Here is a 144,179-nt window from a genome sequence, read left to right on the forward strand (position 1 = left end):
GTAATGTAAACATGGTATTGTTGGGAGACTTTAACTGCACTCCGGAGAGTGGGGACAGAAGCAAACCATGCAAGAAAGCAGACCCTAGTGCGACTACGTTAGAGAGCTTAGTAGCTGATTTCAATATGGATGATGGTGCGCTGCAAGGAAAAGTGAAAGGACTCAAATTCACGCATTTCCAAAATGGTGCAAACGCAAGACCAGATCGAATATACATTGCACTGAGCAATCGATGGACCACACTACAGTATGAAGCACGCCCAGCATATTTCAGTGACCATTGCCTAGTAACAGCCAAAGTCGGATACAGTAGAGAAGAGGAAAAAAGCCAAGCAGGTTGGAGTCTGTGGAAGCTAAATGCAAAGCTTCTCAAAGAAGATACATTGACGCAATTTGTAAGCGAGAAACTTGGAAAGTTGGAAACAAGTAATAGAAGTTAGGTGATGGAGTGGGAAAAATTCAAGTTAGATTTCAGAGCATATGCAATTGAACAGAGCAACATAAAGTCTTACCACACTATGTACGAAGAACGTCAATTAAACAAACTACTCCTGGAGTTAATGAAATCAGAGTGCGCAAGTCCAGGGGAATACGCAGCAGAGATAAAAGACGTGAAGCTTAAACTAGAGTTGATATGCCAAAACAAGTACGAAGGTGCAAGAATAAGATCAAGGTCACAAGTGTATTTCCCAGACGAAGTACCTGATAAGAGGCTACTGTCCTTGGAAAAACGCCATGCTAAGAGAAAGACAATAACGGAAATTCAACATCAAAATAAGATAGTCACAAAAGCAGAAGAAATCCAGGATTGCTTTGAAGAGTATTACAAAGATTTAATCGGGCAAAAACAACAGAAGTATGCCAAAGAAAAGGCGGAAGAAGTGCTCAAGTAAATGCCGAAAATTCAGGAAGTTGAGAAAGAGAGACTTGAAAATGACATTACTCTTGAAGAAGTAAAAAAAGCGATTAACGAGCTGTCAGCAAATCGAACTCCGGGGCCTGACGGCATTCCAAATGAGTTCTACAAAGCAAACATAGAAAAAGTGGCTAGAATATTGACTCAGGTTTATGCCGAAGCAGAACGAAGTGGAGAGCTACCAGCCTCTTTCAGACGAACACATACTGTGTTAATACCCAAGGAGATCCCAGAAGGAAAAGTCCCCAGTGTTAATGACTTTAGGCCCATAACACTGTGCAACGCGGATTGTAAGATTTACGCCAAAGTATTGGCTTCGAGAGTTCAAAGTGTGATAAAAGTGCTTGTCGGGGAACATCAAACATGTGCCATAAAAGGACGTAAAATACAAACCAACATTCATGTGGTCAGAACAATCTTGGACTTCTGTAGATACGAAGAACACGCAGCACTGATAGAGACAGACTTATCGAAAGCATTTGATAGGGTCGAGCATGAATTTTTGTTTCATTTGCTTAGCTGTACGAATTTCGGCTCGTTGTTTGATAAAAGAATTCAAATGTGTTACCACAGAGTTACAACAAAACTACTCATTAACAATATGTTAACGAATGCCATCAAAGTCGATCGGTCTGTTAGACAAGGATGTCCATTACCCCCTTGCTGTTTGACATGTACCTTGAGCCGCTATGTAAAAACGTTATCGCTTCCAGGCACATTCCAGGTTTGCACTGGCCCATGCCGAAGTTAAAGTGATGGCTTATGCAGACGATGTTGCCTTTCTAGTTAAGGACAAAAGAAGCGTGGTTGAAGTCTTTAACGAAATCGAGAAATTCTGTAATGTCTCTGGTGCTCAACTAAACAAAGCAAAAACAGTTGGTGTGTGGGCATGCACTGGGGCACTTCTCCAGATCTATTCCAAGGGATAACCTGGCAGACAGTGTATCCCAAGTACCTGGGTGTACCGCTAGAAGCTAGTCGTAATTCGAACTCTATGTGGACGGAAGTAAGAGACAAAGTGAAAAAGCGTGCCCTAGTGTGGAAACAACGACGGTTGTCAATCTTTGATAAAGCAACAGTCTGCAATGTGTTCCTTGTCGCTAAAGTGGTGTACCTCCTGCAAGTGCTTCAGTGTAGTAAAAAAAAGTGCAGGAGCTTCATCGAATATTTGCTACGGTTATTTTGAGCCCATGAGGAGAGAAAACATCTTCAAGAGACTGAAAGACGGTGGACTCGGCCTGCAGCACCTTTTCTTGAAACAACTTGTGATGAGGCTAATGTTCTTCAGAGAGTCTAAGTATAAGCAGTATAAGTACCTAAGAGTATAAGTACCTACCAACGTTCACCGTGGCGACGCACTGTAAATTGATCAAACTGAGTGGTTTTTATAGAGAGGTTGTGGACAGTATAAACTTCTTAAGCGTGCGCTTCTCGCGTGAACACATCGTCACAGTGTCCAAGAAAAAACTGTATGCGGACTTAACCAGACGTATTATTCCCAGTCCCACTATACCGGCAAATACCCAGTGACTGGCCAGGTGGAGACATTCTACAACGGGTGAAAAAAATGCCAGTTAGGTCAAAGTTAAAGACATTTTACTTTAAGCTGCATTCAAATACCCTGCCTGGAAAGTAGTGGTTGGCAAAGAAGGGTTTCTTCGTTCCTTGGAGTACGCACTGTAGGTTCTGTATGGTGCCAGAAACGATAGATCACGTGTTCGTTGATGGTAGGAAGCGCAGTTCTTTTGGGATGATCTTGGTACGAGGATCGGCAGGGATCTCAGAATGAACCCGCACACAATTCGGTTTTTGCCGTTACACTCCGAAGAAACTATGCGCTGTGACATTATTTGTGTAGTTGGCTTGTTTTCCTTGTGGAAACTCCGCATGCTAGACAGGAACGAGGAACCACTGACCCCACCCACGCTTTTATTTCAACAAGAGATGTTGCACATGAAAAATGCTCTGAGTTTCAGCCAAACAGTACAAGAATGGCTACGACAGTGCCTCTAAACGTGATAACAAGATTGTATGTTTAGCTCTGAGAATGTTTTTATCTTTTTTTTTTTCCCATTCTAACCTGTGAACGGTGTGCAGGACGCACGACTGTTGCATGAATAACGTGTTAGGGACACATTTTAATGTAAATAAAGGTAGAAAAAAAGTTTCCGTGGCGTAGTGGTTATCACGTGTGCTTCACACGCACAGAGTAGACTGTAGGCATGGTGTTGATGTGTTCTAAAAGTGGAGTTTCTAAAAGGGGTTATTGGCTCAGGTCTTCGATGGCTTACTTGGTGCTCCTGTTTGCGTGATAACTGATGTGATTACAGCATGATGGCCTTGGCTACCACTAGGGGTCAGTCCGGTGCAGTTGGTGTACTTAAGCGTTACCTCTGCCATTAAAGGTGTTTGTCAGTCAGTGCTTCGTCTGTGTTTCGTCAGTCCATGTCCCCTGCACTGGGGTTTTATCGCTCGTAGAATGTACCACCAAACAGCCCGGTTTTTATCGCTTTTGCATCAGGTCAACTGGATACCCGCTGGACCTCGGCAGGAGAAATGTCTCACTTCCACGGATCGACATCCGGTGTACCTGGAAGGAATCTCCAGCGCATGTCTAGGAAGTTTTCTTTTATCCGGACTAAAAATATCCGACGCTCGACATTTAGACACATGCACATACACAAGATGTCCAGTAGATCTTCTGAATTATTCTCAAAATGTTTTCTGGACATCCAGCATCAGGCAATGGGACCATCTATGGAAGGTCCATTAGACGACAGTTGAATATTTGCGGATATCGCGAAGATATCAAATATTGCGTGTAAAATATTGTCTGGATGTCTACAGGAAATGGCATGGTTGCATGGGTTGTGTTACTCAATGCTATTTTTGTGACTTGCCACAACTTCTCTTGATCGCCACCATTTTCAGCGATAATAATAATAATAACAATATACTTTTATAATAACATTATACTGTATTATTTATTTACGGCTTTATTAGCTTGTCCAGACCAAGAGAAGCGCTGCTCCTTCGCAACGGTCAATAGTTTCCAGAGCGCATTATTGTATATATTTTATGTCGTGCAAAGAGTGTTTGATTTGCGGAATGAGAACGACACATCTTGTAAAGGTTATTGTTGTGTTTGATCGATTTTAAGAGGCCGGCAGTGACCCACGCTTTCCTATAGGGGTACTATGCCTGGTGAAAAGGGGTACTATGCATGGTATTACACGAGTAGATTTATTGATAATAGATTACAAACCATCCGAGAACCGGGTAAACTTTTGTTGTGTGTTACCACAGCAAGAGAACGACCAGTCATGCAATGAAATCAGCCGTTCGGATAGCGCAAAATCTATGAAGCATCTACTCTACCGTCAGTGACAACTTAAATCCTACAATTTGGGACCGCACACTCGTCCGTGGAGGGCGCCTGCGATTGGGTACCAGCCTTTGCACGACGCATGCGCGTCGCCATGTAGTGCCGGATCTTTCTCCCTCCAGTCAGCACTTGGCCGCGCCGCACTGCATTCGTGCGCGCGGAGCGATTCGTGTGTGGGGGCGGGGTCAAGTGTACGACTTATGTTGTCACTGACTATACAGAGTACAGAGTACCGCATTCCTTTTCCGCGCCGGAGCCGCCGTTCGGTGTTCGCGATTGGGCCGATCGTGTCACGTGGTTTCTCCTTCCAAGAACGCGCCATCCGTGTTGAGTCCCCTCCATCCAAAACCAGTTTCCTGGGTTGCGAGCTGGTTCGACTGCGCGTTGTTCTCCACCGGAGAAGAGGGACATCGGCGTCCCATTGCTAAGCGACGCAGCCCCGCCGGACCCAAGATGGTGCACTCTTAGAAAAAAGGTATTAATAAGGTATAATAATGTGCTCTTATACCTCTTTTATACCTTCTGCTTCAGATATATACCTTTGGAGGGTATAGAAGAGGTACAAATTTCCTATTTATACCTCCAACCCTTCTCAAGGGTATGAAAGAAGTATAAAGGAGGGCTAACGTACCATAGTTATACCTCATCACCACGCGTTCATATCCAGTACCAGCAATAGATCACCAGGCTATGCCTTTCACGGATACGATGAGGCTGCTTATACCTTCTGTTTCTTTATACCTTTATGTTTTTTATACCTTTACTTCCGCAACGTGCTGTATCACATCATCATTATTTTTTCTTGAGACGGTATAAGCTAAGTTAAACGGGTATTTAACTAAGAAACACACACATTAGTACAGCACTATCTAAATCCGCATGGTTAGTTTGTGGCTGCATAAAATCTTCATCGCTGGAATGTTGAATCTAGATGTCCTCACCCATAGGGTTGCGTATACAAGACGAAAGCTGCTCCACAGTTTGTCAAGTCGCCACCAGGATATCAGTATATGTTGCTCTGTAAATGTCTCGCGATACACACTTGATGACTGCGGAGAGCGATCTTGTTCCTTGAAAATTATCTTTAGATTTCAACTCCACATTATTTCTTTTTTTTATATGAGGAGTAATGTGCACGAGGATTTCGTCCTATACTTCACAACCATATGCGTTTGCGTGTAGTACGTGTGCGTGTGTATGTCAAAAACATTTCTTCAATCCAAAGGCGATTTTTCTAGTTTCTTCCTCTAAAAATACCTATGCCTAGGTGTGATGTAACACCATGATGGTACTCGTGCAGACCTTCACAGGGGTATAGAGCTATACCCCTAAAGGTATGGCATATAGCCCTTTGTTGAGGACTATTTTTTATACCTGTAGCCGAGGTATAAAATAATACTTGAGAAGGGCTAAGTTATTGAGCAGGCGATCTATACCTCTAAAGGTATAGATTTTTCTTCGCCAGCGTGGCTCAGTGTCTCTACTCTGCTCCCTATTTAGTGACACTAGTCTTTCCTTCTGTGTTTTGCTGGAAATGTAAGTCAACTTGTGATCGCTGACGTCACAGGAAGCTATGCCGCTCGCTAAGTGGACCTCCTTCAGATTTGTCACACAGTGGTCGATGGGTGTGCTTCTCTCGGGAGTGAAGTACCTTGTTGAAAAGCGCATCTTCTATTCGAACCCATGATTACAATACACCTCTTCGCACAGTAATGAAATTGAATCATTGCTTAGCAAATTGATATTTAAATCACCTAGTGTGACAGCGTTATACTTCTCTCAGGAACACTAGAACAACGTTTCAAGTTCTTGCAGGAAATGAATAGCCGGATTTTGTGGTGATCTGTACACAACAGCAACCAGCATGGGGCGCCCAAGAAATGTTTATAACTACGGTCCAAGATGGGGTACGAGGGATGCAGGTTCAGAAATCTCTAGAAAGATGTTCTCACAAAATTGGGATGTCTGCTCGAACTCTGTACAGTATATAATTTCTTACGCATAGAGCAACCCCATACACTGGGAGTCGTAAACATTTATGCTGTAGAAGGAATCGCTCAGGTCAATCAGCCATGTTTCGAACAGAGCTACATTGTATTGCACCTATTTTATTGCAATATTTTTTAAGCCGACACGGTGAGTTCATCAAAATGTTTGTCAATGCTTCGCATGTTCAAATGTATACAGCAGAAAATACCGAATCGACAACGGTTACTAAGTCATCTAAAAATGAAGGTATGTGTCAAATCCTTAAACAATTCTCAACTATGCCTGCACAACGCGAAATCTCAACCAAGCACCACACCCCAAATTCTCCAAGACAAACATGATGCGTCGGTTTATTGTTTGTTTGGTCTTTACCTCGTGCACGTCCATTAGGAATAACTTCAATTATCACCATCTTAACTATTCCATCAGAAGAAGGAACACCTCTCAGAGGGGTTTAAACGGTCGCCGAGTTTACAATTGAAAGCGTCCGCAAATTCCGCCATATTGGTGACGGCAACGTTGCATCGTTCCCTATGGCGAAGGCCGTCCATTTCGTCATGCCCGTCGCACCATTTGTAGCAGTGAGCGAGGAAAAATAGCTGCATCGGAGAGAATGGAAGTGTTGGGAGCACGGGATCCTTTCCTCCAGCGACAGCTTGAAAGGCTCTGGCCGCCATTTGCAGACCCACTAAGTCAGCGAGGAGTACATCACCTGCCTCGCTGCCCAACTTCACGCTTCCTTCGGTCAGGGTGTCAGCCGACAGCCTCACGCACTGCGCTTGTTTCAAGTAGTGGTCCCTCGCAGGTGGTGACCACCAGTTGTGCTTATTTCCGAACGCGTCGTACGTGCTGCCGTTCAAGTCGTACCCGTACATGATCTCGCGTCCGGCTAGCGCTCCTAACCCACCGTAGTTGAACGACGCCGGACCGTCTCGTATAAAGAGCGTCGGTCGAAGAGCGGGTGCCAAAGCTACTAACCGATTGCTGTGAACCACGTAGAATACTTTTGATTCATACACAGGAAACACAGCCCCGGTGTTGATGGCGCTCATTTTCTTTACTTGGAGCGCTTTAGCCCCTCGCAGCCAGGCGTCAAAGAATGGCTGACGTTCCTCCGGTGTGTATCCTTCGTAATACGCATCTAGTTGCTGGACGTCGATGAGACCCTTTGGGTACGCTGAATAGAACTCCATGGCCTTCAACTTTGCGATGGCGGCTGCTTTCGGTTCGTCATCGAGCGAGCTGGTGTTGATGAGCGATGCGATGTAGGCGTCTCTGACGTTGAGCACAATGCCCTCCGCTGCTTGGATAGCGTCTTCAGTGATCACTTTAGAAAGGTAGGACGCAGAGAACGCCACCGGCATTACTTCCGAAACCCGTGCAGAGCACAGGTCTCGAGGCGATCGCGAAGGCGATAGAGTCGCCAAGAGAGACGGACTAACATACACGCCGTATTCTCTTAGCAAAACCCACGCTATGAGGATTTTCATTTCAATGTCATCAAAACGGCTACGCAAAGATTTGATAAATGTAGTGGCTTTTGGACCGACGAACACCACGTCCTTCTCGTGGACATATTGTTTTCCGAGATTTATCAGTACAACCGGCCAGTCATCTGGAAGTTGTCCTACTGTCGTCTCCTGGTATGACGGCCTATCTGAGTCCGTAAGAGGAACATTCCAGGCGATATTAGAAGCATCTTCCTCCGCCTGCTCAATATCTCTCGCGAACATATCGGCATTGATGCCTAACGACGTCTGGTCGTACGTGCCTTTGAAGTACGCCTTGTAGCACTCGTGATATACCTTCCGTGTCTGTCTGCGATTCTTCTTCCTCTTGGCGTACCACTCCAGCTCTTTCCTGCTGTGCGATATCTGAATGGTTCTACCCTTTCTCCGGTCGAGGTTGTTTCCAACGGCGATGGATACGAAGACGGGGATGTTGTACTCCAATCCCAAGCGTACCATCGATTCGAAGGGATCGAAAGTCGGGGGCGGAAGGTCCAGACTGACGTGCATGTCGTCCATCATGTTGGAGAGCACATACCTGGAATCCTGGTTGTCCGATGAGAAGAGACGCATGCACGATCTGAACAAAGTTGCGGCTTTCTCAATGGCAGACAGTTGACAACCCTCGGCGGCCGGGGGCACGAACAGAAGAGCTATGGCGTAACTCAAGATACTGTTGCGTCCACCTGTGAAGGCGTCTGGAATATGTTCGTTGTATCTGTCGCAGACGAAGGCGAAGAAGTCGTGGCAAGGATTGACGTTGAAACTCAGGGTAGTGACTAGTGCCTCGGCCGCATGTTGACAGCTCTTCGTGTAGCACGGTTGGACGTGCAGGCGTTCTGAGGAGTTTTTTCGTTGCACGTCGTTGTAGTGTCCCTTGAAATATGCCAGCGATGTGACAACGATGGTCCCCGCCGTGACGCCAAGCACGGTGGCTCCAATCCAGCTTAAAGCCGCTGAAAGGGTTGACCATGCAAACTCCACAACAGGGCCGTCCGGGTTCTGTAAAGAGACAAACCCCATCAGCAAATACCAGCCTGCCTCAAGTGATAATCTTACACAAATGTGCAGTTTTGCTCGACTAGGTTTTTTCACCGCTCGATGCGACTGTTCATCCTTCATCAACATTCCCTACCAACTTTTCAAATGTAGCACGGGTCACAAGGTGTTTGTGATATTAAGGACTCGCAGAGTGTGCAAAGGAGGCATCGTTTCACGTTCGAGCTGTTAGAAAACCAAAACCTCGCATTTCGATATGATTTCGTTGATCGAGCTTTTCCTAAGTACTTAAAAGGCACTATAGTGCATATATTTGCACGTTTTTGCTCTTCCTCTCAAGAAGCCTGACAATGAGGAGAGGCTTCTCATTGGTCCCCTCAGACGATTTCGCGCGATGATTGGACAAACCGGTAGAGGAGACCAAATAGAACCCGCGCATCATTGTCGGCCTCCTTCTAATGGGGACAGACAAGGAATCCTCGTCAGAGGAATCCCGTTCCTTTTGCGTGTGAGTGAAGGTAACAGCATCGGCTGTACCATAGCAATGAACCTACTGTAGGTGGCGCTGGGGAGCTGGTGGTTTTAGCTGGCTAGACTGGTTAGTAGGTTTAGTTAAGGTTAGTCCATGTTGTGTCACTGCCTTTCCCTTGGAGTGTGCGCGGGGCTCGGTCCCCAGCGTCCCCCCACCTCGTGCACACTCTTTGCGTTGACGTCATTTGTCTTATCCCCCGTCTCTGCATAAAAATGTGTTTTTAGTAGAAGTATGAATAGCTTGCGGGTATGTTATATTCGTACTGAACTTAAAAATAAATATTGCTTTATAAATATCGCTCATTTAGGTTTATTCGCGATAAAGAATTCAAATGACGTTCGTATGTGTGCAATTATCTGACTTCAGGGTTGGTTACTTCGATAAAAATTCGTAAGTTATCTTTCATACTGCGAGGAGAAATGTTCGGACTTTACTGCCCTTTTCTGAGATTTACTGTTTTTTTGTGTCCGAAATGGCACCCATGACGACCTAGGGTAGGTTCAGGAAGTCCAACTCGACCGGAAGACAGCTATCGAAGGCAGCTACCCCTTCTGGTACCCTCAGTAGACACCTTTTAGAGAAAAATCTGCGACCAAAGCGGGTCATTTGTTGCAGTAATTAACTGGTTTCGGTTTACAAATTTTTGTCGCGGCTGGTAGCGGTGAAGCGCAAAAGGACGCTCTTCCCCTCTCATGTGCACCAATGAATTAAGTCCTTTTGCACTTCGGCGCAACAAGCCGCGACAAAATATGTAAACCGAAACCAATTAATTACTTAAACAAATGACCCGCTTGGGTGGCAAATTTTTCACAAAGAAGTCCCAAAAGAGGTAGTACCCATTTTAACGCCGACGGCGCCCTGCTTTAGAAGCTATGTTGTTTCCCGCAACTCTTTGTTTAAATAATGAGCACCTCCCACCCATTCGGGCGGTGCGCAGCCTGTAGGTGGTACCGGACATATTCTTGTAAACAAGAAAGTTATTTTTTAGGTGCACCGGTCACCGAATTATTTATCCCGGGGATTTAACCGAGACACCCGGTATGAGCAGACCGCAGTCTGCGGCGAATATAAACACGCTACTCAAATATTTCAATCCGGCGGAAGCTTCGGCCTAAAAATGCTTACTTGGACCATTGAGGTCTCTGCAGAAGGTATCACAACAGGCGATGGTTCTTGAACGGGAATTCTCACGTCGTTGCATCAAGTCTTTCGCAGACAATTATAAGCAGAGAGAAAGCGAAAAGAATGAGTGAAACAGCTACTGCGTGCCCCGCTCATGTCACCGTAAATTCTTCTTCTTCTTCCACCACTAGGTACAGTGGCCACAAGCCACATTACCCTCGCAATATGTACACGCCTTTTGTATCCATAAATGTGATAATGCCTGAGTTCGTTGTTAGGGCGCTTAGTTTTCGGACCCACTCCAGCGAGAGCGATGACGTGGTACTAATATAATTTCTGCCAGGATCTGTGCCTTCCGGTATGGTGACGTACGTGTCAACTTCACCTAGATAAAAAGACCCGCTTAAGCCTCCTCTCACTTCTTCGAACGTAGACTTTTTGACGTAAACAAGTCGCCCCTGGTGGTTGCCCAACGTGTTGAGCATCGTATCGACACTGGCACCACACGGACACTGAGACAACGAGTGTACCAAGTTTCGCCTGCGGAACGACGTGTCATCGAAGAGGAGGTATAGGACATGCTCCCTCGGAACATCACCAGGCCATCTGCAAGTCCGTAGCCCTCTCCTGTTGTTTTGGTAAAGAAAGAAACGATGGTACCGTACGACTTTGTGTCGACTATCGAAGGTTAAACAGAGTTACACGGAAAGAGAATATCCGACGCCGCGTATCGACGACGCGGTCGTTTGCCTACACGGTGCGAGCTGTTTCTCTTAGCTGGACTATGGTGGGCTAGCTGGACCTCAGGTCGGGCTATTGGTAGATTCCGACTGCTGACGACATCGACGAAACCGCGTTCACGACACCTGAAGGCCTCTATCAGCTACTTGTCATGCATTTCGGGTTATGGAATATCCCCGATATACCCTTGAAAGCATGACTGATTCCGTATTGCGCCGATTAGGCTGGAACATCTGCCTATGTTATCTTGACGACAATATCGAACATTGAAGATCATTGCTTCAGCCAGACTCCAACTAGTAATCTGAAGAAGTGCCATTTCGGGTATCGGTAGACGTAGGTGCTTGACCACCTGGTGTCCCGGTGTAATTTCTGCATATCCAGACAAAGTCCACACGCTTTCAGCTTTCCCAGTGCCAACGCACACCAAAGGGCTACGCAGCTTCCTGGGAACTTGCTCGTGCCCTGCGTTGGGGACTCGACACCACTTGTAGTGGATCTTGACCACTCTGTGTACCTTGCGTAGGGAGTTCCTCTACTCTGAAATCCCATCAGGAAATCGCGCAGCGCATTATGATATTCCTCGACAGAAGACCCTGAAGAGCAAAACACTGTATTGGGACACCGTCACCAGCATCTGCCCACCGCGACTATGTCGTCAACCGTACACCGCGATCCAACAGCAGGACATACCCAAAAGGATACGCAAACCGCCAGTCCCAACAGGAACAAAGGACATCTTTGTTCGTTTCCGCTTAGAAGTCCTCCCCAAGAAGCAGTGCCTGAAGGGTAAAGGCTTCTTCGTGCCCTTGGATGCAAGGTGTGAGGTATGCGGTCAAGTCGAGAATATTCGCCATTATTCCACGAATACAAGAATGAGTGCTTTTCTGGAGTGATTTGTGGGCCTCGTTGCATGTAATGTACGAGAGCCTGAAGTCTCTGAATTTCGCAGCCTCCAAGCGTATCGAGGTGCTTAGTATTATAGGGATGCCTGGACTTCATGCTCTGAAGAATGCACGAACGGCCCGTGTTGAACGCGACGTCAGGACCAAGTCCTACTTGACAACGAAGCTTTTGTGGACATTATCATTAATCGTCCGTCCGCCGTCCATTCTGGCTGACCTTTCTTGTGAAAATATATAGACCCCCCCCCCATTAATCGGAAGCAAGAAGCGCTGTGAAGAAGAACAATGGCAAGAATTACCTCAGGTTATCACCTGCCTTGTTGGCGCGACATTCGGTCGCATCCTCAAACGATACAGGAAGCGCTCGGAACAGGCTCTTTGTACACTCGGGTTTTAAATACGAATGTACACGAGGAGTATGTACTATGTATGTATGTATTATGTGCATTATGTGCTTGGATGTTTTATAATGTGCAATCAAAAAGTCCAGCTGGCGAAAAAAACAACAAAAGAGTGTAGTGGTTATCACATGTGCTTCACACGCACAAGGTCCTCGGTTCGATCCCTGTGTGTGTGACCTGTGTGTTGCGTACCATGTATTTTTTTGTATCCTGTGTATTTGGATGCTGCGGTGTGCATCATTCATCATCCATCACTCATTAGCACTGTACAGTAATAGCTTATTTTAATGTTTGTAAATTAATGTTATGTTATGTTATTATGTTATGTTATTACCTGGTGGAAAAAAAGAAAGTTTCCGCGGTGTAGCCTCGATGACGCCCCCTTTGCTACTATTTAACACCACAGCAACGAATCACACGACTGGAAGCCCACTGAGTGCAGTAAAGAAGCTGGGAATGAAAACTTTCACTTAGACGCGTCAAATACACCAAACCATGACTGTAACATCAATCACAGTGGCCACCTTAAACGTCAGAAGGATAAATTCACGGAAAAAATATCACTTGAAACGATACCTTGAAAGCCATCCGAACATTGATGTTATTGCCATACAGGAAAGAAAGATAAGTACAGAAGAAGGCACCCAAGCAGCAAAATGTACTGAAAGTCGAGTGCAATAGAGGTGGACGGTATGTGTCTTATCAATGTTCTCGAGTTTCACGAGTCTGTTCAATGCCTTCCATCTACCCGTCCACCCCTATTGCACTCGACTTTCAGTACGTTGTGCTGCTTGGACACTGTTGATCTAATAAACAAGTTGTTTGCCCAGCGGTATGATGTCGTCGTGAGTCATGCAGTGGGCCGCTCAGCAGGAACTTTACAGTGTTTGAAGCAGAGATGCGATATGACACCGTTGCAGCATGTGGTCGACAAACAAGGAAGGGTAGCGAGGCTTGATGTGCTCATCGATAACGAATTGTGGCGTTTTATCAGTGTGTATGCTCCCAGCGAGGCGCAGGAAAGAATGGCGTTTTTTGAATCTCTGGAAGACAATGCAACAGGAGCCGATAACATATTGTTACTTGGGGACTTCAACTGTACCTTGAGAGATAAAGACAGGAGCAACGCCAAGCAGTCCCCTGACAGGAGTAAAGAAGCATTAGTAGCATCGATAACGAACAGTGGCATGACAGATGCATTCGATTATGCACGAATAGGTACACAAACCTTTACGCACTTTCAAGGAAATGCGCATGCCAGATTGGACCGGGTGTATGTCACTGCTTCAAGCAAAAGGAAAGTTCATCAGTACAACGTTCATCCCGGATACTTCAGTGACCATTGTATGGTGGAAGTTATCCTAGGACAAGAGAAAGTTATTAAAGCAAAAAAGAATGGATGGGCCCTGTGGAAGTTAAATGTGAAGCTGGTAGAGGACGAGAAATTTCTGGAGGGTGTGAAGAAGGAGATAAGGAGGTTATCTTCAAGCAAGGTCAGTAGAGTTACACTGTGGGAAGAATTTAAACAAAGAGTACGATACCTCGCTGTAGAAAGGAGCAGCGTGTTGGCGTATGCGGAAAGATGGCGTGAAGAGGACTTGAGGAAACAATTGGACAGTGTATTGAGGTTGTAGTGTGAAAATCCGGGAGCATTCTACAAGGAAATGGAAGATATCAAATACGAGCTTGAACTAATCAACCATTCAAAGTACGAAGGTGCAAAGGTTAGATCCAGATCTCAGCGACACCTGGCGGATGGGGTGCCTAGCAAAAGACCATTTCGTCATGAAGTAGAGCATGGAAAAAGAAAAGCAATACAGGAGATCATGCATGACAAAATAGTTAGGAATGAATCAGAGATCCGAAAGTGCCTCGAAGTATATTACAAAGATCTCATAGGGAAAGAGAAGAACCGGTAATGAGGGCTGCAAATGAAATAAACTTCGACTTGCCACGACTGACCAAAGAAGAACAGGAAATACTGGATCGGCCTTTGCAACTTGAGGAAATAAGAGAAGCCATTTCGTCCCTTGGCCGAAACAAGACGCCAGGACCAGACGGCCTAGGGGCTGAATTCTACCAGGTGTTCGCCGACCCCATTGCAACGCTGCTGTTACAAGTCTACGAAGAGTGAGAACGACAGGGATTGCTTCCCCGGTCCTTCAGACACTCGCATGCGGTGCTTATACCTAAGCAAATCCCTGAAGAGTCTTCACCTCCGGTGACTGACTTCAGACCAATCGCATTGTGCAATGTCGATTATAAACTCTATGCGAAAGTATTGGCAGGTAGGCTGCAGAAAGTTATAGTGAGTCTTGTCGGAGAGCATCAGACATGTGCCGTGAAAGGTAGAAGCATTCAGACGAATATCCATGTGCTGCGGACTGTGCTGGATGTGTGCGCGAGAGAAGGAGATCAGGCAGCTGTGATGCAAGCTGACATGCCGAAGGCTTTCGACACGGTGAGCCCATGAATTTCTCTTTTCCGTCCTTCTTGAGATGAACTTTGGCAAGACATTTTCACATCGCATTTGACTCTGTTATACAGAAGTGGCTACAAAGCTCGTTATAAATAACCAGTGTACAGGAGAAATTCCTCTACGCTCGTCTGTGCGACAAGGATGTCCATTGTCACCCCTGTTGTTCGACCTATATCTGGAACCGCTGTGCCGAAACGTCATCAGTAACATGAATATTAGAGGGTTCCACCTAGGAAACAGTGAAGTCAAAGTTTTGGCGTACGCTGGCGACTTAACCTTCGTAGTCGCTGACAAAGAAAGTGTTAAAGGTGTGATAGATGAAATAGAAGATTTTTGCGAACTGTCGGGTGCTAGCCTCAACAAAGACAAGTCAATTCGGATTTGGGCAGGACAATGGGGGACAACGCCATCTGTGTATCAAGGTATGAAGTGGCAGTGCAAACCAAGCGTATACTTAGGCGTACCGCTGCAAGCGTCTGGGAACACCAGCAGGATTTGGACTGAACTGTATGGCAAAGTACGGACTCAAGCAAACATCTGGAAGGGGAGGGACCTGTCGATTTTCCAGCGAGCCAGTGTGTGCAACGTGTTCTTGGTGGCAAAAATCGTTTACTGGCTACAAGTGCTGCAGTGTTCAAGGACTAAAATGCAGCTCTTTCATCGTGTGTTCACCGTTCTGGTATGGAAGTCCAACTGGCAAGCGATGCGTAGGAGAAACCTCTTCAGAAGTGTGCGTCAGGGTGGACTGAGGTTACAACATCTTTTTGTGAAACAGTTAACTATGAGGCTTTTCTTCTTCAGGAAATGCCGGCACCCAGTGATAAGGGAGATGTTACAGAGCGTTGGACAGGTGCACTTGCCCGACCTTGTTGTCACCACTGTGAAACGTACTTTCGCACTGTCCGGGTTCTATAAAGAAGTCGTAGAAAGTTTGCGCTTCTTACGGGCAAGGTTCTCAAGAGAATATATTTTCGAGGTTTCGAAAGCAAAGCTCAGGAGCGACCTTTGTGAGTGTCTTTTTCCTATGCCACTTTACAGACAAATTCCTGTCGAATGGAAAAGGTACCAATACTTTGTACAGGGATAAAAAAATGATGGTCAAACCGAAAGTCAAAACTTTATTTTCCAAAGTGCATACAAATACCTTGCCCGTAAAGTCATGGCTCGATGCTAAAGGAATATTTGTCCCGTGGTCCACAAACTGTAGATACTGTAAGGAACCGGAAACAATAGAACATGTCTTCCTGTATTGTACAGAAGCGCAGTTCATGTGGGATGACTTGAGCACCGCAATTGGAAAGCGACTGCAGTTAAACCCGCACACCATGCGGTATCTGCCATTGCCAGAGAAGAAAGGACCGCCATATGACACGTTGTGCGTTGTAGCAATGTTCTGCTTGTGGAAGTGCATAATCGCTTGTAGAAACGAAGAACCTGTGCAGCCACCCATGGTATATCTCGCAGATGAATTGACACAAATGAAATTGCATGCACAGTGTAGAGGTCATGTGCCTGACAGTGTTTTTGTCCTAGCGCGGGTATTTTCGTTCGACGCATGCGTAGGAAATGAAAGAACAAACACGTTCGTGTGAAAAGAAACACAATGATTGACACGTGGTTCTTGCTGTATAAATCACGTACATATCGTTAGCAAATTCATTCAATTCTCATTGATTAGATTTCCTCGGAGATGAGAAGAACCGTCCTAAGAACGTGTGGAAGGGAGTACAACATCTTCAGTGTGCTTCACACGCACAAGGTCCTCGGATCGATCCCGAGCGGAAACACGTACGCAGTAGCGTTTTTGTCCTAGCGCGGGTATTTTCGTTCGACGCATGCGTAGGGAATGAAACAACGAATCTGTTCGTGTGAAAATAAACACAATGATTCACACATGGTTCCTGCTGCATAAACCACGTGGGATACATATCGTTAGCAAATTGGTCCAATTCTCATAGAATAGCTTTTCACGATAAGCCTGCAATTTTTTTTTCTCACAGTTCCAATCAATCACTTCAGCGCGTGCTCGGGCTAAGCCTAAATGACAAAATTTCGCCGCAGCCCCGCCGTCCAAACACGTAGTAAACACGAAAAGCCTGCGCTACCCGCGATATCTTTTCATTTCACAGTTCGAACCACTTCTCGCGTGGCCCCTTCCCTCCCTGGCATGCATGGAAAATATAAACACTGTGCTTTCCGCCATTGCTAACACCACATCTCTCATCACGCGCCCAGGCACTAGAGCTAAGCCCCTTTTTTTTTGTCGGGAAAACCCGCCGCCTGCTCCCATCTCAGACACGCGTCGTCAATATGAACACTCCGGGCTTGGAGCCATTCCTAACACCATTCTCTAATCACGCGCCCTGGTTCAGCCTATTTTTCGAGAAAACCCGCCGGCTGTCCCCCTCCCAGGCACGCGTCCTAAATATGAAAATACCTTGGAAAGAAAGGAACAATCAGACGTACTCCTAGCAATGTGTCCAAGTTTAACGTACGCAGTGGGGTCGGCTTCTAATTCAACTACGCGGGCGATTTCGAAAATTGAATGAAAATTTCTTGCACTATATCAGTCGTAACGCAATCCACTTGCCGCCATACTGAGATTAGCAGAGAAGTCATTAAAACGCTCTTTTCTTTACAGAAAAGAGCTGAACAGGCCAGTAACATGCACCACAAGAACTGATTCATCGCCAAAGCTTACACCCCCCTGTCTACACTGCCTCACGTGTGCATTGGGATGATAGCAATCTGTCCGACCCATCAACACACGCATTAAACATGAACAGAATGCACTCACCGCAATAGAGTCATAATTACCGCGGAAATTGAACGTACAGCACGCCGCTCGAAATAATCGAACGGTTGGCGGGAAACACTGCACCTGGCCCGACCGCCTCTTCATGCCCCAATAGACGATTTCAGAAATTGCATGAATGGCCCACCAGAGAGCGCCGTGTTTCGAAAGCCCCGCTGCACCTTGGGATTTAGTTTGCATGAGTCAGAGAGAAGAAGAAGAGCGCAAACGGTTTCGGTTTTCTCTCTCCTTCACCTCCCGCACCTTCGAGCAACAGGCAGACGAGCACACTGATCTCGATTGTAAAAGGCTGGATCGCAGATAGGGAGCGCGAGCGTGAAGAAACCGGCCGCCATCTTACGGTGCCCACAACAGCCGCCGCAGCGATCATGGCAACTTCTTGCAATTACGGTCGTACCAACCGTACTGGCAAGGATACAGGGCCTAAACTTATACAGGTGAGTCACTCTTCGTCAAGGAATAAATAGGCGTCCATTCTGTACATTTATTTGACCATTATGAAGTGTTTTTTTGCCCAGAACGAGCACTGGATGCAGGTTGCTTGATCGCTCTTCCGACGTTCAATCGAGCACACTTGCATTTTACCCGGCGGCAAATACAGTTTGAGTGCATAATATGCTTGAAAGAACATGTTACACTACACAGGTAGTGTTGTCATCAATATATGTGCGAGCACTCGAGCGCTTTTTTGCATGCATTGCTAACATGGTACACGGTGTTCTCTGCGGAAGCAAGTGCCACATTCATTTCTTTGAATTACCTTCGCGCACAAGTTCGGTATTACGTCATAATAAGACCACGATTGTCACATTTTTTCATGTATTGGTATTGTTTTGTGCCTTGGTTTGATTTGTGACAAAGAATCCTACGTAACGGTGGCGAGGCGCGACTTGAATAACGCCTTTGTGTCTGAACTGTATCGTCAGCTTGTTACGATAGTAATAATTTGTTGCGTGTCGTGCTATTTGAAGCAGTTTCTAAGGCAAAAGTGGTCTCTCAATACAGGTTTCGTCATGAGGGCTACCCAGTGAATAATCTGTGCAGTGTGATACGGCTGGGTGTACAGGTAAGTATCACGTTCCTCATCCGCTGGTTTCTACTTTACAGGAAGGAACAACCTCAGTGCACGCACTGTGGTTAGCCTCTCTCAGTTTTGCATATTTTCGTACATGTTCACATCAGAAACACACCTTACACTTTAGGCTCCTTCGCCCAGCAATATAATAATTAGAGATTATAATTATTTTTAGAAGAGTTCCCCATATTCTTTTTAGAATAGTTTTTAATCTTTTTAATTATTAGAAGACACAGGGATTGTAAACCATGTTTTAAACTGGTGTTTTAACATTTGTCCAACAACATATGCATTTATTAAACAACATATTCATTTTTAACTGGTTGCACCCAAACCAATGTTCTGATGTATTATTTCCTTTGTTGTCGATGCACCATAAAAGTTGGAATAATCATCATCAATAATTAATAATTAATAATTGGGTGTTTACGTCGCGAGACAACTGAGAATCATCATCAATGCAGGTTACTTCACAGCTGCCTCGACATACTCAAGAAATGGGTGCAGAACCTGCGTAATGCCCGCAAACTTTGACTACCACAGCACCTCCAGAAAGTAAAGGGATATGTGTCACATGGGATTTTTAAAGGCATTCACAGTATATAATACCTTGTATGAACTGTTGTAGATCTAAGCAGCTTCTACAGTACACTCTCAGAAATTAAAACTTGTCAGGGAACTGTGATAATTGTTTCAGTTAATAGGCATGCACATATACGCTATAAGAAGACAGTTATTTATTGAGAATGCACTTCTCTGGCTACTCATGTTGTTTACATCTACTGTTGATCACATTCATTTATCACATATTATATTCTTATATATTATTATTATATTATCACATATTCGATCACATTAAATTTAAAATTTAGCATATATGAGAAAATATCAGTGGGGAAGTTGCTATTCATTGCTCATTCCAACCTAAAATTGAGTGCTACAAATTTAGAGAGCGTACCTGACCATTGTCATTCCTAAAATATATATTGCCATTGTAGCAAGGTCACAAAACAATAAATGTAGCCTTCTGCGACCTCCCTGCACGTTCATTGTATCCTGAAACGCATAAGTGCAAGGAATAAATCTTGAACTTGAATAAACTTGATGTTGTATAAACTTGACATAAAATGTTGAATAATATAATGAATGATATAAATATTGAATAAACTTGAACTCGTATATTCTCTTTACTCATCATCAGTGATCTTCATTACAAAAGCATATCGTGTTAGACTTTTTTGTTTGCGTTTCACAGACTAGGTACACGAGGGCCAAAATGACAAAATCACAACTGTTTCAAGCTCCAAATAGTCGTGTTGCAATTTCAAGACCATACGTGGAGCTGCATTTTTTGGAACATGCTCCGCATAACAAGCATGACAAAGTCAGCACTGGATAGCAGGACCCCATCCCCAAGCAGCTTTTCTCACGCTGCAGTTGTATTCAACAAAAGCATGTGAGTGCTGGAGAAGGACATTCAGTTTGGCACAACCGTGCCTGCAAATAATCAGAACAAATAAAGGAAGAAGCAAACAAACATAGAAGGGCTGTACTTCAAAAAGAGATAAGTCCTGTGTCTCAAGGAGGTGTTACTACTTTCTAAGTAACTTAATTGATTAAGCTTACATCACTACCTGATTAGCTGTCCTAACGAGTGTGATCTAATTGCGTGAAGTAATTATTTGGGCTGCTTCGGTGTGTCCATATTTGCGAGGCAAAGCACCGCTGTCGTTTACTAAAAGACTCTTTCTAAGGCGATGCTTGATATAAATCATACGAAACGCATACACGGCTAAAACAACGGGTGTGATTCTACAGAACGATCTCTTTCTGCCATGCGAGTATATCTTTTCCCGGACCGTTCTTTATGGAACAATTTTTGTCCAGAACGCAGTACGGGATATTATATACAAGGTTGTTGTTGACCTCATGTCGACGTCTCTTATTGAAATATTGGCTGGGAAACGTGCTGTAGTACAATCCCCAGCGCTGCACTGCAGTGACGGTCTAGTTTCGGAATGCAAAACATAACGTAATTACGAATCGAACGGCAGGACACCTGTGAAACACTGTTAGGATACATCAGTATACTGGTACCTTACAAAATTGTGTGATGACAAACAACGATCAATGCTAGCAGCGCAATAAATACTCACAATCTTTGCTGCCTCCCATTGTTTTCTATGGGCACACACAGCACTTTAGGGCACCCCAACATGGCGGCCCGAAGGCACGCCTCTCCCCCACGAGCCCCTCTCCCATGCGCGATCCAGCCTTTATACATAGAGATCAGTGGACGAGCACGAATGTAAACCATTTCCCATGACGCATTGCGCGATGCGTGTGACCGTGTGACCACGTGTGACTTGGGCGACGGAGGGCCCCCGTGCGGAGCACAAGGGCAATATTTGAAATCGCCTATTCTCCGGAGCAACTGGCGATAACTGGTTTCCGCGGCAAAGGGAGAGGGCGCTCACCCCCAATGACAAGCAAATCACTTCCGTTCCCCTGGTGACGGGGGAGCTGCGAGCGCCGCCACACGCGAGAGGTGGCAATCCGATAACCGCGCGTCGTCTGCTAGCTCCAAATGCGTAGACGTGGCAGCGCATTCCTAGGAATGCCGAGAGGAATGGAAATTCGGCGCTAGCAGACGATGCCTGGTTATCGGATCGCCATCTCTCCCGTGTGGTGCCGCTCGCAGCCCCGCCGCCACCAGGGGAACGCGATGACGCGAAGGCAGTACAGCAATTACGAACACCGTGCGCTATTAGCGATATCATATTTTCACAGTTCCAATCACGTCACCGCATGGTCCGGCTAAGCCTAAACGACGAAATCTCGCCGAAGTCGTCTCGTCAAAGCACGTACGCGAAAAACCTGGGCTACCCTCGATATCTTTTTGGCACAGTGCCAATCACTTCAGCGCGTGGTCGGACTAAGCCTGACCGACAAAATTTTGCAACAGCCGCCCCCCCCCCCCCCAAACACGCAGTAAACACGATAAGCCTGCATTTTTTTTTTTTTCACACAGTTCCAATCAATCACTTCAGCGCGTGCTCGGGCTAAGCCTATATGACAAAATTTCGCCGCAGCCCCGCCGTCCAAACACGCAGTAAACACGAAAAGCCTGCGCTATCCGCGATATCTTTTCATTTCACAGTTCCAACCACTTCTCGCGTGGCTCCTTCCCTCCCTGGCATGTGATCCAATGGTTCTGCTCGACACTCGGCTTTTGGGTTTCCAAATCTTATCATGGATGCTCTGTGCTATCGGTACGCATTCCTCCAAATCCCTACTTAAAAATATTGAAGCGCTCTGGATCTACATCAAATTTGTGAATCGTTAGTAATCGCTAGTAGCCCAGCTGGCGGATATCCCATATCTAGGTTTTACATTGATGACCAGAATCATGCTCAGTTGGCAGGCTGCCGTAAAGGGTGGGTGTGCTTCCCGTGATCTTTCAGAGTCAACACATTTGTATTCATTCAATGTAGTAAGGGACTCCTGTCTGTAAAAGGTAGAATGCGCATAAGAAATTTTTATTTGTGCTTTTCACGAAAATGGCTTGGGACTAGTGCATCCTGGGTCGATTTCGCAGACTACTGTGCCGACATTTAAGGCTGTCTGAGGAAAAAAAACACAACAACAACAACACCTAGACAGCATATTCGGCGCCCGGATTCGAACCTGAGTCACCGCCTAGTCTTGTCCCTGACACAATCTCCTGTGGACATCGAGGTTTAGATGTCCTGAGGAGGTCCTATCACGGACAGAATAGAGACCTGGAGAGGAGAAACGCGCAATTGTGTGGCACTGAGGAACCTTAACTTCCGATTATCTACTGAATGCCTCAATGCAAAGGCGGTAACAAACACAGATGGTATACTGATGGTGAGTTATACTCCCAGTAATTCCTGGATTCAATGTTGTTTGTGTTCGTAATCGAATCAAACCTCCTTCCACACCCCCTTCATTTCGTTTCACAGACGAGCAGGGTTCTCTAATATGCAGAAGCTCGCAAGACAAGCAATATCATACACTATCTGCTTTCTCACTGGAAGGCAATGCCACTGTCTTTCTAAAGTTCTTAGTTGTCCCTAGCAGCTTTTATATATTACTCTTTTTTAAACACGACTCCTGTTATCCATTGTGGGAAATATTAGATACAAAAAAGGAGCGTACGGAAAATGAAATATGTGGTGGATATATGTTGATATCTACTGAAAACATTTGTGACAGCTTCATGCCATCACCTTTACCAAATACATAGGACATCTTATATTGGTTCAGGTAATGCCCATGTCAGCAATGAACGGACGAATCAGGTCCATTCTAAAAGCGATAAAGGTTCGTTTTTTTTCTCTTTGGATGTTGTTGATCTGTTCTATAGTTTGCCTTTGCGCATCATTTCTTCGTGTGTACAGGAAGCAATATCTGTTGGGTTAGTGTCCTTTCAAAATACTGTGGGTGTATCAGATAGTGTTTTCATGGATATTCTAGAATTGTATTTAGATTCTACTGTTGTGCATGTGTCGGGTGTATGTATAGGATTAAAAATTGCTCCAGTACTTAGTGATTTGGTTTTGGCTAAGGTAGATAGGGCTGTTTCTGAGAGCTTGTGGGGTGGGAGATTTGGGGTTGAATTTATTACTAGGTATGTTGATGACTTTTTGGTATGTGTGGGTATGGAGGAGATGAATCGGGTATACAGGGTTTGTTCGTTGGAGAGGGTTTGGGTTTAAAGTTTACTGTGGAAAGGGAAGAAAATGGTCAAATTCAGTACTTGGATCCTCGGATTTCTTCTGATGGGAATGGAGTATGTTGGGAATATCGCCAGCGCTGTAAAAAAACGCCTTTTGACTCCAATATATAAAAAAATGTAAAAGCCGGAGTTGCAAAATCTTTGATAAAAAACGCTTTGGTGAGGTCGTGTGTTCATAAGGTGGGGTCGAGTTGCATGGAGCAAGTGACTAGGCTTGAGAACGCTGGATATCCTCAGAATATAATCAGTGATGTCGTAAATAGGTTGGTAAAGGAACCTTGTGATGCTCACGTGCAATGTGAACAGAGAGATTGGAGGGGGTTGGAGTGATCCCGTATGTTCATCAGGCCTCCCATCGCCTAAAAAAGGTAGACTGTATAGGCATGATGTTGATGTGGTTTTTAAAAGGGGTGATTGGCTCAAGTCTTTGATGGCTAAGGTTAACCGGACAAAAACTGGGGGATGTCATGTAAAACACGTAGATCCTTTTGTGGCTTGCAGTGTTGGTGTTGTTTATTCAATTCCCTTGTCATGCGGGTGCCAGTATATTGGTCAAACTAAACGTTGTGTTAATGTACGTCTGATGGAACATCGAGCTTCGAGAGGAAAGGGTTATGGAAGCTGGGGGGGGGGGGGGGGGAGGCGAACACTTAAGAACCTATTCCGGGTGTGAGCCGCAGTTCAAAAACACGAAAGTGTTGTTTAAAAGTCATAAGTTAAGGGTTCCTATTTATAACGAAGCTTTACGAATAAAACAGGCTGGCGATAGTTGTATTAGCGTGCCTTCCGTGTTGTTGATGGATAAAATTCAGCAGTTCATTGATAACTAACCCGAATTCTGGTTCTCGAGGGGGGGGGGGGCGTTTACGTGGACCCCTGCAGGAGAAATGTCTCACTTCCACGGATCGACATCCGGTGTACCTGGAAGGGATCTCCAGCGCATGTCTAGGATGTTTTCTTTTATCCGGACTAAAAATATCCGACGCTCGACATTTAGACACATGCACACACACAAGATGTCCAGTGGATCTTCTAAATTATTCTCAAAATGTTTTCTGGACATCCAGCATCAGGCAATGGGACTATCTATGGAAGGTCCATTAGACGACAGTTGAATATTTGCGGATATCGCGAAGATATCAAATATTGCGTGTAAAATATTGTCTGGATGTCTACAGGAAATGGCATGGTTGCATGGGTTGTGTTACTCAATGCTATTTTTGTGACTTGCCACAACTTCTCTTGATCGCCACCATTTTCAGCGATAATAATAATAATAACAATATACTTTTATGATAACATTATACTGTATTATTTATTTAAGGCTTTATTAGCTTGTCCAGACCAAGAGAAGCGCTGCTCCTTCGCAACGGTCAATAATTTCCAGAGCGCATTATTGTATATATTTTATGTCGTGCAAAGAGTGTTTGATTTGCGGAATGAGAACGACACATCTTGTAAAGGTTATTGTTGTGTTTGATCGATTTTAAGAGGCCGGCAGTAACCCACGCTTTCCTATAGGGGTACTATGCATGGTATTACACGACTAGATTTATTGATAATAGATTACAAAGCATCCGAGAACCGGGTAAACTTTTGTTGTGTGTTACCACAGCCAGAGAACGACCAGTCATGCAATGAAAGCAGCCGTTCGGATAGCACAATATCTATGAAGCATCTACTCTATAGTCAGTGACAACTTAAATCCTACAATTGGGACCGCACACTCGTCCGTGGAGGGCGCCTGCGCTTGGCCACCAGCCTTTGCACGACGCATCCGCGTCGCGATGCAGTGCCGGATCTTTCTCCCCCCAGTCCCCACTTGGCCGCGCCGCACTTCATTCGCGCGCTGGTTCGACTGCGCGTTGTTCCCCACCGGAGAAGGGGGACATTGGCGTCCTATTGCTAAGCGACGCAGCCCCGCCGTACTCAAGATGGAGGGCTCGTTCGCCGGCGTGGCTCAGTGTCGCTGCTCTGCTCCCTATTTAGTGACACCAGTCTTTCCTTCTGTGTTTTGCTGGTAATGTAAGTCAACTTGTGATCGCTGACGTCACAGGAAGCTATGCCGCTCGCTAAGTGGACCTCCTTCAGATTTGTCACACAGTGGTCGATTGGTGTGCTTCTCTCGGCAGTGAAGTACCTTGTTGAAAAGCGCATCATCTGTTCGAACCCATGATCACAATACACGTCTTCGCACAGTAATGAAATTGAATCATTGCTTAGCAAATTTATATTTAAATCACCTAGTGTGACAGCGTTATACTTCTCTCAGGAACAGTAGAACAACGTTTCAAGTTCTCGCAGGAAATGAATAGCCGGATTTTGTGGTGATCTGTACACAACAGCAACCAGCATGGGGCGCCCAGGAAATGTTAATAACTACGGTCCAAGATGGGGTAGGAGGGATGCAGGTTCAGAAATCTCTAGAAAGATGTTCTCACAAAAGGGGGATGTCTGCTCGAACTCTGTACAGTATATAATTTCTTACGCATAGGGCAACCCCATACACTGGGAGTCGTAAACATTTATGCTGTAGAAGGAATCGCTCAGGTCAGTCAGTCATGTTTCGAACAGAGCTACATTGTATTGCACCTATTTTATTGCAATATTTTTTTAAGCCAGCAGGGTGAGTTCATCAAAATGTTTGTCAATGCTTCGCATGTTCAAATGTATACAGCAGAAAATGCCCAATCGACAACGGTTACTAAGTCATCTAAAAATGAAGGTATATGTCAAATCCTTAAACAATTCTCAACTATGCCTGCACAACGCGAAATCTCAACCAAACACCACACCCCAAATTCTCCAAGACAAACATGATGCGTCGGTTTATTGTTTGTTTGGTCTTTACCTCGTGCACGTCCATTAGGAATAACTTCAATTATCACCATCTTAACTATTCCATCAGAAGAAGGAACACCTCTCAGAGGGGTTTAAACGGTCGCCGAGTTTACAATTGAAAGCGTCCGCAAATTCCGCCATATTGGTGACGGCAACGTTGCATCGTTCCCTATGGCGAAGGCCGTCCGTTTCGTCATGCCCGTCGCACCATTTGTAGCAGTGAGCGAGGAAAAATAGCTGCATCGGAGAGAATGGAAGTGTTGGGAGCACGGGATCCTTTCCTCCAGCGACAGCTTGAAAGGCTCTGGCCGCCATTTGCAGACCCACTAAGTCAGCGAGGAGTACATCACCTGCCTCGCTGCCCAACTTCACGCTTCCTTCGGTCAGGGTGTCAGCCGACAGCCTCACGCACTGCGCTTGTTTCAAGTAGTGGTCCCTCGCAGGTGGTGACCACCAGTTGTGCTTATTTCCGAACGCGTCGTACGTGCTGCCGTTCAAGTCGTACCCGTACATGATCTCGCGTCCGGCTAGCGCTCCTAACCCACCGTAGTTGAACGACGCCGGACCGTCTCGTATAAAGAGCGTCGGTCGAAGAGCGGGTGCCAAAGCTACTAACCGATTGCTGTGAACCACGTAGAATACTTTTGATTCATACACAGGAAACACAGCCCCGGTGTTGATGGCGCTCATTTTCTTTGCTTGGAGCGCTTTAGACCCTCGCAGCCAAGCGTCAAAGAATGGCTCCCGTTCCTCCGGTGTGTATCCTTCGTAATACGCATCTAGTTGCTGGACGTCGATGAGACCCTTTGGGTACGCTGAATAGAACTCCATGGCCTTCAACTTTGCGATGGCGGCTGCTTTCGGTTCGTCATCGAGCGAGCTGGTGTTGATGAGCGATGCGATGTAGGCGTCTCTGACGTTGAGCACAATGCCCTCCGCTGCTTGGATAGCATCTTCAGTGATCACTTTAGAAAGGTAGGACGCAGAGAACGCCACCGGCATTACTTCCGAAACTCGTGCAGAGCACAGGTCCCGAGGCGATCGCGACGGCGATAGAGTCGCCAAGAGAGACGGACTAACATACACGCCGTATTCTCTTAGCAAAACCCACGCTATGAGGATTTTCATTTCAATGTCAGCAAAACGGCTACGCAAAGATTTGATAAATGTAGTGGCTTTTGGATCGACGAACACCACGTCCTTCTCGTGGACATATTGTTTTCCGAGATTTATCAGTACAACCGGCCAGTCATCTGGAAGTTGTCCTACTGTCGTCTCCTGGTATGACGGCCTACCTGAGTCCCTAAGAGGGACATTCCAGGCGATATTAGAAGCATCTTCCTCCGCCTGCTCAATATCTCTCGCGAACACATCGGCTCTGATGCCTAACGACGTCTGGTCGTACGTGCCTTTGAAGTACGCCTTGTAGCACTCGTGATATACCTTCCGTGCCTGTCTGCGGTTCTTCTTCCTCTTGGCGTACCACTCCAACTCTTTCCTGCTGTGCGATATCTGCATGGTTCTACCCTTTCTCCGGTCTAGGTTGTTTCCAACGGCGATGGATACGAAGACGGGGATGTTGTACTCCAATCCCAAGCGTACTATCGATTCGAAGGGATTGAAAGTCGGGGGCGGAAGGTCCAGACTGACGTGCATGTCGTCCATCATGTTGGAGAGCACATACCTGGAATCCTGGTTGTCCGATGAGAAGAGACGCATGCACGATCTGAACAAAGTGGCGGCTTTCTCAATGGCAGACAGTTGACGACCCTCGGCGGCCGGGGGCACGAACAGAAGAGCTATGGCGTAACTCAAGATACTGTTGCGTCCACCTGTGAAGGCGTCTGGAATATGTTCGTTGTATCTGTCGCAGACGAAGGCGAAGAAGTCGTGGCAAGGATTGACGTTGAAACTCAGGGTAGTGGCTAGTGCCTCGGCCGCATGTTGACAGCTCTTCGTGTAGCACGGTTGGACGTGCAGGCGTTCTGAGGAGTTTTTTCGTTGCACGTCGTTGTAGTGTCCCTTGAAATATGCCAGCGATGTGACAACGATGGTCCCCGCCGTGATGCCAAGCACGGTGGCTCCAATCCAGCTTAAAGCCGCTGAAAGGGTTGACCATGCAAACTCCACAACAGGGCCATCCGGGTTCTGTAAAGAGACAAACCCCATCAGCAAATACCAGCCTGCCTCAAGTGATAATCTTACACAAATGTGCAGTTTTGCTCGACTAGGTTTCTTCACCGCTCGATGCGAGTGTTCATCCTTCTTCATCTTTCCCTACCAACTTTTCAAATGTAGCACGGGTCACAAGGTGTTTGTGATATTAAGGACCCGCGGAGTGTGCAAGGGAGGCATCGTTTCACGTTCGGGCTGTTAGAAAACCAAAACCTTGGACGCTCGTATTTACGATGATATGATTTCGTTGATCGAGCTTTTCCTAAGTACTTAAAAGGCACTATAGTGCATACATTTGCACGTTTTTGCTCTTCCTCTCAAGAAGCCTGACAATGAGGAGAGGCTTCTAATTGGTCCCCTCAGACGATTTCGCGCGATGATTGGACAAACCGGTAGAGGAGACCAAATAGAACCCGCGCATCATTGTCGGCCTCCTTCTAATGGGGACAGACAAGGAATCCTCGTCGGAGGAATCCCGTTCCTTTTGCGTGTGAGTGAAGGTAACAGCATCGGCTGTACCATAGCAATGAACCTACTGTGGGTGGCGCTGGGGAGCTGGTGGTTTTAGCTGGCTAGACTGGTTAGTAGGTTTAGTTAAGGTTAGTCCATGTTGTGTCACTGCCTTTCCCTTGGAGTGTGCACGGGGCTCGGTCCCCAGCGTCCCCCCACCTCGTGCACGCTCTTTGCGTTGACGGCATTTGTCTTATCCCCCGTCTCTGCATACAAATGTGTTTTAGTAGATGTATGTATAGCTTGCGGGTATGTTGTATTCGTACTGAACTTAAAAATAAATATTGCTTCATAAATATCGCTCATTTAGGTTTATTCGCGATAAAGAATTCAAATGACGTTCGTACGTGTGCAATTATCTGACTTCAGGGTTGGTTACTTCGATAAAAATTCGTAAGTTATCTTTCATACTGCGAGGAGAAATGTTCGGACTTTACTGCCCTTTTCTGAGATTTACTGGTTTTTTGTTTCCGAAATGGCACCCATGACGACCTAGGGTAGGTTCAGGAAGTCCAACTCGACCGGAAGACAGCTATCGAATGCAGCTCCCCCTTCTGGTACCCACATTAGACACCTTTTAGAGAAAAATCTGCGACCAAAGCGGGTCATTTGTTGCAGTAATTAACTGGTTTCAGTTTACATATTTTTTTCGCGGCTGGTAGCGGTGAAGCGCAAAAGGACGCTCTTCCCTCTCATGTTCACCAATGAATTACGTCGTTTTGCACTTCGCGGCAACAAGCCGCGAAAAAATATGTAAACTGAAACCAATTAATTACTTAAACAAATGACCCGCTTGGGTGGCATATTTTTCTCTAAAAGGTGTCCACTCAAAGTCCCAAAAGAGGTAATACCCATTTTAAAGTCGACGGCGCCCGGCTTTAGAAGCTATGTTTTTTTCCAAAACGCATTTGAATTTGTTTAAATAATGAGCACCTCCTACCCATTCAGACGGTGCGCAGCCTGTAGGTGGTACCGGACATATACTTGTAAACAAGAAAGTTACTCTCGAATTATTTATCCCGGAGATATAACCGAGACACCCGGTATAAGCAGACCGCAGTCAGCGGCGAATATAAACACGCTACTCAGATATTTCAATCCTGCGTTAGTTTCTACCCCAAAATGCTTACTTGGACCATTGAGGTCTCTGCAGAAGGCATCACAACAGGCGAGGGTTCTTGAACGGGAATTCTCACGTCGTTGCATCAAGTCTTTCGCAGACAATTATGCGCAGAAGGAAATGGAAAAGAATAAATGAAACAGCTACTGCGTGCCCCGCTCATGTCACCGTGAATTCTTCTTCTTCTTCCACCACTAGGTACAGTGGCCACAAGCCACATTACCCTTGCAATATGTACACGCCTTTTGTATCCATAAGTATGATAATGCCTGAGTTCGTTGTTAGGGCGCTTAGTTTTCGGACCCACTCCAGCGAGAGCGATGAGGTGGTAATTTCTGCCAGGATCTGTGACCTCGGGTATGGTGACTTACGTGTCGCTTGCGGGTACTGTCAACTTCACCAAGATAAAAAGACCCGCTTAAGCCTCCTCTCACTTCTTCGAACGTAGACTTTTTGACGTAAACAAGTCGCCCCTGGTGGTTGCCCAACGTGTTGAGCATCGTATCGCCACTGGCACCACACGGACACTGAGACAACGAGTGTACCAAGTTTCGCCTGCGGAACGACGTGTCATCGAAGAGGAGGAATAGGACATGCTCCCTCGGAACATCACCAGGCCATCTGCAAGTCCGTAGCCCTCTCCTTTTGTTTTGGTAAAGAAGGAAACGATGGTACCGTACGACTTTGTGTCGACTATCGAAGGTTAAACAGAGTCACACGGAAAGAGAATATCCGACGCCGCGTATGGTGGGCTAGCTGGACCTCAGGTCGGGCTATTGGTAGATTCCGACTGCTGACGACATCGACAAAACCGCGTTCACGACACCTGAAGGCCTCTATCAGCTACTTGTCATGCATTTCGGATTATGGGATGTCCCCGATATACCCTTGAAAGCATGATTGATTCCGTATTGCGCCGATTAGGCTGGAACATCTGCCTATGTTATCTTGACGAGATTATCGAACATTGAAGATCATTGCTTCAGCCAGACTCCAACTAGTAATCCGAAGAAGTGCCATTTCGGATATCGGTAGACAAAGGTGCTTGGCCACCTGGTGTCCCGGTGTAATTTCTGCAGATCCAGACAAAGTCCACACGCTTTCAGCTTTCCCAGTGCCAACGCACACCAAAGGGCTACGCAGCTTCCTGGGAACTTGCTCGTGCCCTGCGTTGGGGACTCGACACCACTTGCAGTGGATCTTGACCACTCTGTGTACCTTGCGTAGGGAGTTCCTCTACTCTGAAATTCCATCAGGAAATCGCGCAGCGCATCATGATATTCCTCGACAGAAGACCCTGAAGAGCAACGCACTGTATTGGGACACCGTCACCAGCATCCCACTATGTCGTCAACCCTACACCGCGATCCAACAGCAGGATATACCCAAAAGGAAACGCAAACGGCCAGTCCCAACAGGAACAAAGGGCATCTTTGTTCGTTTCCGCTTAGAAGTCCTCCCCAAGAAGCAGTGCCTGAATGGTAAAGGTTCTTCGTGCCCTTGGATGCAAGGTGTGAGGTATGCGCAGCTCCCCCGTCACCAGGGGAACGGAAGTGATTTGCTTGTCAGTGGGGGTGAGCGCCCTCTCCCTTTGCCGCGGAAACCAGTTATCGCCAGTTGCTCCGGAGAATCCGCAGGCTTTTCGTGTTTACTGGGTGTTTGGACGGCGGGGCTGCGGCGAACTTTTGTCATTTAGGCTTCTTCCGACCACGCGCTGAAGTGATTGGAACTGTGAAAAAAAAAAGAGTGCAGGCTTTTCGTGTTTGCTGCTTATTTGGACGGGGGAGTGCCTTGGGAAGATTTTGTCATTTAGGGTTAGCCCGACCACGCGCTGAAGTGTATGGGACTGTGCCAAAAAGATATCGCGGGTAGCACAGGCTTTTCGTGTGCGTGTTTTGACAGGGGGCTGCGGCAAAATTTCGTCGTCTAGGCTTAGCCCGATCACGCGCTGAACTGATTCGAACTGTGAAAATATGATATCGCTGATAGCGCAGGCTTATCGTGTTTACTGCCTGTTTTTTTTTTGGGGGGGGGGGGGTAGGGCGGCTGTTGCAAAATTTCGTCGGTTAGGCTTAGCCCGACCACGCGCTGAAGTGATTGGCACTGTGCCAAAAAGATATCGAGGGTAGCCCAGGTTTTTCGCGTACGTGTTTTGACGAGGGGACTTCGGCGAGAATTCGTCGTTTAGGCTTAGCCGGACCATGCGGTGACGTGATTGGAACTGTGAAAATATGATATCGCTAATAGCGCACGGTGTTCGTAATTGCTGTACTGCCTTCGCCTCATCGCGTTCCCCTGGTTGCGGCGGGGCTGCGAGCGGCACCACACGGGAGAGATGGCGATCCGATAACCAGGCATCGTCTGCTAGCGCCGAATTTCTACTCCTCTCCGCATTCCTAGGAAAGCGCTGCCACGTCTACGCATTTGGAGCTAGCAGACGACGCGCGGTTATCGGATGGCCATCTCTCGCGTGTGGCGGCGCTCGCAGCTCCCCCGTCACCAGGGGAACGGAAATGATTTGCTTGTCAGTGGGGGTGAGCGCCCTCTCCCTTTGCCGCGGAAACCAGTTATCGCCAGTTGCTCCGGAGAATCCGCAGGCTTTTCGTGTTTACTGCGTGTTTGGACGGTGGGGCTGCGGCGAAATTTTATCATTTAGGCTTCTTCCGACCACGCGCTGAAGTGATTGGAACTGTGAAAAAAAAAGAGTGCAGGCTTTTCGTGTTTACTGCTTATTTGGACGGGGGAGGGCCTTGGGAAGATTTTGTCATTTAGGGTTAGCCCGACCACGCGCTGAAGTGAATGGGACTGTGCCAAAAAGATATCGCGGGTAGCCCAGGCTTTTCGTGTGCGTGTTTTGACAGGGGGCTGCGGCAAAATTTCGTCGTCTAGGCTTAGCCCGATCACGCGCTGAACTGATTCGAACTGTGAAAATATGATATCGCTGATAGCGCAGGCTTATCGTGTTTACTGCGTGTTTTTTTTTTTTTTTTTGGGGGGGGGGTAGGGCGGCTGTTGCAAAATTTCGTCGGTTAGGCTTAGCCCGACCACGCGCTGAAATGAAATACAAATATTACAAATATGTGACAAAAGTTACTGGCAGAAAAAAATCCCTTCACCGCATGTTTCTCCAGGGTCTACGTTTTTTACTGTGAATTTCTATCAGGGTTGGTGGACCACCTTGTATGAAGGCTACCATGAAGAATCTCACTTCAAAGGGGCATGCGACTTTTTCATTAGTGACCTTACAGATAAGTCATGACTCTCTTAGGCGGTAAGCTCAATATAAAGCAGCCTTTACCGGGCTCCCCAAAGTCTGTGTGACAGATATAATGAAGGAAGTACTAAGGAAGGAACTAACAAAGCAGAACAAACGAATAACAATAAAAAACATCTATGATGAAAAACCCGAGACTGGGGAAGAGACGAAAAACAGACGTTAAAATTGAGAGTTTGTGTGCGTCGTCTGTTTTTCGTCTTTTCCCCAGTGTCGGGTTTTTCATCATGGAGTTGTAAGAATTTTCAAGATCTTTTTTTGTCTCCTCAAAACGAAGCCAGGAAAACTGAAATCCCCGTGACTGTAGCGTGCCTTTGAAATGTACAAGAAGGAGAAGAAAAAACAAAACAAAAAGGCACGATCTGATTGCAGGTGCGATTAAGTACCATGGTTGTGCCCAAACACTTCAGCTGTGAGCGTATCCTCCGATTCTAGCAGCAGCGTCATACGGTTCTCAGAATCGAGTACAGGATCTCTTCAAGCACTATTCCCCGCCACAGCCAGATCATTTCCGTAACGGTACATCTGCACTGTAGTATTTCGGGCTCCACTTTACTGATGCTAAACACTAACGTTAAACCTGACTGTGACAGTAACAACTGTCAGCACATTTATCCAAGCACAGCACGAAACCCTGTAAACAGTTTAATGCCGCGCAGTATCATTAGTACCAACTACCGACACAGTAGACAAACGCCGACGTCTCATGTGAACAGGATGGAAAGTTCTTTTGAGGCTCACGTACGTGTCTTCTAGTGACTTGAAGACACATGAGGCGATGTGGGTCCTCATGAGGCCATGAGGGCCCTCATGAGGTGAGGGCACGTGAGGCCATGTGGGTCCTCATTAGGCGAAAGTACATGAGGCGCCGTGAGGACATGAGGGCCCTCATGAGGTGAGGGCACGTGAGGATGCGGACTCCTGAGGCCACGAGCGCCCTCATGAGGTGAGGACTAGTGAGGATGAGGACCCTCATGAGGTGAAGATACGTGAGGCCATGAGGGTCGTGAATAGCCTCATGAGGTGAAGGCCCGTGAGGATGAGGATGGTGAGGCCTTTCGGGATCCCGATGCCCTGAAGTGAGGTTCGTGAGGGAAAAATTTGAAATGGAATGTGAGGGTGAGGGCGACTGAGGTTATGTTACTGGTGACGAAAATTTGGTGAGGGTGAGTGAGGCTGATAAAGTCCGTGCTTCGTGAGGTGAGGATGAGTGAGGCCGCAGGAAAATGCACATCTATGTCTGCGGGACGGTCAACGGTGCATCCATGGACGTCCCCTGTTTGTCCACAAGACGTCATATGTGACATTTGGAGGACTGAACCAGGATGTTGCCACCTACGCTATATGGGACCTATATTTCGTGTATTTCATTAATGCTCCTGCACCCATGCGTGCAGAGGCAGCATCCCAAACTACTATAATCTACTGCAGCGTACAAGGAAATAATTGCACGTGTTAATCTGTTCCCTGACAGTTTTTGGTGCTTGCATGTGTAACAATACAAATGGAAAGAGAGTTTAAATATATATTGAAAAACAATTTATTGAGGAGTTTGCAAGGTACGCAGCCAATTACAGTGCAGCAACATTTATGAAACGCTTGTCGTCATATATATAGGGTGTTGCACGAAAGAGTCACCCTTAATTATTAAAAAAAATTACATGAGATAAAAATTGGAAACCTATTGCACGACACTTACGAAGCCTTTTGCCACCCAAACAGGAGGTTTGCATGAGTGTACCTCAATAATTAGGCTAATTATCTTGAACTCAATATTTTGTCACGGAAAGGTTTTTCAGGCGGTTGTTGGGTGTTTTTGGGTGCAAAATTTTTGTAGAAACGTTTACGAAACATCCTGTATTTGTGACTGAAATGGTGTGTGCGGCTATGGGCCTTCTAATTAATGCAAAAAGGTTACCTTTTCTTTGCAATTTTTTAGTTCAATTGCGCTAATTAGATTAATTAACGAGGGACACTCATAGAAAACCACTGTTTGGGAGCAAAAACCTTCACAAGTGGCATGCAGAATGTTTTCAATTTTTATCTCACGTAGTTTTTTTGCAATAATTGATGTCGCTCTTTCGTGCAACATCCTCTGTACACATACCGTACAGTAACTATTCATATCGACACATAATTTATCACAGCCACTCTTGGTGCTTTTAGCAAAACAATAATTGCAGCTACTTTCTTATGACTGAGAAGGGAGCTATATGCCCAGACTCAAAGAAATAGGGTACAGGTATATCACAGTTACACACTGCCGACACTTCATGTGAAAGAATATCCCCGGCACACCTTGCATAGCTGTCTTGGCCGTTGCATATCGAATGCTAGAAACAAAGTATGTACGTGCTAACCAACACCATTAAATTTTTCCGAAAACGGTACAGGTCCTGACAGAAGTGTACGGAATAAGTGAGCTGAGCATTTTTTTTTCTCCGGCAAGACACCCGAGAGGCAGACGGAAGCAGGTGAGTTTGAGCGCGGTCATTGTTTGAGAGGGGTAGATGAGCGTGCTGCAAGCTACATACTGCGGTAGTTTCGGTATTGCTTCTCACGATAGTGCCTGCGAAGTGAGTTCGAAACCACTGCAGTGTTCTGCAACACCACGTCACTGAAACATTGTGAAGACTGGGAGCTCCCAGGTATTATTGGGGACATAAAAATAAGTCATTGTGGAAACACGATGCTGTGTTTCCCAAATTAAAAAGCGAAGAAGCATTACATATGTTCTAAACACACTAATCGTTAGGGAACATAGCTGCGATTATATTAAATATCAGACGTGACCAGATGACAGCTTACATACACAGTATTCCAATCACGTGTTGATTGAGAGCACTGCAGTGAAATCCAACGGGCGTCGTGGGCACGTTCACGAGAAACAATACCGAAATTACTGTAGGAGTTCATCGCAGCACACTCATCCACGCCTCTCTCAGCAAAGAACTCTACTGCTCCCGAAGACCGCTTGGGTGCCGCACGGGAGAAAAAGTACGCAGCTCACGTGTTCCGTTAACTTTTGTCGGGAACTGTAGGACACAGCAAACAGTAGGCATAAGTTAAGCTAAAAGAGCTACACCCAGTAAAGTAAAAAAAAAGTAAAAACAATTAAAAAGAGCTACACCCTGTAAAGTAAAAGTTCACAAGTTCAGAAGATGCCGCATACGTAACAATACACCAAATCAAAAATTTCACAAAAAACACAGTAGAAAGGGGCACAGGGTTGACACTCTTATTCATTTTGTGTTTGGTACCTCTTCGTAGTCTTATTTCCTCCTAGGCACACTTGTGCAGCTTTTGACGAAGATTTTTTTTCTTAAAAACGATCTTTACCTGATAGCCCGCTCCTAGCCAACCACAATCCCGAATGGCAGAGTTCTCGCCCCTGATTTGTTGAAAACCGGAGGCGCTGCCTTTTTTGTACCCATTATGAAACTCATAAGTGGTACAAAAAAGGCGTACGCCTCCCTTGTTCAACATCGCACGGGAGTGAACGATGTCATTCGAGATGACGGCATTGGTAGCAGTATGCTTTACATCACTTACATCATTACTTACTCATTACATCGCTCGTGAACGAACCATGTACAACCGGGCTCGGTTCTCTTCTGTCTTGGAAATCACGTTGAGTACTTTTTGTTTCAAACTGTTCAGCACTCTCTCACGTTGAACAATAAGTTTCCACAACCTCCCCTGCGACGGATGATTGGAGAACTACTGAGGACTCACAATTATCATCACTTCCACTCAACATGTTTACTATAAAGACCTCATCTTGATTCCGGGATCAAGACGCACGACACTCATGTTGACTTTGCGTACTCAGAGCGTTAGCCGGAATCGTAAATAGTTTTTCTGCAGCCCGACGATCCTTCATGCACACATATTTTTACCCTTAACTTTCGGCGTCACTGCACATTTCATAGGCTCACCTTGAAGCTTAAAACTGCATAACGGAATGTGAACGCATGGAGGTAAGAAACTAAGGAGATGCCCTAAGCGTCTCTCCCAATGCAAGCGGGCGTGCTGTGACCCGCGCATGGCATTGTGGTTAGTTGCCCACACACGTGACCCATAAACGTCACGGCAAGACGTCATAAAACATGGCGGCCTCCATGCCCGCGGCGTATCTTACCTGAATACAGAGACAAGCTGCGACCGAATAACTTGTTTCCGCTTTCATAACATCTTTGGAGTTAGAAGTTATCGTACTCGTTGAAACACAAAATAGACAAGCTCTGTGTGGAAGCAATGGATCACTGAATCGCTAGAAGACGTACGTACGTCATAATGACACTGCCTGGCTTCTCTTCCGTTTTGCTCAACTTTTGCTGTGATTTATCACTCGGCAAATGTTGAAACACCACATAAACTTCAAAGTATTGTGCAAAGAGACTCCGCGAAGGTAAGAGGTTTGCCGAAGATGAGGTTTGCTAAACTTCCAAGCCTCCGCGCAGACCGCCATAACACCGAAACAAGTACAAATTACATATGAGAGACCGAAGGAAATCATCGTAACGCTCATGACAGAGCGTCGCACGTTCAAGTCACATCTTCGCAATTACGCAGAAGTTTAAAAGAAGTCGAGCTGCAGGTGCCAACCAGGGAGACCACATAGCTCCAGAAACCATCCAGTTCTTTGAAGGAGGAGGAGGTAGCTGAAAGAAGACAAAACACACACATTTGCTACGTTTAACACAAGCACATCCACAGCTTTCGATGCACTAGTAGCATCTGAAGGTGGTCAATGGCAAAGGTGGTCCACGTGACCGGGCAACTAGATGGGCGTGGTATTGCCATGAGGTACCGCTAGAGGGGTCCCACGGCCCTCCGATCTTATAGCCCTCTCCTTAGTTTCTTACCTCCATGTGTGAACGTTCACAGTGGCGAGCGGATGATGATGATGACGTGCGTTATTGTCGATGCTCATGGCGCTTTCTGCTTTTGCTCGGCGGTGCAAGTTAATGCAGCAGACGACGCTCAGCAGTGAATGGCGGGGAACGTTTCTTTGTTTTTGATCCTAGGGAATCTAGCTCGCATACGGTTGGTACTGTCGTAGTTCTATGCACGTTGTTTTATGGAGCTATTGAGTAAACGAAACTGGTGTAATATTACTCGCAGGATGCCAATCAAAATATAGCTGCTAAGATCCAGCATCAAAATCTTGCGCTATGTAATTTTACGCATGTAGTTATTAGTTGCGACCAGAGTGCACCACACCTTCGTTGTTAAGAAAGCTGTTAGCCTAATTGGCTGTATCACAACACGTCCGATACTATACATCCACAGGACGTCCAGGGGACGTTCAGCTTGCAACGTCAGCACTGGATAAATCCAGGATATTTATGGATATTTTAGGACATCCAGGCGATGTCCAACGGACATCCATCATGGATCTGGACGTTATGACTAAACTGGGATGTCCTGGGGACGTTGATGGTTGTCTGGGTCGTCCTTTTTGGTCCTCACGTTGCTTACTTCTGAGCAAAATACGACACTTAAACGAAAGCGAAATCAAAACTGCAGTTCCATCCGGCTGGCAGGATATGCGACACGTCGCAGTCTGGGGAGCAGCATGTCAACTGCTCTTCTCAACGCAGCCATCTTGATTGTTTTGACTACGGGAATTGCACATTTTCAGTTATAACTTCGTGCTGCGGCGCTCATCACTTCGAAATTTACCAAGATTAAATGTCCTTATGAGCTTTGTATAAAGATTGCACAATGTGCCACCTGCATTGTGTAATTGGCGAATACGGCATGGCGGCACGGGTAGACTTTTATAGGGTAACACCCTGTACATTCGCAAAGTTCACTGCAACATGCAAGATTTGACGTTTCAGCTTGCTGACCGGCATCAGCCCATCTCGTCATGATTTCTTTGTGTGTGTGTGTGTTGATGAATAAATTTATTGTATATGTGCTGAAAGATGACTACAGATGACTAGAATGCTTGCTAGTTGCGCTTGTGGTATATGAGTAAGAGAAGTCTTATATCTGGATAATTCCCTTGTGATTTGAAAGGAACACTGAACATCAGAGCCAGAAGGTTTTCAAGTACAGGGTGGGTGCCAAAAGGTCAGCCATATTTTCGCGCGTGGCGCGATACCTACTTGACTGACAGACTTCCGCTACCACAGAGTGCATAACTTGTGTCAGAGGAACCTCCGAAAAAAATCGTGGTTACCAGGCACTGCATAACAAAGTAAGTACGACCACTCAAACTTTCGTCTTCATGCATTTCCTATGCGCTACACCGATGTGAACACGGTGGTCTGCAAATTGTTGTGCATCCGCCTAGGGGCGCTAGCGCGAATTTGTTTCCGCTTTCCACGCCGCTAGCGCCCGGCTGGCAGGATATGCCATTTATGCTATATATCCTAAAAAGACGTTCACAGGATATTCTCGTGGATCTACAAATGACTAAGAAGTGCTAGTCCTCAGAACGTCTCCTGGATGTCAGTGGGCACTGTGGCAAATCCCAACGTCCAAAATGGGATATCGTGTAGACATTTTCTGGATATACAGTGTGTTTGCTCTAATGTGTCCAGGAATTTTACTTAAAGCGAGCGATAAAAAAGAAATGAGCCCTACTTTTCAGCTACTTGACTAAGAAACAGGTGCTACTAGTGAAGCAGTAACTGTAAGTACCAGAAAAGTACCACTTGCTTTTCTTTTATCGCTGCTTTAAATATAATTTCTGGACACGTTAGAGCAAACACCCTGTATATGGTTTGCTGGGGTATATGTACTGTCCCTTATGTAGCTACGGGACAGCTATGTGTTATTGGATAAAACGATTCCATTTTTTTTCGTCTATTTGAAGTCTAGCGCAAGCGTTACGCATTTTCACTGCAAACTTGTGAGCCGAGGCCAAGAACGGCAAATATTCCTTTCGGTGATAACACGAAGAAAAATAACGAGTGGTGTTGTCCCTAAAGAAAGCTGGAACTGATCAGTAGCTCAAAGACCGCCATGTACGGGCCCACAAATTAGCGTAACTAATCACTAGCGATATTGATGGAAGGTAAGGATGCGGATGTTTGTGCAGCGCACTTGGGATCCATCACGGTTGGTACTGTCCTTGAAATCACAAGTAAACAGAAAACGGTTGAGAGCATTAAATAGCTTAATTAGCGGAAAACGAGACTTTCGTGCAGTAGGCTGCACTTCTTAAGGTTTGAGAACCTGTTAGAAATAGTCAAGAATATATTGCGACTTGCGTTGATATATTCTTGAATATTCTTGACTATTTGTAACAAGTCCTCAAACCTAAAGAAGTGCAGCCTACTGCACGAAAGTCTCGTTTTCTGCTAATTAAACTATTTAATGCTCTCAACCGTTTTCTGCCGGAAACTTGCAATTGTTTTTTCACGTTCTACGATGTCCTTGAAATCCTTCATCAGGCCTTGTCGTTGTAATGCCCTTGTCACTCAGGCAATCTTCAGTGCTGACCAAAACAAATGGCCATCGAACATGTGCCCAGCGCCGTCAAGCGTGTAACATGTCAACTTATGAAGGAGCAGTGGGTCCAGTGCTCCCGGAGAACGGACAATAGGCCTCTCCCTGTGTGTATACAGTTGACGTCATAGTGTTCGACAGCGCCACCAATTTGGTAGAACTGCACTACGCTCGAAGCTCTGGGCGAACAATGTCGCGCCCGGAAGCCACGGTCTTGAGGGGATTACGATGGTCCCTGAAATAGACGCGACCTTCGGTTACTTCGGTCCTACTTTTCTTTCAATAGGAGGCAGCGAACAAGTACCCATTCGTGGAACCCAGCCCTCCCCATCCGATTCGTTTCGGCTTCAGTCAGTCTGTCTACCAACGTCATGACGACGTTTCTCGGGTTGAGCTCTATTGCTCACCGGACAATTGCTCACCAAAAAAAAAAAACTGCTGAGGACGGACAATCGCGCACCAGAGAACCGTTGAAGCTGGTCACTCACCACCTCTTTCATCACACTTATATTGTGATTTTATTTCGCGTTTATGGCGCTCGAGTTTTTTGTGTTAGCTCAACTTCTTTTTTAGCTTTCTAAGTTGCTCCGAATAGATCTAAAAAATCCACCAGTGAAGAGGGTGAGGAGGGAGGTCGTCCACTTGCAGGCACGCCTGAAGCGCCTCTGTCAGGACCTGCATCTATGGGGCGTTCTTATAGGGTTGTTGGGCTGGGCCAGAGGGCGCTCCTGATTACGGCAGTCAGCGCCACTTGTGGCGATAGTGCTAAGTTTTCCAAAGTAGCGTATTCTCTGATCACGCACACGGTATGTGCTGTGTCAAAATGGCCAAGCTGTGTTGCGATTTTCATAAGGCAAAAGAGACCGGGGATTGTTTCCCCATCAAGTCGGAAGAAGGGAAACCGTCAATAGCGGCGCGTTTTTGGCGCATGGCAGAATATTATCGGACAGGCTCGAAATACGAGTAAAATGCCGGTGCTCCCCAGATGCCGTAGATCTACTAGCTCTGAGCGCAACCTAACTGAAGAATAAAGCATGAATGCATACAGTTGGATATCTCTGGTTTCAAATGTTTTACTCGGGTTTACGAAGAAGGTGTGAGAGCCGAGTAATGATTTATAAAATTAACGGAGCGAGCACTATGCATACTTGTCATTAGCCAGTAGTTGGGTCTTTTTAGGAGCGTTACACTCCCTCTTCGCTTACTCGAAACCATGCTACCACTTATCACATATGTGTCAGTGACTGTTTCGAAAGAGAAGAATATGGGAGTCAGATCAGAACAGTCATCAGAACAAATATTTGAATGTCTTTGTGGCTGAGATTATTGACTTTGAGGCACTAACTTAACGAGAGACATGTCTCGAGTGCAATACAACTTTCATAATCGAATGACCAGTTGTAATGACTCCCGGTGCATACTGCACAGGTCTGATCACTTTGCGACCTAGATGCGCTCGTAACATCTCATACTTCTCGTATGCTTCCCACGCACTCGCTGCCTAGGAATTTGTTCCACCTATATCTGTAGAATATGTAACTAAGAATTAAAAAAAAAATGAATGCGTAATCTACATTACTCACGATTTTCACATAGTACTATGGATATATATGGACCTATAGATATAGGTCTGCGCATGGGTCTACGTCTACGACAGAATGGCGTAGACGCAGACGAGCTCATGAACGAGATTCATTATATATATTTAAACAACAACAAAAAAAAATAAGCGTGGAGCACGAAGCAGATACAAAAGACCGAACAGCTCAAGTTTATACGCTTGCAGAATCACACAGCTATCAGCTTGAGTTTGGATGCAAACAATAACAGAAAAACAGATATGATGTTATGATGACGCTCCGGTGTTCTTTGTGCAGTTCAGTACGATTTATAACAGTAACGTGGTCCAGGCTTTTATTTTTCCCGTTCCACGGGCTGTACATTCTCAAATATTGCACAGAAGCAGGTGGAAGGTCGTGCACAGCGCATGTAATCGTATTCGTCGCCCGACGAGTCTACTTTGAAACTTTGCCTCCCCGTACCACCAGGGGAGAAACGCGGCGCTAGTGTCGCGCTGCCAAACTCCAGGCGAACGTCCCTATAGGGTTTTTTTTTTTCAAAAGGGGGTGGAGCAGCAATGTGCTTCCAGGTGGGGGGGGGGAGCTGAGAGTGCAACCACCTCAACCTCCTTCCCTGGAGACGGACGTTGCGAACTGTGCGGGTGTCCATAGATTCATATTATTATTACATGTGAGAAAAACATCATGACCTATGAATAAAGAGTGCAGAATTTTCACAAGTGACCTAGCCCCCTCTCGGTACGCCCATGCCTGCGTCACCAGGATCTTCCAAACACAAGCCGGGAGAATTCACGAATATTCGATGTCCGTCCAAGTCGGTCTAGCGAACGAAAACCACATCTTAGCGCCCATTAGGCTTAGCAGGGCGGACACGCCTGCACAGCACGTTGGTTAGTTTATTATTAGGTTAGTCCAAGATCAGTGTTTGCATTTCTATGTCCAGGTTAGTCTAAGTTCGGTGTTGGCAGTTTCCCGCGCGCGACTGTGCATTTTACTTACAGTAGTTTGTTTTGCAACGGGAATTTTGATCACTTTATTTCGAGGTACACCCCAGTTCAGCGAACAAATAAAAACTCGAGTGTACGAGCGTCATGAACGAGAAATAAAATTACATCATATAAAAACGCGAAATAAAATTACGTATAAGTGTGGTGAAAGAGGTGGTGAGCAATTGTCCTGGATCCAGTCCTCCCTTACAGTTTGACAAGTTACACACTTAGTGGCGCTACTCGCATTTTCAATGACAATTGGTTTAAATGTCCATTGAACATGTAAGCATAGCAAGCAGGCCTCACTCCTTTCTCTAGTTGAACATCATTCCCCTCCTCCCCCCTTTCACCAAACACTGCCCGTTTGTCATGGGTATGGGTCACAGCTCTTCGAGTACACATGTATTCATTCACAGGTCAGTCACAGGTATTCACCGGTCATCTGACAGGTATTCGCAAATTAAATACAGTCTTCAACAACAACAACAACAACAGATATATTCCGATGATGAAGTGGGGAGGTTTTCCACTCTGGGAGTGGGTATGAAATACGGGCGCACAGTGTTTAAACCACATTCGTGTTTCTCAGTGTTCTGGGAATAATTAATCTTCCATTTCTCTTTCGCCGAAAAGAAGACGGAAATGCCCGCGCACCGAAATATCCGTGCTCCAAGATACCCGTGCACCGCAATGTCCGTACTAAAATGTCCCGTACCGGAATGTCCGGTTCCCGTGTCAAACGATGTCTTTCCTTCTCCGAGCTCTCCAGTGTTCGTCGTTCCACTCATAACACCCCGAGTCTCTGATCCACCATGACGACAAGTCTTCGACTGCAGACTTAGTTCTAAAGTGTGCACTATACAATTTTTCGCACAGAGAACAGAATGTTTCATTCCAGCCGACGACATCGTACCTGTCCTTCCACTCGAGATACCCTTGATACAATCGGAAATCACTTTTCACGTTTTCCATATAATCAGCTAACTCTTTCGGTCCCTCGAAGGCAGACGCGTCAATCACAGAATGCGGTGCTGCTACGGCACTGTAGTTAACAGCGCCCAGGGCAACGGGTACGATGATGCGCTCGAGAGCGTAAAACAATTTTTCCGTCACGTAGTCGCGGCACAGTGCGTTTTCTAAGGCGAGCCAGAAGTAGTACTCAGACTCAAACTTTCGGAAACAAGCATCGTAGGAATCTACGGGGCATTTGTGAGTCCCACATCGTCCGTAGACGTCGATGTGAATGTAACGCTGCAGTTCTTTTATGAAAGCTTCTCGTCCGCTGTGCGCGGCACAATTACTGACCACCCAGACTGCAGTCTTATTCTTTTGTTCCCATATTCTCTTACTGCTCGATGCTATTTCTTTACCCTTCTCTCTTCTCTCTAGCGATCCATATGCGCCAGGAACATCCGAATCAGCTCGATAGGTCATAGTCCAGTTGAACACTGATTTCATGCTGTCGAGGACGACGCCATCAGTATAGGGCGGCGCTTCCATACACCAAAACACCCACTTCTGTGCAGGCGAACGACGTGCGGGCATGTCCCTTAGGCTCATGTCTCTGACGTGAAATACTACGGCGTCGCTGGAAGAGAGAAGGTTTCTGTTGTAAGTGACGTGACAGCGGCGACTGCACTCCGGAATTTCAATCTCGTCCTGCGAAGAAAGCCCCAGCAGACGCGATCTGAAGAATGGTGTCCACAGCAAGATACGGGGCATGTCCGTTGTGGATGTCCGGGGGATGTTGCTGAAGTTGGTGGAAGACGCCCGGCTGTACCACGGCATGTGTCCGTACAGCATTTGCGTACGATGAAGTGGGAGGCCTCCAGAATGGTACACAGTCCCGTAGATGTACAGCGCTATTGCGGCCACTGCAACGAGTACGAGTATCCGCGGTGCCCATCGTGGACTTCGTGCCATGAGCTGCGCAAAAGTGTTTCACGGAAGAGAGACAATCCACACAATAACGCGCGGCTGTTATCGTACACTCCTGATCCCGTGAGTCACGGAGAGATAAGAGACAAATGAGTGGGCGCTCGGCCGGCCTCCTACATTTCTGGTACTTCGGCCACTCGTGCCCTTATCGTGCTCCCCAGGTGTTCTCGGCACCGTGTTTTCACGCTCTTATTAGAGGGCGGTTGTTTCTTTATTTATTCATTTATTTAATTTCGTGTTAGCGCCGTGAAGCAACTCTGGCTATGAGCGGCGCGCAAGAGGGCGGTTGTAAAACGGTAGAGTAACAGCTGTTCGTTAACTACTCCACTAGGAGAAATGAGTCGTTCCACACGAAGTGATCCAATGGTTCTGCTCGACACTCGGCTTTTGGGTTTCCAAATCTTATCATGGATCCTCTGTGCTATCGGTACGCATTCCTCCAAATCCCTACTTAGAAATATTGAAGCGCTCTCGATCTACATCAAATTTATGAATCGTTAGCAATCGCTAGTAGCCCAGCTGGCGGATATCCCATATCTAGGTTTTACATTGATGACCAGAATCATGCTCAGTTGGCAGGCTGCCGTAAAGGGTGGGTGTGCTTCCCGTGATCTTTCAGAGTCAACCCATTTGTATTCATTCAATGTAGTAAGGGACTCCTGTTTGTAAAAGGTAGAATGCGCATAAGAAATTTTCATTTGTGCTTTTCACGAAAATGGCTTGGGACTAGTGCATCCTGGGTCGATTTCGCAGACTACTGTGCCGACATTTAAGGCTGTCTGAGGAAAAAAAAAACAAGAAGAAGAACACCTAGACAGCATATTCGGCGCCCGGATTCGAACCTGAGTCACCGCCTAGTCTTGTCCCTGACACAATCTCCTGTGGACATCGAGGTTTAGATGTCCTGAGGAGGTCCTATCACGGACAGAATAGAGACCTGGAGAGGAGAAACGCGCAATTGTGTGGCACTGAGGAACCTTAACTTCCGATTATCTACTGAATGCCTCAATGCAAAGGCGGTAAGAAACACAGATGGTATACTGATGGTGAGGTATACTCCCAGTAATTCCTGGATTCAACGTTGTTTGTGTTCGTAATCGAATCAAACCTCCTTCCACACCCGCTTCATTTCGTTGCACAGACGAGCAGGGCTCTCTAATATGCAGAAGCTCGCAAGACAAGCAATATCATACACTGACTGCTTTCTCTTTCGAAGGCAATGCCACTGTCTTTCTAAAGTTCTTAGTTGTCCCTAGCAGCTTTTATATATTACTCTTTTTAAAGACGGCTCCTGTTACCCATTGTGGGAAATATTAGATACAAAAAAGGAGCGTACGGAAAATGAAATATGTGGTGGATATATGTTGATATCTACTGAAAACATTTGTGACAGCTTCATGCCACCACCTTTACCAAATACATAGAACATCTTATATTGGTTCAGGTAATGCCCATGTCAGCAATGAACGGACGAATCAGGTCCATTCTAAAAGCGATAAAGGTTCGTTTTTTTTCTCTTTGGATGTTGTTGATCTGTTCTATAGTTTGCCTTTGCGCATCATTTCTTCGTGTGTACAGGAAGCAATATCTGTTGGGTTAGTGTCCTTTCAAAATACTGTGGGTGTATCAGATAGTGTTTTCATGGATATTCTAGAATTGTATTTAGATTCTACTGTTGTGCATGTGTCGGGTGTATGTATAGGATTAAAAATTGCTCCAGTACTTAGTGATTTGGTTTTGGCTAAGGTAGATAGGGCTGTTTCTGAGAGCTTGGGGGTGGGAGACTTGGGGTTGAATTTATTACTAGGTATGTTGATGACTTTTTGGTATGTGTGGGTATGGAAGGAGATGAATCGGGTATACAGGGTTTGTTCGTTGGAGAGGGTTTGGGTTTAAAGTTTACTGTGGAAAGGGAAGAAAATGGTCAAATTCAGTACTTGGTGAGGTCGTGTGTTCATAAGGTGGGGTCGAGTTGCATGGAGCAGGTGACTAGGCTTGAGGACGCTGGATATCCTCAGAATATAATCAGTGATGTCGTAAATAGGTTGATAAAGGAACCTTGTGATCCTCATGTGCGATATGAACAAAGAGATTGGAGGGGGTTGGAGTGATCCCGTATGTTTATCAAGTCTCCCACCGCCTAAAACAGGTAGACTGTAGGCATAGTGTTGATGTGGTTTTTAAAAGGGGTTATTGGCTCAAGTCTTTGATGGGTTAGGGTTAACCGGACAAAAACTGGGGGATGTCGTGTAAAACACGTAGATCCTTTTGTGGCTTGCAGTGTTGGTGTTGTTTCTTCAATTCCCTTGTCTTGCGGGTGCCAGTATATTGGTCAAACTAAACGTTGTGTTAATGTACGTTTGATGGAACATCGAGCGTCGAGAGGAAAGGGTTATGGTAAGCTGGGGGGGGGGGGGGCGAACACTTAAGAACCTATTCCGGGTGTGAGCCGCAGTTCAAAAACACGAAAGTGTTGTTTAAAAGTCATAAGTTAAGGGTTCCTATTTATAACGAAGCTTTACGAATAAAACAGGCTGGCGATAGTTGTATTAGCGTGCCTTCCGTGTTGTTGATGGATAAAATTCAGCAGTTCATTGATAACTAACCCGAATTCAGGTTCTCGGGGGGGGGGGGGGGGTGCGTTTACTTGGTGCTCCTGTTTGCGTGATAACTGATGTGATTACAGCATGATGGCCTTGGCTACCACTAGGGGTTCGTTCGGTGCAGTTGGTGTACTTAAGCGTTACCTCTGCCATTAAAGGTGTTTGTCAGTCAGTGCTTCGTCTGTGTTTCGTCAGTACATGTCCCCTGCACTGGGGTTTTATCGCTTTTAGAATGTACCACCAAACAGCCCGGTTTTTATCGGTTTTATCGGTGACACCCGGTATAAGCAGACCGAAGTCAGCGGCGAATATAAACACGCTACTCAAAAATTTCAATCCTGCGGAAGTTTCTGCCCCAAAATGCTTACTTGGACCATTGAGGTCTCTGCAGAAGGCATCACAACAGGCGGTGGTTCTTGAACGGGAATTCTCACGTCGTTGCATCAAGTCTTTCGCAGACAATTATGCGCAGAAGGAAAGGGAAAAGAATGAGTGAAACAGCTACTGCGTGCCCCGCTCATGTCACCGTAAATTCTTCTTCTTCCACCACTAGGTACAGTGGCCACAAGCCACATTACCCTCGCAATATGTACACGCCTTTTGTATCCATAAATATGATAATGCCTGAGTTCGTTGTTAGGGCGCTTAGTTTTCGGACCCACTCCAGCGAGAGCGATGACGTGGTACTAATATAATTTCTGCCAGGATCTGTGCCTTCCGGTATGGTGACGTACGTGTCAACTTCACCTAGATAAAAAGACCCGCTTAAGCCTCCTCTCACTTCTCCGAACGTAGACTTTTTGACGTAAACAAGTCGCCCCTGGTGGTTGCCCAACGTGTTGAGCATCGTATCGACACTGGCACCACACGGACACTGAGACAACGAGTGTACCAAGTTTCGCCTGCGGAACGACGTGTCATCGAAGAGGAGGTATAGGACATGCTCCCTCGGAACATCACCAGGCCATCTGCAAGTCCATTAGCCTCTTGTTGTTTTGGTAAAGAAAGAAGCGATGGTACCGTACGACTTTGTGTCGACTATCGAAGGTTAAACAGAGTTACACGGAAAGAGAATATCCGACGGCGCGTATCGACGACGCGGTCGTTTGCCTACACGGTGCGAGCTGTTTCTCTTAGCTGGACTATGGTGGGCTAGCTGGACCTCAGGTCGGGCTATTGGTAGATTCCGACTGCTGACGACATCGACGAAACCGCGTTCACGACACCTGAAGGCCTCTATCAGCTACTTGTCATGCATTTCGGGTTATGGAATGTCCCCGATATACCCTTGAAAGCATGATTGACTCCGTATTGCGCCGATTAGGCTGGAACATCTGCCTATGTTATCTTGACGACAATATCGAACATTGAAGATCATTGCTTCAGCCAGACTCCAACTAGTAATCTGAAGAAGTGCCATTTCGGGTATCGGTAGACGAAGGTGCTTGGCCACCTGGTGTCCCGGTGTAATTTCTGCAGATCCAGACAAAGTCCACACGCTTTCAGCTTTCCCAGTGCCAATGCACACCAAAGGGCTACGCAGCTTCCTGGGAACATGCTCGTGCCCTGCGTTGGGGACTCGACACCACTTGCAGTGGATCTTGACCACTCTGTGTACCTTGCGTAGGGAGTTCCTCTACTCTGAAATTCCATCAGGAAATCGCGCAGCGCATCATGATATTCCTCGACAGAAGACCCTGAAGAGCAAAACACTGTATTGGGACACCGTCACCAGCATCTTCCCACCGCGACTATGTCGTCAACCCTACACCGCGATCCAACAGCAGGACATACCCAAAAGGATACGCAAACGGCCAGTCCCAACAGGAACAAAGGACATCTTTGTTCGTTTCCGCTTAGAAGTCCTCCCCAAGAAGCAGTGCCTGAAGGGTAAAGGCTTCTTCGTGCCCTTGGATGCATAGGTGGGGAGTAACGCGTTACAAAGTAGTGCGTTACCGGTAACGCGTTACATTCGAGTAGTGAAATATGGTAACGCATTACATTTGGGAGAAGAGTAATGAGTAACGTAACGTCATTACATTTTTAATAACTAACGCATAACGGCGTTATGCGTTACTGCGTGTTCGGGAACATTGCTTCATCGTCTAAACTTGAAAGCTTGAGCGAGGACCGTGCGTGCAGAATCCGTGAAAATCACCGATTTTTTCTATTCACCTTCAACAATGACAAGAAGGTCACATCCGCACCCACGAAGAACGCAAAAGAAGGGTTATTGACCTACCCTGGTTGAGATGTGACCTTTGTTTTCCACCTCTGTTTTTCACTCCCTCTGGTATTTTTCGGACAAATGGGGCAAAAGCGGCAGAAAAATAGCCTCTGCCTTCTGAACACGTAACAAAGTACCAAGGGATTGGCTGTTTGAATTTGTACTGTGTGAAATAAAAGGTCACCGTCTCTATCAACCTTGAGAAGGAGCACTCACTGGTCATTAGGCGTCATCTCAGCCCAACGGGTGAAGCTCACAGATGAAAATTTTGAACATCAACTACTACTGCGTTGCAATAAATCGTACATGTAAGTTGTGTTCATGCGTGACCCTTGTTTGTGCCCAACACTGCTTGTGTTGATTTGCGGAATGCACTTATGTGACTCAACCAAAAATGGTACATATTATAAGGACAACTGGTGAAGTAATGCAAAAGTAACGGCATTACTTATCAGAAGTAACGGCGTTAGTAACGCGTTACCTACTACCGCAACAGTAACAAATAACGTAACGCGTTACTTTTCGAAAAAGTAGTGAGTAACGGTAGTGCACTACAAAATAAAAGTAACTTCCCCACCTATGCCCCAGTCCCTACTTGGCCGCGCCGCACTTCATTCGCGCGCGCGGAGCGATTCGTGTGTGGGGGCGGGGTCAAGTGTATGACTTATGTTGTCACTGACTATACAGAGTACCGCATTCCTTTTCCGCGCCGGAGCCGCCGTTCGGTGTTCGCGATTGGGCCGATCGTGTCACGTGGTTTCTCCTTCCAAGAACGCGCCATCCATGCTGAGTCTCCCTCCATCCAAAACCAGTTTCCTGGGTTGCGAGCTGGTTCGACAGCGCGTTGTTCTCCACCGGAGAAGCGGGACATTGGCATCCCATTGCTAATGGGACGCAGCCTCGCCTGACTCAAGATGGCGGGCTCAGTTTAGTGACACTAGTCTTTCCTTCTGTGTTTTGCTGGTAATGTAAGTCAACTTGTGATCGCTGACGTCACAGGAAGCTATGCCGCTCGCTGAGTGGACCTCCTTTAGATTTGTCACACAGTGGTCGATTGGTGTGCTTCTCTCGGCGGTGAAGTACCTTGTTGAAAAGCGCATCATCTGTTCGAACCCATGATTACAATACACCTCTTCGCACAGTAATGAAATTGAATCTTTTTTTTTTTTTTTGATTACGTGTTAGCGTCGCGAAGCAACTGTGGCTATGAGCGGCGTGCAGATGTGGACAGACGGAGAGAGGACAGCAGGAAGGAGTGGGGGACAGGGGGATTAGTATGCGTCCTGGGCCGACTTCAGGGGGAACTGTGCCGACATTCGTCTGGAAAGTCTTCGGAAAACCCAGGGAAAACATCAGACAGCACATCCGACGGTAGGATTCGAACCCACCACCTCCCACTCTACAGCACGACCTTGGTTACCACCAGCGAGCGGACGCCTTAGCCCACTCGGCCATGCCGCTGGTCGAAATTGAATCATTGCTTAGCAAATTGATATTTAAATCCCCTAGTGTGACAGCGTTATACTTCTCTCAGGAACAGTAGAACAACGTTTCAAGTTATTGCAGGAAATGAATAGTCGGATTTTGTGGTGATCTGTACACAACAGCAACCAGCATGGGGTGGCCAGGAAATGTTAATAACTACGGTCCAAGATGGGGTAGGAGGGATGCAGGTTCAGAAATCTCTAGAAAGATGTTCTCACAAAAGGGCGATATCTGCTCGAACTCTGTACAGTATATTTCTTACGCATAGAGCAACCCCACCGTGACAATTACTACGCTGGGAGTCGTAAACATTTATGGTGTAGAAGGAATCGCTCAGGTCACCCAGCCATGTTTCGAACAGAGCTACATTGTATTGCACCTATTGTATTGCAATATTTTTTTAAGCCAACACGGTGAGTTCATGAAAATGTTTGTTAATGCTTCGCATGTTCAAATGTATACAGCAGAAAATGCAGAATCGACAACTGTTACTAAGTCACCTAAAAATGAAGGTATGTGTCAAATCCTTAAACAATTCTCAACTCCCTGCACAACGCGAAATCTCAACCAAAACACCACACCCCAAATTCTCCAAGACAAACATGATGCGTCGGTTTATTGTTTGTTTGGTCTTTACCTCGTGCACGTCCATTAGGAATAACTTCAATTATCACCATCTTAAGTATTCCATCAGAAGAAGGAACACCTCTCAGAGGGGTTTAAACGGTCGCCGAGTTTACAATTGAAAGCGTCCGCAAATTCCGCCATATTCGTGACGGCAACGTTGCATCGTTCCCTATGGCGAAGGCCGTCCGTTTCGTCATGCCCGTCGCACCATTTGTAGCAGTGAGCGAGGAAAAATAGCTGCATCGGAGAGAATGGAAGTGTTGGGAGCACGGGATCCTTTCCTCCAGCGACAGCTTGAAAGGCTCTGGCCGCCATTTGCAGACCCACTAAGTCAGCGAGGAGTACATCACCTGCCTCGCTGCCCAACTTCACGCTTCCTTCGGTCAGGGTGTAAGCCGACAGCCTCACACACTGCGCTTGTTTCAAGTAGTGGTCCCTCGCAGGTGGTGACCACCAGTTGTGCTTATTTCCGAACGCGTCGTACGTGCTGCCGTTCAAGTCGTACCCGTACATGATCTCTCGTCCGGCTAGCGCTCCTAACCCACCGTAGTTGAACGACGCCGGACCGTCTCGTATAAAGAGCGTCGGTCGAAGAGCGGGTGCCAAAGCTACTAACCGATTGCTGTGAACCACGTAGAATACTTTTGATTCATACACAGGAAACACAGCCCCGGTGTTGATGGCGCTCATTTTCTTTGCTTGGAGCGCTTTAGCCCCTCGCAGCCGAGTGTCAAAGAATGGCTCCCGTTCCTCCGGTGTGTATCCTTCGTAATACGCTTCTAGTTGCTGGACGTCGATGAGACCCTTTGGGTACGCTGAATAGAACTCCATGGCCTTCAACTTTGCGATGGCGGCTGCTTTCGGTTCGTCATCGAGCGAGCTGGTGTTGATGAGCGATGCGATGTAGGCGTCTCTGACGTTGAGCACAATGCCCTCCGCTGCTTGGATAGCGTCTTCAGTGATAACTTTAGAAAGGTAGGACGCAGAAAACGCCACCGGCATTACTTCCGAAACCCGTGCAGAGCACAGGTCTCGAGGCGATCGCGACGGCGATAGATTCGCCAAGAGAGACGGACTAACATACACGCCGTATTCTCTTAGCAAAACCCACGCTATGAGGATTTTCATTTCAACGTCATCAAAACGGCTACGCAAAGTTTTGATAAATTTAGTGGCTTTTGGGTCGACGAACACCACGTCCTTCTCGTGGACATATTGTTTTCCGAGATTTATCAGTACAACCGGCCAGTCACCTGGAAGTTGTCCTACTGTCGTCTCCTGGTATGACGGCCTATCTGAGTCCGTAAGAGGGACATTCAGGCGATATTAGAAGCATCTTCCTCCGCCTGATCAATATCTCTCGCGAACATATCGGCTTTGATGCCTAACGACGTCTGGTCGTACGTGCCTTTGAAGTACGCCTTGTAGCACTCGTGATATACCTTCCGTGCCTGTCTGCGATTCTTCTTCCTCTTGGCGTACCACTCCAGCTCTCTGCTGCTGTGCAATATCTGCATGGTTCTACCCTTTCTCCGGTCGAGGTTGTTTCCAACGGCGATGGATACGAAGACGGGGATGTTGTACTCCAATCCCAAGCGTACTATCGATTCGAAGGGATCGAAAGTCGGGGGCGGAAGGTCCAGACTGACGTGCATGTCGTCCATCATGTTGGAGAGCACATACCTGGAATCCTGGTTGTCCGATGAGAAGAGACGCATGCACGATCTGAACAAAGTGGCGGCTTTCTCAATGGCAGACAATTGACGACCCTCGGCGGCCGGGGGCACGAACAGAAGAGCTATGGCGTAACTCAAGATACTGTTGCGTCCACCTGTGAAGGCGTCTGGAATATGTTCGTTGTATCTGTCGCAGACGAAGGGGAAGAAGTCGTGGCAAGGATTGACGTTGAAACTCAGGGTAGTGGCTAGTGCCTCGGCCGCATGTTGACAGCTCTTCGTGTAGCACAGTTGGACGTGCAGGCGTTCTGAGGAGTTTTTTCGTTGCACGTCGTTGTAGTGTCCCTTGAAATATGCCAGCGATGTGACAACGATGGTTCCCGCTGCGAGGCCAAGCACGGTGGCTCCAATCCAGCTTAAAGCCGCTGAAAGGGTTGACCATGCAAACTCCACAACAGGTCCGTCCGGGTTCTGTAAAGAGACAAACCCCATCAGCAAATACCAGCCTGCCTCAAGTGACAATCTTACACAAATGTGCAGTTTTGCTCGACTAGGTTTCTTCACCGCTCTATGCGAGTGTTCATCCTTCTTCATCTTTCCCTACCAACTTTTCAAATGTAGCACGGGTCACAAGGTGTTTGTGATATTAAAGTGACAGTCCGGTCGAAAACATAGGTCTGGGAAACACCGCCTTATGATTTCTAATACTCCTCACAACAACTGTGCAAAATATTTCAGAAGAAATCGTATCGCACGATTTATAATCGACATTTTTCTATGCCGCAGTTGGTCCCGAGTAAAGGCCGCAGCGAGCTCTCGCGTGACGTGCATAAGAGCAATGCCGCACGTGACTTGCCCATGCCTGTTTGCGCGATAGTTGATTGTTGCGTGCTAGCATTTGTCCATTATGATGTTTTTGAGTAGCAATCACGCGTTATGTAGACTAAAATGCAGAGTAGCGTCAATGTAAACACAGGTATCACGACGTAGCCTTCTGTTCAGTACACTCATAGACAAAAACACCTCTCTGCATTCCCAGCAACGGCGCAGTCCTCCGCTCCACTTTGTCCATTGGGGACGTCATGCTCACGTGACGGCTGACGTACATAGAGGATCCTAGGGGCAAGGAGTATGCGAGGGAGGAAAACGAAACCGGATGTCTTCAGAGGAGTATTTTTTATTCGATATCTCGAAAACCACGCCGTTTTGTGAGCTGAAACTTTCCACCCAGCATGTAAGCTTCCGTGACAGTTGGAAAAAATCAACTTCCGGTTTTCCCGGACTGTCCCTTTAAGGACCCGCAGAGAGTGCAAGGGAGGCATCGTTTCACGTTCGGGCTGTTAGAAAACCAAAACCTTGGACGCTCGTATTTACGATGATATGATTTCGTTGATCGAGCTTTTCCTAAGTACTTAAAAGGCACTATAGTGCATACATTTGCACGTTTTTGCTCTTCCTCTCAAGAAGCCTGACAATGAGGAGAGGCTTCTCATTGGGCCCCTCAGAATTTCGCGCGATGATTGGACAAACCAGTAGAGGAGACCAAATAGAACCCGCGCATCATTGTCGGCCTCCTTGTAAAGGGGACAGACAAGGAATCATCGTCGGAGGAATCCCGTTCCTTTTGTGTGCGTGAAGGTAACAGCATCGGCTGTACTATAGCAATAAACCTGCTTTAGGTGGCGCTGGGGAACTGGTGGCTTTAGCTGGCTAGACTGGTGAGTTGGTTTAGTTAAGGTTAGTCCATGTTGTGTCACTGCCTTTCCCTTGGAGTGTGCACGGGGCTCGGTCCCCAGCGTCCCCCCACCTCGTGCACGCTCTTTGCGTTGGCGTCATTTGTCTTATCCCCCGTCTCTGCATAAAAATGTGTTTTTAGTAGAAGTATCTATAGCTTGCGGGTATGTTATATTCGTACTGAACTTAAAAATAAATATTGCTTCATAAATATCGCTCATTTAGGTTTATTCGCGATAAAGAATTCAAATGACGTTCGTACGTGTGCAATTATCTGACTTCAGGGTTTGTTACTTCGATAAAAATTCGTAAGTTATCTTTCATACTGCGAGGAGAAATGTTCGGACTTTACTGCCCTTTTCTGAGATTTACTGGTTTTTTGTTTCCGAAATGGCACCCATGACGACCTAGGGTAGGTTCAGGAAGTCCAACTCGACCGGAAGACAGCTATCGAAGGCAGCTACCCCTTCTGGTACCCACAGTAGACACCTTTTAGAGAAAAATCTGCGACCAAAGCGGGTCATTTGTTGCAGTAATTAACTGGTTTCGGTTTACAAATTTTTGTCGCAGCTGGTAGCAGTGAAGCGCAAAAGGACGCTTTTCCCCTCTCATGTGCACCAATGAATTACGTCCTTTTGCACTTCGTCGCAACAAGCCGCGACAAAATATGCAAACCGAAACCAATTAATTACTTAAACAAATGACCCGCTTGGGTGGCAGATTTTTCTCTAAAAGGTGTCCACTCAAAGTCCCAAAAAAAAGGTAGCACCCATTTTAAAGCCGACGGCGCCCTGCTTTAGAAGCTATGTTTTTTCCCAAAACGCATTTGAATTTGTTCAAATAATGAGCACCTCCCACCCATTCAGACGGTGCGCAGCCTGTAGGTGGTACCGGACATATACTTGTAAACAAGAAAGTTCTTCTCAATTATTTATCCCGGAGATATAACCGAGACACCCGGTATAAGCACACCGCAGTCAGCGGCGAATATAAACACGCTACTCAAAAATTTCAATCCTGCGGAAGTTTCTGCCCCAAAATGCTTACTTGGACCATTGAGGTCTCTGCAGAAGGCATCACAACAGGCGAGGGTTCTTGAACGGGAATTCTCACGTCGTTGCATCAAGTCTTTCGCAGACAATTATGCGCAGAAGGAAAGAGAAAAGAATGAAACAGCTACTGCGTGCACCGTAAATTCTTCTTCTTCTTCTTCCACCGCTAGGTACAGTGGCCACAAGCCACATTACCCTTGCAATATGTACACGCCTTTTGTATCCATAAATATGATAATGCCCGAGTTCGAGAGCGATGACGTGGTACTAATATAATTTCTGCCAGGATCTGTGCCTTCCGGTATGGTGACGTACGTGTCAACTTCACCTAGATAAAAAGACCCGCTTAAGCCTCCTCTCACTTCTTCGAACGTAGACTTTTTGACGTAAACAAGTCGCCCCTGGTGGTTGCCCAACGTGTTGAGCATCGTATCGACACTGGCACCACACGGACACTGAGACAACGAGTGTACCAACTTTCGCCTGCGGAACGACGTGCCATCGAAGAGTAGGAATAGGACATGCTCCCTCGGAACATCACCAGGCCATCTGCAAGTCCGTAGCCCTCTCTTGTTGTTTTGGTAAAGAAAGAAACGATGGTACCGTACGACTTTGTGTCGACTATCGAAGGTTAAACAGAGTCACACGGAAAGAGAATATCCGACGCCGCGTATGGTGGGCTAGCTGGATCTCAGGTCGGGCTATTGGTAGATTCCGACTGCTGACGACATCGACAAAACCGCGTTCACGACATCTGAAGGCCTCTATCAGCTACTTGTCATGCATTTCGGATTATGGAATGTCCCCGATATACCCTTGAAAGCATGATTGATTCCCTATTGCGCCGATTAGGCTGGAACAACTGCCTATGTTATCTTGACGACATTATCGAACATTGAAGATCATTGCTTCAGCCAGACTCCAACTAGTAATCCGAAGAAGTGCCATTTCGGATATCGGTAGACGAAGGAGCTTGGCCACCTGGTGTCCTGGTGTAATTTCTGCAGATCGAGACAAAGTCCACACGCTTTCAGCTTTCCCAGTGCCAACGCACACCAAAGGGCTACGCAGCTTCCTGAGAACTTGCTCGTGCCCTGCGTTGGGGTCTCGACACCACTTGCAGTGGATCTTGACCACTCTGTGTACCTTGCGTAGGGAGTTCCTTTACTCTGAAATTCCATCAGGAAATCGCGCAGCGCATCATGATATTCCTCGACAGAAGACCCTGAAGAGCAAAACACTGTATTGGGACACCGTCACCAGCATCCCACTATGTCGTCAACCCTACACCGCGATCCAACAGCAGGATATACCCAAAAGGATACGCAAACGGCCAGTCCCAACAGGAACAAAGGACATCATTGTTCGTTTCCGCTTAGAAGTCCTCCCCAAGAAGCAGTGCCTGAAGGGTAAAGGCTTCTTCGTGCCCTTGGATGCAAGGTGTGAGGTATGCGCAGCTCCCCCGTCACCAGGGGAACGGAAGAGAGAACTTCGGCGAGAATTCGTCGTTTAGGCTTAGCCGGACCATGCGGTGACGTGATTGGAACTGTGAAAATATGATATAGCTAATAGCGCACGGTGTTCGTAATTGCTGTACTGCCTTCGCGTTCCCCTGGTGGCGGCGGGGCTGCGAGCGGCACCACACGGGAGAGATGGCGATCCGATAACCAGGCATTGTCTGCTAGCGCCGAATTTCTATTCCTCTCCGCATTCCTAGGAAAGCGCTGCCACGTCTACGCATTTGGAGCTAGCAGACGACGCGCGGTTATCGGATGGCCATCTCTCGCGTGTGGCGGCGCTTGCAGCTCCCCCGTCACCAGGGGAACGGAAATGATTTGCTTGTCAGTGGGGGTGAGCGGCCTCTCCCTTTGCCGCGGAGACCAGTTATCGCCACTTGCTCCGGATAATCCGCAGGCTTTTCGTGTTTACTGCGTGTTTGGACGGCGGGGCTGCGGCGAAATTTTGTCATTTAGGCTTCTTCCGACCACGCGCTGGAGTGATTGGAACTGTGAAAAAAAAAAAGAGTGCAGGCTTTTCGTGTTTACTGCTTATTTGGACGGGGGAGGGTCTTGGGAAGATTTTGTCATTTAGGGTTAGCCCGACCACGCGCTGAAGTGAATGGGACTGTGCCACAAAGATATCACGGGTAGCCCAGGCTTTTCGTGTACGTGTTTTGACAGGGGGCTGCGGCAAAATTTCGTCGTCTAGGTTTAGCCCGATCACGCGCTGAACTGATTCGAACTGTGAAGATATAATATCGCTGATAGCGCAGGCTTATCGTGCTTACTGCGTGTTTTTTTGGGGGGAGGGGGTAGGGCGGCTGTTGCAAAATTTCGTCGGTTAGGCTTAGCCCGACCACGCGCTGAAGTGATTGACACTGTGCCAAAAAGATATCTCGGGGTAGCCCAGGTTTTTCGCATACGTGTTTTGACGAGAGGACTTCGGCGAGAATTCGTCGTTTAGGCTTAGCCGGACCATGCGGTGACGTGATTGGAACTGTGAAAATATGATATCGTTAATAGCGCACGGTGTTCGAAATTGCTGTACTGCCTTCGCGTTCCCCTGGTGCGGCGGGGCTGCGAGCGGCACCACACGGGAGAGATGGCGATCCGATAACCAGGCATCGTCTGCTAGCGCCGAATTTCTATTCCTCTCCGCATTCCTAGGAAAGCGCTGCCACGTCTACGCATTTGGAGCTAGCAGACGACGCGCGGTTATCGGATCGCCATCTCTCGCGTGTGGCGGCGGTCGCAGCTCCCCCGTCACCAGGGGAACGGAAATGATTTGCTTGTCAGTGGCGGTGAGCGCCCTCTCCCTTTGCCGCGGAAACCAGTTATTGCCAGTTACTCCGGAGAATTGGGGCTGGAAGAGGCGGTCGGGCCAGGTGCAGTGTTTCCCGTGAACCGTTCGGTTATTCCTAGCGGCGTGCTGTACATTCAATTTCCGCGGTAATTATGACTCTATTGCGGTGAGTGCATTTTGTTCATGTTTAATGCGTGTGTTGATGGGTCGGACAGATTGCTATCATTCCAATGCACACGTCAGCCAGAGTAGACAGGGGGTGTAACCTTTGGCGATGAATGAATTCTTGTGGTGCATGTTACTGGCCTGTTCAGCTCTTTTCTGTAAAGAAAAGAGCGTGTTAATAATGACTTCTCTGCTACTCTCAGTATGGCGGCAAGTGGATCGCGTTACGACTGATATAGTGCAAGAAAATTTCATTGAATTGTCGAAATCGCCCGCGTAGTTGAATTAGAAGCCGACCCCACTGCGTACGTTAACCTTGGACACACTGCTAGGAGTACGTCTGATTGTTCCTTTCTTTCCCAGGTATCTTCATATTTAGGACGCGTGCCTGGGAGGGGGACAGCCAACGGGTTTTCCCGAAAAATAGGCTGAACCAGGGCGCGTGATTAGAGATGTGGTGTTAGCAATGGCGGAGAGTGTTCATATTTTACACGCATGCCAGGGAGGGACGGGTCAACGCGAGAAGTGATTGGAACTGTGAAAAGAAAAGATATCGCGGATAGCGCAGGCTTTTCGTGTTAACTACGTGTTTGGGTGGTGGGGGGGGGGGGGGGTAGAGCGGCTGTTGCAAAATTTCGTCGGTTAGGCTTAGCCCGACCACGCGCTGAAGTGATTGGAACTGTGCCAAAAAGATATCGAGGGTAGCCCAGGTTTTTCGTGTACGTGTTTTGACGAGGGGACTTCGGCCAGATTTCGTCGTTTAGAATTAGAAGCCGACCCCACTGCGTACGTTAACCTTGGACACACAGCTAGGAATACGTCTGATTGTTCCTTTCTTTCCCAGGCATCTTTTGACGAGAGACGGAACACTAGTTCACAGACGTGGACTAATGCCCAGAGGAGTGTTCAGAGGGAGGATGACCTGCTACGTGTGGCGTGTTGGCTCGGTAAGTGTCTCGTGTTCATATTTATGGCGGGCGTCGTTAGAGATCCTTCGTTAGAACGTATTCGTGATTAGAGATGTGGTGTTAGCAATGGCGGAGAGTGTTCATATTTACGACGCGTTTCAGGGAGGGGGGCAGGCGGCAGGTTTTCCCGAAAAAATAGGCTGAACCAGGGCGCGTGATTAGAGAGTGGTGTTAGCAATGGCTCCAAGCCCGGAGTGTTCATATTGACGACGCGTGTCTGAGAGGGGAGCAGGCGGCGGGTTTTCCCGAGAAAAAAAGGGGGCTTAGCTCGAGTGCCTGGGCCCGTGATTAGAGGTGTGGTGTTAGCAATGGCGGAAAGCACGGTGTTTATATCTTCCATGCATGCCAGGGAGGGAAGGGGCCACGCGAGAAGTGGTTGGAACTGTGAAACGAAAAGATATCGCGGATAGCGCAGGCATTTCGTGGTTACTGCGTGTTTGGACGGCGGGGCTGCGGCGAAATTTTGTCATTTAGGCTTAACCCGACCACGCGCTGAAGTGATTGGAACTGTGAAAAAAAAAAGAAAAAAGAGTGCAGGCTTTTCGTGTTTACTGCTTGTTTGGACGGGGGGGGACTTGGGAAGATTTTGTCATGTAGGATTAGCCCGACCACGCGCTGAAGTGATTGGCACTGTGCCAAAAAGATATCGCGGATAGCCCAGACTTTTCGTGTGCGTGTATTGACGGGGGGCTGCGGCAAAATTTCTTCGTTTAGGCTTAGCCCGATCACGCGCTGAACTGATTCGAACTGTGAAAATATGATATCGCTGATAGCGCAGGCTTATCGTGTTTACTGCGTGTTTGGGGGGGGGGGCGGCTGTTGCAAAATTTCGTCGGTTAGGCTTAGCCCGACCACGCGCTGAAGTGATTGGCACTGTGCCAAAAAGATATCGAGGGTAGCCCAGGTTTTTCGCGTACGTGTTTTGACGAGGGGACTTCGGCGGGATTTCGTCGTTTAGGCTTAGCCCGACCATGCGGTGCCGTGACTGGAACTGCGAACATATGATATCGCTAATAGCGCATGGTGTTCGTAATGGCTGTACTGCCTTCGCGTCATCGCGTTCCCCTGGTGGCGGCGGGGCTGCGAGCGGCACCACACGGGAGAGATGGCGATCCGATAACCAGGCATCGTCTGCTAGCGCCGAATTTCCATTCCTCTCCGCATTCCTAGGAAAGCGCTGCCAAGTCTACCCATTTGGAGCTAGCAGACGACGCGCGGTTATCGGATCGCCATCTCTCGCGTGTGGCGGCGCTCGCAGCTCTCCCGTCACCAGGGGAACGGAAGTGATTTGCTTGTCAGCGGGGGTGAGCGCCCTCTCCCTTTGCCGTGGAAACCAGTTATCGCCAGTTGCTCCGGAGAATTTGGGCAGGAAGAGGCGGTCGGGCCAGGTGCAGTGTTTCCCGTCAACCGTTCGATTATTTCTAGTGGCGTGCTGTACATTCAATTTCCGCGGTAATTATGACTCTATTGCGGTGAGTGCATTCTGTTCATGTTTAATGCGTGTGTTGATGGGTCGGACAGATTGCTATCATTCCAATGCACACGTAAGGCAGTGTAGACGGGGGGTGTAAGCTTTAGCGATGAATCGGTTCTTGTGGTGCATGTTACTGGCCTGTTCAGCTCTTTTCTGTAAAGAAAAGAGCGTTTTAATGACTTCTCTGCTAATCTCAGTATGGCGGCAAGTGGATTGCGTTACGACTGATATAGTGCAAGAAATTTTCATTGAATTTTCGAAATCGCCCGCGTAGTTGAATTAGAAGCCGACCCCACTGCGTTCGTTAAACTTGGACACATTGCTAGGAGTACGTCTGATTGTTCCTTTCTTTCCAAGGTGTTTTCATATTTAGAACGCGTGCCTGGGAGAGGGACAGCCAACGGGTTTTCCCGAAAAATAGGCTGAACCAGGGCGCGTGATTAGAGATGTGGTGTTAGCAATGGCGGAGAGTGTTCATATTTTACACGCATGCCAGGGAGGGACGGTTCAACGCGAGAAGTGATTGGAACTGTGAAAAGAAAAGATATCGCGGATAGCGCAGGCTTTTCGTGTTAACTACGTGTTTGGGTGGGGGGGGGGTAGAGCGGCTGTTGCAAAATTTCGTCGGTTAGGCTTAGCCCGACCACGCGCTGAAGTAATTGGAACTGTGCCAAAAAGATATCGAGGGTTGCCCAGGTTTTTCGTGTACGTGTTTTGACGAGGGGACTTCGGCCAGATTTCGTCGTTTAGAATTAGAAGCCGACCCCACTGCGTACGTTAACCTTGGACACACAGCCAGGAATACGTCTGATTGTTCCTTTCTTTCCCGGGCATCTTTTGACGAGAGACGGAACACTAGTTCACAGACGTGGACTAATGCCCAGAGGAGTGTTCAGAGGGAGGATGACCTGCTACGTGTGGCGTGTTGGCTCGGTAAGTGTCTCGTGTTCATATTTATGGCGGGCGTCGTTAGAGATCCTTCGTTAGAACGTATTCGTGATTAGAGATGTGGTGTTAGCAATGGCGGAGAGTGTTCATATTTACGACGCGTGTCAGGGAGGGGGGCAGGCGGCTGGTTTTCCCGAAAAAAATAGGCTGAACCAGGGCGCGTGATTAGAGAGTGGTGTTAGCAATGGCTCCAAGCCCGGAGTGTTCATATTGACGACGCGTGTCTGAGAGGGGAGCAGGCGGCGGGTTTTCCCGAGAAAAAAAGGGGGCTTAGCTCGAGTGCCTGGGCGCGTGATTAGAGATGTGGTGTTAGCAGTGGCGGAAAGCACAGTGTTTATATTTTCCATGCATGCCAGGGAGGGAAGGGGCCACGCGAGAAGTGGTTGGAACTGTGAAACGAAAAGATATCGCGGATAGCGCAGGCATTTCGTGTTTACTGCGTGTTTGGACGGCGGGGCTGCGGCGAAATTTTGTCATTTAGGCTTAGCCCGACCACGCGCTGAAGTGATTGGAACTGTGAAAAAAAAGAAAAAAGAGTGCAGGCTTTTCGTGTTTACTGCTGGCGAACGCTTCGAACGCTTTTACGCTAATGATAACCTAATCAAAGTACACAGGAAGTGTGTTGAATGTGAAGAAACCTGTAGCATGTTGAAACAAACGAATTGAAAAAAGAAGAGAGCGGACAGCCGTTCGCGCATACAACTCTCTCTCACACATACACAGGTTCATGACAATAAGGTGGTACAGAAAAACTACGAGACAGCTATCAGCGGTCATAGTGAAAACAGCCGCGTACTCACCCAAAAGCAACAAACACACTGAGCAAAACACGAATAAAGGAAAAAGAGCGCGACCCTGAAAATGACGTGGGCAAAGCTGATACCTGTCAGCGGAACTCTTCTGTAGGTTGTGTTTGTAACCCTTTCCCCCTCGTGTGGCGTGTCAATATAACCTCATTTCTTCGCAGCTTTGCGCTCAAACTTAGAGGCGTCAAAAAAGAGGCGGTGCCAAGGGCTCTCATTTCTACGGATTTTCGGCGAATTTATTTTGCCAATTGCCATTGCATTACGAGTGGGGTTATGCGCTATACTGAGTAAAATGACGACGGGGAACCCATTTCCGCAAAGAATACGTTAGGTTGCCTTGGGAAATTTCGGAGTTCAGTTCAAGAAATTAACTTTCCGTCAATTGAAATGAAATAAAAATATTACAAATATGTGACAAAAGTTACTGGCAGAAAAAAATCCCTTCACCGCATGTTTCTCCAGGGTCTACGTTTTTTACTGTGAATTTCTATCAGGGTTGATGGACCACCTTGTATGAAGGCTACCATGAAGAATCTCACTTCAAAGGGGCATGCGACTTTTTCATTAGTGACCATACAGATAAGTCATGACTCTCTTAGGCGGTAAGCTCAATATAAAGCAGCCTTTACCGGGCTCCCCAAAGTCTGTGCGACAGCAATAATGAAGGTAGTACTAAGGAAGGAACTAACAAAGCAGAACAAACGAATAACAATCAAAGATCTATGATGAAAAACCCGAGACTGGGGAAGAGACGAAAAACAGACGTTAAAATTGAGAGTTTGTGTGCGTCGTCTGTTTTTCGTCTTTTCCCCAGTGTCGGGTTTTTCATCATGGAGTTGTAAGAATTTTCAAAATCTTTCTTTGTCTCCTCAAAACGAAGCCAGGAAAACTGGAATTCCCGTGACTGTAGCGCCCCTTTGAAATGTAGAAGAAGGAGAAGAAAAAACAAAACAAAAAGGCACGATCTGATTGCAGGTGCGATTAAGTACCATGGCTGTGCCCAAAACACTTCAGCTGTGAGCGTATCCTCCGATTCTAGCAGCAGCGTCATACGGTTCTCAGAATCGAGTACAGGATCTCTTCAAGCCAAGCACTATTCCCCGCCACAACCAGATCATTTCCGTAACGGTACATCTGCACTGTAGTATTTCGGGCTCCACTTTACTGATGCTAAACACTAACGTTAAACCTCACTGTGACAGTAACAACTGTCAGCACATTTATCCAAGCACAGCACGAAACCCTGTAAACAGTTTAATGCCGCGCAGTATCATTAGTACCAACTACCGACACAGTAGACAAACGCCGACGTCTCATGTGAACATGGCGGAAAGTTCTTTTGAGGCTCACGTACGTGTCTTCTAGTGACTTGAAGACACATGAGGCGATGTGGGTCCTCATGAGGCCATGAGGGCCCTCATGAGGTGAGGACACGTGAGGCCATGTGGGTCCTCATTAGGCGAAAGTACATGAGGTGCCGTGAGGACATGAGGGCCCTCATGAGGTGAGGGCACGTGAGGATGCGGACTCCTGAGGCCACGAGCGCTCTCATGAGGTGAGGACTAGTGAGGATGAGGACCCTCATGAGGTGAAGATACGTGAGGCCATGAGGGTCGTGAATAGCCTCATGAGGTGAAGGCACGTGAGGATGAGGATGGTGAGGCCTTTCGGGATCCCGATGCCCTGAAGTGAGGTTCGTGAGGGAAAAATTTGAAATGGAATGTGAGGGTGAGGGCGACTGAGGTTATGTTACTGGTGAGGAAAATTTGGTGAGGGTGAGTGAGGCTGATAAAGTCCGTGCTTCGTGAGGTGAGGATGAGTGAGGCCGCAGGAAAATGCACACCTATGTCTGCGGGACGGTCAACGGTGCATCCATGGACGTCCGCTGTTTGTCCACAAGACGTCATATGTGACATTTGGAGGACTGAACCAGGATGTTGCCACCTACGCTATATGGGACCTATATTTCGTGTATTTCATTAATGCTCCTGCACCCATGCGTGCAGAGGCAGCATCCCAAACTACTATAATCTACTGCAGCGTACAAGGAAATAATGGCACGTGTTAATCTGTTCCCTGACAGTTTTTGGTGCTTGCATGTGTAACAATACAAATGGAAAGAGAGTTTAAATATATACTGAAAAACAATTTATTGAGGAGTTTGCAAGGTACGCAGCCAATTACAGTGCAGCAACATTTATGAAACGCTTGTCGTCATATATATAGGGTGTTGCACGAGAGAGTCACCCTTAATTATTAAAAAAAATTACATGAGATAAAAATTGGAAACCTATTGCACGACACTTACGAAGCCTTTTGCCACCCAAACAGGAGGTTTGCATGAGTGTACCTCAATAATTAGGCTAATTATCTTGAACTCAATATTTTGTAACGGAAAGGTTTTTCAGGCGGTTGATGGGTGTTGTTGGGTGCAAAATTTTTGTAGAAACGTTTACGAAACATCCTGTATTTGTGACTGAAATGGTGTGTGCGGCTATGGGCCTTCTAATTAATGCAAAAAGGTTACCTTTTCTTTGCAATTTTTTTAGCTCAATTGCCCTAATTAGATTAATTAACGAGGGACACTCATAGAAAACCACTGTTTGGGAGCAAAAACCTTCACAAGTGTCATGCAGAATGTTTTCAATTTTTATCTCACGTAGTTTTTTTGCAATAATTGATGGTCGCTCTTTCGTGCAACATCCTCTGTACACATACCGTACAGTAACTATTCATATCGACACATAATTTATCACAGCCACTCTTGGTGCTTTTAGCAAAACAATAATTGCAGCTACTTTCTTATGACGGAGAAGGGAGCTATATGCCCAGACTCAAAGAAATAGGGTACAGGTATATCACAGTTACACACTGCCGACACTTCATGTGAAAGAATATCCCCGGCACACCTTGCATAGCTGTCTTGGCCGTTGCATATCGAATGCTAGAAACAAAGTATGTACGTGCTAACCAACACCATTAAATTTTTCCGAAAACGGTACAGGTCCTGACAGAAGTGTACGGAATAAGTGAGCTGAGCATTTTTTTTTTTCTCCGGCAAGACATCCGAGAGGCAGACGGAAGCAGGTGAGTTTGAGCGCGGTCATTGTTTGAGAGGGGTAGATGAGCGTGCTGCAAGCTACATACTGCGGTAGTTTCGGTATTGCTTCTCACGATAGTGCCTGCGAAGTGAGTTCGAAACCACTGCAGTGTTCTGCAACAGCACGTCACTGAAACATTGTGAAGACTGGGAGCTCCCAGGTATTATTGGGGACATAAAAATAAGTCATTGTGGAAACACGATACTGTGTTTCCCAAATTAAAAAGCGAAGAAGCATTACATATGTTCTAAACACACTAATCGTTAGGGAACATAGCTGCGATTATATTAAATATCAGACGTGACCAGATAACAGCTTACATACACAGTCCCGGCGTCGGGAACATGGCGCCCCCACCGCCCGGCAGCAGCCGCAGTAGCCCCCTCCTGCACTGACGGTTGGGTCGCCGCAGGAGGGAGACCCCCACGTATAGCTGTGCGTGGCTTTCCCGTGTCTGGGGAAACGGGGATCCTGGCGGTTGAGTGGACTCGGAGGTTGGTTTGGACCCTTCGGGGCCCCTCCGGGAAAACAACACACCGCTTTGGCCCCTGCTTCCCATAGTCGGGTGGTCCTGGAAGGCCCGGCCAGGATTATTCAGCTAGTCGCCATCTCCCTTTTCATGACTTTCTCTTCCTTGGTCTCCTTCTTTCTCTCCTTTTCCTCTTTTCACCTTCTTTGGCGGCAAGGGTCAACCTTGGGCAGTCTTTCACTCTCCAGAAGCTGCACTTGGGTATAGTGTAGGCGTACCTGCTACTGCGTCAAACGCGGTCCCCTGGTTGGGCTCCGTGGTGGGCGGCAGGACCCTTGCATCGAATTGTATTGTCACCTTTATGGCTTCCTCTTCCTTAAAACCCCGAGATCGGAATCGGAAACGGTTCCGCACCGAGTACCAGCAAATTGATCTAAATACCTCAACACCCGAACCAAAGTTTGCAAAGTTTCTGGTTGTTCACTCTAATGATGACACAAAACCACTGTCAAAGGTATCTCCTTTTGTAATAGCGAAAGCACTTGAACAGCTGATAGGTAAAGAATACAATGCCAAGAAACTGGGCTCTGGAGATATCCAGGTCCACGTTGAAAAGCGAGAGCAAAGCAGTGCGCTTCTTTCACTGACAAACATCAATGGGATATCTGTCACAGTAAGCTCACACCGGAGTCTCAACATTGTTAAAGGAGTAATTTCTGAGAGCGACCTTCTTGACTGTTCGGAATCGGAACTCCAAGAAGGCCTACAACAGCACGGTGTGGTAGCTGTAAAGCGAATAGTCATGCGTAGGGATGGGAAAGAAATCCCAACAAAGCACATAATCCTTTCTTTCAAGCTCCACAAGCTGCCAGACACAATCAAGGCCGGTTACCTCAGTTGCAATGTGAGGGCTTACATCCCCAATCCGAGTCGCTGTTACAAGTGCCAGCGGTTTGGCCACGGTTCTCAGGTATGCCGTGGGCAGCCCGTCTGTGCTAAGTGCTCCGGCAAAGACCATTCGTCAGAGTCGTGCAGCAATGATTTTCAGTGTGCCAATTGCAAGGGTAACCACCCTGTTTACTCCAGATCATGTCCTTGTTGGAAGGAGGAGAAACAGATCCTCAAGCTGAAAACTGAGCAAAATATTACATACAGTGCAGCAAAGGCACAATTGGCGTTCCAGAAGAAAGGAACCTTCTCTGATGTGGTGCGCAGGGGAGTGGCACCACTCAGAGTATCGGTGGAGACCCAGACCTCTGTGGCTCCCCTCCACACTCCCCAACACAAAGAGAGGGACACTGAGGGTTCTCCTCCAGTGGCCTCTCAGACAAACAGCCAGGGAGATGCAATATTAACCTCAGAGGAGGTTGTTGCATCCCCTTCCGTTTGGGACGGGATTGCCATGGGCCTGTCCCAAAACACGAGTCAGAGCATGGATCTCGATGACGACGACTGCTGCTCTCAGAAGTCGTCTTCGAGTCTACCAAGTCTTTCCATGAGCAAAGAACAGAGAGGGAAAAAAGCTGGCCGAGGACGAGGAGGAAAAGCCAAGGAACAACAACAAAGGGTTCCTCCACCGAGAATACAAGCTCCTTAATCCCTCCGCATTCATGGACAGTTGTTCCACAAGGTCTTTACGCCTTAGAGTAGTCGTTCAGTCCATATTCTTTTTCCTCTTCTGTGCATTTCTTATGGGTTCCCAGAGCATTATTCAGTGGAACTGCCGGGGTTTGCTGAAAAATCTTGATGATGTCCATGATTTGGCAGACAAACATCATGCTGTCTGTTTCTGTCTCCAAGAAACAAATTTGATTCCAGACACCCCTTTCCACCTCCGACGGTGGAACGTTTACCGTAAGGACCGAACAGACACGGCACGTGCTTCCGGAGGTGTGGCCATTCTCACGGCCAGAACACTTCCCACGAGAGACGTTCTACTTTCCACAAATCTTGAGGCCATTGCTGTACAGATCTGCACTGACCGTGTAGTGACGGTATGCTCTTTATACCTACCGCCATCAGTCAGGGTCGAACAGAGACAGCTTGAGGATCTTATTAATCAGCTCCCATCGCCTTTTCTACTACTGGGAGATTTCAATGCGCATCATTTGCTCTGGGGTTGTTCCAGAGTTGACACCCGAGGCAAAATGTTTGAGAAATTATTAGCATCCTTGCCAATCTGCCTGCTCAATGCAGGAAACGCTACTCATGTTAATGCTGCTTCGCAGTCCTTTTCAGCCATAGATATTTCGCTGTGCAGTCCATCTGTATTTCAGGACATTTCATGGACAGTGGACGAAAACCCCTATGGTAGCGATCACTTCCCTGTCGTTTTAGAGATCAATCGACCATCAGCTGCTATTAGAACCCGCCCACCTCGTTGGAAGATACAGTTAGCAGACTGGAACCTCTTTAAACAAGAAGCCACACTTTCTATAGAGTCCCTCCTTGGGCTGAACATTAATGACGCAAATAACTATGTAACAGACACTCTAGTAAAAGCAGCAACCAAGTCCATTCCACAGTCATCAGGCCAACTGCCCAGGCGTTGCAAGCCTTGGTGGTCAGAGGACTGTGGAAATACAAGAAAAGAGCAGAACCGTGCTTGGGGCAAGTTCCGGCGGTATCCAACCCCAGCAAATCTACTGGCGTTTAAGAGAGCTCGAGCAAAAGCGAGGTGGACACGCCGACAAGCAAAGAGTGAATCGTGGAAGGGTTTTGTCTCCTCCTTGAATAGCAATACCCCAACTAAGGTTGTGTGGGATCGATTAAAGAAAATAAAGGGCGGTTACACAAGCTTCTCTATTCCTCTCTTGGAGAGGAATGGTACGGTGTGCCAAACTTTAGAAGAACAAGCAGATGTGTTGGGAGAACACTTCCAGAGTGTTTCTTCCTCCTCTCACTATACTAGGGATTTCTTAAAAGTCAAAGATGATACTGAGAAATTCAAAATTACATATGGCACCAATGACAGACATGCTTTTAATAAACCATTTTGTTTGATGGAGCTGCTGCGTGCTCTGTCGTCTCCAAAACAAACAGCACCAGGGCCAGATCGAATCACTTACAGCATGTTGCAGCACTTATCAAAAACATCACTAGAAGGTCTTCTGCACTTTTTCAATTCAGTTTGGAATCAGGGTGAACTCCCATCTCGTTGGAAAGTGGCGACAGTCGTTCCACTTTTGAAGCCAGGGAAAGATCCTTCCAACGCATGTAGCTACAGGCCTATAGCCCTTACAAGCTGTTTAGGCAAAACCTTCGAGCGCATGGTTAACTACCGCCTGATGTACTTCCTCGAAGAAAATGGATGTCTCGACAGGTATCAGTGCGGATTTAGAGCCGCCCACTCAACCACTGATCATCTGCTGCGGCTGGAAACTGTCATCAGGGAAGCGTTTGTCAGAAAACAGCATTGTATTTCCATATTTTTCGATATTCAAAAAGCGTACGATACAGCATGGCGATATGGTATCGTTCGCGACTTGTACAATTTCGGTGTACGCGGCCGTATGCTCCGCTGCATCGCAAATTTTCTACAGGACAGAACTTTTAGAGTCCAGTTGGGCACTTCACTCTCACGTTCTTTTATTCAGGAGAACGGTGTCCCACAGGGTTCCGTTCTGAGTGTCACACTCTTCATAGTCAAAATGAACTCTATTGTGCACGCTATTCCGCCATCCGTCATGTACTCACTCTACGTTGACGATGTTCAGATATCTTGTTTGTCTACAAGCATTTCAAGATGTGAGAGACAACCCCAGCTCTGTGTGAACAAATTAGCAAAATGGTCATCTGAGAATGGATTTAATTTCTCACCTGAGAAAACGGTTTGCGTACCCTTCTCAAGAGTAAGGGGTATGTTTCCTGAGCCAGAACTTAAAATGAATGGCCAAGATATTACGGTCAAATCTGAGCATAAATTCCTGGGTATACTTTTTGACCGCAAGCTCACTTTCAACCCTCACATAAGGAACCTAAAAAGTAAATGTGGGAAATCGCTGAACATTCTCAAAATCTTGTCACATAGATCCTGGGGTGCAGACCGTGAGGTTCTGCGTCGCATCTACACATCTTGCATCCGTTCCAAGCTTGACTATGGATCTGTCGTGTACGGCTCTGCACGAAAGTCCGTCTTGAGAGCTCTAGACCCTGTCCACCACCAGGGACTGCGACTGGTCTTGGGAGCGTTTCGCACATCGCCGGTCGAGAGTCTCTATGTGGAGTGCAACGAGTGGTCATTAGAAAGGCGGATATTTTACCTTGCCTCCACATATGCACTAAAAGTACGAAGTTATCCACAGCACCCAGCTTTCTCTTGTGTTATTCAGACACGCTGCAAACAGTTATTTCTTAACAAACCGTCATGTACTCCTCCTTTCAGCTTGCGAATCCTGCAGGAAATTGAAACACACGGTTTTTCAGAGTACGATTCTACGCCTGTAGGAACTAGTGGGAGGATTGCTCCGTGGCAACCACCGCCCGAACACAATACATCTTTATTGCAGTACAAGAAACACGAAACTCCCACAGCCGTACTCCTGCAAGAGTTTCTGTCTATAAAAGAAGGTTTTGGGGACCATGTCGCATTTTACACAGATGGTTCCAGAACGGACACCGGTGTCTCATGTGCAATGGTTACAGACACATCTTGTAGATCGCATCGATTGCCAAACACAACTTCCATTTTCACCGCAGAAGTGTATGGCGTAATCTTGGCACTTAATCATATACTACGACTTTCCATCAGGTCATCAGTTGTGTATACTGATTCACTTAGTTGCCTGCAGGCTATATGTAGCCTGCAACCACCAAAAAACCTCCTTGTTCTGCGAGCAAAACACCTGTCTAGCCGCATAATAAACACAGGTCTTTCCTTGACACTTTGCTGGGTGCCCAGCCACGTCGGAATACCCGGTAACGAGCTCGCGGACACAGCGGCTACCAACACACTCTCAGGTGACATAACCCCCTTTGACGTACCAGCACAGGATCTGAGGTCTGCCTTGCGTAGAGCAATTAACTTAAAATGGCAACATGACTGGGACACACAGGCAAATAATAAATTACATTTGATCAAGTGCAATGTAGGTAAGCCTGCAGGAGTTTTCAAAGAGAGGCTTTATGAAGTAGTCATGTCTCGTCTGCGTATCGGCCACACATTTCTCACACATGGATTTTTAATTCTCCAGAAGGACCCACCTCAGTGTGTGCACTGTGCTGAGCAGTTGTCTGTTCTTCACATTCTGATCAGCTGCCCTCTCCAGGAACATCATCGCCAAATTCATTTTTCTGAGTTCTACCAGTATAGAATTCCTCTTCACCCAGCCCTTTTGCTGGGCGATGAGCCGCTTGTAAGTTTTAGCAGAGTTTACAAGTTTTTTAGGGACACTGGATACCTAAGAGATATCTGAATTCACATATATTTTTATGTTTATATCAGTTTTAAATTCATCGTTATCTTTTAACTGGTAAAGAGATAATATATCACAGTATTGGCGCATTATAGCCTTAGTTGCTCATGCGCCATAAAAACCCGAATCATCATCATCATCATTACATACACAGTATTCCAGTCACGTGTTGATTGAGAGCACTGCAGTGAAATCCAACGGGCGTCGTGGGCACTTTCATGAGAAACAATACCGAAATTACTGTAGCGAGTTCATCGCAGCACACTCATCCACGCCTCTCTCAGCAAAGAACACTACCGCTCCCGAAGACCGCTTGGGTGCCGCACGGGAGAAAAAGTATGCAGCTCACGTGTTCCGTTAACTTTTGTCGGGAACTGTAGAACACAGCAAACAGTCGCATAAGTTAAGCTAAAAGAGCTACACCCTGTAAAGTAAAAAAAGTAAAAAAAAGTAAAAAGAGCTACACCCTGTAAAGTAAAAGTTCACAAGTTCAGAAGATGCTGCATACGTAACAATACACCAAATCAAAAATTTCGCAAAAACACAGTAGAAAGGAGCACAGGGTTGACACTCTTATTCATTTTGTGTTTGGTACCTCTTGGTTGTCTTATTTCCTCCTAGGCACACTTGTGCAGCTTTTGACGAAGATTTTTTTTCTTAAAAACGATCTTTACCTGATAGCCCACTCCTAGCCAACCGCAATCCCGAATGGCACAGTTCTCGCCCCTGATTTGTTGAAAACCGGAGGCGCTGCCTTTTTTGTACCCATTATGAAATTCATAACTGGAACAAAAAAGGGGTACGCCTCCATTGTTCAACATCGCACGGGAGTGAACGATGTCATTCGAGATGACGGCATTGGTAGCAGTATGCTTTACATTACTTACATCATTACTTACTCATTACATCGCTCGTGAACGAACCATGTACAACCGGGCTCGGTTCTCTTCTGTCTTGGAAATCACGTTGAGTACTTTTTGTTTCAAACTGTTCAGCACTCTCTCACGTTGAACAATAAGTTTCCACAACCTCCCCTGCGACGGATGATTGGAGAACTACTGAGGACTCACAATTATCATCACTTCCACTCAACATGTTTACTATAAAGACCTCATCTTGATTCCGGGATCAAGACGCAAGACGCTCGTGTTGATTGCGTTGCGTACTCAGAGCGTTAGCCGGAATCGTAAATAGTTTTTCTGACGCCCGACGATCCTTCATGCACACATATTTTTACCCTTAACTTTCGGCGTCACTGCACATTTCATAGGCTCACCTTGAAACTTAAAACTGCACAACGGAATGTGAACGTTCACAGTGGCGAGCGGATGATGATGATGACGTGCGTTATTGTCGATGCTCATGACGCTTTATGCTTTTGCTCGGCGGTGCAAGTTAATGCAGCAGACGACGCTCAGCAGTGAATGGCGGGAAACGTTTCTTTGTTTTTGATCCTAGGGAATCTAGCTCGCATACGGTTGGTACTGTCGTAGTTCTATGCACGTTGTTTTATGGAGCTATGGAGTAAATGAAACTGGTGTAATATTACTCGCAGGATGCCAATCAAAATATAGCTGCTAAGATCCAGCATCAAAATCTTGCGCTATGTAATTTTACGCATGTAGTTATTAGTTGCGACCAGAGTGCACCACACCTTCGTTGTTAAGAAAGCTGTTAGCCTAATTTTGCTGTATCACAACACGTCCGATACTATACATCCACAGGACGTCCAGGTCAGCTTGCAACGTCAGCACTGGATAAATCCAGGATATTTACGGATATTTTAGGACATCCAGGGGATGTCCAGCGGACATCCATCATGGATCTGGACGTTATGACTAAGCTGGGATGTCCTGGGGACGTTGATGGTTGTCTGGGTCGTCATTTTTGTTCCTCACGTTGCTTACTTCTGAGCAAAATACGACAGTTACACGAAAGCGAAATGAAAACTGCAGTTCCATCCGGCTGGCAGGATATGAGACACGTCGCCGTCTGGGGAGCAGCATGTCAACTGCTCTTCTCAACGCAGCCATCTTGATTGTTTTGACTACAGGAATTGCACGTTTTCAGTTATAACTTCGTGCTGCGGCGCTCAATCACTTCGAAATTTCCCAAGATTAAATGTCCTTATGAGCTTTGTATAAAGGTCGCACAATGTGCCACCTGCATTGAGTAATTGGCGAATACGGCATGGCGGCACGGGTAGACTTTTATAGGGTAACACCCTGTACATTCGCAAAGTTCACTGCAACATGCAAGATTTGACGTTTCAGCCTGCTGACCGGCATCAGCCCCATCTCATCATGATTTCTTTATGTGTGTGTGTGTGTTGATGAATAAATTTATTGTATATGTGCTGAAAGATGACTACACATGACTAGAATGCTTGCTAGTTGCGCTTGTGGTATATAAGTAAGAGAAGTCTTATATCTGGATAATTCCCTTGTGATTTGAAAGGAACACTGAACATCAGAGTCAGAAGGTTTTCAAGTACAGGGTGGGTGCTATAAAAGGTCAGTCATATTTTCGCGCGTGGCGCGATACCTACTTGACTGACAGACTTCCGCTACCACAGAGTGCATAACTTGTGTCAGAGGAGCCTCCGAAAAAAATCGTGGTTACCAGGCACTGCATAACAAAGTAAATACGACCACGCAGACTTTCGTCTTCATGCATTTCCTATGCGCTATACCGATGTGAACACGGTGGTCTGCAAATTGTTGTGCATCCGCCTAGGGGCGCTAGCCGACGCGAATTTGTTTCCGCTTTCGACGCCGCTAGCGCCCCTACGCGGAAGCTGCACTCAACTAGTGGCAAACCGCCGTGTTTACATCGGCGCATAAGAAATGCATGAAGACGAAAGTTTGCGTGGTCGTATTTACTTTGTTATGCAGTGCTTGGTAACCACGATTTTTTCAGAGGCTCCACTGACACAAATTATGCACTCTGTGGTAGCGGAAGTCTGTCCGTCAAGTAGGTATAGCGCCACGCGCGAAAATATGACTGACCTTTTATAGCAACCACCCTGTATGTTGAACAAAGTGCTGATCACAGTGCACCTTATAATGCCCATTGGCTTTTAGGAGTAGGGCATGGTCAAAGTTCTGGTCTGTAAGGCTGCACATCTGTTTGTCATAACAAGACCACCAACCGAAAACAGTCGTTCCACCGGTGCACTGCTGGGCAGCCCGACGTTGCACTTCATGGACACAAGCACACAAGGAAGATCGCCGTGGAAATGACTTCCCAGACAGAGTCCAAAGTAGTCCCGAAAGTAAGCCAAAATGCGTTACGCGTTACTTGCAAAATTAATTCAATTACAGTTACAATTACATCTGATTGAATATAATTCTGGAAGTAATTAATTACTAACAATGTAATTAACTACTGTAATTGAATTACTTGTAATTAATTACTTTACAGGTCTGCTTACAAGTAACTTCATTCCCCAGAAGTGCTCACAACATCATGAAGACTGTGTAAAAAACGTAATGACACTAGCATAACTTTTAAAAGGCAAAGTTGAACATGCTTGCATGATGTCCCACATACGTCCCTATATCCTAAAAAGACGTTCACAGGATATTCGCGTTGATCTACAAATGACTAAGAAGTGCTAGTCATCAGAACGTCTCCTGGATGTCAGCGGGCACTGTGGAAAATCCCAACGTCCAAAATGGGATATCCTGTAGACATTTTCTGGATATACAGTGTGTTTGCTCTAATGTGTCCAGGAATTTTATTTAAAGCGAGCGATAAAAGAGAAACGAGCCCTACTTTTCAGCTACTTGACTAAGAAACAGGTGCTACTAGTGAAGCAGTAACTGTAAGTAGCAGAAAAGTACCACTTGCTTTTCTTTTATCGCTGCTTTAAATATAATTTCTGGACACGTTAGAGCGAACACCCTGTATATGGTTTGCTGGGGTATATGTACTGTCCCTTATGTAGCTACAGGACAGCTATGTGTTATTGGATAAAACGATTCCATTTTTTTTTTCGTCTATTTGAAGTCTAGCGCAAGCGTTACGCATTTTCACTGCAAACTTGTGAGCCGAGGCCAAGAACGGCAAATATTCCTTTTGGTGACAACACGAAGAAAAATAACGAGTGGTGTTGTCCCTAAAGAAAGCTGGAACTGATCAGTAGCTCAAAGACCGCCATGTACGGGCCCACAAATTAGCGTAACTAATCACTAGCGATGTTGACGGAAGGTAAGGATGCGGGTGTTTGTGCAGCGCACTTGGGATCCATCACGGCTTGGTGCTGTCCTTGAAATCAGAAGTAAACAGAAAACAGTTGAGAGCATTAAATAGTTTAATTAGCGGAAAACGAGACTTTTGTGCAGTAGGCTGCACTTCTTAAGGTTTGAGGACCTGTTAAATAGTCAAGAATATATTGCGACTTGCGTTGATATATTCTTGAATATTCTTGACTATTTGTAACAGGTCCTCAAACCTGAAGAAGTGCAGCCTACTGCACGAAAGTCTCGTTTTCTGCTAATTAAACTATTTAATGCTCTCAACCGTTTTCTGCCGGAAACTTGCAATTGTTTTTCACGTTCTACGATGTCCTTGAAATCCTTCATCAGGCCTTGTCGTTGTAATGCCCATGTCACTCAGGCAATCTTCAGTGATGACCAAAACAAACGGCCATCGAACATGTGCCCAGTGCCGTCAACCGTGTAACATGTCAACTTATGAAGGAGCATTGGGTCCAGTGCTCCCAGAGAACGGACAATAGACCTCTCCTTGTGTGTATACAGTTGACGTCATACTGTTCGACAGCGCCACCAATTTGGTAGAATTGCACTACGCTCGAAGCTCTGGGCGAACAATGTCGCGCCCGGAAGCCACGTTCTTGAGGGGATTACGATGGTCCCTCAAAGGGACGCGACCTTCGGTTACTTCGGTCCTACTTTGCTTTCAATAGGAGGCAGCGAACAAGTACCCATTCGTGGAACCCAGCCCTCCCCATCCGATTCGTTTCGGCTTCAGTCTATCTACCAACGTTTCTCGGGTAGAGGTCTATTGCTCACCGGACAATTGCTCACCAAAAAACTGCTGAGGACGGACAATCGCGCACCAGGGAACCCTTGAAGCCGGTCACTCACCGCCTCTTTCATCACACTTGTATTGTGATTTTATTTCGCGTTTATGGCGCTCGAGTTTTTTGTGTTAGCTCAACTTCTTTTTTAGCTTTCTAAGTTGCTCCAAATACATCTAAAAAATCCACCAGTGAAGAGGGTGAGGAGGGAGGTCGTCCACTTGCAGGCACGCTTGAAGCGTCTTTGTCAGGACCTGAATCTATGGGGCGTTCTTATAGGATTTTTTTCCAACAGGGGGTGGAGCAGCAATGTGCTTCCAGGTGGGGGGGGGGGGGAGCTGAGAGTGCAACCACCTCAACCTCCTTCCCTGGAGACGGACGTTGCGAACTGTGCGGGTGTCCATAGATTCATATTATTATTAAATGCGAGAAAAAAATCATGACCTATGAATAAAGAGTGCAGAATTTTCACAAGTGACCTAGCCCCCTCTCGGTACGCCCATGCCTGCGTCACCAGGATCTTCCAAGACACAAGCCCGGAGAATTCACGAATATTCGATGTCCGTCCAAGTCGGTCTAGCGAACGAAAACCACATCTTAGCGCCCATTAGGCTTAGCAGGGCGGACACGACTGCACAGCACGTTGGTTAGTTTATTATTAGGTTAGTCCAAGTTCAGTGTTTGCATTTCTATGTCCTGGTTAGTCTAAGTTCGGTGTTGGCAGTTTCCCGCGCGCGACTGTGCATTTTACTTACAGTAGTTTGTTTTGCAACGGGAATTTTGATCACTTTATTTCGAGGTACACCCCAGTTCAGCTAACAAATAAAAACTCGAGTGTACGAGCGTCATGAACGAGAAATAAAATTACATCATATAAAAACGCGAAATAAAATTACGTATAAGTGTGGTGAAAGAGGTGGTGAGCAATTGTCCGGCTTCAAAGGTTCTGTGGTGAGCAATTGTCCTGGATCCAGTCCTCCCTTACAGTTTGACAAGTTACACACCTAGTGGCGCTACTCGCATTTTCAATGACAATTGGTTTAAATGTCCATTGAACATGTAAGCATAGCAAGCAGGCCTCACTCCTTTCCCTAGTTGAACATCATTCCCCTCCTCCCCCCTTTCACCAAACACTGCCCGTTTGTCATGGGTATGGGTCACAGCTCTTCGAGTACACATGTATTCATTCACAGGTCAGTCACAGGTATTCACCGGTCATCTGACAGGTATTCGCAAATTAAATACAGTCTTCAACAACAACAACAACAACAGATATATTCCGATGATGAAGTGGGGAGGCTTTCCACTCTGGGAGTGGGTATGAAATACGGGCGCACAGTGTTTAAACCACATTCGTGTTTCTCAGTGTTCTGAGAATAATTAATCTTCCATTTCTCTTTCGCCGAAAAGAAGACGGAAATGCCCGCGCACCGAAAGATCCGCGTGCTCCTAGATACCCGTGCACCGCAATGTCCGTGCTAAAATGTCCCGTACCGAAATGTCCGATTCCCGTGTCAAACAATGTCTTTCCTTCTCCGAGCTCTCCAGTGTTCGTCGTTCCACTCATAACACCCCGAATCTCTGATCCACCATGACGACAAGTCTTCGACTGCAGACTTAGTTCTAAAGTGTGCACTATACAATTTTTCGCACAGAGAACAGAATGTTTCGTTCCAGCCGACGACATCGTACCTGTCCTTCCACTCGAGATACCCTTGATACAATCGGAAATCACTTTTCACGTTTTCCATATAATCAGCTAACTCTTTCGGTCCCTCGAAGGCAGACGCGTCTATCACGGAATGCGGTGCTGCTACGGCACTGTAGTTAACAGCGCCCAGGGCAACGGGTACGATGACGCGCTGGAGAGCGGAAAACAATTTTTCCGTCACGTAGTCGCGGCACAGTGAGTTTTCTAAGGCGAGCCAGAAGTAGTACTCAGACTCAAACATACGGAAACAAGCATCGTAGGAATCTACGGGGCATTTGTGAGTCCCACATCGTCCGTAGACGTCGATGTGAATGTAACGCTGCAGTTCTTTTATGAAAGCTTCTCGTCCGCTGTGCGCGGCACAATTACTGACCACCCAGACTGCAGTCTTATTCTTTTGTTCCCATATTCTCTTACTGCTCGATGCTATTTCTTTACTATTCTCTCTCCTCTCTAGCGATCCATATGCGACAGGAACATCCGAATCAGCTCGATAGGTCATAGTCCAGTTGAACACTGATTTCATGCTGTCGAGGTCGACGCCATCAGTATTGGGCGGCGCTTCCATACACCAAAGCACCCACTTCTGTGCAGGCGAACGACGTGCGGGCATGTCCCTTAGGCTCATGTCTCTGCCGTGAAACACTACGGCGTCGCTGGAAGAGAGAAGGTCTCTGTTGTAAGTGACGTGACAGCGGCGACTGCACTCCGGAATTTCAATCTCGTCCTGCGAAGAAAGCCCCAGCAGACGCGATCTGAAGAACGGTGTCCACAGCAAGATACGGGGTATGTCCGTTGTGGATGTCCGGGGGATGTTGCTGAAGTTGGTGGAAGACGCCCGGCTGTACCACGGCATGTGTCCGTACAGCATTTGCGTACCATGAAGTGGGAGGCCTCCAGAATGGTGCACAGTCCCGTAGATGTACAGCGCTAGTGCGACCACTGCTACGAGTACGAGTATCCGCGGTGCCCATCGTGGACTTCGTGCCATGAGCTTCGCAAAAGTGTTTCACGGAAGGGAGACAATCCACACAATAACGCGCGGCTGTTATCGTCCACTCCTGATCCCGTGAGTCACGGAGAGATAAGAGACAAAAGAGTGGGCGCTCGGCCGGCCTCCTACATTTCTGGTACTTCGGCCACTCCTGCCCTTATCGTGCGCGCCAGGTGTTCTCGGCACCGTGTTTTCACGCTCTTATTACAGGGCGGCTGTTTCTTTATTTATTCATTTCGTGTTAGCGCCGTGAAGCAACTCTGGCTATGAGCGGCGTGCAAGAGGGCGGTTGTAAAACGGTGGAGTAACAGCTGTTCGTTAACTACTCCACTAGGACAAATGAGTCGTTCCACACCAAGTGATCCAATGGTTCTGCTCGACACTCGGCTTTTGGGTTTCCGAATCTTATCATGGATCCTCTGTGCTATCGGTACGCATTCCTCCAAAACCTTACTTAAAAATATTGAAGCGCTCTCGATAAAATTTGTGAATCGTTAGTAATCGCTAGTAGCCCAGCCTGCGGATATCCCACATTCATCTCAATAAGGAATTGCCACACATAAAGGCATTAAATTATCTTCTCTATTTCCTTTTACATTTTACAAATCGCTCCAAGTGCCCACACAACCATAAACCTTCTGAGGATATCCCGAAATGGTCCAAATGTCTTTTGAGCATGCCCACAAGGTATCCAGAGGACCATACTTTCGAAAACGTCATATTTTGACATCGATCACATAATTTTCTGAAAACATTGCACTGGTGATATCCATAGGAGCTACTTAGTATGAGGTTTTACATTGATGACCAGAATCATTGCCAGTTGGCACTCTGACATAAAGGGTGGGTGTGCTTCCCGTGATCTTTCAGAGTCAACACATTTGTATTCATTCAATGTAATAAGGGACTCCTGTTTGTAAAAGGTAGAATGCGCGTAAGAAATTTTTATTTGTGCTTTTCACGAAAATGGCTTGGGACTAGTGCATCCTGGGTCGATTTCGCAGACTACTGTGCCGACATTTAAGGCTGTCTGAGGAAAAAAAACAACAACAACACCTAGACAGCATATTCGGCGCCCGGATTCGAACCTGAGTCACCGCCTAGTCTTGTCCCTGACACAATCTCCAGTGGACATCGAGGTTTAGATGTCCTGAGGAGGTCCTATCACGGACAGAATAGAGACCTGGAGAGGAGAAACGCGCAATTGTGTGGCACTGAGGAACCTTAACTTCCCATTATCTACTGAATGTCTCAATGCAAAGGCGGTAAGAAACACAGATAGTATACTGATGGTGAGTTATACTCCCAGTAATTCCTGGATTCAATGTTGTTTGTGTTCGTAATCGAATCAAACCTCCTTCCACACCCCCTTCATTTCGTTTCACAGACGAGCAGGGCTCTCTGATATGCAGAAGCTCGCAAGACAAGCAATATCATACACTGACTGCTTTCTCTTTGGAAGGCAATGCCACTGTCTTTATAAAGTTCTTAGTTGTCCCTAGCAGCTTTTATATATTACTCGTTTTTAAACACGGCTCCTGTTACCAATTGTGGGAAATATTAGATACAAAAAAGGAGCGTACGGAAAATGAAATATGTGGTGGATATATGTTATCTACTGAAAATATTTGTGACAGCTTCACGCCATCACCTTTACCAAATACATAGAACATCTTATATTGGTTCAGGTAATGCCGATGTCAGCAATGAACGGACAAATCAGGTCCATTCTAAAAGCGATAAAGGTTCGTTTCTTTCTGTTTGGATGTTGTTGATCTGTTCTATAATTTGCCTTTGCGTATCATTTCTTCGTGTGTACAAGAAGCAATATCTGTTGGGTTAGTGTCCTTTCAAAATACTGTGGGTGTATCAGATAGTGTTTTCATGGATATTCTAGAATTGTATTTAGATTCTACTGTTGTGCATGTGTCGGATGGGGTTTTCCGACAACGGGATGGTGTGTGTATAGGATTAAAAATTGCTCCAGTACTTAGTGATTTGGTTTTGGCTAAGGTAGATAGGGCTGTTTCTGAGAGCTTGGGGGGGTGGGAGATTTGGGGTTGAATTTATTACTAGGTATATGTTGATGACTTTTTGGTATGTGTGGGTATGGAAGGAGATGAATCGGATATACAGTGTTTGTTCGTTGGAGAGGGTTTGGGTTTGAAGTTTACTGTGGAAAGGGAAGAAAATGGTCAAATTCAGTACTTGGATCTTCGGATTTCTTCTGATGGGAATGGAGTATGTTGGGAATATCGCCAGCGCTGTAAAAAACCTTTAACACCCTTTGACTCCAATACATCAAAAAATGTAAAAGCCGGAGCTGCAAAATCTTTGATAAAAAACGCTTTGGTGAGGTCGTGTGTTCATAAGGTGGGGTCGAGTTGCATGGAGCAGGTGACTAGGCTTGAGGACGCTGGATATCCTCAGAATATAATCAGTGATGTCGTAAATAGGTTGGTAAAGGAACCTTGTGATCCTCACGTGCGATGTGAACAGAGAGATTGGAGGGGATAGGAGTGATCCCGTATGTTCATCAGGCCTCCCATCGCCTAAAAAAGGTAGACTGTAGGCATGGTGTTGATGGTTTTTAAAAGGGGTTATTGACTCAAGTCTTTGATGGGTTAGGGTTAACCGGACAAAAACTGGGGGATGTCATGTAAAACACGTAGATCCTTTTGTGGCTTGCAGTGTTGGCGTTGTTTATTCAATTCCCTTGTCTTGCGGGTGTCAGTATATTGGTCAAACTAAACGTTGTGTTAATGTACGTCTGATGGAACATCGAGCTTCGAGAGGAAAGGGTTATGGTAAGCTGGCTGAACACTTAAGAACCTATTCCGGGTGTGAGCCGCAGTTCAAAAAAACGAAAGTGTTGTTTAAAAGTCATAAGTTAAGGATTCTTCTTTATAAAGAAGCTTTACGGATAAAACAGGCTGGCGATAGTTGTATTAGCGTGCCTTCCGTGTTGTTGAGGGATAAAATTCAGCAGTTCATTGATAACTAACCCGAATTGTGGTTCTCGGGGGGGGGGGGCGTTTACTTGGTGCTCCTGTTTGCTTGATAACTTATGTGATTACAGCATGATGGCCTTGGCTACCACTAGGGGTCAGTCCGGTGCAGTTGGTGTACTTAAGCGTTACCTCTGCCATTAAAGGTGTTTGTCAGTCAGTGCTTCGTCTGTGTTTCGTCAGTCCATGTCCCCTGCACTGGGGTTTTATCGCTCTTAGAATGTACCACCAAACAGCCCGGTTTTTATCGGTTTTTATCGCTTTTGAATCAGGTCAACTGGTTACCCGCTGGACCTCTGCAGGAGAAATGTCTCACTTCCACGGATCGACATCCGGTGTACCTGGAAGGAATCTCCAGCGCATGTCTAGGAAGTTTTCTCTTATCCGGACTAAAAATATCCGACACTCGACATTTAGACACATGCACATACACAAGATGTCCAGTGGATCTTCTAAATTATTCTCAAAATGTTTTCTGGACATCCAGCATCAGGCAATGGGACTATCTATGGAAGGTCCATTAGACGACAGTTGAATATTTGCGGATATCGCGAAGATATCAAATATTGCGTGTAAAATATTGTCTGGATGTCTACAGGAAATGACATGGTTGCATGGGTTGTGTTACTCAATGTTATTTTTATGACTTGCCACAACTTCTCTTGATCGCCACCATTTTCAGCGATAATAATAATAACAATATACTTTTATAATAACATTATACTGTATTATTTATTTACGGCTCTATTAGCTTGTCCAGACCAAGAGAAGCGCTGCTCCTTCGCAACGGTCAATAGTTTCCAGAGCGCATTATTGTATATATTTTATGTCGTGCAAAGAGTGTCTGATTAGCGGAATGAGAACGACACATCTTGTAAAGGTTATTGTTGTGTTTGATCGATTTTAAGAGGCCGGCAGTAACCCACACTTTCCTATAGGGCAGACTTGTACGTATTTTGAGTATTGTATTTAAAATACCGTATTTTAAATATAACTTGCGGTATTTTGGTATTCTACTCAATACTTTTTGTTTTGTGTATTTGTACTCTATTTAAAATACATTTTATGGTATTTTATACTCAATATACATACTTGACCTGGACATTGGCCCTTCTTGGAAGTCTGCATTTAGAGATCCTGCCCCGTGTGTCTTAATCCTCTGCCAGTGAGGGTTCTATTATGTGTACCCTGACGCGCTCACGCCGAATTCTGACCTCGCAGAGCGGGGACCTGCTAGAATTTTGCTTTGTTCTGGGTCACATATACTTATTGGAGTTATGTGGTATCTCTTTGTCATCTTTTTGGGACTTGTGTTTAGATGACTCCTGTCACACAGCGGCGGCTTGCGCTAGTGCGCAGACCTCCGCAGACCGCAGTGGACCTCCTTCAGATTTGTCACAGAGTGGTCGATTGGTGTGCTTCTCTCGGGAGTGAAGTACCTTGTTGAAAAGCGCATCATCTGTTCGAACCCATGAATACAATACACCTCTTCGCACAGTAATGAAACTGAGTTATTGCTTACCAAATTGATATTTAAATATTCTAGTGTGACAGCGTTATACTTCTCTCAGGAACAGTAGAACAACGTTTCAAGTTCTTGCAGGAAATGAATAGCCGGATTTTGTGGTGATCTGTACACAACAGCAACTAGCATGGGGCGCCCAGGAAATGTTAATAACTACGGTCCAAGATGGGGTAGGAGGGATGCAGGTTCAGAAATCTCTAGAAAGAAGTTCTCACAAAATGGGGATGTCTGCTCGAACTCTGTACAGTATATAATTTCTTACGCATAAAGCAACCCCACCGTGACAATTACTACGCTGGGAGTCGTAAACATTTATGCTGTAGAAGGAATCGCTCAGGTCAGTCAGCCACGTTTCGAACAGAGCTACATTGTATAGCACCTATTTTATTGCAATATTTTTTTAAGTCAACACGGTGAGTTCATCAGAATGCTTGTTAATGCTTCGCATGTTCAAATGTATACAGCAGAAAATGCAGGATCGACAACGGTTACTAAGTCATCTAAAAATGAAGGTATGTGTCAAATCCTTAAACAATTATCTCAACTATGCCTGCACAACGCGAAATCTCAACCAAACAGCACACCCCAAATTCGAGACAAACACGATGCGTCGGTTTATTGTTTGTTTGGTCTTTACCTCGTGCACGTCCATTAGGAATAACTTCAATTATCACCATCTTAACTATTCCATCAGAAGAAGGAACACCTCTCAGAGGGGTTTAAACGGTCGCCGAGTTTACAATTGAAAGCGTCCGCAAATTCCGCCATATTGGTGACGGCAACGTTGCATCGTTCCCTATGGCGAAGGCCGTCCGTTTCGTCATGCCCGTCGCACCATTTGTAGCAGTGAGCGAGGAAAAATAGCTGCATCGGAGAGAATGGAAGTGTTGGGAGCACGGGATCCTTTCCTCCAGCGACAGCTTGAAAGGCTCTGGCCGCCATTTGCAGACCCACTAAGTCAGCGAGGAGTACATCACCTGCCTCGCTGCCCAACTTCACGCTTCCTTCGGTCAGGGTGTCAGCCGACAGCCTCACACACTGCGCTTGTTTCAAGTAGTGGTCCCTCGCAGGTGGTGACCACCAGTTGTGCTTATTTCCGAACGCGTCGTACGTGCTGCCGTTCAAGTCGTACCCGTACATGATCTCTCGTCCGGCTAGCGCTCCTAACCCACCGTAGTTGAACGACGCCGGACCGTCTCGTATAAAGAGCGTCGGTCGAAGAGCGGGTGCCAAAGCTACTAACCGATTGCTGTGAACCACGTAGAATACTTTTGATTCATACACAGGAAACACAGCCCCGGTGTTGATGGCGCTGATTTTCTTTACTTGGAGCGCTTTAGCCCCTCGCAGCCAAGCGTCAAAGAATGGCTCCCGTTCCTCCGGTGTGTATCCTTCGTAATACGCATCTAGTTGCTGGACGTCGATGAGACCCTTTGGGTACGCTGAATAGAACTCCATGGCCGTCAACTTTGCGATGGCGGCTGCTTTCGGTTCGTCATCGAGCGAGCTGGTGTTGATGAGCGATGCGATGTAGGCGTCTCTGACGTTGAGCACAATGCCCTCCGCTGCTTGGATAGCGTCTTCAGTGATCACTTTAGAAAGGTAGGACGCAGAAAACGCCACCGGCATTACTTCCGAAACTCGTGCAGAGCACAGGTCTCGAGGCGATCGCGAAGGCGATAGAGTCGCCAAGAGAGACGGACTAACATACACGCCGTATTCTCTTAGCAAAACCCACGCTATGAGGATTTTCATTTCAATGTCAGCAAAACGGCTACGCAAAGTTTTGATAAATTTAGTGGCTTTTGGATCGACGAACACCACGTCCTTCTCGTGGACATATTGTTTTCCGAGATTTATCAGTACAACCGGCCAGTCATCTGGAAGTTGTCCTACTGTCGTCTCCTGGTATGACGGCCTATCTGAGTCCGTAAGAGGGACATTCCAGGCGATATTAGAGGCATCTTCCTCCGCCTGCTCAATATCTCTCGCGAACATACCGGCTTTGATGCCTAACGACGTCTGATCGTACGTGCCTTTGAAGTACGCCTTGTAGCACTCGTGATATACCTTCCGTGCCTGTCTGCGATTCTTCTTCCTCTTGGCGTACCACTCCAGCTCTTTGCTGCTGTGCGATATCTGCATGGTTCTACCCTTTCTCCGGTCTAGGTTGTTCCCAACGGCGATGGATACGAAGACGGGGATGTTGTACTCCAATCCCAAGCGTACTATCGATTCGAAGGGATCGAAAGTCGGGGGCGGAAGGTCCAGACTGACGTGCATGTCGTTCATCATGTTGGAGAGCACATACCTGGAATCCTGGTTGTCCGATGAGAAGAGACGCATGCACGATCTGAACAAAGTGGCGGCTTTCTCAATGGCAGACAGTTGACGACCCTCGGCGGCCGGGGGCACGAACAGAAGAGCTATGGCGTAACTCAAGATACTGTTGCGTCCACCTATGAAGACGTCTGGAATATGTTCGTTGTATCTGTCGCAGACGAAGGCGAAGAAATCGTGGCAAGGATTGACGTTGAAACTCAGGATAGTGGCTAGTGCCTCGGCCGCATGTTGACAGCTCTTCGTGTAGCACGGTTGGACGTGCAGGCGTTCTGAGGAGTTTTTGCGTTGCACGTCGTTGTAATGTCCCTTGAAATATGCCAGCGATGTGACAACGATGGTTTCCGCCGTGACGCCAAGCACGGTGGCTCCAATCCAGCTTAAAGCCGCTGAAAGGGTTGACCACGCAAACTCCACAACGGGGCCGTCCGGGTTCTGTAAAGAGACAAACCCCATCAGCAAATACCAGCCTGCCTCAAGTGATAATCTTACACAAATGTGCAGTTTTGCTCGACTAGGTTTTTTCACCGCTCAATGCGAGTGTCCATCTTTCATCAACATTCCCTACCAACTTTTCAAATGTAGCACGGGTCACAAGGTGTTTGTGATATTAAAGGCCCGCAGAGAGTGCAAGGGAGGCATCGTTTCACGTTCAGGCTGTTAGAAAACCCAAACCTTGGACGCTCGTATTTACGATGATATGATTTCGTTGATCGAGCTTTTCCTAAGTTCTTAAAAGGCACTATAGTGCATACATTTGCACGTTTTTGCTCTTCCTCTCAAGAAGCCTGACAATGAGGGGAGGGTTCTCATTGGTCCCCTCAGACGATTTCGCGCGATGATTGGACAAACCGGTAGAGGAGACCAAATAGAACCCGCGCATCATTGTCGGCCTCCTTCTAATGGGGACAGACAAGGAATCCTCGTCGGAGGAATCCCGTTCCTTTTGCGTGTGAGTGAAGGTAACAGCATCGGCTGTACCATAGCAATGAACCTGCTGTAGGTGGCGCTGGGGAGCTCGTGGTTTTAGCTGGCTAGACTGGTTAGTAGGTTTAGTTAAGGTTAGTCCATGTTGTGTCACTGCCTTTCCCTTGGAGTGTGCACGGGGCTCGGTCCCCAGCGTCCCCCCACCTCGTGCACGCTCTTTGCGTTGACGTCATTTGTCTTATCCCCCGTCTCTGCATAAAAATGTGTTTTAGTAGATGTATGTATAGCTTGCGGGTATGTTGTATACGTACTGAACTTAAAAATAAATATTGCTTCATAAATATCGCTCATTTAGGTTTATTCGCGATAAAGAATTCAAATGACGTTCGTACGTGTGCAATTATCTGACTTCAGGGTTGGTTACTTCGATAAAAATTCGTAAGTTATCTTTCATACTGCGAGGAGAAATGTTCGGACTTTACTGCCCTTTTCTGAGATTTACTGGTTTTTTGTTTCCGAAATGGCACCCATGACGACCTAGGGTAGGTTCAGGAAGTCCAACTCGACCGGAAGACAGCTATCGAAGGCAGCTACCCCTTCTGGTACCCACAGTAGACACCTTTTAGAGAAAAACCTGCGACCAAAGCGGGTCATTTGTTGCAGTAATTAACTGGTTTCAGTTTACATATTTTTGTCGCGGCTGGTAGCGGTGAAGCGCAAAAGGACGCCCTTCCCTCTCATGTTCACCAATGAACTACGTCGTTTTGCACTTCGCGGCAACAAGCCGCGAAAAAATATGTAAACTGAAACCAATTAATTACTTAAACAAATGACCCGCTTGGGTGGCAGATTTTTCTCTAAAAGGTGTCCACTCAAAGTCCCAAAAGAGGTAATACCCATTTTAAAGTCGACGGCGCCCTGCTTTAGAAGCTATGTTTTTTCCCAAAACGCATTTGAATTTGTTTAAATAATGAGCACCTCCTACCCATTCAGACGGTGCGCAGCCTGTAGGTGGTACCGGACATATACTTGTAAACAAGAAAGTTACTCTCGAATTATTTATACCGGAGATATAACCGAGACACCCGGTATAAGCAGACCGCAGTCAGCGGCGAATATAAACACGCTACTCAGATATTTCAATCCTGCGGAAGTTTCTGCCCCAAAATGCTTACTTGGACCATTCAGGTCTCTGCAGAAGGCATCACAACAGGCGGTGGTTCTTGAACGGGAATTCTCACGTCGTTGCATCAAGTCTTTCGCAGACAATTATGCGCAGAAGGAAATGGAAAAGAATAAATGAAACAGCTACTGCGTGCCACGCTCATGTCACCGTAAATTATTCTTCTTCCTCCACTAGGTACAGTGGCCACAAGCCACATTACCCTTGCAATATGTACACGCCTTTTGTATCCATAAATATGATAATGCCTGAGTTCGTTGTTAGGGCGCTTAGTTTTCGGACCCACTCCAGCGAGACGATGACGCGGTACTGTAATATAATTTCTGCCAGGATCTGTGCCTTCCGGTATGGTGACGTACGTGTCAACTTCACCTAGATAAAAAGACCCGCTTAAGCCTCCTCTCACTTCTTCGAACGTAGACTTTTTGACGTAAAGAAGTCGCCCCTGGTGGTTGCCCAACGTGTTGAGCATCGTATCGACACTGGCACCACACGGACACTGAGACAACGAGTGTACCAAGTTTCGCCTGCGGAACGACGTGTCATCGAAGAGGAGGTATAGGACATGCTCCCTCGGAACATCACCAGGCCAGCTGCAAGTCCGTAGCCCTCTCCTGTTGTCTTGGTAAAGAAAGAAACGATGGTACCGTACGACTTTGTGTCGACTATCGAAGGTTAAACAGAGTTACACGGAAAGAGAATATCCGACGCCGCGTATCGACGACGCGGTCGTTTGCCTACACGGTGCGAGCTGTTTCTCTTAGCTGGACTATGGTGGGCTAGCTGGACCTCAGGTCGGTCTACTGGTAGATTCCGACAACTGACGACATCGACAAAACCGCGTTCACGATACCTGAAGGCCTCTATCAGCTACTTGTCATGCATTTCGGATTATGGAATGTCCCCGATATACCCTTGAAAGCATGATTGATTCCGTATTGCGCCGATTAGGCTGGAACATCTTGCTATGTTATCTTGACGACATTATCGAACATTGAAGATCATAGCTTCAGCCAGACTCCAACTAGTAATCTGAAGAAGTGCCATTTCGGCTATCGGTAGACGAAGTTGCTTGGCCACCTGGTCTCCCGGTGTAATTTCTGCATATCCAGACAAAGTCCGCACGCTTTCAACTTTCCCAGTGCCAACGCACACCAAAGGGCTACGCAGCTTCCTTGCTCGTGCCCTGCTTTGGGGACTCGACACCACTTGCAGTGGATCTTGACCACTCTGTGTACTTTGCGTAGGGAGTTCCTCTACTCTGAAATTCCATCAGGAAATCGCGCAGCGCATCATGATATTCCTCGACAGAAGACCCTGAAGAACAAACCACTGTATTGGGACACCGTCACCAGCATCTTCCCACCGCGACTATGTCGTCAACCCTACACCGCGATCCAACAGCAGGACATACCCAAAAGGATACGCAAACCGCCAGTCCCAACAGGAACAAAGGACATCTTTGTTCGTTTCCGCTTAGAAGTCCTCCCCAAGAAGCAGTGCCTGAAGGGTAAAGGCTTCTTCGTGCCCTTGGATGCAAGGTGTGAGGTATGCGGTCAAGACGAGAATATTCGCCATTATTCCACGAATACAAGAATGAGTGCTTTTCTGGAGTGATTTGTGGGCCTCGTTGCATGTAATGTACGAGAGCCTGAAGTCTCTGAATTTCGCAGCCTCCAAGCATATCGAGGTGTCGGACAGATTGCTATCATTCCAATGCACACGTCAGCCAGTGTAGACAGGGGGTGTAACCTTTGGCGATGAATCAATTCTCGTGGTGCATGTTACTGGCCTGCTCAGCTCTTTTCTGTAAAGAAAAGAGCGTGTTAATAATGACTTCTCTGCTACTCTCAGTGTGGCGGCAAGTGGATCGCGTTACGACTGATATAGTGCAAGAAAATTTCATTGAATTGTCGAAATCGGCCGCGTAGTTGAATTAGAAGCCGACCCCACTGCGTACGTTAACCTTGGACACACTGCTAGGAGTACGTCTGATTGTTCCTTTCTTTCCCAGGTATCTTCATATTTAGGACGCGTGCCTGGGAGGGGGACAGCCGGCGGGTTTTCCCGAAAAATAGGCTGAACCAGGGCGCGTGATTAGAGATGTGGTGTTAGCAATGGCGGAGAGTGTTCATATTTACGACGCGTGTCTGGGAGGGGGGCAGGCGGCGGGTTTTCCCAAAAAAAATAGGCTGAACCAGGGCGCGTGATTAGAGAATGGTGTTAGGAATGGCTCCAAGCCCGGAGTGTTCGTATTGACGACGGGTGTCTGAGAGGGGAGCAGGCAGCGGGTTTTCCCGATAAAAAAAAGGGGGCTTAGCTCGAGTGCCTGGGCGCGTGATTAGAGATGTGGTGTTAGCAATGGCGCAAAGCACAGTGTTTATATTTTCCATGCATGCCAGGGAGGGAAGGGGCCACGCGAGAAGTGGTTGGAACTGTGAAATGAAAAGATATCGCGGATAGCGCAGGCTTTTCGTGTTTACTGCGTGTTTGGACGGCGGGGCTGCGGCGAAATTTTGTCATTTAGGCTTAGCCCGACCACGCGCTGAAGTGATTGGAACTGAGAAAAAAAAATGCAGGCTTATCGTGTTTACTGCGTGTGGGGGGGGGGGTAGGGCGGCTGGTGCAAAATTTTGTCGGTTAGGCTTAGCCCGACCACGCCCTGAAGTGATTGGCACTGTGCGAAAAAGATATCGAGGGTAGCCCAGGTTTTTCGCGTACGTGTTTTGACGAGGGAACTTCGGCGAGATGTCGTCGTTTAGCCTTAGCCCGACCATGCGGTGACGTGATTGGAACTGTGAAAATATGATATTGCTAATAGCGCACGGTGTTCGTAATTGCTGTACTGCCTTCGCGTCATCGCGTTCCCCTGGTGGCGGCGGGGCTGCGAGCGGCACCACACGGGAGAGATGGCGATCCGATAACCAGGCATCGTCTGCTAGCGCCGAATTTCTATTCCTCTCCGCATTCCTAGGAAAGCGCTGCCACGTCTACGCATTTGGAGCTAGCAGACGACGCGCGGTTATCGGATCGCCATCTCTCGCGTGTGGCGGCGCTCGCAGCTCCCCCGTCACCAGGGGAACGGAAGTGATCTGCTTGTCAGTGGGGGTGAGCGCCCTCTCCCTTTGCCGCGGAAACCAGTTACCGCCAGTTGCTCCGGAGTATTGGGGCAGGAAGAGGCGGTCGGGCCAGGTGCAGTGTTTCCCGTCAACCGTTCGATTATTTCTAGCGGCGTGCTGTACATTCAATTTCCGCGGTAATTATGACTCTATTGCGGTGAGTGCATTCTGTTCATGTTTAATGCGTGTGTTGATGGGTCGGACAGATTGCTATCATTCCAATGCACACGCCAGCCAGTGTAGACAGGGGGTGTAACCTTTGGCGATGAATCAATTCTTGTGGTGCATGTTACTGGTCTGTTCAGCTCTTTCCTGTAAAGAAAAGAGCGTGCTAATAATGACTTCTCTTCTACTCTCAGCATGGCGGCAAGTGGATTGCGTTACGACTGATCAATTCGATCAATTTTTATCTCACGTAGTTTTTTTGCAATAATTGATGGTCGCTCTTTCGTGCAACATCCTCTGTACACATACCATACAGTAACTATTCATATCGACACATAATTTATCACAGCCACTCTTGGTGCTTGTAGCAAAACAATAATTGCAGCTACTTTCTTATGACTGAGAAGGGAGCTATATGCCCAGACTCAAAGAAATAGGGTACAGGTATATCACAGTTACACACTGCCGACACTTCATGTGAAAGAATATCCCCGGCACACCTTCCATAGCTGTCTTGGCCGTTGCATATCGAATGCTAGAAACAAAGTATGTACGTGCTAACCAACACCATTAAATTTTTCCGAAAACGGTACAGGTCCTGACAGAAGTGTACGGAATAACTGAGCTGGACATTTTTTTTTCTCCGGCAAGACACCCGAGAGGCAGACGGAAGCAGGTGAGTTTGAGCGCGGTCATTGTTTGAGAGGGGTAGATGAGCGTGCTGCAAGCTACATACTGCGGTAGTTTCGGTATTGCTTCTCACGATAGTGCCTGCGAAGTGAGTTCGAAACCACTGCAGTGTTCTGCAACACCACGTCACTGAAACATTGTGAAGACTGGGAGCTCCCAGGTATTATTGGGGACATAAAAATAAGTCATTGTGGAAACACGATACTGTGTTTCCGAAATTAAAAAGCGAAGAAGCATTATACATATGTTCTAAACACACTAATCGTTAGGGAACATAGCTGCGATTATATCAAATATCAGACGTGACCAGATGACAGCTTACGTACACAGTATTCCAGTCACGTGTTGATTGAGAGCACTGCAGTGAAATCCAACTGGCGTCGTGGACACGTTCATGAGAAACAAATACCGAAATTACTGTAGCGAGTTCATCGCAGCACACTCATCCACGCCTCTCTCAGCAAAGAACTCTACCGCTCCCGAAGACCGCTTTGGTGCTGCACGGGAGAAAAAGTATGCAGCTCACGTGTTCCGTTAACTTTTGTCGGGAACTGTAGAACACAGCAAACAGTAGGCATAAGTTAAGCTAAAAGAGCTACACCCTGTAAAGTAAAAGTTCACAAGTTCAGAAGATGCCGCATACGTAACAATACACCAAATCAAAAAATTTCACAAAAAAACACAGTAGAAAGGAGCACAGGGTTGACACTCTTATTCATTTTGTGTTTGGTACCTCTTGGTAGTCTTATTTCCTCCTAGGCACACTTGTGCAGCTTTTGACGAAGATTTTTTTTTCTTAAAAACGATATTTACCTGATAGCCCGCTCCTAGCCAACCACAATCCCGAATGGCAGAGTTCTCGCCCCTGATTTGTTGAAAACCGGAGGCGCTGCCTTTTTTGTACCCATTATGAAATTCATAAGTGGTACAAAAAAGGCGTACGCCTCCCTTGTTCAACATCGCACGGGAGTGAACGATGTCATTCGAGATGACGGCATTGGTAGCAGTATGCTTTACATCACTTACATCATTACTTACTCATTACATCGCTCGTGAACGAACCATGTACAACCGGGCTCGGTTCTCTTCTGTCTTGGAAATCACGTTGAGTACTTTTTGTTTCAAACTGTTCAGCACTCTCTCACGTTGAACAATAACTTTCCACAACCTCCCCTGCGACGGATAATTGGAGAACTACTGAGGATTCACAATTATCATCACTTCCACTCAACATGTTTACTATAAAGACCTCATCTTGATTCCGGGATCAAGACGCACGACACTCGTGTTGATTGCGTTGCGTACTCAGAGCGTTAGCCGGAATCGTAAATAGTTTTTCTGCAGCCCGACGATCCTTCATGCACACATATTTTTACCCTTAACTTTCGGCGGATGTAGTTCGTTACCGGGACCACTTGGTTTTTGTAAAGAAAGAAGGTAACTAGCTAAATGATATGTTTTTACCTGAAGCAGGAGCAAATTAGGAACGAAATTAAACAGGAATGACCCTCGGATATTGCGTGAAACGTATAAAAAGTAAATTTTATCGCCCGTTTTTTGATGGCGCTCCGCCATCTTGGGTGAGGACCTTCTGACCTAACCCGAGGCACAGTCTCGACGCCCGCACCGCCTACTGCGTGCCTGGGGGGGGGGGGGCGGCGCCCCCCAGACCCCCCCAATCTGTAGAACCTAACTTAACCCAACCTCACTAAAGTGAGGCGATTTAGCCCAATTCTTTTGCAAGTTTCGAATCCGTTAGGCTTAGCATTCCCGTGTTTCTCCTGTGCTAAAAGTGAATCAGATGGGGTTGTTGAAATGCCTATAAAAAACTTCTAGTCCAAAGAACTTTATAATTCTTACCTCTTTCGATTTAGTATATGAACTTCTTTCACTTCTACGCAATATTTACCTTTCAAACGCTTTCACAAATTTTTAAAAACGAGTGGTCCCGGTAACGAACTACACCCCTTTCGGCGTCACTGCACATTTCATAGGCTCACCTTGAAACTTAAAACTGCACAACGGAATGTGAACGTTCACAGTGGCGAGCGGATGATGATGATGACGTGCGTTATTGTCGATGCTCATGATGCTTTCTGCTTTTGCTCGGCGGTGCAAGTTAATGCAGCAGACGACGCTCAGCAGTGAATGGCGGGGAAAGTTTCTTTGTTTTTGATCCTAGGGAATCCAGCTCGCATACGGTTGGTACTGTCGTAGTTGTGTGCACGTTGTTTTATGGAGCTATTGAGTAAATGAAACTGGTGTAATATTACTCGCAGGATGCCAATCAAAATATAGCTGCTAAGATCCAGCATCAAAATATTGCGCTATGTAATTTTACGCATGTAGTTATTAGTTGCGACCAGAGTGCACCACACCTTCGTTGTTAAGAAAGCTGTTAGCCTAATTGGCTGTATCACAACACGTCCGATACTATACATCCACAGGACGTCCAGGGGACGTTCAGCTTGCAACGTCAGCACTGGATAAATCCAGGATATTTATGGATATTTTTGGACATCCAGGGGATGCCCAGCGAACATCCATCATGGATCTGGGCGTTATGACTAAACTGGGATGTCCTGGGGACGTTGATGGTTGTCTGGGTCGTCATTTTTGTTCCTCACGTTGCTTACTTCTGAGCAAAATACGACAGTTACACGAAAGCGAAATGAAAACTGCAGTTCCATCCGGCTGGCAAGATATGCGACACGTCGCCGTCTGGGGAGCAGCATGTCAACTGCTCTTCTCAACGCAGCCATCTTGATTGTTTTGACTACGGGAATTGCACGTTTTCAGTTATAACCTCGTGCTGCGGCGCTCAATCACTTCGAAATTTACCAAGATTAAATATCCTTATGAGCTTTGTATAAAGATCGCACAATGTGCCACCTGCATTGAGTAATTGGCGAATACGGCATGGCGGCACGGGTAGACTTTTATAGAGTAACACCCTGTACATTCGCAAAGTTCACTGCAACATGCAAGATTTGACGTTTCAGCCTGCTGACCGGCATCAGCCCCATCTCATCATGATTTCTTTATGTGTGTGTGTGTGTTGATGAATAAATTTATTGTATATGTGCTGAAAGATGACTACAGATGACTAGAATGCTTGCTAGTTGCGCTTGTGGTATATGAGTAAGAGAAGTCTTATATCTGGATAATTCCCTTGTGATTTGAAAGGAACACTAAACATCAGAGTCAGAAGGTTTTCAAGTACAGGGTGGGTGCTATAAAAGGTCAGCCATATTTTCGCGCGTGGCGCGATACCTACTTGACTGACAGACTTCCGCTACCACAGAGTGCATAACTTGTGTCAGAGGAACCTCCGAAAAAAATCGTGGTTACCAGGCACTGCATAACAAAGTAAATACGACCACGCAAACTTTCGTCTTCATGCATTTCCTATGCGCTATACCGATGTGAACACGGTGGTCTGCAAATTGTTGTGCATCCGCCTAGGGGCGCTAGCCGACGCGAATTTGTTTCCGCTTTCGACGCCGCCAGCGCCCTGCTGGCAGGATATGCCATTTATGCCATATATCCTAAAAAGACGTTCACAGGATATTCTCGTGGATCTACAAATGACTAAGAAGTACTAGTCCTCAGAACGTCTCCTGGATGTCAGTGGGCACTGTGGCAAGTCCCAACGTCCAAAATGGGATATCGTGTAGACATTTTCTGGATATACAGTGTGTTTGCTCTAATGTGTCCAGGAATTTTATCTAAAGCGAGCGATAAAAAAAGAAACGAGCCCTACTTTTCAGCTACTTGACTAAGAAACAGGTGCTACTAGTGAAGCAGTAACTGTAAGTACCAGAAAAGTACCACTTGCTTTTCTTTTATCGCTGCTTTAAATATAATTTCTGGACACGTTAGAGCAAACACCCTGTATATGGTTTGCTGGGGTATATGTACTGTCCCTTATGTAGCTACGGGACAGTACAATAACACATAGCCGAATAGCTACGTGTTATTGGATAAAACGATTCCATTTTGTTTTCGTCTATTTGAAGTCTAGCGCAAGCGTTACGCATTTTCACGGCAAACTTGTGAGCCGAGGCCAAGAACTGCAAATATTCCTTTCGGTGATAACACGAAGAAAAATAACGAGTGGTGTTGTCCCTAAAGAAAGCTGGAACTGATCAGTAGCTCAAAGACCGCCATGTACGGGCCCACAAATTAGCGTAACTAATCACTAGCGATATTGACGGAAGGTAAGAATGCAGATGTTTGTGCAGCGCACTTGGGATCCATCACGGCTTGGTACTGTCCTTGAAATCACAAGTAAACAGAAAACGGTTGAGAGCATTAAATAGCTTAATTAGCGGAAAACGAGAATTTCGTGCAGTAGGCTGCACTTCTTAAGGTTTGAGGCCCTGTTACAAATAGTCAAGTATATATTGCTACTTGCGTTGATATATTCTTGAATATTCTTGACTATTTGTAACAGGTCCTCAAACCTGAAGTGCAGCCTACTGCACGAAAGGCTCGTTTTCTGCTAATTAAACTATTTAATGCTCTCAACCGTTTTCTGTTTACTTGTGAATCATTATCGCCGGAAACTTGCACATTGTTTTTCACGTTCTACGATGTCCTTGAAATCCTTCATCAGGCCTTGTCGTTGTAATGCCCTTGTCACTCAGGCAATCTTCAGTGATGACCAAAACGAACGACCATCGGACATGTGCCCAGCGCCGTCAAGCGTGTAACATGTCAACTTATGAAGGAGCATTGGGTCCAGTGCTCCCAGAGAACGGACAATAGACCTCTCCCTGTGTGTATACAGTTGACGTCATAGTATTCGACAGCGCCACCAATCTGGTAGAACTGCACTACGCTCGAAGCTCTGGGCGAACAATGTCGCGCCCGGAAGCCACGGTCTTGAGGGGATTACGATGGTCCCTGAAAGGGATGCGACCTTCGGTTACTTCGGTCCTACTTTGCTTTCAATAGGAGGCAGCGAACAAGTACCCATTCGTGGAACCCAGCCCTCCCCATCCGATTCGTTTCGGCTTCAGTCTGTCTACCAACGTCATGATGACGTTTCTCGGGTAGAGGTCTATTGCTCACCGGACAATTGCTCACCAAAAAACTGCTGAGGACGGACAATCGCGCACCAGAGAACCGTTGAAGCCGGTCACTCACCACCTCTTTCATCACACTTATATTGTGATTTTATTTCGCGTTTATGGCGCTCGAGTTTTTTGTGTTAGCTCAACTTCTTTTTTAGCTTTCTAAGTTGCTCCAAATACATCTAAAAAATCCACCAGTGAAGAGGGTGAGGAGGAAGATCGTCCACTTGCAGGCACGCCTGAAGCGTCTTTGTCAGGACCTGCATCTATGGGGCGTTCTTATAGGTTTTTTTTTCCAAAAGGGGGTGGAGCAGCAATGTGCTTCCAGGTGGGGGGGCGGGGAGCTGAGAGTGCAACCACCTCAACCTCCTTCCCTGGAGACGGACGTTGCGAACTGTGCTGTGTCCATAGATTCATATTATTATTACATGTGAGAAAAAAATCATGACCTATGAATAAAGAGTGCAGAATTTTCACAAGTGACCTAGCCCCCTCTCGGTATGCCCATGCCTGTGTCACCAGGATCTTCCAAGACACAAGCCGGGAGAATTCACGAATATTCGATGTCCGTCCAAGTCGGTCCAGCGAACGAAAACCACATCTTAGCGCCCATTAGGCTTAGCAGGGCGGACACGACTGAACAGCACGTTGGTTAGTTTATTATTAGGTTAGTCCAAGTTCAGTGTTTGCATTTCTTTGTCCAGGTTAGTCTAAGTTCGGTGTTGGCAGTTTCCCGCGCGCGACTGTGCATTTTACTTACAGTAGTTTGTTTTGCAACGGGAATTTTGATCACTTTATTTCGAGGTACACCACAGTTCAGCTAACAAATAAAAACTCGAGTGTACGAGCGTCATGAACGAGAAATAAAATTACATCATATAAAAACGCGAAATAAAATTACGTATAAGTGTGGTGAAAGAGGTGGTGAGCAATTGTCATGGATCCAGTCCTCCCTTACAGTTTGACAAGTTACACACTTAGTGGCGCTACTCGCATTTTCAATGACAATTGGTTTAAATGTCCATTGAACATGTAAGCATAGCAAGTAGGCCTCACTCCTTTCTCTAGTTGAACATCATTCCCCTCCTCCCCCCTTTCACCAAACACTGCCCGTTTGTCATGGGTATGGGTCACAGCTCTTCGAGTACACATGTATTCATTCACAGGTCAGTCACAGGTATTCACAGGTCATCTGACAGGTATTCGCAAATTAAATACAGTCTTCAACAACAACAACAACAGATATATTCCGATGATGAAGTGGGGAGGTTTTCCACTCTGGGAGTGGGGATGAAATACGGGCGCACAGTGTTTAAACCACATTCGTGTTTCTCAGTGTGCTGAGAATAATTAATCTTCCATTTCTCTTTCGCCGAAAAGAAGACGGAAATGCCCGCGCACCGAAAGATCCGCGTGCTCCAAGATACCCGTGCACCGCAATGTCCGTGCTAAAATGTCCCGTACCGAAATGTCCCGATTCCCGTGTCAAACGATGTCTTTCCTTCTCCGAGCTCTCCAGTGTTCGTCGTTCCACTCATAACACCCCGAGTCTCTGATCCACCATGACGACAAGTCTTCGACTGCAGACTTAGTTCTAAAGTGTGCACTATACAATTTTTCGCACAGAGAAAAAGAATCTTTCATTCCAGCCGACGACATCGTACCTGTCCTTCCACTCGAGATACCCTTGATACAATCGGAAATCACTTTTCACGTTTTCCATATAATCAGCTAACTCTTTCGGTCCCTCGAAGGCAGACGCGTCTATCACGGAATGCGGTGCTGCTACGGCACTGTAGTTAACAGCGCCCAGGGCAACGGGTACGATGACGCGCTGGAGAGCGGAAAACAATTTTTCCGTCACGTAGTCGCGGCACAGTGCGTTTTCTAAGGCGAGCCAGAAGTAGTACTCAGACTCAAACTTACGGAAACAAGCATCGCAGGAATCTACGGGGCATTTGTGAGTCCCACATCGTCCGTAGACGTCGATGTGAATGTAACGCTGCAGTTCTTTTATGAAAGCTTCTCGTCCGCTGTGCGCGGCACAATTACTGACCACCCAGACTGCAGTCTTATTCTTTTGTTCCCATATTCTCTTACTGCTCGATGCTATTTCTTTACCCTTCTCTCTTCTCTCTAGCGATCCATATGCGACAGGAACATCCGAATCAGCTCGATAGGTCATAGTCCAGTTGAACACTGATTTCATGCTGTCGAGGTCGACGCCATCAGTATTGGGCGGCGCTTCCATACACCAAAACACCCACTTCTGTGCAGGCGAACGACGTGCGGGCATGTCCCTTAGGCTCATGTCTCTGACGTGAAACACTACGGCGTCGCTGGAAGAGAGAAGATCCCTGTTGTAAGTGACGTGACAGCGGCGACTACACTCCGGAATTTCAATCTCGTCCTGCGAAGAAAGCCCCAGCAGACGCGATCCGAAGAACGGTGTCCACAGCAAGATACGGGGGATGTCCGTTGTGGATGTCCGGGGGATGTTGCTGAACTTGGTGGAAGACGCCCGGCTGTACAGCATTGTCCGTACAGCATTTGCGTACGATGAAGTGGGAGGCCTCCAGAATGGTGCGCAGTCCCGTAGATGTACAGCGCTATTGCGGCCACTGCAACGAGTACGAGTATCCGCGGTGCCCATCGTGGACTTCGTGCCATGAGCTGCGCAAAAGTGTTTCACGGAAGGGAGACAATCCACACAATAACGCGCGGCTGTTATCGTCCACTCCTGATCCCGTGAGTCACGGAGAGATAAGAGACAAACGAGTATGCGATCGGCCGGCCTCCTACATTTCTGGTACTTCGGCCACTCGTGCCCTTATCGTGCGCGCCAGGTGTTCTCGGCACCGTGTTTTCACGCGCTTATTAGAGGGCGGTTGTTTCTTTATTTATTCATTTATTTAATTTCGTGTTAGCGCCGTGAAGCAACTCTGGCTATGAGCGGCGTGCAAGAGGGCGGTTGTAAAACGGTGGAGTAACAGCTGTTCGTTAGCTACTCCACTAGGACAAATGAGTCGTTCCACACCAAGTGATCCAATGGTTCTGCTCGACACTCGGCTTTTGGGTTTCCAAATCTTATCATGGATCCTCTGTGCTATCGGTACGCATTCCTCCAAAACCTTACTTAAAAATATTGAAGCGCTCTCGATCAAATTTGTGAATCGTTAGTAATCGCTAGTAGCCCAGCCTGCGGATATCCCACATTCATCTCAATAAGGAATTGCCACACATAAAGGCATTAAAGGGACTCTGACCAGAAACTGTGGGAGCTCTTTCGTACTTGTAGTCGATAAAGCACCCAACAAGGACTCTCCATGCGAAAATTCATGCATTAAAACCCCGCGGTTTCTCTAAACTCGAATTTTAAACATTCGACTTCATCCGAGTGCAGCACGCCTAGCGTCAAACCGAGACAACATACGTTTATATAGAATATCCACCCCGGCCCACCATCAAGATGACGTCAACACGGGGGCCACTCGCAACACCCACAATTGGCTCAAACGCGTCACGTGGTCACGCAATACCTGTCAATTTCCTTCATGAAAGAGCATTTCTATGTTAATATTTTTTTATTACAGAGCCTCAAAAAGAAAAATATACCCTGCATTTATCACCTGCAACAGTTTCTACGATTTTCTTTTCAATCTGTACACGCGTTTCATATGCTTCCGTATCCGGTCAGCTGTAATGGATGCCGTATGCCGAGCTTGCGAACTGCGAACTTGTGGGACTCCCTGTTCATCCTCTTTGTTCGGGTCATTGGGTTGGTGTTGGAGTTGGTCGCCATATTCTGGACGTTTCACCTATCGTTGCGGTGTACTGTTCTTGATCTGCTGCGAAGCGACGAACCGCAACGGCGCAACGGCAATCACTCGCCTCAGCGAAATTCTGTCTGCTGCATCTCAAAGGAGCATGGGGACCTGATGATACCTTCAACTAAAGAAACCAAGTGTGCTCTCGTGTGGTCCTGACGGAAAAGTAGTTTCAACAAGGTTAGCAGATTTATTTTTCAGTTCCAAGTCTACGTACTGAAAACCATACAAGTGCAGTCGATCATTCCCGTAGCTGTTGTGTAACGCGTATGCTTTCTTATGTATCCCACAGAACCCTCCACTTTTTCAACCAAGTTATCTTTATGAGATCCTTCTGATGGCTCCTTACTAGGCTATGCGGCTCCGAAGCATTGAGATGGGGAAGCGTCGTGGTAGCTGCACCTCCGCTTTCGAAAGATGAAACAGTCTTTCCACACTGTGCTTACTGGCTTTGTATAGAGTTTGGCAAATCCGACAGACTTGGACTGCCTTTTTCAAGAAAGGTTGAAATGTAAGTATGTGTATATTGGTTTCACATTGGTATCATTTCATATTGGTAACATTTCATATTGGTACTTTATATGCTACAGCATATCAGCGTACATTATTATTCAACACGTAGTGTGGCAAACTCGACATCAGTCACACAAAGCCAACAATTGCCTTTTCTTCAATTGCTTATTTTTATCATATCATGTTTTTGTCTATATCTCAATTTACCAACCAACAAAGTATATTATTTTAGTATAATCGTCTGATATTTAACAAGTCACAGTTTTACCATGGTTTTGGCGCACTATAGCCCGAGTTGCTTATGTGCCATTAAATTGAATCATCATCATCTTCAACTGCCATTATTCAATTGAAGTGCCAGGTGGATATAATGATATGGCGAGATATATTTTTTGCTGTCATCCTGGAATTGCTCGTTTCAGAAGAATAGTCACCGTGAAGTTTGTTTTCGTTTTCTGAAACATTAAGAGGACTAAAACAAAACAGTTTTCTTTCAGAGCATCCCTTATGCACCTGCATTTCAATTCCAATGTGTATTACAAGAATGACATACTACTCAACAGAGATGAACATCTGAAAGTGAAAGAGCTGGAACGAAGATACGTTAATCTGTGTGAAAGGTGCTTAGTATGTGTGTGAGTCGAGGACATAGGTCTCAAGCTGATTCCTGTCTTCAGAAGAGGTGACAACTATGCTCCTTCTATCTACCAACCAGCTCCACTTTTTAGGGTTCCCTGTAAACTAATGGAGCACATCATGTACTACCACGTTGTCAACCAAGTTGAGTCTGTCGATTTCTTTTTTTAAATTCCAGCATGGCTTTAGAAAAGGGTATTCAGGCAAAACTAACGTAGTGGAATTCGTTCACAGCATTTTGAGCTGTCTTGATTTCTGGGTACACGTAGATGTAGTATTTTTTTTATTTTGTAAGGGCTTTTGACACTGTGCTGTATGCTCGCGTGTTGGCCAAAGTAGCCTAATTAAAATTTGATCCTGCTACCTGGATATGCAGTTTCTCAACTAACCGTAACCGTTGCGACAACTCGTGAGGAGAACCTATCATATCGCCACCATGCAGCATTTGTTATGTTACAATCGCTTCACATTTTTATCTAGTCAAAAGCAAGGCCTTTTGGTGATCGGTCTTGTATGATTACATGCCCCTCCGTTATGTAACACCACACTGGGTTCTTCAACCTATGAGAGATAAATAAATATATTTCCAAGTACATTGTTTACAAGGCTCGTTATTCCATTTCGCCACACCACCACAAGCAATTGTTAGAGTAGTGGCCCAGGGTATGAAGCTCGCCACTAATCATCATTCAAACAAAGTTCATAATGTAAAATCCTTTACTGGGAACACCGGCTTAACACAACAATTAAGAATAGAGTAAACGTTTCATTGCCTATCCAGGTGGCATCATCCCTACAACAGAGAACAATCAAAAACAACATCAAAGGAGTCAAATCGGTGGTGCGCATTCCTTTCATCCAACGTATTTCATACGCTATTTGGAGGGCACTGTGCCCATCAGGCATTTTGACTGTGCATATTGTCACGAAGCAAAATGGGCCAGCGAGTCGTAGAATAAACAGCAAATGGTTTATTAAACACTTGGTAGCAAAAGCACAAGAGTAGTAGCTCTCTGAACACAACTGAGTCCAAAGAATGAATGCTCCAGCTTGGAGCGCACAAGCATTTAAGCGTCGCACCGAAAAGTCTAGAAACAGCACGTCCGTTTGCCAGAGAGCAGGCGATGTGTCTGGAAGCTTCTTGCTTCTTCTTCAGCATGCGCCGGGATGAGATGTACCGTTTCGTGCCTGCCCTGGAAGTTTCGCGATGATGATTCGTGGCAATATCAAGTTGAGTGCATAGAATGTGATGCAACCTAGATTGGCGAGATAGACAAAAGACGCGGGACAAGGCTAAAAGAGCACACAAGGGACGTTGCCAGGGCTACTAGTGCTTAGCTTAACTAACCAAGACTGAATTAATCTACCATTGCTGTCCTAAGGGGCATATATTTTGATGGTGCAGTAACCTTTGCACACTAGCGATGGGGCCCTAGAAAGATATTAGAATCCTGCTTTATCAGGCGTGATGCTTCAGCCTGTAATACAAACCGTGGCCCCCTATCGGATGTGTATGATGCCCTCTTAGATAGGCTGATGTGCTCGTCTTTGGCCTTTGTTGTACTGATGATGCCACCCGGATAGGCGACAAAACGTTTACGCTCTGTTTTTAATCGTTGTGTTGAGCGGTGTTTGCAGTAAAGGACGCTACATTATGGAGTCGTCACCCGGCTTTTGGAATATATTTTCAAATTAAGTTGTTGTTTTACAAAGCTCAATACATTGCAGAAATCATTCTCATTGCCTATCATTTTGGGGGTGCCATTCTTGCAGTCACATGAAGCACTGAAGGGCCAATTTAAAAAGTAAAGGCAGTCTGATTTATGTTGTTGCCAACATGGCACAGCGTATGTACGAGGTAGCTCCATTTGAGAAGACTGAGAACACTCAAAGCAATTAGTGTGCTAGCATCAGATATGGTGTACAGCATTACATATTTGCTTTTGCTAGGGCAACTAAGAAGGGTGGACAGAAAGGCAGTTACAACTTGTTTCCACAAAAGACACTCAAATTCATTAGGAACTTCCTCCAAGAGGGCCAAGGCCTTTTCTAGATTACTAGAACATGGGTACCTGGTTATAAATAACAAGAAATCATCTACCAGAGGTCAGTGTTTCACACACCCTGCTCTCCATCAACACTATTAAAAGGTGTGACCCCCAAACCTGCACAAAATTTCTGGAGAGTCTTTACTGGACACCGTTGCTGTCCCTCTCACCAGGTGCTCTCTATGAACCTGATTCACAGTTCTGGATGCACTGCCTGAGCTAACTTCAGCATGCTTTCCCAACACGAATGGTAACTGCTATGAGGAGTGTTGTACTTACTGAAAGCAACACGAAATGCTGTACCTTGACAGATGCAAGCCCACTTGCTACCAAGCCAATGAGTTGTGCCTCACAGTCACTGCAATCAAGGGAATCTATTACTGAGGCCCCGAAAAGCTGTTTTCCATCCGGATCTGATCCAGGACTGAGCCGTGAGTAGCCCTGTGAAAGCACCAGGGTTTCTTTGAATTTTAGATGTGCCAGCTGTTGTTTTCCTCCCCCTCCTTCTTTTTGTGTAGTAGCTGATTACTTTAGCCTTGTACTGCTTTGGAGATTGAAGATGTGGAGATGATGTAAGAGGTCAACTAGGCTTTAGGCAAAATGAGGCAAAGTGTGACTATGTACAAATCTTCTGAGAATGGGTGCATGTCTAGTTTAGCGGCGCCACTCGATTTCAAACTTCTAATCTACATACCTGGATAGAATTTTGCATGGTGCATCGTAATCCAAAATAATCAAGCGGCGGTCGGTTCCACAAATTCCTCCAGAGATCAGTTTCCCCTGGAAAGTTTCGGCAGCGGCGACCATGTCATCTCCATGCGCCCATTGTTTACCTATGACAGCTTACGCACACCTTGCACTCTTCCCAGCATGCATTTCGCCTGTTCCCTCTCGCTCGTTGCCAAGAATGCACAATGAAAGCACTAGATCTCGACGGGTATCATTTGTGGTACTCCTACGCATCAGCCATAGAGCTTCGTTTCCCTCACTAAACGAAGTATAGTGAGGTTAGGTTAGGCCAGGTCAGTACATATTACATGCGGGGGGGGGGGGCGGTAGCCTCCCCCCCCCCCGCAGTTGTTCGAGACTGTGCTGACAGAAGACAGTGCCAATTTTGGCGCGGAGCAATTGCGTGAGGAGCAGGCCGACTGTCGTCCGATAGCGGAGTTGCTGTGCGTCTTAGCAACGAACAGGCGAAAGGCATGCTGGGAAGAGTGCGAGGTGTGCGTAAGCTGTCATAGGTAAACAATGGGCGCATGGAGATGACATGGTCGCCGCTGCCGAAACTTTCCAGGGGAAACTGATCTCTGGAGGAATTTGTGGAACCGACCGCCGCTTGATTATTCTGGATTACGATGCACCATGCAAAATCCCATCCAGGTATGTAGATTAGAAGTTTGAAATCGAGTGGCGCCGCTAAACTAGACATGGACCTTATGTGATCACGTGTCACATGGAGCACAGAATATTCTGTCAAAGTTTGAGGAGATGATTGTCTGTTTGATGAGGCTGCGTCTCAACCTAAGTTTACAGGACTTGGCCTACAGATTTGGTGTGTCAGTACCAACGGTGTGTAGGATTATCGATAGATGGCTTAATGCATTGTATGACAGGCTTCGCCTACTTATCAGATGGCCAACACAAGAAGAAAATGCGAAAACCATGCCGTTGCCTTTTTGTGAACATTTCGGGTGCAAAGTACGGTGTATCTTGGACTGTTTTGAAATATTCATTGATCGTCCCAGTTCTTTAGATGTCAGGGCTGCAACGTGGTCACAGTATAAAGGGCATAATACTGTCAAGTTCCTCATTTCTATCTGCCCTCTTGGTAGTATAACTTTTATTTCAAGGTCATATGGGAGCCGAACGAGTGACAAGGTGATTACTGATGACTGTGGAATTCTGACTAACTTGGAGTATGGTGATGTGGTTTTGGCAGATCGGGGTTTTTTGATCGCAGAGAGCGTAGGGTTGTGCTGTGCAACCCTTCACGTCCCTGCATTCACCCAAGGTAGGACACATCTCAGCTGTGCTGAGTTAGAATCAACACGTTCACTTGCAAATGTAAGAATACATGTTGAAAGAATTGTTGGTATGGTGCGAAACAAGTATACCATACTCAAAGGCCCACTGCCAGTTGACACCCTCGTGACTAACCGCAGCATGGAAGTGTCACAAATTGATAAAATAGCCACTGTGTGCTGCTGCTTGGTAAACCTTTGCAACTCTGTTGTTTCTCCCATACCAGTTCATTAAGCATTCATAATGAAGATGAGGGAAGGAGTTGCCTCAGGACAGAAGCCGCCGATATTTCGAACAGAGACTGTTCTTCTTCTGGGCACCGTCCTCATCATTGGCATGGTATTTAAAGGGTTAGGTGTGACGTGTTTAAAGGTTCATGCGAATTGTGGGTCAACAGCCCGGAGGGAAGAAAGGTTCCGTACGGGGTTTTACGGCCGGAGTGAATGGCTGCTTTGTTAGCAGCCATTCACTCCGGACGCCATTCAGCAGCCATTCACTCCGGCCGTAAAACCCCGTACGGAACCTTTCTTCCCTCCGGGCTGTTGACCCACAATTCGCATGAACCTTTAAACACGTCACACCTAACCCTTTAAATACAATGCCAATGATGAGGACGGTGCCCAGAAGTCTCGAACAGTCTCTGTTCGAAATATCGGCGGCTTCTGTCCTGAGGCAACTCCTTCCTACATTCTACCGGTTCGCTGGATTTCTACCCATCTATAATGAAGATGAGTTTGTTAGGGTGTTGCAGTTTTGACTCCTGTAAGTTTATTGCACATAAGACTAGTAAAGGAGATAACTGTGAAATGATGGTTAATAAAAATGAGTAAAATACCACACAATTCTAATGGTCATTCATTTGTGGAGGCAGCTGTTGCAGTACCACTGCTTTGTTCTTGGTGTGGTCTTTAGCCCAACACATGGAAAGTGGAACCAACCAGTCGTGCAAGTCTCAGAGTCACACCTTATCATTTTGCCTTCCTCAGGCCCTTTACATATGCAGTATGTCCCATCCTCTGTGCCTGCAGAATGTGCACTGTTGTTTTGGTTTGTCAGCTGTATGGTTGTCAGTGGCATATGTAGTCGCCTTTGTGCACTATTGTGAACAGGTGGTGAAGAGTCTTGTTGAGATTGAGTGACATTCTTCCGTTCACTGTTTCTGGTGTACCACTTTCCGATCAGTTCTGGCAGAAGGCCCCGACAAAAAAAATTGTTGCCTGATCCAGTGCCTCAGAGATGAAAGCTGTGTCTGCCATTACTCTCTCCACACTGAAGTCATTCTTGCTCTATAAAACAAAGTCACCATAAGAAATGTCACAAGCAAAAATTTGTCCTTGTAGTTGATAGAAGTACGCGTGGTCACGACGTAATGATAATTTGCCAGACTGATTGTAGACACAACTGCTTTTTTTTGGCTCGTAAGCTCTACGAGGATGACATCCTTTGCACTGTAAGGACACTTTACCTCTACAAACCCTTTTCCGCAGCAGTTGCATTCCACCAACAAATCTGGTGTTGCTCCAAAGAACGGGGTAGTCTTCGGCACAATCAATCCTGTTTCCTTATATGTCACAGTTGCACGTGTCTTCTCTGCCACTGATTTGTAGGTGTCCAGCGCATCTTTCTCATGTTTTCTGCCATACCTCACCTGTTTTGTCGAGAACAGGTGCTGCTTGGGGTAGCATATCCGTCTTACCAAGCTCTCTGAGGGTTTCTCTAGATCCTTTCGGCACACCGCTTTCAGATTAGAGGCTGTTACACCGCCTGCCCTGCATCGATTCCACTGGTCACACTGTGCTTGCTTTCTCGTTGATTTCTCAATCTCCTTAGCGACTCCATCATTTACTTCCAGGCTTTCTGCCACAGTTCTGCATTTCTCTAACAATTCATCCCAGTTCATTCGTGTTGCACGTGGGTCCTGTAGAGATGATAAGTTTGCAGCCTTGCATCTTATTAAGTGTGGAACATAGAGATCGCTATATTTGGACATTGTCCCAGCACATACTGGCCTGTGACCAGTACCAATGAGGTCATCAAAAAGTGTACTCCACTCTTCCTCAGTGGGTTCTGGTGCTGGAATACGCTGGAGTAGCATCTGTGGCTTGACTTCAGAACCATTGAAGCGCCTTTTCCGTACTTTTGGAGATGAAAAATCCATTTCTAATATAGGTTTTGGCACAAGCTTTTTAACGTGCGCCGGCAGCCAAGAATTAGCACGATCAGTGTATGAACTTGATTCAAGAACTCTTTGTCCCATTTCAATGTAGAAGAGAAGTGATGCTACATGAGAACACGTTTCACTTGTCCCTACCATACAGGTACAATGTCCAAAGATGACTTCACCGTCCTGCCGAATAACAGCCCAAGCAGTCAGTGGAGGTGATGACAGGCATTGCGAGTGATTAACCTGCAATTAGAAAAAAGATTTCGCTGTACAAATAAGTGGAAGGCTGCATGCATCTTCAAATTCCCCGTTTAACTGTTGTAGAAGGGTGAAAGTTTGGACCAGCTGGTCTTTTTTTCTTACGAAACCCATCTCCTCCCCCACCCCCAACCCTCTGTTGGTACGTAGTATTGGAGAAAGGTAACCAGCGGTAAACACGGGCCAAGAGATGTAGACACACGGACGCTGGACACCAGCGTCCGTGTGTCTTCTAGTTCTCTCTGTCCCGTTTTTACCGATGGGTATGTTTCTCCAGTTTAACTGTTGCTGCAGTGTCACTGTCTACTGTACCGTAACAGCTGCTGATCCTAAGTACACTTACCTCTGTGATCATGACGACCTCTCCACCGTTCAGGAGCTTCACACGTGGTTCTCGTACCCAGCCACTAGTGACATAGTTGTATGCCTCCAGTGACTTTGTCGCTTTGAACTGCTCTCGCGTGAGATAGCTTGTCCTAGTTACAAGATAATCATGTATGTCCATTATGTCCAACTCCGGCCACAACGAAACATCCCTCACGCAGTCACTTTGGGAAAGCAGGAAGGGGTCGACGCCACTACACCTTTCCACCTTGATCTCGTACCGTTTAAGGTCATCTCCAGATAGTGTTGAACGGTAGTTTCGTGCTCGTTTTGATGACGCCATATCAATTGCAACACGGTGACATTTGCTATATTCCGTGTAAACGCCGACGCCTGCACTTTGCGACTGACCGCACAACAGCGTTGCTACACAAAAATATGGCGCCGGGATTCTGTCGTCTGCTACGGTGACGTCACGTGAAAAGAGCCTATAGGTCCCTCAATGTTACGTCCTTGCATTTGTTCGCTGCATTATGCTTTTTAGGTCACTATTAACACCGAAAACATGGAAATTGCTTGGATATTCTACAAATCACAGAGCAATAAGTTTCACACACCTGATGTACGGTGAGTACAATATGGGCAACGGCTTGGATGGGACCTACAATAAGGTGGCCGACGGCAGCAAATCTGCCTGCTAGCGACAGTGGCGGTCTCCTGCGGATGACGTCATGTGAATAGACCTTATAATATTTGACGTGGTGATACAGCTCTTGCTTTGTATTGTCTTTTATAATATACACAGTTTATTTTTATCCTGTACAGAATTTTTGCACCAAAGTTACGAGAGCAGCACAGTTGTTGTTTGAGCGTAATGCAGTGATGGAAGTGCTGCGCCAATCATGGAGTGCTTTGCAGTCGCCTGCTCGACCAGGTAAGGTCGTGCATCACGAGAAAACGTCACATTGATGTACTTTCACCAGGTGTCTTTCACAGCGACAGCTGTTATATCCTCGTTTCCCTGAGATCCTGGCAGCGTCCACATCAGGTAGTCACGCACAAACAGATTTTAAGCTGTTGCTGCAATTCGTGTTGTGTAGCTGTAACAGTCCTGTGATTTTTGTACGTGCAGCTTATTTTCTTTATGTGTCTCTCAGATCAGTGTTGATACGGTTTTTGCTCTTATGTGGCCAGACAAGCATCCCGTGAAAGAGTGTGCACAGCCACTAAACGAACTAGATAGAACTAGCAGCCTACATAATGCTTTCTGACATATGTTTTGTTCTATTTTCTAGCCACAGTGAGTCATTGGAGGCAGTGCTGCAGCACCAACAATCAGTCATTGGAAGAAAGGAATGAGGTGGCCATCAACACCCTGCCGCCAGTTCAACGCTCGTCAGTCAAAACACAAGACCCCTGCTTGGCAGCAAAGTCAATCCAGTTTTAGACTGAGTTTTGTACCATAGACTTCGTGTGTGGTTTAGTGTGAATAAATGTTCATGCTGAGATTCATGTTGCAATTATATCACATTTCTCCATGAATGCATGCCAGGACGGTAGCAGGACTAGTCATGGTCTAAAGTACGTCTAAGGGTGGCTAAAGTAAGGTACAGGAAGTGTATAACCCTAGACCTGTCGCCTGAATGGAGGGATAAAATTGGTCTAGCTGTAGACTTCATGTCTCATACATGGTTAAGTGTCTGACCCTGTTCCAGACATCCAGGTCAAAAGAATGTCTAAATCTCGGCTAGTTACATAGACATCGGATGTCTAGGGCTAGATGGCTTAGTGACGTAACGTTAGACGTGTTATTTGACGTCTAGTGGACGGATACTTGACATTTGGTCTAGTGCCTATACATTCTATAGGCACTTTTCTCTTTTTTTGGACGTCATTTAGACGTCTTCTAGCCCACCATGTGCTCCCTGGGTACCCTCAAGCGGGTGCCTTTGTCAAAACTGCATTTTTGTCCTGGTCGCACATCATAGAAAACGTCATTTTGAGGTCATGTGACTTTGTTTAGCATGTCGTTCTGCCGTTTACCGACATATCTCTGTCGTTATAAAGCCAAGAGATGAACATATTTTGCCAGCGTAAACCATGCAGTGCTTCTTCCGCAACATGGTAGCCCATTTCTCCTTATAGTTTAAGTACATCGCATCGGCTCGGTGAGCCTTAACGCGCGGTCGTCATCACATCTTTGGAAGTCGTAAACAGTACGAGGCCTTATGTGCAAAACTACACGTTTTACTGCGAGATTATCGGATAAAAATTATTACCGTGATCGAAAGACATCCAAAACGTCGCGCAGAAACGACAACCGCATTGTTTACAAATGGTTTGCCTGCCGATCACGGGTGCCGCCATCTTTAAGGTCACGTGTGCCATCACGTTTGCTGTGACGTGCGACCAGGATGCATTGCGTTCGCCTAGCACGCTTTCGTCCATGGAGGAAGGAAACACAGGAGCGGCCGTTTCGAACAGATTTCCGTGGGACCCCTCTGGCGGTCGCCCCTGTCAAAACCGCCATTACTTCCTGTCCACCACGTGATCCTTTCTAAAGGTTCGGTTTAGCAACGCTTTGTTGCTCGCGCTGCTTTCCGTGCTTAATGCTTTTCCAAAGTCATTTACTCTTAAATGTGAACACCATTGCGGAAACAACATTTTGTTAACGTGTTCTTACCGCGCTTGCGGCTGTCGTTCAGCAGAAAGCAGCTCTGTCACGGCAATAACGTTTCATTCGTATAAGTACGTACTTGATCGGTTTGTTTCGTATCCCTGTCTGTGAGTCCATCTTGAATCGTTCGTTTGCAAGCTGGCGCTGTGCTACAGCTGCCGATTCATCTGATTTCCTTCATTGTTTTATAAGTTTGATTACTGGCATACTTTACCACTTCAGCAACCAACACAAAACGTGGCCACATCGTCACACAAACGTCACTGCCACGAATGATGTTTCTAGTACTGCCTGTCCTGCAGACCGTGACCTGTCTTGTAGTAGAAGGGTATACCAAGAGTAAACCTCTGAACACACACAAATAAAACTGGACGCGCGGCGCTCATCACAAGGCAGATACCTGAGCGTCTGAGCTGCAATCACGACTTCCGTAGCCGTCGTCTGCTTAGGCAGCTGGCCTGCGCATGCTCTTGGGGTCAGGTGAGCGGTCACATGGTAGACAGGAGCATCCCAGAGTGCAATGCGACGCTGGCACGCCCGTCCCCATGGCAAAAACTTGGAAGGGCCGCTCCTGTGTTTCCTTCCTCCATGCTTTCGTCTACGGAGCACGACCTACTCTATACTAGAGACCTGGACAGCTGGCGCTCCCCTATGGGAGAGACGGGTCATGGGTTAGTTACGTTAGTGACCGCTGCAAGCGTCACATAGCATTATTGGGGAGAGGGAATCACCCTTGCCACAGTCTTTAGTCTGCTAGGGATACACAGGCTGTTGCTAAGCCCGTTGCTAAGCACGCGCTATTCTCTCTCTTATGCTCCTTCGTCGTTGTCAACACAGCCTACCATACATCGCCTCGGTTTCGACAAGTCACGTGGTAACAAATAGTGCGAGCTAGCGCCAAATCCCATAGCCAAGCGGCGATTGCCAGAACTACTGCCCCGGTGCTGGGAGCATTGCTGACGTCCAGGTCTCTAGTATAGTAGTAGGTCGTGCTACGGAGTGTGTAATTTCCGCTTGGGCGGCAAGGACGAAAGACCACCACGAAGCATCAGCGGCAGGTTGTAAGTTAATTATTCCACTTCTTACTTTGCAAGATGTTGAGCGAAGTAATTGGCCATGTATTTTTTGTTATGTCGTGCACCTTAAAACCTCGTCGTCATTTTACTGTTCATTATGAAGGCTAGGAATTCTGACTCCTTTGGTGAGCTGATACCGCTTTCAGAAAAAAAACAAAAAACACACACACAGAAAAGAAAAATGAGAAGCAAAAAGAAGATAAGAGGGAAGGTAAAGGTACAATACCATCCAGATAACACAGAAGGCGTCTGTACTCCTTCAGAAACCTGATATTTTCTCTTCGCTCTTGCTGTGACGTCACATCTATCTATGATGGAGTTGAAAATATACCAAAGCCAGGAGACATGTTCACAACAAATATATTACACTGACTTACATAACAAAATAAACAATACAAGGACGTTTCGGCGCCAATACGGGCGTCCTGATCAGTTCAGATATACACGATAAATGAACGTGAATGATGAAAGTATAATGAATGATGCAATGAAAGTGAACGTTCATTTCTCGTGTGTTTCCGGCTTGATGATGACGCTCGTGTAGGCGTCGAAGCGTCCTTGAATTTTTGTTTATTTTGTTATAAGCCAGTGTGATATATTTATTTTGAACATCTATCTATCGCCAACAGCCACAACAGGTTGATTCCACGTAAGATTAGGCAGGCTGGTCCAGACGTGGCCTTAGATTTTGCTTGAATATTTATATGTTGTTGGCGGATATATTTAGGTGACGAAGCCCTTTGTTCCAAGTCCTTATGCCCATTCGTTGCCGAGAGAGAGATAACGAAAAAAGAAGAAAATTAAGCGTGAAGTTAGGTGGAATTCGCTTTTATTTCACTTTTCGCTTTTCCTAACTTTGGTCCTCGTGGCGGAGACGCGACGTCCGAAAGAACCTTCGTGATTTTCACTCTTGTTGTCCACATAGACGACAGTGGACGGGAGTGCACAAAAATGCTCTAGTAAATTCCTTCATTATGTAAAAAGAAGGCAAATTGGTCGCCCAGGCGAAAATCTGGACTGGTCCCAGAATGGTTGCAGTTGAATCTAGACTGGTTCTAGTTGAATGTGGATGGTCCCAGCTGGATTCCCGAGTGGGGTGGCTGGTTCCACTTTGGTGACACCAGTGGTACCACTCTGGTCTCAGATGGTTCCAGAAGTTCCAGCTCGAGCCTCACAGGTACCATTTTGTTCCCAGAATGGTCGCTGAGACTCCAAGTTGGGCAGCTTCCCCTTTGAGATTTCATCTTGTCCACACTTGCCATGTTTTGTTTGATCTATTAGGTACTCTGATCTATTTTAGCACAGTCATAATCTTTTTTTATTGCTGTTTATCCAGGTGCGCGCGTCTGCGAATGCTGTATCCCTGTAACTTCAATTAGTGCACATTCTCATCTGAGGTGAATATCATGACATATTAAGTACCAGAGAAATGTAAAAAAATACATCTAAAAAATTAAGCTAAATAACTAGAAGACAACAACAACAAAAAAAGAAAAGGTAATTGCAGAGGCTGATGCAATGTGAAGACCGCCACGGCAATTCAAACTCCAAACGGAAGAGAGCCGAGAGGGAGAGGAGAGGGCGAGAGTGGCAGGTGCAGTTGGAACGTTGGAACTAGACCTGTGTGCCGCCATTTCTCCGCGCGCTGGCGCCACCTTGGAGCGCCGATATCCCGCGTGCGTTCGTGTCCCGATCGGTTCCGCTGCGGAGCGGGAAGCTCAAAGTGGTTTCGCGCACTTCTGCCGGTCTTGGCCTCACGAGCCCTGCACGGGCCGACTTTTGACGGGCCGACGGGCCCGGGCCCGACCCGGCCCGGGCGCATCGAAAACTGACCCGGCCCGACCCGGACCTTCATATTTTTATCCGGCCCGGTGACCCAGTGACTAGAGCCGGCGTCTAAGCAAATAGAGCCCGGCCCGGCCCGGTGACCCGGCGAGTAAATCCCGGCCTAGTATTTCCAGCCGCGACGTACGCGTTTCTGGCGATTATCAAACAAATTTATAAGTAAATTTATAAGGAGAGAAGACAAACATACAAGTGATGGCGGTTTAACACCGTAACCGCACGAGACCAAATTAAATCCAGAACGCACGCGGGCATGGGCGTTATCGTTACACTGTCAAGATTTTGCGGAGGTAGAGCATGCCGTCGACAAACTGCTTCTCCCAGTCCCTACCCCTCTCTCCAAGCTTTGCCAAAGTGATTATGAAATATGTGAGGAGTGAGGAGCAATGTAAAGTGGCTTGGAGAATGTTCTAGAGGGTCGAATCATATGCATAATGCAGTATCCTTTGCTTGTCTTTCCAAAATATGCACAGGAATGACGCAAGCGCATGATGATATGAACTAATGCACCTCCATTGTGTGGAATTAGCTGCGTGGCCCGGCCGGGCCTGACTCTCGGGAACATATTTGTCGGCCCGGCCCGGCCCGCGGTGGTGGCGTATTTTAACGGCCCGGCCCGCGGTGGTGGCGTATTTTGTCGGCCCGGGCTCGGCCCGGCCCGGAGCACACAGCCAATAACAAGCCCGGCCCGCGGGCCGGGTCGGGCCCGGGCCCGTGCAGGGCTCTACTCACGAGTATTGAACTGTCATGGCATCACGGACCGGATCTCCGTTTTTGAAGCGCGTGTCGTTGTTCTTTGTTGATAAGAGCTCGTCACGTGATTACACACCTGCCGTTAACCCATGAGCGTGCCTTTTCTTTGCTCTGCATGCAAAATGCCCCTTGAGTGTCACCTGCAGGAGCAAACGAATGCACACCCAGATATCAGTGCTAACATTCGTCGGCGCGTCCCTATCAGTCCTTGGGTCTGGGACACGTGTACTTTGATAACGATAAAGACGTGTTTGAGCAGCCGGTTCTGCCTTTGGGTAGTGATATTCGTGATATGTGCTCATCGTTCCCTTCATCTGAGCGACCTTTACCTTCCAGGTTGCGAAGTCCGGTGACGGGGGATTGTGATAGAAATGTTTAAGTCGGTGGTGGGCTATAAGCGTGAGATATACGTTAACTGCAGCTAACCAATGGAAGCGATAGAATTGCTGATTACAGTCTGCATATGAGCAGTCAGTAGAGGGAAGGAATCCGGAAGACAAAGGGGACGACACGAAAATATAACGATTTATACATTTATTTCAGAATACTGGTCCCAGAAGGGACCTGGGAAGGAGTAGGGAACGTACATTAATTATATAATATATACACATAATACACTCGTATAGTGGCGACAATTCGAAAGAAACCCGCAAAAGAGACGCAGCAAAGGGGTCCCAAGTTACCTTCGCGAACGTGACGATCGGTAACACGGGTGTTCTATATACCGGTAGTCTGACCAAAAGAGTAGCATAATGAACTGTTCTTCTGAGATAGAAGAGGCTTTCTCTTGACTGTGATGCCTATTAAGCGCACGTGAAAATTCCATCTAAAATCGGACGGGACGGCGACCCCAAGATATTTGTACTAAGCTCCCTTGCAAGTATACTATGATGTTGGCAAAGCCTTTGTTCTACATATAACAGCATAGACACAGTTTTGTCGGTGTTCAAATTGATTTGCAATTTGTAACACCACTCGTTGATGTGTTCTAAACTGCTTTGCAAAGGTGCGTAATATGAGGCGAGCAAGGTGAGCCAAGATCAAGATACTTGATCATGATGTTAATTGTTTGGAAAAGATTTGCTTTAGCAATTCACAAAAGCTGGAAAGAAGAGAAAATTCGAAACCAAAGTCGGGACTCCTGCATTACGTTTCGGTTTTATACGAGCGCCATTTCCATTCGTTCAGGACAGTCCCTTCGTCCAGCGATATCTGGAAAATAATTTTGAGGAATTGCGCAGCTTACTCGGCGTACCTTCTAAGAAAATCATTCGGAATATTGTCTTGCCCAGAAGACCAGAATATCGCGTCCTGGAGTAATCAGTCCCGAGACTTTTTGGACTAGCATGTCCACTTTTTTCCTTTGCCAATGTACCCGCAGAAGATTTCTTCATATTTACCTCGCACAGTGGCATAATAAGAAATAGAGATACAAGTGCTGCTTTAAAGTAATGTTGTACTAATAATAATTCGGGAGTTGCGACAACGGTGATAGATCTATTAGGAGTTTGCCACATCTTCTATATAATCTGTTCTCTGCTGTGCGTCATTTTGTTCCTCTTGTGCTCGATACTTTGAGTAGACATATGCCAAATTTGCTGGGAGTACGCAACAAAGACGTAGCTATAATATTTCTTTTTAGTCTCACTTAATTTCCTCATTTCCTCCTTCAGTGCCTTCGTCAAACCTGAAACCAGGGTTAGTTTTCATCGCCGTCTAATTTTGTTTATGCGACGTTTAAGATGCTAAGCTTCGCGTGTCAGCCATGGTCTTTGAGAGTAAACCTTGTCTTTTTCGTTTTCCCCGTTTTTTCCTTCATCTTTCCTTCCTTCTCTTTTTCGTTTTTCGCATTGTTTTGGAATAGCAAGCCGGCTTTTTGCCTGGCTAACCTTTCCTTCTTTTTTTCTTAATAAACATATTACCCCCCCCCCTGTAAGGCTTCTTGGACACGAACTTTCTTGTGCACATGTGTACAGTGGCTTTGAAAAAAATTCATGCCATATTAACATTTCTCGAGATGCTATAGATCCAGTTAAAATTGTACAAGGATCTGCCCAAGGAATATCGTGGAATATCTGGATTTTAGGTCTATCATGCTTAAATTTTATATGGTGCATCTCAAGAACCATCTTGTGATCTGAATGTCAACCAAGTACTTGGCAGTCCCATTTCCAGTGAAGGGTGTTGAAGCAGAAGACTCTTGACTTCTAGTGTACCTCATAGCAAAAGGCAATATCAAGTAGTGCATTTTCATTTATGAAGTCTCAAACTCCGGTTAGGGTTTCCTAATTTACACTTCAACATGGGACCATATACTCAACAATTTATTATTTAGACGATTATGCCAGTCGTCAGCATCATCGCATGAAAGAAGATTGGTTTGTATTGGATGGTTCAATAATGCACCGTGTGCATGTATGAACCACACTGAATACCCTTTGCTTTTTCATTGAGATGTTCTACTTCCTCGTTTATGGTAACTCAATGGTACTGCATACTCGCCACAGACGGTGCTGTTTGTCCTGTATTAAATCATTATTTAGACAATTATGAGAGTCGTCAGCATCATCGCATGAATGACTATTTGTTTGTATTGGATGGTTCAATAATGCATCGCGTGCATATATGAACCACACTGAAGACCGTTTGCTTTTTCATTGAGATGTTCTACTTCCTCGTTTATGGTAACTCAATGGTACTGCATACTCGCCGAAGACGGCGCTGTTTGTCCTGTATTATTTCATTATTTAGACGATCATGTCAGTCGTCAGCATCATCGCATGAATGAAGATTGGTTTGTACTGGATGGTTCAATAATGCACCGCGTGCATATATGAACCACACTGAAGACAGTTTGCTTTTTCGTTGAGATGTTCTACTTCCTCGTTTATGGCAACTCAATGGTAGTGCATACTCGCCGCAGACGGCGCTGTTTGTCCTGTATTAATTCATTATTTAGACGATTATGTCAGTCGTCAGCATCATCGCATGAATGAAGATTGGTTTGTACTGGATGGTTCAATAATGCACCGCGTGCATATATGAACCACACTGAAGACAGTTTGCTTTTTGGTTGAGATGTTCTACTTCCTCGTTTATGGTAACTCAATGGTACTGCATACTTGCCGCAGACGGCGCTGTTTGTCCTGTATTAAATCATTATTTAGACAATTATGGGAGTCGTCAGCATCACCGCATGAATTGAGATTGGTTGTATTGGAATGTTCAATAATACAACGCGTGCATATATGAACCACACTGAACACCGTTTGCTTTTTCATTGAGATGTTCTACTTCTTCGTTTATGGTAACTCAATGGTACTGCATACTCGCTGCAGACGGCGCTGTTTGTGCTGTATTAATTCATTATTTAGACGATTATGTCAATCGTCAGAATCATCGCATGAATAAAGATTGGTTGTATTGGATGGTTCAATGATGCACCGCGTGCATATATGAACCAAACTGAACACCGTATGGTTTTTCATTGAGATGTTCTACCTTCTCGTTTATGGTAACTCAATCGTACTGCTTACTCGCCGCAGACGGCGCTGTTTGTCCTGTATTAATGCATTATTTAGACAGTTATGGGAGTCGTCAGCATCATCCACTTTACCACTTCAGCAACCAACACAAAACGTGGCCACATCGTCACACAAACGTCACTGCCACGAATGATGTTTCTAGTACTGCCTGTCCTGCAGACCGTGACCTGTCTTGTAGTAGAAGGGTATACCAAGAGTAAACCTCTGAACACACACAAATAAAACTGGACGCGCGGCGCTCATCACAAGGCAGATACCTGAGCGTCTGAGCTGCAATCACGACTTCCGTAGCCGTCGTCTGCTTAGGCAGCTGGCCTGCGCATGCTCTTGGGGTCAGGTGAGCGGTCACATGGTAGACAGGAGCATCCCAGAGTGCAATGCGACGCTGGCACGCCCGTCCCCATGGCAAAAACTTGGAAGGGCCGCTCCTGTGTTTCCTTCCTCCATGCTTTCGTCTACGGAGCACGACCTACTCTATACTAGAGACCTGGACAGCTGGCGCTCCCCTATGGGAGAGACGGGTCATGGGTTAGTTACGTTAGTGACCGCTGCAAGCGTCACATAGCATTATTGGGGAGAGGGAATCACCCTTGCCACAGTCTTTAGTCTGCTAGGGATACACAGGCTGTTGCTAAGCCCGTTGCTAAGCACGCGCTATTCTCTCTCTTATGCTCCTTCGTCGTTGTCAACACAGCCTACCATACATCGCCTCGGTTTCGACAAGTCACGTGGTAACAAATAGTGCGAGCTAGCGCCAAATCCCATAGCCAAGCGGCGATTGCCAGAACTACTGCCCCGGTGCTGGGAGCATTGCTGACGTCCAGGTCTCTAGTATAGTAGTAGGTCGTGCTACGGAGTGTGTAATTTCCGCTTGGGCGGCAAGGACGAAAGACCACCACGAAGCATCAGCGGCAGGTTGTAAGTTAATTATTCCACTTCTTACTTTGCAAGATGTTGAGCGAAGTAATTGGCCATGTATTTTTTGTTATGTCGTGCACCTTAAAACCTCGTCGTCATTTTACTGTTCATTATGAAGGCTAGGAATTCTGACTCCTTTGGTGAGCTGATACCGCTTTCAGAAAAAAAACAAAAAACACACACACAGAAAAGAAAAATGAGAAGCAAAAAGAAGATAAGAGGGAAGGTAAAGGTACAATACCATCCAGATAACACAGAAGGCGTCTGTACTCCTTCAGAAACCTGATATTTTCTCTTCGCTCTTGCTGTGACGTCACATCTATCTATGATGGAGTTGAAAATATACCAAAGCCAGGAGACATGTTCACAACAAATATATTACACTGACTTACATAACAAAATAAACAATACAAGGACGTTTCGGCGCCAATACGGGCGTCCTGATCAGTTCAGATATACACGATAAATGAACGTGAATGATGAAAGTATAATGAATGATGCAATGAAAGTGAACGTTCATTTCTCGTGTGTTTCCGGCTTGATGATGACGCTCGTGTAGGCGTCGAAGCGTCCTTGAATTTTTGTTTATTTTGTTATAAGCCAGTGTGATATATTTATTTTGAACATCTATCTATCGCCAACAGCCACAACAGGTTGATTCCACGTAAGATTAGGCAGGCTGGTCCAGACGTGGCCTTAGATTTTGCTTGAAGATTTATATGTTGTTGGCGGATATATTTAGGTGACGAAGCCCTTTGTTCCAAGTCCTTATGCCCATTCGTTGCCGAGAGAGAGATAACGAAAAAAGAAGAAAATTAAGCGTGAAGTTAGGTGGAATTCGCTTTTATTTCACTTTTCGCTTTTCCTAACTTTGGTCCTCGTGGCGGAGACGCGACGTCCGAAAGAACCTTCGTGATTTTCACTCTTGTTGTCCACATAGACGACAGTGGACGGGAGTGCACAAAAATGCTCTAGTAAATTCCTTCATTATGTAAAAAGAAGGCAAATTGGTCGCCCAGGCGAAAATCTGGACTGGTCCCAGAATGGTTGCAGTTGAATCTAGACTGGTTCTAGTTGAATGTGGATGGTCCCAGCTGGATTCCCGAGTGGGGTGGCTGGTTCCACTTTGGTGACACCAGTGGTACCACTCTGGTCTCAGATGGTTCCAGAAGTTCCAGCTGGAGCCTCACAGGTACCATTTTGTTCCCAGAATGGTCGCTGAGACTCCAAGTTGGGCAGCTTCCCCTTTGAGATTTCATCTTGTCCACACTTGCCATGTTTTGTTTGATCTATTAGGTACTCTGATCTATTTTAGCACAGTCATAATCTTTTTTTATTGCTGTTTATCCAGGTGCGCGCGTCTGCGAATGCTGTATCCCTGTAACTTCAATTAGTGCACATTCTCATCTGAGGTGAATATCATGACATATTAAGTACCAGAGAAATGTAAAAAAATACATCTAAAAAATTAAGCTAAATAACTAGAAGACAACAACAACAAAAAAAGAAAAGGTAATTGCAGAGGCTGATGCAATGTGAAGACCGCCACGGCAATTCAAACTCCAAACGGAAGAGAGCCGAGAGGGAGAGGAGAGGGCGAGAGTGGCAGGTGCAGTTGGAACGTTGGAACTAGACCTGTGTGCCGCCATTTCTCCGCGCGCTGGCGCCACCTTGGAGCGCCGATATCCCGCGTGCGTTCGTGTCCCGATCGGTTCCGCTGCGGAGCGGGAAGCTCAAAGTGGTTTCGCGCACTTCTGCCGGTCTTGGCCTCACGAGCCCTGCACGGGCCGACTTTTGACGGGCCGACGGGCCCGGGCCCGACCCGGCCCGGGCGCATCGAAAACTGACCCGGCCCGACCCGGACCTTCATATTTTTATCCGGCCCGGTGACCCAGTGACTAGAGCCGGCGTCTAAGCAAATAGAGCCCGGCCCGGCCCGGTGACCCGGCGAGTAAATCCCGGCCTAGTATTTCCAGCCGCGACGTACGCGTTTCTGGCGATTATCAAACAAATTTATAAGTAAATTTATAAGGAGAGAAGACAAACATACAAGTGATGGCGGTTTAACACCGTAACCGCACGAGACCAAATTAAATCCAGAACGCACGCGGGCATGGGCGTTATCGTTACACTGTCAAGATTTTGCGGAGGTAGAGCATGCCGTCGACAAACTGCTTCTCCCAGTCCCTACCCCTCTCTCCAAGCTTTGCCAAAGTGATTATGAAATATGTGAGGAGTGAGGAGCAATGTAAAGTGGCTTGGAGAATGTTCTAGAGGGTCGAATCATATGCATAATGCAGTATCCTTTGCTTGTCTTTCCAAAATATGCACAGGAATGACGCAAGCGCATGATGATATGAACTAATGCACCTCCATTGTGTGGAATTAGCTGCGTGGCCCGGCCGGGCCTGACTCTCGGGAACATATTTGTCGGCCCGGCCCGGCCCGCGGTGGTGGCGTATTTTAACGGCCCGGCCCGCGGTGGTGGCGTATTTTGTCGGCCCGGGCTCGGCCCGGCCCGGAGCACACAGCCAATAACAAGCCCGGCCCGCGGGCCGGGTCGGGCCCGGGCCCGTGCAGGGCTCTACTCACGAGTATTGAACTGTCATGGCATCACGGACCGGATCTCCGTTTTTGAAGCGCGTGTCGTTGTTCTTTGTTGATAAGAGCTCGTCACGTGATTACACACCTGCCGTTAACCCATGAGCGTGCCTTTTCTTTGCTCTGCATGCAAAATGCCCCTTGAGTGTCACCTGCAGGAGCAAACGAATGCACACCCAGATATCAGTGCTAACATTCGTCGGCGCGTCCCTATCAGTCCTTGGGTCTGGGACACGTGTACTTTGATAACGATAAAGACGTGTTTGAGCAGCCGGTTCTGCCTTTGGGTAGTGATATTCGTGATATGTGCTCATCGTTCCCTTCATCTGAGCGACCTTTACCTTCCAGGTTGCGAGGTCCGGTGACGGGGGATTGTGATAGAAATGTTTAAGTCGGTGGTGGGCTATAAGCGTGAGATATACGTTAACTGCAGCTAACCAATGGAAGCGATAGAATTGCTGATTACAGTCTGCATATGAGCAGTCAGTAGAGGGAAGGAATCCGGAAGACAAAGGGGACGACACGAAAATATAACGATTTATACATTTATTTCAGAATACTGGTCCCAGAAGGGACCTGGGAAGGAGTAGGGAACGTACATTAATTATATAATATATACACATAATACACTCGTATAGTGGCGACAATTCGAAAGAAACCCGCAAAAGAGACGCAGCAAAGGGGTCCCAAATTACCTTCGCGAACGTGACGATCGGTAACACGGGTGTTCTATATACCGGTAGTCTGACCAAAAGAGTAGCATAATGAACTGTTCTTCTGAGATAGAAGAGGCTTTCTCTTGACTGTGATGCCTATTAAGCGCACGTGAAAATTCCATCTAAAATCGGACGGGACGGCGACCCCAAGATATTTGTACTAAGCTCCCTTGCAAGTATACTATGATGTTGGCAAAGCCTTTGTTCTACATATAACATAGACACAGTTTTGTCGGTGTTCAAATTGATTTGCAATTTGTAACACCACTCGTTGATGTGTTCTAAACTGCTTTGCAAAGGTGCGTAATATGAGGCGAGCAAGGTGAGCCAAGATCAAGATACTTGATCATGATGTTAATTGTTTGGAAAAGGTTTGCTTTAGCAATTCACAAAAGCTGGAAAGAAGAGAAAATTCGAAACCAAAGTCGGGACTCCTGCATTACGTATCGGTTTTATACGAGCGCCATTTCCATTCGTTCAGGACAGTCCCTTCGTCCAGCGATATCTGGAAAATAATTTTGAGGAATTGCGCAGCTTACTCGGCGTACCTTCTAAGAAAATCATTCGGAATATTGTCTTGCCCAGAAGACCAGAATATCGCGTCCTGGAGTAATCAGTCCCGAGACTTCTTGGACTAGCATGTCCACTTTTTTCCTTTGCCAATGTACCCGCAGAAGATTTCTTCATATTTACCTCGCACAGTGGCATAATAAGAAATAGAGATACAAGTGCTGCTTTAAAGTAATGTTATACTAATAATAATTCGGGAGTTGCGACAACGGTGATAGATCTATTAGGAGTTTGCCACATCTTCTATATAATCTGTTCTCTGCTGTGCGTCATTTTGTTCCTCTTGTGCTCGATACTTTGAGTAGACATATGCCAAATTTGCTGGGAGTACGCAACAAAGACGTAGCTATAATATTTCTTTTTAGTCTCACTTAATTTCCTCATTTCCTCCTTCAGTGCCTTCGTCAAACCTGAAACCAGGGTTAGTTTTCATCGCCGTCTAATTTTGTTTATGCGACGTTTAAGATGCTAAGCTTCGCGTGTCAGCCATGGTCTTTGAGAGTAAACCTTGTCTTTTTCGTTTTCCCCGTTTTTTCCTTCATCTTTCCTTCCTTCTCTTTTTCGTTTTTCGCATTGTTTTGGAATAGCAAGCCGGCTTTTTGCCTGGCTAACCTTTCCTTCTTTTTTTCTTAATAAACATATTACCCCCCCCCCTGTAAGGCTTCTTGGACACGAACTTTCTTGTGCACATGTGTACAGTGGCTTTGAAAAAAATTCATGCCATATTAACATTTCTCGAGATGCTATAGATCCAGTTAAAATTGTACAAGGACCTGCCCAAGGAATATCGTGGAATATCTGGATTTTAGGTCTATCATGCTTAAATTTTATATGGTGCATCTCAAGAACCATCTTGTGATCTGAATGTCAACCAAGTACTTGGCAGTCCCATTTCCAGTGAAGGGTGTTGAAGCAGAAGACTCTTGACTTCTAGTGTACCTCATAGCAAAAGGCAATATCAAGTAGTGCATTTTCATTTATGAAGTCTCAAACTCCGGTTAGGGTTTCCTAATTTACACTTCAACATGGGACCATATACTCAACAATTTATTATTTAGACGATTATGCCAGTCGTCAGCATCATCGCATGAAAGAAGATTGGTTTGTATTGGATGGTTCAATAATGCACCGTGTGCATGTATGAACCACACTGAATACCCTTTGCTTTTTCATTGAGATGTTCTACTTCCTCGTTTATGGTAACTCAATGGTACTGCATACTCGCCACAGACGGTGCTGTTTGTCCTGTATTAAATCATTATTTAGACAATTATGAGAGTCGTCAGCATCATCGCATGAATGACTATTTGTTTGTATTGGATGGTTCAATAATGCATCGCGTGCATATATGAACCACACTGAAGACCGTTTGCTTTTTCATTGAGATGTTCTACTTCCTCGTTTATGGTAACTCAATGGTACTGCATACTCGCCGCAGACGGCGCTGTTTGTCCCGTATTAATTCATTATTAAGGCAATTATAGGAGTCGTCAGCATCATCGCATGAATGAAGATTGGTTTGTATTGGGTGGTTCAGTAATGCACCGCGTGCATATATGAAACACATTGAAGACCGTTTGGTTTTTCATTGAGATGTTCTACTTCTTCGTTTATGGTAACTCAATGGTACTGCATACTCGCCGCAGACGGCGCTGTTTGTCCTGTATTAATTCATTATTTAGACGATTATGTCAGTCGTCAGAATCATCGCATGAATAAAGATTGGTTGTATTGGATGGTTCAATAATGCACCGCGTGCATATATGAGCCACACTGAACACCATTTGGTTTTTCATTGAGATGTTCTGCCTCCTCGTTTATGGTAACTCAATGGTACTGCATACTCGCCGCAGACGGCGCTGTTTGTCCTGTATTAATGCATTATTTAGACAATTATGGGAGTCGTCAGCATCATCGCATGAAAGAAGATTGGTTTGTACTGGATGGTTCAATAATGCACCGCGTGCATATATGAACCACACTGAAGACAGTTTGCTTTTTCGTTGAGATGTTCTACTTCCTCGTTTATGGCGACTCAATGGTAGTGCATACTCGCCGCAGACGGCGCTGTTTGTCCTGTATTAATGCATTATTTAGACAATTATGGGAGTCGTCAGCATCATCGCATGAATGAAGATTGGTTGTATTGGATGGTTCAATAATGCACCGCGTGCATATATGGACCACGCTGAATACCGTTTGCTTTTTCATTGAGATGTTCTACTTCCCCGTTTATGGTAACTCAATGGTACTGCATACTCGCCGCAGACGGCGCTGTTTGTCCTGCATTATTTCATTATTTAGACGATTATGTCAGTCGTCAGCATCATCGCATGAATGAAGATTGGTTTGTACTGGATGGTTCAATAATGCACCGCGTGCATATATGAACCACACTGAAGACAGTATGCTTTTTCGTTGAGATGTTCTACTTCCTCGTTTATGGCGACTCAATGGTAGTGCACACTCGCCGCAGACGGCGCTGTTTGTCCTGTATTAATTCATTATTTAGACGATTATGTCAGTCGTCAGCATCATCGCATGAATGAAGATTGGTTTGTACTGGATGGTTCAATAATGCACCGCGTGCATATATGAACCACACTGAAGACAGTTTGGTTTTTCATTGAGATGTTCTACTTCCTCGTTTATGGTAACTCAATGATACTGCATACTCGCCGCAGACGGCGCAGTTTGTCCTTTATTAATTCATTATTTAGACGATTATGTCAGTCGTCAGCATCATCGCATGAATGAAGATTGGTTTGTACTGGATGGTTCAATAATGCACCGCGTGCATATATGAACCACACTGAAGACAGTTTGGTTTTTCATTGAGATGTTCTACTTCCTCGTTTATGGTACTCAATGGTATTGCATACTCGCCGCAGACGGCGCAGTTTGTCCTTTATTAATTCATTATTTAGACGATTATGTCAGTCGTCAGCACCATCGCATGAATGAAGATTGGTTTGTATTGCATGGTTCAATAATGCACCGTGTGCATATTTGAACCACATTGAACACCGTTTGGTTTTTCATTGAGATGTTCTACTTCCTCGTTTATGGTACTCAATGGTATTGCATACTCGCCCCAGACGGCGCTGTTTGTCCTGTATTAATGCATTATTTAGACAATTATGGGAGTCGTCAGCATCATCGCATAGATGAAGATTGGTTGTATTGGATGGTTCAATAATGCACCGCGTGCATATATGAACCACACTGAATACCGTTTGCTTTTTCATTGAGATGTTCTACTTCCTTGTTTATGAAAACTCGATGGTACTGCATACGCGCCGCAGACGGCGCTGTTTGTCCTGTATTATTTCATTATTTAGACGATTATGTCAGTCGTCAGCATCATCGCATGAGTGAAGATTGGTTGTATTGGATGGTTCAATAATGCACTGCTACATATATGAACCACACTGAACACCGTTTGGTTTTACATTGAGATGTTCTACTTCCTCGTTTATGGTAACTCATTGGTACTGCATACTCGCCGCAGACGGCGCTGTTTGTCCTGTACTAATGCATTATTTAGACAATTATGGGAGTCGTCAGCATCATCACATGAATGAAGATTGGTTGTATTGGATGGTTCAATAATGCACCGCGTGCATATATGGACCACGCTGAATACCGTTTGCTTTTTCATTGAGATGTTCTACTTCCCCGTTTATGGTAACTCAATGGTACTGCATACTCGCCGCAGACGGCGCTGTTTGTCCTGTATTATTTCATTATTTAGACGATCATGTCAGTCGTCAGCATCATCGCATGAATGAAGATTGGTTTGTACTGGATGGTTCAATAATGCACCGCGTGCATATATGAACCACACTGAACACCATTTGGTTTTTCATTGAGATGTTCTACTTCCTCGTTTATGGTAACTCATTGGTAGTGCATATTCGCCACAGACGGCGCTGTTTGTACTGTATTATTTCATTATTTAGACGATTATGTCAGTCGTCAGCATCATCGCATGAATGAAGATTGGTTGTATTGGATGGTTCAATAATGCACAGCGTGCATATATGAACCACACTGAATACCGTGTGCTTTTTCATTGAGATGTTCTACTTCCTCGTTTATGGTAACTCAATGGTAGTGCATACTCGACGCAGACGGCGCTGTTTGTCCTGTATTAATTTATTATTTAGACGATTATGCCAGTCGTCAGCATCATCGCATGAATAAAGATTGGTTGTATTGGATGGTTCAATAATGCACCGCGTGCATGTATGAACCACACTGAATACCCTTTGCTCTTTCATTGAGATGTTCTACTTCCTCGTTTATGGTAACTCAATGTTACTGCATACTCGCCGGAGACGGCGCTGTTTGTTCTGTATTATTTCATTATTTATACGATTATGTCAGTCGTCAGCATCATCGCATGAAAGAAGATTGGTTTGTATTGGATGGTTCAATAATGCACCGTGTGCATATATGAGTCACACTGAAGACCGTTTAGTTTATCATTGAAATGTTCTACTTCCTCGTTTATGGTAACTCAATGCTAGTGCATACTCGCCGCAGACGGTGCTGTTTGTCCTGTATTAATTTGTTATTTAGACGATTATGTCAGTCGTCAGCATCATCGCATGAATAAAGATTGGTTGTATTGGGTGGTTCAATAATGCACCGCGTGCATATATGAACCACACTAAAAACCGTTTGGTTTTTCATTGAGATGTTCTACTTCTTCAGTTATGGTAACTCAATGGTACTGCATACTTGTTCCCGTCGGCTCTTTTTGTTCTGTATTACTTTTTACTTAGACGATTCTGTTGGTCGTCTGCATCATCGCATGAATAAAGATTGGTTGTATTGGACGGTTCAATAATGCACCACGTGCATATATGAACCACACTGAACACCGTTTGGTTTTTCATTGAGATGTTCTACATCCTCGTTTATGGTAACTCAATGGTACTGCATACTCGCCACAGACGGCGCTGTTTGTCCTGCATTAATTCATTATTTAGACGATTATGTGAGTCGTCAGCGTCATCGCATGAATAAAGATTGGTTTGTATTGAATGGTTATATAATGCACCGCGTGCATATATCAACCACACTGAAGACCGTTTGGTTTTTCATTGAGATGTTCTACTTCTTTGTTTATGGTAACTCAATGGTATTGCATGCTCGCCGCAGACGGCGCTGTTTGTCCTGTATTAATTCATTATTTAGACGATTATGTCAGTCGTCAGCATCATCGCATGAATGAAGATTGGTTTGTACTGGATGGTTCAATAATACACCGCGTGCATATATGAACCACACTGAAGACAGTTTGCTTTTTTGTTGAGATGTTCTACTTCCTCGTTTATGGCAACTCAAGGTAGTGCATACTCGCCGCAGACGGCGCTGTTTGTCCTGTATTAATTCATTATTTAGACGCATTATGCCAGTCGTCAGCACCATCGCATCAATAAAGATTGGTTTGTATTGGATGGTTCAATAATGCACCGTGTGCATATTTGAACCACACTGAACACCATTTGGTTTTCCATTGAGATGTTCTTCTTCCTCGTTTATGGTAACTCAATGGCAGTGCATACTCGCCGCAGACGGCGCTGTTTGGCCTGCATTAATTCATTATTTAGACGATTATGTGAGTCGTCAGCGTCATCGCATGAATAAAGATTGGTTTGTATTGAATGGTTCAATAATGCACCGCGTACATATATCAACCACACTGAAGACCGTTTGGCTTTTCATTATGATGTTCCACTTCCTCGTTTATGGTAACTCAATGGTACTGCATACTTGTTCCCGTCGGCTCTTTTTGTTCTGTATTACTTTTTACTTAGACGATTCTGTTGGTCGTCTGCATCATCGCATGTAAGAAGATTGGTTTGTATTGGATGGTTCAATAATGCACCGCGTGCATATATGAACCACACTGAAGACCGTTTGCTTTTTCGTTGAGATGTTCTACTTCCTCGCTTATGCCAACTCAATGGTAGTGTATACTCGCCGCAGACGGCGCTGTTTGTCCTGTATTAATTCATTATTTAGACGATTATGTCAGTCGTCAGCATCATCGCATGAATGAAGATTGGTTTGTATTGGGTGGTTCAATAATGCACCGCGTGCATATATGAACCACACTAAAGACCGTTTGGTTTTTCATTGAGATGTTCTACTTCTTCAATTATGGTAACTCAATGGTACTGCATACTTGTTCCCGTCGGCTCTTTTTGTTCTGTATTACTTTTTACTTAGACGATTCTGTTGGTCCTGTGCATCATCGCATGAGAGAAGATTGGTTTGTATCGGATGGTTCAATAATGCACCGCGTGCATATATGAACCACACTCAAGACCGTTTGCTTTTTCGTTGAGATGTTCTACTTCCTCGTTTATGGCAACTCAATGGTAGTGCATTCTCGCCGCAGACGGCGCTGTTTGTCCAGTATTAATTTATTATTTAGACGATTATGTCAGTCGTCAGCATCATCGCATGAATAAAGATTGGTTGTATTGGATGGTTCAATAATGCACCACGTGCATATATGAACCACACTGAACACCGTTTGGTTTTTCATTGAGATGTTCTACATCCTCGTTTATGGTAACTCAATGGTACTGCATACTCGCCACAGACGGCGCTGTTTGTCCTGTATTAAATCATTATTTAGGCAATTACGGGAGTCGTCAGCATCATCGCATGAATGGAGATTGGTTGTATTGGATGGTTCAATAATGCACCGCGTGCATATATGAACCACACTGAACACCATTTGGTTTTTCATTGAGATGTTCTACTTCCTCGTTTATGGTAACTCATTGGTAGTGCATATTCGCCACAGACGGCGCTGTTTGTACTGTATTATTTCATTATTTAGACGATTATGTCAGTCGTCAGCATCATCGCATGAATGAAGATTGGTTGTATTGGATGGTTCAATAATGCACAGCGTGCATATATGAACCACACTGAATACCGTGTGCTTTTTCATTGAGATGTTCTACTTCCTCGTTTATGGTAACTCAATGGTAGTGCATACTCGACGCAGACGGCGCTGTTTGTCCTGTATTAATTTATTATTTAGACGATTATGCCAGTCGTCAGCATCATCGCATGAATAAAGATTGGTTGTATTGGATGGTTCAATAATGCACCGCGTGCATGTATGAACCACACTGAATACCCTTTGCTCTTTCATTGAGATGTTCTACTTCCTCGTTTATGGTAACTCAATGTTACTGCATACTCGCCGGAGACGGCGCTGTTTGTTCTGTATTATTTCATTATTTATACGATTATGTCAGTCGTCAGCATCATCGCATGAAAGAAGATTGGTTTGTATTGGATGGTTCAATAATGCACCGTGTGCATATATGAGTCACACTGAAGACCGTTTAGTTTATCATTGAAATGTTCTACTTCCTCGTTTATGGTAACTCAATGCTAGTGCATACTCGCCGCAGACGGTGCTGTTTGTCCTGTATTAATTTGTTATTTAGACGATTATGTCAGTCGTCAGCATCATCGCATGAATAAAGATTGGTTGTATTGGGTGGTTCAATAATGCACCGCGTGCATATATGAACCACACTAAAAACCGTTTGGTTTTTCATTGAGATGTTCTACTTCTTCAGTTATGGTAACTCAATGGTACTGCATACTTGTTCCCGTCGGCTCTTTTTGTTCTGTATTACTTTTTACTTAGACGATTCTGTTGGTCGTCTGCATCATCGCATGAATAAAGATTGGTTGTATTGGACGGTTCAATAATGCACCACGTGCATATATGAACCACACTGAACACCGTTTGGTTTTTCATTGAGATGTTCTACATCCTCGTTTATGGTAACTCAATGGTACTGCATACTCGCCACAGACGGCGCTGTTTGTCCTGCATTAATTCATTATTTAGACGATTATGTGAGTCGTCAGCGTCATCGCATGAATAAAGATTGGTTTGTATTGAATGGTTATATAATGCACCGCGTGCATATATCAACCACACTGAAGACCGTTTGGTTTTTCATTGAGATGTTCTACTTCCTCGTTTATGGTAACTCAATGGTACTGCACACTTGCCGCAGACGGCGCTGTTTGTCCTGTATTAATGCTTTATTTAGACGATTATGTCAGTCGTCAGCATCATCGCATGAATGAACATTGGTTGTATTGTATGGCTCAATAATGCACCGCGTGCATATATGAACCACACTGAACACCGTTTGGTTTTTCATTGAGATGTTCTACTTCCTCGTTTATGGTAACTCAATGGTGCTGCATACTCGGCGCAGACGGCGCTGTTTTTTCTGTATTAATTCATTATTTAGACGATTATGTCAGTCGTCAGCATCATCGCATGAATGAAGGTTGGTTGTATTGGATGGTTTAATAATGCACCGCGTGCATATATGAACCACACTGAATACCGTTTGCTTTTTCATTGAGATGTTCTACTTCCTCGTTTATGGTAACTCAATGCTAGTGCATACTCGCCGCAGACGGTGCTGTTTGTCCTGTATTAATTCATTATTTAGACGATTATGTCAGTCGTCAGCATCATCGCATGAATGAAGGTTGGTTGTATTGGATGGTTCAATAATGCACCGCGTGCATATATGAACCACACTGAATACCGTTTGCTTTTTCATTGAGATATTTTACATCCTCGTTTATGGTAACTCAATGCTAGTGCATACTCGCCGCAGACGGTGCTGTTTGTCCTGTATTAATTTATTATTTAGACGATTATGTCAGTCGTCAGCATCATCGCATGAATAAAGATCGGTTCTATTGGATGATTCAATACTGCACCGCGTGCATATATGAACCACACTAAACACCGTTTGCTTTTTCATTGAGATGTTCTACTTTCTCGTTTATGGTAACTCATTGGTACTACATACTCGGCGCAGACGGCACTGTTTGTCCTGTATTAATTCATTATTTAGACGATTATGTCAGTCGTCAGCATCATCGCATGAATGAACATCGGTTGTATTGGATGGCTCAATAATGCACCGCGTGCATATATGAACCACACTGAACACCGTTTGATTTTCCATTGAGATGTTCTACTTCCTCGTTTATGGTAACTCAATGATACTGCATACTCGCCGCAGACGGCGCTGTTTGTCCTTTATTAATTCATTATTTAGACGATTATGTCAGTCGTCAGCACCATCGCATGAATGAAGATTGGTTTGTATTGCATGGTTCAAGAATGCACCGTGTGCATATTTGAACCACATTGAACACCGTTTGGTTTTTCATTGAGATGTTCTACTTCCTCGTTTATGGTACTCAATGGTATTGCATACTCGCCGCAGACGGCGCTGTTTGTCCTGTATTAAGGCATTATTTAGACAATTATGGGAGTCGTCAGCATCATCGCATGGATGAAGATTGGTTGTATTGGATGGTTGAATAATGCACCGCGTGCATATATGAACCACACAGAATACCGTTTGCTTTTTCATTGAGATGTTCTACTTCCTCGTTTATGGTACTCAATGGTATTGCATACTCGCCACAGACGGCGCTGTTTGTCCTGTATTAATGCATTATTTAGACAATTATGGGAGTCGTGAGCATCATCGCCTAGATGAAGATTGGTTGTATTGGTTGGTTCAATAATGCACCGCGTGCATATATGAACCACACTGAATACCGTTTGCTTTTTCATTGAGATGTTCTACTTCCTTGTTTATGAAAACTCGATGGTACTGCATACTCGCCGCAGACGGCGCTGTTTGTCCTGTATTAATGCATTATTTAGACAATTATGGGAGTCGTCAGCATCATCGCATGAATGAAGATTGGTTGTATTGGATGGTTCAATAATGCACCGCGTGCATATATGGACCACGCTGAATACCGTTTGCTTTTTCATTGAGATGTTCTACTTCCCCGTTTATGGTAACTCAATGGTACTGCATACTCGCCGCAGACGGCGCTGTTTGTCCTGCATTATTTCATTATTTAGACGATTATGTCAGTCGTCAGCATCATCGCATGAATGGAGATTGGTTTGTACTGGATGGTTCAATAATGCACCGCGTGCATATATGAACCACACTGAAGACAGTTTGCTTTTTCGTTGAGATGTTCTACTTCCTCGTTTATGGCGACTCAATGGTAGTGCACACTCGCCGCAGACGGCGCTGTTTGTCCTGTATTAATTCATTATTTAGACGATTATGTCAGTCGTCAGCATCATCGCATGAATGAAGATTGGTTTGTACTGGATGGTTCAATAATGCACCGCGTGCATATATGAACCACACTGAAGACAGTTTGGTTTTTCATTGAGATGTTCTACTTCCTCATTTATGGTAACTCAATGATACTGCATACTCGCCGCAGACGGCGCAGTTTGTCCTTTATTAATTCATTATTTAGACGATTATGTCAGTCGTCAGCACCATCGCATGAATGAAGATTGGTTTGTATTGCATGGTTCAATAATGCACCGTGTGCATATTTGAACCACATTGAACACCGTTTGGTTTTTCATTGAGATGTTCTACTTCCTCGTTTATGGTACTCAATGGTATTGCATACTCGCCCCAGACGGCGCTGTTTGTCCTGTATTAATGCATTATTTAGACAATTATGGGAGTCGTCAGCATCATCGCATAGATGAAGATTGGTTGTATTGGATGGTTCAATAATGCACCGCGTGCATATATGAACCACACTGAATACCGTTTGCTTTTTCATTGAGATGTTCTACTTCCTTGTTTATGAAAACTCGATGGTACTGCATACGCGCCGCAGACGGCGCTGTTTGTCCTGTATTATTTCATTATTTAGACGATTATGTCAGTCGTCAGCATCATCGCATGAGTGAAGATTGGTTGTATTGGATGGTTCAATAATGCACTGCTACATATATGAACCACACTGAACACCGTTTGGTTTTACATTGAGATGTTCTACTTCCTCGTTTATGGTAACTCATTGGTACTGCATACTCGCCGCAGACGGCGCTGTTTGTCCTGTACTAATGCATTATTTAGACAATTATGGGAGTCGTCAGCATCATCACATGAATGAAGATTGGTTGTATTGGATGGTTCAATAATGCACCGCGTGCATATATGGACCACGCTGAATACCGTTTGCTTTTTCATTGAGATGTTCTACTTCCCCGTTTATGGTAACTCAATGGTACTGCATACTCGCCGCAGACGGCGCTGTTTGTCCTGTATTATTTCATTATTTAGACGATCATGTCAGTCGTCAGCATCATCGCATGAATGAAGATTGGTTTGTACTGGATGGTTCAATAATGCACCGCGTGCATATATGAACCACACTGAAGACAGTTTGCTTTTTCGTTGAGATGTTCTACTTCCTCGTTTATGGCAACTCAATGGTAGTGCATACTCGCCGCAGACGGCGCTGTTTGTCCTGTATTAACTCATTATTTAGACGATTATGTCAGTCGTCAGCATCATCGCATGAATGAAGATTGGTTTGTACTGGATGGTTCAATAATGCACCGCGTGCATATATGAACCACACTGAAGACAGCTTGCTTTTTGGTTGAGATGTTCTACTTCCTCGTTTATGGTAACTCAATGGTACTGCATACTTGCCGCAGACGGCGCTGTTTGTCCTGTATTAATTCATTATTTAGACAATTATGAGAGTCGTCAGAATCATCGCATGAATAAAGATTGGTTGTATTGGATGGTTCAATAATGCACCGCGTGCATATATGAACCACACTGAACACCATTTGGTTTTTCATTGAGATGTTCTACCTCCTCGTTTATGGTAACTCGATGGTACTGCATACTCGCCACAGACGGCGCTGTTTGTCCTGTATTAAATCATTATTTAGACAATTATGGGAGTCGTCAGCATCACCGCATGAATTGAGATTGGTTGTATTGGAATGTTCAATAATACAACGCGTGCATATATGAACCACACTGAACACCGTTTGCTTTTTCGTTGAGATGTTCTACTTCTTCGTTTATGGTAACTCAATGGTACTGCATACTCGCTGCAGACGGCGCTGTTTGTGCTGTATTAATTCATTATTTAGACGATTATGTCAGTCGTCAGAATCATCGCATGAATAAAGATTGGTTGTATTGGATGGTTCAATGATGCACCGCGTGCATATATGAACCAAACTGAACACCGTTTGGTTTTTCATTGAGATGTTCTACCTCCTCGTTTATGGTAACTCAATCGTACTGCTTACTCGCCGCAGACGGCGCTGTTTGTCCTGTATTAATGCATTATTTAGACAATTATGGGAGTCGTCAGCATCATCGCATGAATGAAGATTGGTTGTATTGGATGGTTCAATAATGCACCACGTGCATATATGAACCCCACTGAATACCGTTTGCTTTTTCATTGAGATGTTCTACCTCCTCGTTTATGGTAACTCAATGGTACTGCATACGCGCCGCAGACGGCGCTGTTTGTCCTGTAATAATTCATTATTTAGACGATTATGTCAGTCGTCAGCATCATCGCATGATTGAAGATTGGTTTGGACTGGATGGTTCAATAATGCACCGCGTGCATATATGAACCACACTGAAGACAGTTTGCTTTTTCGTTGAGATGTTCTACTTCCTCGTTTATGGTTACTCAATGGTACTGCATACTCGCCGCAGACGGCGCTGTTTGTCCTGTATTAATTCATTATTTAGACAATTATGTCAGTCGTCAGAATCATCGCATGAATAAAGATTGGTTGTATTGGATGGTTCAATAATACACCGCGTCCATATATGAACCACACTGAACACCGTTTGATTTTCCATTGAGATGTTCTTCTTCCTCGTTTATGGTAACTCAATGATACTGCATACTTGCCGCAGACGGCGCAGTTTGTCCTTTATTAATTCATTATTTAGACGATTATGTCAGTCGTCAGCACCATCGCATGAATGAAGATTGGTTTGTATTGCATGGTTCAATAATGCACCGTGTGCATATTTGAACCACATTGAACACCGTTTGGTTTTTCATTGAGATGTTCTACTTCCTCGTTTATGGTACTCAATGGTATTGCATACTCGCCACAGACGGCGCTGTTTGTCCTGTATGAATGCATTATTTAGACAATTATGGGAGTCGTCAGCATCATCGCATAGATGAAGATTGGTTGTATTGGATGGTTCAATAATGCACCGAGTGCATATATGAACCACACTGAATACCGTTTGCTTTTTCATTGAGATGTTCTACTTCCTTGTTTATGAAAACTCGATGGTACTGCATACGCGCCGCAGACGGCGCTGTTTGTCCTGTATTATTTCATTATTTAGACGATTATGTCAGTCGCCAGCATCATAGCATGAGTGAAGATTGGTTGTATTGGATGGTTCAATAATGCACTGCTACATATATGAACCACACTGAACACCGTTTGGTTTTACATTGAGATGTTCTACTTCCTCGTTTATGGTAACTCATTGGTACTGCATACTCGCCGCAGACGGCGCTGTTTGTCCTGTATTAATGCATTATTTAGACAATTATGGGAGTCATCAGCATCATCGCATGAATGAAGATTGGTTGTATTGGATGGTTCAATAATGCACCGCGTGCATATATGGACCACGCTGAATACCGTTTGCTTTTTCATTGAGATGTTCTACTTCCCCGTTTATGGTAACTTAATGGTACTGCATACTCGCCGCAGACGGCGCTGTTTGTCCTGTATTATTTCATTATTTAGACGATCATGTCAGTCGTCAGCATCATCGCATGAATGAAGATTGGTTTGTACTGGATGGTTCAATAATGCACCGCGTGCATATATGAACCACACTGAAGACAGTTTGCTTTTTCGTTGAGATGTTCTACTTCCTCGTTTATGGCAACTCAATGGTAGTGCATACTCGCCGCAGACGGCGCTGTTTGTCCTGTATTAATTCATTATTTAGACGATTATGTCAGTCGTCAGCATCATCGCATGAATGAAGATTGGTTTGTACTGGATGGTTCAATAATGCACCGCGTGCATATATGAACCACACTGAAGACAGTTTGCTTTTTGGTTGAGATCTTCTTCTTCCTCGTTTATGGTAACTCAATGGTACTGCATACTCGCCGCAGACGGCGCTGTTTGTCCTGTATTAATTCATTATTTAGACAATTATGAGAGTCGTCAGAATCATCGCATGAATAAAGATTGGTTGTATTGGATGGTTCAATAATGCACCGCGTGCATATATGAACCACACAGAACACCATTTGGTTTTTCATTGAGATGTTCTACCTCCTCGTTTATGGTAACTCGATGGTACTGCATACTCGCCACAGACGGCGCTGTTTGTCCTGCATTAAATCATTATTTAGACAATTATGGGAGTCGTCAGCATCACCGCATGAATTGAGATTGGTTGTATTGGAATGTTCAATAATACAACGCGTGCATATATGAACCACACTGAACACCGTTTGCTTTTTCATTGAGATGTTCTACCTCCTCGTTTATGGTAACCCAATGGTACTGCATACGCGCCGCAGACGGCGCTGTTTGTCCTGTATTAATTCATTATTTAGACGATTATATCAGTCGTCAGCATCATCGCATGAGTGAAGATTGGTTGTATTGGATGGTTCAATAATGCACTGCGTGCATATATGAACCACACTGAACACCATTTGGTTTTTCATTGAGATGTTCTACTTCCTCGTTTATGGTAACTCATTGGTAGTGCATATTCGCCACAGACGGCGCTGTTTGTCCTGTATTAATTCATTATTTAGACGATTATGTCAGTCGTCAGCATCATCGCATGAATGAAGATTGGTTGTATTGGATGGTTCAATAATGCACAGCGTGCATATATGAACCACACTGAATACCGTGTGCTTTTTCATTGAGATGTTCTACTTCCTCGTTTATGGTAACTCAATGGTAGTGCATACTCGACGCAGACGGCGCTGTTTGTCCTGTATTAATTTATTATTAGACGATTATGCCAGTCGTCAGCATCATCGCATGAATAAAGATTGGTTGTATTGGATGGTTCAATAATGCACCGTGTGCATGTATGAACCACACTGAATACCCTTTGCTTTTTCATTGAGATGTTCTACTTCCTCGTTTATGGTAACTCAATGTTACTGCATACTCGCCGCAGACGGCGCTGTTTGTGCTGTATTATTTCATTATTTATACGATTATGTCAGTCGTCAGCATCATCGCATGAAAGAAGATTGGTTTGTATTGGATGGTTCAATAATGCACCGTGTGCATATATGAGTCACACTGAAGACCGTTTAGTTTATCATTGAAATGTTCTACTTCCTCGTTTATGGTAACTCAATGCTAGTGCATACTCGCCACAGACGGTGCTGTTTGTCCTGTATTAATTTATTATTTAGACGATTATGTCAGTCGTCAGCATCATCGCATGAATAAAGATTGGTTGTATTGGATGGTTCAATAATGCACCGCGTTCATATATGAACCACAGTGAACACCGTTTGGTTTTTCATTGAGATGTTCTACTTCCTCGTTTATGGTAACTCAATGGTACTGCATACTCGCCGCAGACGGCGCTGTTTGTCCTGTATTATTTCATTATTTAGACAATTATGGGAGTCGTCAGCATCATCGCATGAATGAAGATTGGTTTGTATTGGGTGGTTCAATAATGCACCGCGTGCATATATGAACCACACTGAAGACCGTTTGGTTTTTCATTGAGATGTTCTAGTTCTTTGTTTATGGTAACTCAATGGTATTGCATGCTCGCCGCAGACGGCGCTGTTTGTCCTGTATTAATTCATTATTTAGACGATTATGTCAGCCGTCAGCATCATCGCATGAATGAAGATTGGTTTGTACTGGATGGTTCAATAATACACCGCGTGCATATATGAACCACACTGAAGACAGTTTGCTTTTTTGTTGAGATGTTCTACTTCCTCGTTTATGGCAACTCAAGGTAGTGCATACTCGCCGCAGACGGCGCTGTTTGTCCTGTATTAATTCATTATTTAGACGCATTATGCCAGTCGTCAGCACCATCGCATGAATGAAGATTGGTTTGTATTGGATGGTTCAATAATGCACCGTGTGCATATTTGAACCACACTGAACACCATTTCGTTTTCCATTGAGATGTTCTTCTTCCTCGTTTATGGTAACTCAATGGCAGTGCATACTCGCCGCAGACGGCGCTGTTTGGCCTGCATTAATTCATTATTTAGACGATTATGTGAGTCGTCAGCATCATCGCATGAATAAAGATTGGTTTGTATTGAATGGTTCAATAATGCACCGCGTACATATATCAACCACACTGAAGACCGTTTGGCTTTTCATTATGATGTTCCACTTCCTCGTTTATGGTAACTCAATGGTGCTGCATACTTGTTCCCGTCGGCTCTTTTTGTTCTGTATTACTTTTTACTTAGACGATTCTGTTGGTCGTCTGCATCATCGCATGTAAGAAGATTGGTTTGTATTGGATGGTTCAATAATGCACCGCGTGCATATATGAACCACACTGAAGACCGTTTGCTTTTTCGTTGAGATGTTCTACTTCCTCGTTTATGCCAACTCAATGGTAGTGTAAACTCGCCGCAGACGGCTCTGTTTGTCCTGTATTAATTTATTATTTAGACGATTTTGTCTGTCGTCAGCATCATCGCATGAATAAAGATTGGTTGTATTGGATGGTTCAATAATGCACCACGTGCGTATATGAACGACCGTTTGGTTTTTCATTGAGATGTTCTACTTCCTCGTTTATGGTAACTCAATGGTATTGCACGCTCGCCGGAGACGGCACTGTTTGTCCTGTATTAATTCATTATTTAGACGATTATGTCAGTCGTCAGCATCATCGCATGAATGAAGATTGGTTTGTATTGGGTGGTTCAATAATGCACCGCGTGCATATATGAACCACACTAAAGACCGTTCGGTTTTTCATTGAGATGTTCTACTTCTTCAATTATGGTAACTCAATGGTACTGCATACTTGTTCCCGTCGGCTCTTTTTGTTCTGTATTACTTTTTACTTAGACGATTCTGTTGGTCGTGTGCATCATCGCATGAGAGAAGATTGGTCTGTATCGGATGGTTCAATAATGCACCGCGTGCATATATGAACCACACTCAAGACCGTTTGCTTTTTCGTTGAGATGTTCTACTTCCTCGTTTATGGCAACTCAATGGTAGTGCATTCTCGCCGCAGACGGCGCTGTTTGTCCTGTATTAATTTATTATTTAGACGATTATGTCAGTCGTCAGCATCATCGCATGAATAAAGATTGGTTGTATTGGATGGTTCAATAATGCACCACGTGCATATATGAACCACACTGAACACCGTTTGGTTTTTCATTGAGATGTTCTACATCCTCGTTTATGGTAACTCAATGGTACTGCATACTCGCCACAGACGGCGCTGTTTGTCCTGCATTAATTCATTATTTAGACGATTATGTGAGTCGTCAGCGTCATCGCATGAATAAAGATTGGTTTGTATTGAATGGTTCAATAATGCACCGCGTGCATATATCAACCACACTGAAGACCGTTTGGTTTTTCATTGAGATGTTCTACTTCCTCGTTTATGGTAACTCAATGGTACTGCATACGCGCCGCATACGGCGCTGTTTGTCCTGTATTAATTCATTATTTAGACGATTATGTCAGTCGTCAGCATCATCGCATGAATGAACATTGGTTGTATTGTATGGCTCAATAATGCACCGCGTGCATATATGAACCACACTGAACACCGTTTGGTTTTTCATTGAGATGTTCTACTTCCTCGTTTATGGTAACTCAATGGTGCTGCATACTCGGCGCAGACGGCGCTGTTTGTTCTGTATTAATTCATTATTTAGACGATTATGTCAGTCGTCAGCATCATCGCATGAATGAAGGTTGGTTGTATTGGATGGTTCAATAATGCACCGCGTGCATATATGAACCACACTGAATACCGTTTGCTTTTTCATTGAGATATTTTACATCCTCGTTTATGGTAACTCAATGCTAGTGCATACTCGCCGCAGACGGTGCTGTTTGTCCTGTATTAATTTATTATTTAGACGATTATGTCAGTCGTCAGCATCATCGCATGAATAAAGATTGGTTCTATTGGATGATTCAATACTGCACCGCGTTGCATATATGAACCACACTAAACACCGTTTGCTTTTTCATTGAGATGTTCTACTTTCTCGTTTATGGTAACTCATTGGTACTACATACTCGGCGCAGACGGCACTGTTTGTCCTGTATTAATTCATTATTTAGACGATTATGTCAGTCGTCAGCATCATCGCATGAATGAACATCGGTTGTATTGGATGGCTCAATAATGCACCGCGTGCATATATGAACCACACTGAACACCGTTTGATTTTTCATTGAGATGTTCTACTTCCTCGTTTATGGTAACTCAATGGTACTGCATACGCGCCACAGACGGCGCTTTTTGTCCTGTATTAATCCATTATTTAGACGATTATGTCAGTCGTCAGCATCATCGCATGAATGAAGATTAGTTGTATTGGATGATTCAATAATGCACCGCGTGCATATATGAACCACACTGAATACTGTTTGCTTTTTCATTGAGATGTTCTACTTCCTCGTTTATGGTAACTCAATGGTACTGCATACGCGCCGCAGATGGCGCTTTTTGTCCTGTATTAATTCATTATTTAGACGATTATGTCAGTCGTCAGGATAATCGCATGAATGAAGATTAGTTGTATTGGATGATTCAATAATGCACCGCGTGCATATATGAACCACACTGAATACTGTTTGCTTTTTCATTGAGATGTTCTACTTCCTCGTTTATGGTAACTCATTGGTAGTGCATA

General features: G+C 45.8%; 8 protein-coding genes across 9 annotated transcripts; all 8 read right to left on the reverse strand.

Annotated features, from left to right (window-relative positions):
- Positions 1-6,581: 6,581 nt before the first annotated feature.
- LOC135372435 (membrane metallo-endopeptidase-like 1) lies at positions 6,582-10,592 on the reverse strand. Its single transcript, XM_064606049.1, has 2 exons — positions 10,455-10,592; positions 6,582-8,800 (listed from the first exon to the last, which is right to left on the reverse strand). The coding sequence occupies exons 1-2, from the start codon at positions 10,461-10,463 to the stop codon at positions 6,716-6,718; spliced, it is 2,094 nt and encodes a 697-aa protein (XP_064462119.1). The 5' UTR covers positions 10,464-10,592; the 3' UTR covers positions 6,582-6,715.
- Positions 10,593-26,311: 15,719 nt separating this feature from the next.
- Positions 26,312-30,423, reverse strand: LOC135372444 (membrane metallo-endopeptidase-like 1). Its single transcript, XM_064606052.1, has 2 exons — positions 30,286-30,423; positions 26,312-28,618 (listed from the first exon to the last, which is right to left on the reverse strand). Exons 1-2 carry the CDS (start codon positions 30,313-30,315, stop codon positions 26,534-26,536), a joined length of 2,115 nt encoding a protein of 704 aa, XP_064462122.1. The 5' UTR covers positions 30,316-30,423; the 3' UTR covers positions 26,312-26,533.
- Positions 30,424-44,063: 13,640 nt separating this feature from the next.
- LOC135372448 (alpha-(1,3)-fucosyltransferase C-like) lies at positions 44,064-48,637 on the reverse strand. 2 transcript variants are annotated; one of them, XM_064606064.1, is made up of 2 exons: positions 48,495-48,637; positions 44,064-45,459 (listed from the first exon to the last, which is right to left on the reverse strand). In XM_064606064.1, the coding sequence occupies exons 1-2, from the start codon at positions 48,568-48,570 to the stop codon at positions 44,321-44,323; spliced, it is 1,215 nt and encodes a 404-aa protein (XP_064462134.1). In that variant the 5' UTR covers positions 48,571-48,637; the 3' UTR covers positions 44,064-44,320. The 2 variants fall into 2 exon arrangements, with proteins under 2 accessions (XP_064462134.1, XP_064462127.1); XM_064606057.1 differs by having other exon boundaries at positions 44,064-45,511.
- A 3,891-nt stretch (positions 48,638-52,528) lies between these two features.
- LOC135388740 (neprilysin-2-like) lies at positions 52,529-53,467 on the reverse strand. Its single transcript, XM_064618506.1, has one exon. The coding sequence runs from the start codon at positions 53,465-53,467 to the stop codon at positions 52,529-52,531; it is 939 nt and encodes a 312-aa protein (XP_064474576.1).
- Positions 53,468-53,605: 138 nt separating this feature from the next.
- Positions 53,606-57,007, reverse strand: LOC135372461 (membrane metallo-endopeptidase-like 1). Its single transcript, XM_064606072.1, has 2 exons — positions 56,923-57,007; positions 53,606-54,612 (listed from the first exon to the last, which is right to left on the reverse strand). The coding sequence occupies exons 1-2, from the start codon at positions 56,950-56,952 to the stop codon at positions 53,782-53,784; spliced, it is 861 nt and encodes a 286-aa protein (XP_064462142.1). The 5' UTR covers positions 56,953-57,007; the 3' UTR covers positions 53,606-53,781.
- Positions 57,008-79,372: 22,365 nt separating this feature from the next.
- Positions 79,373-80,968, reverse strand: LOC135372468 (alpha-(1,3)-fucosyltransferase C-like). The gene has a single exon (XM_064606077.1). The coding sequence runs from the start codon at positions 80,818-80,820 to the stop codon at positions 79,633-79,635; it is 1,188 nt and encodes a 395-aa protein (XP_064462147.1). The 5' UTR covers positions 80,821-80,968; the 3' UTR covers positions 79,373-79,632.
- Positions 80,969-85,743: 4,775 nt separating this feature from the next.
- LOC135372474 (membrane metallo-endopeptidase-like 1) lies at positions 85,744-89,901 on the reverse strand. Its single transcript, XM_064606084.1, has 2 exons — positions 89,799-89,901; positions 85,744-88,131 (listed from the first exon to the last, which is right to left on the reverse strand). Exons 1-2 carry the CDS (start codon positions 89,805-89,807, stop codon positions 86,047-86,049), a joined length of 2,094 nt encoding a protein of 697 aa, XP_064462154.1. The 5' UTR covers positions 89,808-89,901; the 3' UTR covers positions 85,744-86,046.
- A 10,563-nt stretch (positions 89,902-100,464) lies between these two features.
- LOC135388749 (alpha-(1,3)-fucosyltransferase C-like) lies at positions 100,465-101,511 on the reverse strand. Its single transcript, XM_064618518.1, has one exon. It carries the CDS (start codon positions 101,509-101,511, stop codon positions 100,465-100,467), a length of 1,047 nt encoding a protein of 348 aa, XP_064474588.1.
- Positions 101,512-144,179: the final 42,668 nt, after the last annotated feature.

This window comes from Ornithodoros turicata, chromosome 1 (assembly GCF_037126465.1).
Source record: "Ornithodoros turicata isolate Travis chromosome 1, ASM3712646v1, whole genome shotgun sequence".
NCBI lineage: Eukaryota > Metazoa > Arthropoda > Arachnida > Ixodida > Argasidae > Ornithodoros > Ornithodoros turicata.

Bases quoted from the DNA above. Each gene is read 5' to 3' on its own strand.
- LOC135372468 (XM_064606077.1), bottom strand. From the start codon at position 80,820: ATGGCACGAAGTCCACGATGGGCACCGCGGATACTCGTACTCGTAGCA.
- LOC135388749 (XM_064618518.1), bottom strand. From the start codon at position 101,511: ATGGGCACCGCGGATACTCGTACTCGTTGCAGTGGCCGCAATAGCGCT.
- LOC135372461 (XM_064606072.1), bottom strand. From the start codon at position 56,952: ATGCCTTCTGCAGAGACCTCAATGGTCCAA. The intron at 54,613-56,922 runs GTAAGCATTTTG...GTCTCTTTACAG, and splicing joins CAGAGACCTCAATGGTCCAA to AACCCGGACGGACCTGTTGT.
- LOC135372448 (XM_064606057.1), bottom strand. From the start codon at position 48,524: ATGCCTTCTGCAGAGACCTCAATGGTCCAA. The intron at 45,512-48,494 runs GTAAGCATTTTG...ACTTTTGCGCAG, and splicing joins CAGAGACCTCAATGGTCCAA to CTCATGGCACGAAGTCCACG.
- LOC135388740 (XM_064618506.1), bottom strand. From the start codon at position 53,467: ATGCCGGTGGCGTTTTCTGCGTCCTACCTTTCTAAAGTTATCACTGAA.
- LOC135372444 (XM_064606052.1), bottom strand. From the start codon at position 30,315: ATGCCTTCTGCAGAGACCTCAATGGTCCAA. The intron at 28,619-30,285 runs GTAAGCATTTTG...GTCTCTTTACAG, and splicing joins CAGAGACCTCAATGGTCCAA to AACCCGGATGGCCCTGTTGT.